We start from the raw sequence: 139,251 nt of genomic DNA on the forward strand, positions 1-139,251 counted from the left end.
TTTGGGTTCACTGCATCTGACCTCATACTATGGAGGGAGAAGAAAGCATCCTTTCCCAAGAAGCTCAAGACTGTGGAAAAGGCAGGTAATAAAGGGAGTACTTTTCCAAACCCTTTAAACCAAATTCTGAACCCAGCAGGACTAAAGTCTGTCTGTACATCAGGGTTGCTCTTAGGAGCACCTGTATTTAGAAGATCCCAGATGCAAAGTAGTAGACACATACACATTAAAATCTGTCACTTAAAAAAATAAAAAGAAATCTCTTCCAGTAACAACAGAAATTCACCACCAGCTAAGTGGGTCTGTGTTTAGAAAACCTCTAATGCACAATTATGTCTGTTTATCACCCTGTGTTAATTGTTGATTTTAATGCAGCTTCTTCTATTGATCACACTGCAGCAACTGCTATTGCTGCTATGTAAAAATCTGTACAGTGATAGAAACCTTTCCACATACAAACCTAAATGAGAGTGCTTGCCTCATTAGTCAGGATACACCATCATGCTCTAATTAATTCAGAAGATGTAGAAAATGGATAAACATGCCTCTATTTTTTCAGGATCAGTTAAAGAAAAAAATGAAGATGAAAATCTGTTTCCATTTATTTCCACTACTAAGCAAACACCTCTACGCATTTGCTAAGCATTTACCAGCTCTCCTAAAGGCACAGACAGCATCTTTTATAGGTACAGTTTGCTCTGATGTTCACCCAGAGGCAGACCACGTGTGGTTCATTGCAAGTTAACAGAACTATGGCCATTATAAATCCAAACAAAACAACAACAAAAAAAGAGCACCTCAGAAGACAGGTTTCTAGTTAATCACTACAGTGATTACAATACCAAGATATGTTTCATTAGCTAAACACAATGCAAAGATTCAGTAACATTCCAGCATAAAACCCAAGAACAACCACATGAGGGATCTAACAGCTCTATCACAGCAGGTCTGTTAAATGCTTCTTGGGATGGTGAGTCCTACCTCTTGTCGTTAAAATTTAAGCCTCATTTAAACAAGTAGATAAATGAACACAGAAATGCACTTTCAAAGGAAGTGTGGTCTTGGTTAAGCTTTGAAAGTGTAGTTTTCAAACTCTACCATTTTGCCTGGATAGGGAAACAAAGAATCTGAAAGTCTGCACAGACTGGGCAATTAGTCTGTGGGACACTGCCTGACATGCAGGGGTCAGGGTGAAACACAGGCTCCCACTACTCCCCAAGGTGACAAGGGGGAGCCGAAGTTGTGCAGAAGTGCTTTGGACCTGCCTAAAAGGAGAGACACCAGGGGAAAGGCACACCTCCCTCGTAATAACTAAACCAAGTAGAAGCTAAATTAGCTTAAAACCTTATCCTTTGAGCAGGTTCTTCCACTTCCCTCTTGTCAGAGGCACTTACTATTAAAAAGTGTTTCTGAAAGCTGCATAGGAAGCACTAGGCTTATGCAATAAAGATTTTCCTACATCTAAAGTCACCCCAGCAAGTCGTTCCATTCATTGTGAGTTGCAGAACCTCACGTCAGCAGAGGGAACAGGCCCTTGTAGGAGCTGGAAAAAGGACAGAGCAGCCTCTCCTCAAGGCACTTCTTTTGAAAGCATATAAAGAGTACAAATAAATTTACTGTCACTGCTTCCCATAATAAATTGGGGAAATAGTATGTACTGCTGAAAGTGGTGGGGCAGAGCAGAAGCACCACAGAGGGTTTGCTGATGTCCACAGTCCAAGAGGTTGGGACTGCTATACGAATCACACATCAACCATCTATCCCATGGAAGAGTAAAAGAGGTGGCAGAACTCATTCAAATAGTGTAAGACATACAGAAGAGTCCTGTGGGTGCCAGCACAAAAGGATTTGCAGTGAACATAATCCCTACCATACCCACCCCTTCAGGACAAGAGGCATCTGCTGTTACCTTCCCTCTTTCCTGGTTTAGCACCTGCAGCAGGAACCACACCAGGATCCTCACAGATAGGTAAGTTGTATCAGACCACCAGTCACCATCAAGCTTCCCTCCAGCTGTGGGAAATGTTCCTTCAACCTGTTCACTGAAGGGAATCTCTCTGTCTGGGAGTATCTTTTGGAGGAGCTACTGAACTCCTTGAAAACTGAAGAGGTATTCAGAGAGACCCAGCCAGCAGAGAGACAGTATCAACCAGCATACCTCTTCTCCTGCTGCTGTCCCTGGGGGAGTTTTCCTCCCTATGCTATGGTCCTAAGTTCTCTGATGCAAACCCCAGTTCTTCCCACTACACATTCAATTTCTCTCAGCTACAGTGGTTTATGCCCCTTAGGCTTCTCTTATTTTCTTGCCCCATCACATGCCCTTCCTTAGCACTGTTTCTACTTTGGCAAAGGCTAATTGAGCAAGTATCACAGGGAATGAGGGGTCATGAATTCCCATAGTGTTTGCCCACATGGAGCACTTCCATGAGCTAGTTTCCCAGCGTGAAGGGAAAGAATTAGTGCCCCAGTGCTTCCTGAGCTGCAGATCTAAGAGTGTCTTGGTCTGAAAAGGAATCATAAAAACATCATTTCATCACTCCTTGCACATGCATTCAGACATGCCTGGGCTCTTCTCTTTCCACACGTGTTTATGACAATTGAAGACTGCAACTTGACCTCAAGATTCATTTTTATACAAGGGATGGTGAGCATATATAATGGGACAAATGAGAAGTAATAACGCAAGGCAAGGTGAAATAAAACCAAAGAGAAACACTTCACATGAGTCTTTAACTCTCAAGATTTTCAGGAGAACACCTACCCCATCTCACACCAGCAAGTATGAAGCTTGCTGCAGTGGCACTTCCTATCTCTCAAGGCAATTTCCCTTACACTGAAATGTAGCTAAAAATGCCTTTTCTTCAATGTGCTGACAGAACTATACTTACATGCTTAACAGAAAAGAGCACCAAATCTCATTATTTCTTGTAAGAACACAGACAAGAAAAGTAAACACAAATGATATTTTGATCTCCTTTGACCTATTAAGATGCTACTATAAAGCTTCCAACGAGAAGAACAATCTTCTCCACCCACTTTCCTCAAAATAAAATTAGAGAAAAAGCAGTGAAAGGAAGCAGTGACTCGATTTCAAGAGGAAAGCATCACACATGTCCACGCTGCCTAGCTCCTGCTATTGGAAATTTTAGTAATTACAGTATATCTTAAATACTTCCTGTCAAGAGAAAAAAAATAAACCAAAGGGTGCAAAAGTTGTTCTGAGATTTCAGATTAAAACCTTAAACTTTCAGGTTAAAAGAATATTTCTTACAGCAGAAGTGCTGTATCATTATTAAAGCTTCTGAAACCAATTTAACATTGCCTTAGGGTTTGTTTATTAAGTTAATGAAGCACAATATGGATGTAAAACATTATAAAAATCTTACATAGATTTGTATAGAAACCAAAGTACTACAAGGAATCAGGTAGGGCATTAGTGACATGATTTGGGATTCCCTACTTACCATGAACAAAAGAAAACTTAATTTAGGAAGGAAAGCAGGACCAAGAAAGGAAGCTTGTGTATGTTATAAGATTAATATTTAGTTTAAGGATGGGAATACTGAATATAAAGTAAAAAACAGTCTTTTCTCTGTATACACACATTTTTTTCTTGATATTCAAAAAAGACATACAATATCCTTTCTTGCTTTCACATTTTTGTGCTTCCCTTTCTAGGGAAGGAGAAGAACTTATAACCCTGGGAAATACTTTTGACATATCCAAAAAGAGCTCATAAAACTACAACTCTGAGTCTTACAAGACTACTTTTTAGACCACAGTGAATCACTGAGTCATTTTTACCCACAAACTTTCATCAGGCCTTTGGCAGTGGGTCAACTGCCACTCAAAAAGCCAGGAGACAGAGTCAAGTGCTCAGGCAGTCACAAAAAAAACAGGGCTCATTTTGCTTAGATAGCAAGGTTTATAGGCTGCTCAGAAGGAAAACAGGAGTTGGGGCACCACTCAGGTTTCTTCATTGTAAACAAAAGGAAGGTGATTGAAGAAGCAAAACGCACAAGGATGACGGATTGTCATCTGTCACCTCTCCCACACAACATACGTTTGAAAATCCTCCCAATACATAGTCCCTGAACCTCATCCCAGCTTTTCCTTATGTACACCTCCCACGCTGGCAGGTGCTTCCAGCATTCTCCGCTGGATATCTCATATTCTTCATAGCAACCCAACTTAAAGGTTCTCAAGAAGGAAACATTAACAATATGTATAATATGCTCTCATTCCTAGCACTTTGGGAAAAAGAGGTCTGCTTTTGAGCCTGGAAACAAAGATGATAGCAGAAGAAAAGCTGAAGGCAGAGGAGATGCTGGCCATGAGAGACTGGGACAGTTTGAAAGACAGAGAAGGTAGCATGAACTTGAAACCCTTGAAAATGCACACATCATAAATCCCAGTCACTGGCCTTGATCCTTGTAACACACCCAGCCACACATGCATCACTTGTGCATAAGGGAACCATCAAAGTCCACAGCCATAAGGCTTTGGGTTATGAGATCTGTATCTTATAACCCAAATACTAGCAGAATTATTTGGGATTTGAACTGTATTAGGAAATCAACATTGCACACCAGCACCAAAATCAAAGCAGCATGCAAGAAGCTTGATGACTTGGGCTTGTTAGGGTTTTTTTGGGGAGGGGGAGGAGGTTGGGTTTTTTTAATCTTCTTCCTCAACTGCACTGTCCTCATTTCAGCCAAGACAGCTGCTCACATCAGTGAAACCTCCTGGGTGTCGTAGTGCTTCCAAGATTACATACTCTATGCTGTACACAAATGTGGTATAGATATACAGGCAGCATGCTCCTAAGGAGTGGTCTAGGGACACATACTCTATGTTGTCTACAGAGAACAATAACATGGGGTTTTTTTTATTCTAGCACTGTGAGCTTAAGAGTCACTGTTCCTAGACAATTCGGATGGCAGCCATACATTTGCTCTTGGGCTGGGACCATTATTGCCTCCCACCCTCCGTAGTTGCAGCGTATATACAGATTGTTTCTGTACCATATGACACCATTACAGCCTCACAGCTCTTCTGCAGTTACAAGGCCTTCCTGACCCCTAACACAATTATCACTGTTCATCCTTTTCTACCTCCCGCTTTTTTTCCATGATTGTTTTCTGTTCGATATGAATTTCCTTCCATCAGTGCCCATGGTAACATCCATAGAAATAGCAGCAGGCTAGACAGTGGCCATGAACAGCTCCCTAACCATGGAAACCTGCCAACATTTATCACAAATATAATAGGATGTGCCACAGGAGTGAAAAGCATAACAGCTCTTCTTATACTCTCTTGCACATTCTTGACACATTGTGGTAGCCAGAGCAATTTGTGAACATGGTGAACCGCCTGTCTGGCCTTTTTACATTTATAAGCATATAGATACAACTTAATGGCATGTTCAAAGATTCTAGGACTATAAATTCAACTTATCCAGGGAACTGCAGGCCTGTCAGTCTGACCTGAGTCCTGGGGAAGATCATGGAGATGGCCATCTCAGGAGCTATCATGCAGCACATGCCTGATGGCCAGGGGATCAGGCCTAGTCAACACGGGTTTACAAAAGGTAGATCCTGTCAAACTAACCCAATCACCTTCTATGACAAGGTGACACGCTTAATGGACAAGGGGAAGGCTGTGGATGTGGTCTACCTGGACTTCAGTAAAGCCTTTGACACGGTTTCTCACAGCATTCTGACTAAGAAACTGGCTGCCACTGGCCTTGACAGGTGGACTCTCAGCTGGGTTAAAAACTGGCTGGATGGACGGGCCCAAAGGCTGGTGGTGAATGGAACCAAATCCAGCTGGAGGCCGGTCACGAGTGGCATCCCCCAGGGCTCAGTCCTGGGTCCAGTCTTGTTCAACATCTTTATCTATGACCTCGATGAAGGGATTGATGCTCCCTCAGTAAGTTTGCAGATGACACTAAGCTGGGAGGAAGTGTTGATCTGCCTGAGGGTAGGGAGGCTCTTCAGAGGGATCTGAACAGACTGGACCAATGGGCTGAGACCAACAGGATGAAATTTAACATGGCCAAGTGTAGAGTGCTGCACATGGGCCATAACAACCCCAGGCAGCGCTACAGGCTTGGGGGAGATTGGCTGGAGAGCTGTCAGGCAGAGAAGGACCTGGGGGTGTTGGTTGACTGCAGGCTGAATATGAGCCAGCAGTGTGCCAGGTGGCCAAGAAGGCCAATGGCATCCTGGCTTGTATCAAAAATAGTGTGGCCAGTAGGTGTAGGAAGGTAATTGTGACCCTGTACTCGGCATTGGTGAGGCCACACCTCGAGTACTGTGTGCAGTTCTGGGCTCCCCACCACAAAAAGGACATTGAAATCCTTGAGCAAGTGCAGAGAAGGGCAACCAGGCTGGTGAAGGGGCTGGAGGGCAAATCCTATGAGGAACGGCTGAGGTAGCTGGCTATGTTTAGCCTGGAGAAGAGGAGGCTGAGGGGAGACCTTATCACCACCTACAGCTACCTGAAGGAAGGTTATAGAGAGGTGGGCGATGGTCTCTTCAGCCAGGTGACAGGAGATAGGACAAGGGGAAATGGCATGAAGCTGTGCCAGGGCAGGTTTAGATTAGATATGAGGAAAAAAAATTTTACTGAAAGAGTTGTCAGGGCCTGGAACAGGCTGCCCAGGGAGGTGGTTGAGTCACCTTCCCTGGATGTGTTTTAAAAAAGGGTAGATGAGGTACTTAGGGATATGGTTTAGCATAGGATGGGAATGGTTGGACTTGATGATCTTCAAAGGTCTCTTACAACCTTGTGATTCTGTAAATAGATGCCTTCACATTAGCCATCAAATAATACTTGAGTCACCACACTGTCAAAGATTCTACTTGGATAAAGATGTACAACACATGGTCTGCCTCATGCTGAAAGAAACACTGAAACTCTTTCACATTGCGAAAGAATTTTGAGGGTACACACTGATTATTTAAAATTCTCAGCAATTAGGGTTATGGCTTTTGGGTATGAGGGGTTGGTTGGATTTCTTTTAAAGTAAATTTTTGTTATGAGAATTTTATGGGAGGGGGGGAGGAGAAGTGACACAATGATATCTCAAAGAATTAATGATGATAGGCTGGAATCCTGCAGTGACTTCTTCCAAAATAATCACCAATTGCTTCCCAGAGTGCCTGTTTACCGAGAACATCAAATGATTAAGTTTACTATGGTGAATCAGAATAAGAAGCAGACCCAAGCTCATTTGGAAAGCAATCAAACTATATTTAGACTGGAAGATGTTAAATGCAATAAAACACAGATATTCTTGCTGTTAGGAGGTTCCACACAGGGACAGTGAAGCTTTCAGCACGCAGCAGAGAAATAGCCCATCTAGATATGCATGGAAATCAAGTCCAGATACATATGCACTGCAGAGAAAGGCACAAGAAAATCCATGCCTATCTGCCACATGATGCTCAACTACTCTTTTTCCCTCTCCGTCAATCAAAGACAGCTTATGCCCCAGAGCAGAAAGGTTCACAGCCCTTGTTTAACAACCAAGTTCAACAGCTCTTCAGCCACTGTTTAACAGCCCTTGCCTTAGGTGGCATATTTTCATCTCCATGCCTTCCACTATTACTTGAAACGCCTTGTCACTTGTAAAAATCCTTCTCCTTTCCAAATCCCTGCCAATTTACAGGCTATAGGCCTGTGGATGCACAGAGCCTTACACAAAAGCTTTTAACATGGAGAGTTGCTAATCACTGTATGTTAGAATTTCTGTACGCAGAACTGCTTATTGGAACAAGGACATGATTACCATAATTGATAATACCATCGCTAATTATGAGGCTTCACTTTCAGCTCCCCAAAATCTGCAAATTATAATGTGTTCTGATAACTCTAAGGTAGGAATTTAAACTGGTGCACTATAGCAGTTTAACACACATGCCTAAGCCAACACCTTCCCATCAAAGCATCCTCACATAGGGTTGCATGGATCTACCTACATCTCTACAATTCTAACCATACAACAAGCAGCAGTGCTTCTTTTAGAGTGGCATTTGGTTCTGCACCTCCAGCATCCCAAATTAGTATTAACTTCTTTTCAACTTCTGCTCTGAACTTCTGAAACTGCCTATTTCTTCTTTTTCATATCCAGTTAAAAGGCCTTGTGGTGGCTCAGCCCCAAGCAGTGGCTGAGCACCACATGCTGCTCACTCTCTCCCAGAGGAGAAACAATCAGAGCCTCCATCAGTTGGGATAAGGACAAGTTACTGACAAAATCACCGTGAAAGGGGAACAACAGCCCATTGCAAATTACACTCACACCCAGTGATAATGCAGAGTACCTTACCAACCCAATAATTACAGAGTGCTGTACAACACAAGTACTGACCAGACACCCCAGCCACACTCAGACTGTCCAGGAGACACTCAGGAGCATCCCTCCCCAACCAGCCCCTCTTATGAGGGAGTGATGTCAGGTGGTGTGGAAACAGCCTAGGCTAACCCAGCTCACCTGGGCTAACCCAGCTCACCTGTGCTGGCTGCTTGGGGACGTTGACTCTGGCCTGGCCAGGCCAGAAGCAGAACAGGCTTATAAGCCTCAGCCTGTCTAAGCTAGGGTAGCACTGCCATCTTTTAAACTGCACCTTCTCATGACAACCTCTTGACCCCTCCCTCAGCTTCATGAGGCCATTAAAAAGCTCCACGGGCAAAACTGAATGTACACACAATGATCACAGTATCTAAAGAGATGTTGTGAGAAGCAGCAAGTCCCTGCTCAGGTTACAATGTGAATCAGGGATAAAAAGCAAGGTGCCACTATTCAGTTGATCTTGTCTCTCCTCAGAAGGCAAACTCACTCTCTTGCTACATTTTTTAGCAGCACATATAACTTCTAACTTGGGCATGAAAAACTCCAGCAGACCACTCTGGTGCCTTCCAGACCAACGTACGAGCAGAATTTACCATGAAAGTGAACTGAAGACTGAGCAGAACAGTAATTTCACTGGTATTATTGGTCCTGTGGCAGTCAGTCAGCATTTATAATTCTGTAAAATCACAGATAATGTTTGGTCAGCAATTCAGTGTTCTCAAGTATTTTTCCTCCGAGTCATTCCTAACAGCCTCTGACATACTAACGAGGACTAAACACACACAATTCCTGCTTCATTCATTGTCACAACTGTGGGAGCAAAGCAAGCAGAGCCCAAGCACAGGGTTCACAACCATACCACTCGCTCAACTTCCAAGCTTAACATCAACCCTACTGGTTTCCTCTAAATGCCTGATGAGTTGGGCACCATCATCCTAGAAATAGAAATTTGTAATACCAAGTGAACTGCGAAGAGCTGCATGTCTGAGTGTCTAGCACTTCACTAATTACTGTCTGGGTAATGGAGCTGAACCTTTCCATACAGCTTGATGTTCCTGCAGCAATTTGCCTGATGTAGCCTAAAGACTCAGAGAACATGATACTTCTATAGGAGTTAAAAGGGGGGTTAATATCCAAGTACAATTTAAAGGATATAATTAAAATCTCACTTTCACACTTTTCTAGGAAACTAGTCTCTTAGGATTTTGAAGAACAAAACCTAGCCAGTCAGATGAGAGAGATTTTCATTAAGTAACAAAGCCGGAACATCAAGACAGAAATTAATTCTGTACGCTACCATCCCCAAGAACAGAAAGCAGCAATAAAGAGAAACAGAGAATGCCATTGTAGGGCTTGAGGGAGAAGGCCTTGTGATTATATTGTTCAAAACTAGCACTGGAATTGAAAATTATCCTAATGATTTAAATATCTCAAAAAGATACAGGCAAGGCACTGTTCTCTGTGTTTCTGCAAAAACAGCATCCTTGGAATGAGACTCGGTGGTTATGAAAGATTCCTCCTCGATATTCCTTCTCAAATGCAGTTGACAATTCAGCACAACTCCTAAAGTAATATATTATATATATATAGGCAAACACATATATGTACACAGCCTGCAACCTGCCCTTTCATCAGGTTCGGCTGCTTGTTTTAATTTTAGAAAGTTGTCCACTTAACCTTGCACCCAAGTAGCAGCTATCGCATGGATAATTGATTTTGGTTACTTTCTTAATCTTCTTTCCAGTGAATATATAAGGAGCATGTACCCCTTTGACTTTGAAAGTGCAAAACTCCAAGTTAACATCCTTCCTGCTTCTGCCCTTTCCTGCTAACACCTTTTCCATTAAAAACATATTTGATAGAAACAGTCAGGGGTTGAGGCTGACTCAGGCACACATAAGACTGATTAATCACCAAGAACACAGATGTTACCAGCACAAATGACTTTGATAGAGGATGTGCACATTTCTTAGAGTGCAAATGAACCATGCTGCAAACTGCTATCAATGGAGACAGCCTGGTTTCTGTTAGAGACAGCATTGCTGCATGGGAGACAAAGCCTAAACTCAGCTCAGACTAAGCTGTGGCTACTATTTCCATGGCCTTTGGAACAGCATTCTAACCTGAAGTACCTGTAGCATCTACCATCACTGCAATATCCATCATTTGATTTTTTGGCATCTTATATCCAAAAGGCATCCCAGCTGTAGAACACCTGCATGCCCAGAACAGCAGCACCTTACATTTCCTTGCTGAGGAACACTACATTCTCACTCCACGATTAAAGCTTGCCTCAAAGTTGTTTTCACAGTGACTGAGGCAGTGCACTTCCAGAATCTAGTGCCAATCTTAAATTTTAAAAAGGACATAGTTCTGTGTCTACTTGCACTTACTAAAATTACTGTCCTTCCTCTGTCGTCTCTTTGAGAAGTGGGAAGCCAGTCTCTTGCAGTATATTAAGCAGGGCTTTGGAGGGTGCTGGTGGAATACAGCCTTCTATCAGTGGATTTGTTCAAGGCTTGCTTCCAAATGTCATTTGCATTGTTCTAGGCACCTCAAAGATAAGGACCGAAAGCAAAGTACAACTCCCTGCTTCACAGAGGCTCAGTGTACAAGAGATCATGGAGTGCTCTCAGGACATCATCCATCCTTCTCCAGGTCCAGCAAGCACCAAAAGCATTATGCATTATGCAGTGAAGCTGTGTGAAACTGTTTCTTATGCTAGAGGTTTCTGAGCTCAAAGTCAGAGGTCTATTTTAAGTTTCATCCCTGCATCACAAAGCCTACCCAACCTCACTGGAAGGAGATGCACAAAGACAGACACTGGGTGGAGGAGTGTAGGGAAGACCACGCATTTGGAAGAAATCCTTCCCTAAATAGCATATGCACTTGTAAGAAATCAGTACAAGGAAGAAATAGAGTTCAACCTCACTCATATATCAGGACTTGAGGAAAAGGACAGATTCCTCCCAACCCCTCTCCCTATAGCAAGCAGAACTGGAAACCGTTCTCTCTCTGTTGGAAATAAGTAATCTCATGATGCAGAAGGGCTGGGTGGGTTGGCAAACTATAGATGGAAGTGCTGAGCAAGCTGTATACATGTACTGAAATGCTGAGGGTGTGTGGTATTATAAAGTTGCTGGTGATATTGATTATAGCTGTTAATGAGGCAAGAAAAAACCCAAGAGAACCAAAGGTCGCAAGCTTTAAATATTAACATGCTTGAATATCAATCAGATTGAGAAAAATCTTTGCAGTGAGCAGAGAAATGATCTCATTGCAGGGGAGATGTTTCTAAAAGCTGACTAACCAGCTAAGCAGGATGATCATCTTATAGCAAACTGAATATTTTCAAAACCAGCCCAGTTTGAACAGGAGCTGTAGTGTCCTTGACAAGACATGCTAACATGAAGCACATGAGAAAATATTTTCAGAAGGCACCTATAAGATGCAACAATCAATGTATGTTACCTGTTATACATACCATAGCTCACAGGTTGGTTTATGCTAGTACGTGGGACTGAGAACCTCAGATCAGACGTACGTAGGCACCTGCACCACAAGAAGTACAATGTCTAAAGAGGCAGAAGTGGATCTCAAGGGGTCAGAGCAGCCTGTTGAGATATAGTCAGCACTTCATGAATTCCACTCTCAGAAAACATAAGAAAAATTCATGCTCAAATTCAAGGCTCTTTAGTCATTGTTTTAAAGCCTTTGAGGGCTTCATACTCAGATTTCTCATGGGTATTTTAAATATTTAAATCCCATTATCATGTAGGGGCTTTCATAGATCATCACCTCAGCAAGTAATTCAGGGGATTTTCAACCAAGCTTTTCTCCCATTGACTTCTGTGGGAGTTAGTCACCAAAAAAAAAAAAAGTAGGACAGTACTAATTATAGAATAAAAACTGACAGAGGTGGCCTATCTTAAGGAATTTCTTTGGAATAACAATTTTCAGAACAACTATATTTAACTGTATAGCTGAATTCACAGTTAAAAATATAGTCCCTATTATTCAAGACAAACTCTTGCTGTGCAGTGTGTCTCATTCTCTGCGGTGTAAGCGGGCAGCTGATTATGCCCATTTTTGCAGCAGTCTTGGAAGCTTATGCTCCAACTTCAGTTACTTTGTTAAATGGAGCACAATTCCTGCGTACTTCCTGTGAAGGGCATATTTAGTTCTATTACTTCTGAATCTCCAACCCACATTTCAAGACTAAACACAAGTGTTCAGCAATGCCTCAACATTGCCAAAAGGAACATTACCTTGTACACAACTGCCTGCCTCTGTAGAAGCTCTGGAAGGGTATCTCCCCTGTGCAAGAGCATCATATTGATGATTAGCTATGTTTGTAGTGCCTGTTAGGTCTTTAACAGGTCCTCTATTTCCCTTTCAGCTTTCTTCCACCAATTTTAAAATTAGGTAGGCCTCACGCCTGTCCTCTAATGGTCCTTATGAGGTAGCTGCTAATGGTAGCAGGACCTACTTTGGTTTACTCGTTGAACACCCCAGGATGAATATGTGCCAGCTTGAAGGCATTTGGTTTACTCTTTTGAAAAACACCCTTCTAAAAAACACTGCATAAACCAGTTATTCAATGGTAGATGCCCCGTTGCAGTCCCAAGATGTGACTGCAACTCATACAGATGTTCTCAAGCTAGGCTTAACCATAGTTATATGGCTCAGTTTCCATGTTCATACCAAACCACAGTGTTCTTGCCAAGGCTTATTGGCACCTGCTTCATTGCTTTGAAACTAGATCCTAAGTGACCTTGGCTATAAAAAATTTATAAAAACACTACAATGTTTAGCTCCCAGACTCTCCATGAGATCTTCCCTGTTAACCCAGGTGAGATTTGTAGCAATGCTTGGACACCACAAAGCATGAATAGAAGAGGTACTAGCACACAGTGTCTATATATTCTCCCCTCATGTGAGTAGTCAACAAAAAGTCAACGCCGTATACGTGTGTTCAGAAGAACATTTATTGCATGTCATTATCAGATTTATAAATGGGCATGTCTGTAAATGTATTTGCTCACATCACTGAAAATTCAAGCATGCAGTATCTAAGAACAGAGACCAAAGACAGAGGAAAGCAATGAAAAATGTCGTGTTCTGTCCTTACCACCCGAGGAAGGTGTTAATGCCTCATGGAAGACATCTCTGTGGTAATCCAGTTAGCTCTTAAAATACAGTTATAACTTCACAGCAGCCTGGTCCAGATAATTTACAGCTTCAATCTTCCAGCATTCAGGCACAATGTTGGTTCAATTTATTTCTTGATTAGCAATGAATTTCACAAGCATGGGTGACATTGAAGAAAAAATGAAAGTAGAGGTTTTTGAAAAGAAAGTCAATTAAGGAGTTAATTATTTTATTAATTTACACAGTGAGTTTTGCTCAGATGTACTGAGGTAGACTAGGAATACTCCGTAAGTATCTTAAGAAGTGAAAGGTACCACTGGTAAAAGTCATAAAATATGCAAAGGATTTAAGTGACAAATCATCCTCTGGCTATATATAGCCAATACTTCATCAAACACAAAATCAGGTTAGAGCCCTTCAAGGCTTTTTCAAATACAGCCTGACTGACCATGAGGGCTGTTTTCTCCAGCCATAGCCAACTGATAAGCTCAGAGTTAGTTCCTCTTGAAGATGTGTATGTGAACATGGGAGCAGCAGAAGGGGGATGTCACTAAATAAATCACTCCAGAGCACAAACCTGTGATTTTGTTACCATCTCCCATGGCCATGTCTATACTAGTGAACCAGCCAGGGCACAGGTGTGAGCACTGTCTTGTGACACTGCTTGTTGTCATGCTGCCTGACCAAATTTTGGCCCATGTCACTCAGGCAATGCAAGGAAGAGGTCACAGACCGGGCTTCTCATATGCTGCATGGATGGTGGGGAAAAGTGGGGACCTGGCCTGCTTTACTCACTGATCGACATGTACCTTACAGAAGTACTGGGAACTGCAAAGACAACTGCTTGTTTTTCTAAGAGATGCCAAGTACTATAAAAATTATAACAGTTTCCTTGGTCTAAAAAAAGCCTAACATTCCTTTTATTTTTGACATGGATGAGTCAGCAGATAGGAAAAGCAGCTCCCAAATATAGTGCCTTACGCCAGAGGACACAGCAAGAAGAAAATTTGATCAGGCCTCCTCCCTCACACAGATCAAAGCAATACGTTGCTTGTGATAAGCCCCATCAGCCAAATACCATTGCCCATCATCATCCCTTCCTTAAAAGGTCCCTGAAGTATTCCAACAGTGAGCAAAAGAAAACAGTGGTTTGTTGGATATGAGATGAGGAGATGACTGATGTAGACTGAGGTAGTTGGGAAACTCGGACATGGTTAAGACTACTTGGGGTACCTAGTTGAAGCAAGAACAGTGCCCACATAGGTAGCTATTTCTGTTATCACACTCTACCTAATTTTAGGTAGGTCTCCTATCAAAAGCTGCTTCTCTGGATCATTTTGATCTTTCCCTTGCAAAGGCTTCTTGGATGGGCACTCCAGACAAGATGCTTGATACACACTGCTCAATTTCAACACTGTCTGCTGAAAAGTTTCTTAAACCACAGGTGTGTTCTAACTGTTGTCTGTATTCTGGTATTGTGGGGCATAACTATCCCACAGCAGTCCAACAGCCAGCCCCCAGCTTGCCAGCTTTTTCCTGAAGCAATACTCAGAAAAATCCAGTCACTTTGAAAGACAAGCCTCTCTGCAAGATGAAGGAAGAGTATTCCAATGTTGTTCAAATGCCAGAGAATTTCTGCCTTCATGGCCACTGGTTCCAAAGGACTGAATTCACCACAGTCTCACCAATTACATGCAGAGCTACACCAATTTAGTCCACAGAGGGATATGATGCAAATTAGTGCTTTTGGAGTCCTCCCTGATGAAATGTCCATGAAAAATTTGTTTGGAAGCGATTCTACAAAGGTGCTGAGATCAATTTTTCTTTTTCTTTAATCTTCACAGAGATCATTGAGTTTGAGACATCATTACTTTAGATATTTCTCATTAAAACCAAAAAGATTAAATTACCTTCACTAATATTTGGGAGCAACTTTTGTGTAAGGAGTTGCACAGTGTAGGCTGTTTCCTCTTTTTCAAGTTGCCCACGTACCAAGAAAGGGAATATTTTTATGAATAGAAAAAATGCAACCACCAGACACTAAAACATGTATTGTAGAACTGCTTTTTGAACATAAATACCAAATAAATTGTGTAAGTCATAGTGTAGAGGGAACCTCATTTCTAAGCTCACCCCAGATACTTCTAAACTGCTCTGTCTCACTGGAATACAGCTATAAGTTTGAATAGAAGTATAGTTCACCAAAATTTCTTGTAACATTCAGTGTCAGTACTAGCAGAAAAGAACTAGATTTTAGAAACAGAATTTCATATGCCTAGATAATTATGAATATAAATCATGCCATCTACAATAATCACCACTCAGATAACCTCAATGAAGGTGTCAGCCATACTCTACTGCCTAACTCACTGTCTGGTCTAAGAATATAAAAATCCTGAGATATATCCATGAATTCCAAAAGGATGTGAGCCTTCAATTTTGGCCATTGTTTTTCATGTTTTCAGGATAAAATTTATAGCTTTCCTGAAAGCTGTGCCGCTGATAATATGTAATGAGAAATCACTACAGTATACAGAGGCAAAAGAACAGATTGATTTTGACCTCCAAATCCAGAGTCTAAAATTCTGGATTTAGACAGTCTAAAACTCTTTGCCAGATATCAAACTACTCAGCCCTATTTTTATCACTACCTCTCAATTAATTTACAGTTTTATCTCACTCAAAATATACCGGACACTAAGAATATTTATATGCCAAATGATTGTAGGGAAGGATGGAATGGATTTTTGAAGGATGCGTGCTAAGATACCCAAAAGGCTAAGGAAGAAGACCTCATAGCTGCATCTTTTTCCAATTTTCAGTCTCAAGTTCCAGCACATTGTCTGTAACTATTTGTTGAGCTAATTGTCTACTGTGAGGTATGAATGCATTATTGGCAAGACATCTTCCTTCTTGGAAAGTACATTAATTACCTCCATGCTGTCCAAGGTTCAGGATGTTCACATCAAAAGAACAGTAGGTATGAGAACCCACTATCTTAAAAATGTGCCATTAATAATGAAGCAATCAAATCAGCCATCAGACCAAAAGCCACAAACAACATGTTCTTTTTTCCCCACAATTACAGAGCACAGCACTCAGCATTTCTTGTAAAACGCATTTAAGACCTGTTAAGTAAAAGACACAAACAAACAGGTTACACATTGTAGAGACAGAAGACATCAGAAGCCTATAAAATAACTGGTCCAATTAACCAATAACCAATAGTTAAATCTAATTTGTCTTGGCACTAATGGATTTCAGTACAGTTTTTTTGCCCCTAATTTACCTTGTAGTTTCCAAGATCAGGATCACATAAAAACATGCAGAAAATATAATGGAGGTATGCTACACATAGCAAAGAGTAGGTTCCTTGCTGGCCTTTCTGTATCAACTTTTTCCTTGTCAATTAGAGCACAGCATGAATGCAATTAACATACAAGGAGAATAAGAGTCAAAACAAACTGGATCTCTTGAGATGAAAACATAGCAGCAGCAGATGGAGACAGCAGTAAACATTAAAGATGCTGGCAAGACCCAGTTCTCTCCTCTGGTGTTTCTGAGGAAATATTTATTCAGAGTTAAGCATACGGTCAACTTAGAATGCAAACATTATCTCTGGAGAGGTACCATTGTCAAGTGCACAAAGTCAGTGTAGATGCATATGAAATTATAGCCAGTTCATACAACTAGTGGATGAGCTTCCTTCCATCCAGCACTGTCATGGACAAAACTCATTTTTGAAAGTTATTTTTATTTTGCGACAGGCTTGAGCCTGAGAAAGTAATTAGTAGCCATTACACACACCAAAGGACAAAGAATGGAAAAAGCTGATACAAACTGTCTCACACTCAGTACTTTGCAAGTCTATAGACCTTCTAGTGATGTTACCAGGAAAGAAGTTGGCCTTCAAGTTGACCAGGGGGCTGGAGCACCTCTCCTATGAATACAGGCTGCAAGACTTGGGCTTGTTCAGTCTGGAGAAGAGGCTCTGGGATGACCTAATTGCAGCCCACCAATATTTAAGGGGGTCCTGCAGGAAAGTGGGAGAGGAACTGTTCATCAGGGATTGTAGTGATAGGACAAGGGAAAATGGTTTTAAGCTGAAAGACAGTAGGTTTAGATTAGATGTTAGGAAGAAATTCTTTGCTGTGAGGGTGGTGAGGCCCTGGCACAGGCTGCCCAGAGAAGTTGTGGAAGCCCCATACCTGGAGGCGTTTAAGGCCAGGTTGAATGAGGCTTTGGGCAACCTGGTCTAGTGAGGATGTCCCTGCCCATGGCAGGGGTTTGGAACTAGATGATCTTTGAGGTCCCTTCCAACCCAAAGCATGATTCTATGATTCTCATCCCTTACAGCCCAGGCAACACATGTGAGTGATCCTCTTTATAATGCACTCCTGAAGCTGGGTTTAAGTAGGGTAATAGATTAAATACCTATTAACTGGAAGTCAAAGGGCACAAGAATGTTAATCATGCATCCAGGAGGTCCTTGAGCCATCATGGCAGCAGGTTTTAATTGGATTTTCTGTTGAGACAATTCCTCCTTTGTGATTTATTGTGAAGAACCAAAATAGTCTTATTTTGAAATGCTAATTCATTATCTAGCATAAGTTTAATTAAAAAAAAAAAGAAAGAAAAAAGGAAAAATGAAAAAACAACCAACAGACCACAAACAAACACAAAACACACAACCACACACAACCACCAAAACTCTATTCTAGATAATACAAAAGGTCTGAAGAAACTACCTAACCACTCTGCCAAAGAAAGTTTGTATGACCTCCTCACACCACTTTATCTCCAAGTAGTAATTTTAAGGTAAACTGCCTTGGCACAGTAGGTAGTAGAAGCATTTGAAAATGTTCCTGGCCTAAGGCTTGGAGGAATCTGAGACTGAGGAGTGCTACAGGGCTATTCTTCCACATAACTGCATTGAAATTGCATTTGAGTGCCACTGCAACAAGCCAGGTAGGAAGTCTTAGCCAGGCACTTTTATCACCCCACCCATACAATTAAGGTTCAGACAGAGACAGGTTTTATTCCACAGAGCCTCCTGAACCAAGAAAGCAATTGCTGCTGTGTCACTGATGAAGTGTAAACTCTTGACAGTAGGGGGAATTTTGCCATTGACTGCAATGGAGCTAGACTACTACCCAAAAGATAATAAGGGGTGCTGCTCTCTTTAAGATAGTACTGAAAAGCAAGAGTGTCTTATCTTCAGCATAATTCAGGATATACAATTTCAAACAACTTCTGAATGAGGCCTGTTTTTTCTTGTGGACTGGGGCATCTCTCAAAAACGCTGCCAATCTTGATTGAGAAATAGAGAAGAATCTAGCAAACTCCTAGTCAAATTGTTAAAACAATCAGTTTGCCTTACAATTAGAATAACATTCCCTGTTTCTAGCCTGTATTAGCACTGCATTGGTTTTCAACCCCTTTATCACAAAACCTTATTTTCTCTTACTAATTAACTACAAGAAATTGCATCTACTACAATAGTCACAGTGTTGATTACAGCAATGAGAATGTTATAAATCAACTGAAAAGCTTCCCCGATAAAAGCCATAGTCTAGTTCAATGTCATTAAACAGATTATTACCAAGATGTACCTTTCCAACAGCAAGACCATCTAACCACTGGAGTAAGTAATCAAGAAAGTCATTACCTTCACTATAGCTGGAGAAACAAAGGGTTGGTTGGTTGGTTTGATTGCAAAAACAAACAATTTTTTTGGACTGACATAAAATCATAGAATCATAGAATTTTCTTGGATGGAAAGGACCAAGAAAATCATCAAATCCAACCATCATCCTAACCTGCCAAAACCACCACTAAACCATGTCCCTCAGCACCACATCTAACTGTCTTTTAAATACCAACAGGGATGGAGAATACACCACTTCCCTGGGCAGCCCGATCCAATGCCTAACAACCCTTTCTGTGAAGAAGTTTTTCCTAATATCTAATATTATCTAATATAATCTAAACCTCCCCTGGCATAACTTGACATCATTTCCTCTTGTCCTACTACTTGTCATTAGGGAGAAAAGTCTTTCTTGCTTTTCCACAACCTCCCTTCAGGTAGTTGTAGAGAGCAAGAAGGTGTCCTCTTAATTCTCCAGTCTAAACAACCCCAAGTTCCTACAGTCACTCCTCACAACATTTATTCTCCAGTCCCCTCACCATCCTCATCACCCTTCTCTGGACACACTCTAGCACCTCAGTGTTTTTTTCTATAGTGAGGGGGCCAAATCTGAACACAGTACTCAAGGTGGGGCCTCACCTGTGCTGAGTAGAGGGGGACAATTACTTTCTTACTCCTACTCACCACACTGTTCTTAATACAGGTCAGGATGCTGTTGGCTCCCTTGACCACCTGGGCACACTGCTGGCCCAGTGTCAATCAATACCCCCAGGTCCTTCTCTGCTGGGCAACTTTCCAGTCACTCCCCCCCTCCAAACCTGTAACACTGCTTGGGGTTATTATGGCCTTCTCATGCAATGGCCCATTGCCTTGGCCCACTGCTTTGGCCCATTGCTCCCAGAATCAAAAACTTTTATCGTTTCATGGTCACTGTGCATAACCTCCAGCTGTCACGTCCCCCACCAGCACTCCTTTGTTTACAAACAACAGGACTCTCCCTAGCCAGTTCCCTCACCAGTTGTCAGGAAGTTAACCTCAACACACTTCAGGAGCCCCCTAGACTGTTCCCTCTCCGTTACATTTTATTCCCAGGAGATTTCTGGCAGGTTGAAGTCACCTACAAAGACAAGGGCTCAGGATTTTGATACTTCTCCCAGATGTACAAAGAATGTTTTGTCTGTTTCCTCATCCTGATTGGGAGGCCTATAACAGGCTCCCACCATGCCATCTGCCTTGTTGGCCCTTCCCCTGATAGTTTCCAGGAGGATCTGCTCCATGATCTTGCCAGGCACAGAGGTGAGACTGTCTGGCCTGTATATCCCTGGGTCTTCCTTTTTCCCCTTTTTAAAAATAGGGGTTATGTTTCCCCCTTTTCCAGTCAGTGGGGACTTCTGCCAGGACCTCTCAAATATGATGGAGAGTGGCTTGGCCACCTCATCCACCAGTTCCTTCAGGACACATGAATGCATCTCATCAGGGTCCATGGAACTGTGCACCTTCATGTTCCTTAGGTGTTCTTGAACCTGATCTTCTCCTACAGTGGGCAGTTCCTCATACTCCCTGTCATACTTTGCTCTCTGTGATGTGGGAGGTGTGGCTGGAGCTCTTGCCAGTGAAGACTGAGTACCTCAGCCTTCTCCATATCCTGGGTAACCAGGTTGCCTGTTCCGTCCTGGAGAGGACCCACATTTTCCCTCATTGTCCTTTTCTCATTGATATACCTCTCAAAACTTTTCTTGTTGCCCTTTACATCCCTGGCCATATCCCAGTTCTATCAGGGCTTTCGCTGATCCCCAGCTGCTCAGACAGTTTCCCTGTGTTCCTCCCAGGCTATCTGCCCTTCCTTTCACCCTCAGTAGGCTTTCTTTTTTTGAGTTTGCCCAGGGGATCCTTGTTCATCTATTTCATTTTGGGATTACTCTGTTTCTTTCTGTCACCTTTTCTCTCTCCGTCTTGGTCCATTTATTAAACAGGGGATCTAATTAATATCTATAAGTACCTTAAGCATGGAATGCAGGGGGAATCAGCCAGCCCCTTTTCAGTGGTCTGTGGGGACAGGACAAGGGGCAATGGCTGCAAGTTGGAGCACAGGAAGTTCCGCACCAACATGGTGGAAGAACTGTTTCACAGTGAGGGTGACAGAGCCCTGGGACAGGCTGCCCAGGGAGGTGGTGGAGTCTCCTTCTCAGGAGATATTCAAGACCCACCTGGATGCCTATCTGTGCAATATGAGCTGGGGAGCTGCTTTGGCAGGGGGGTTGGACCCGATGATCTCTTGAGGTCCCTTCCGACCCCTAGAATTCCATGATTCTGTGAAAACCAAACCTCTATTTTAAATGGAATAGTCAAAAGATTTTCAAAATAGAAATACTTGGACATTTCAAGTGTTTCTTTTCTCCTTCCATTTTTTGTTTTCTCCACTGAACTGAATAAAAAATTACGTCCTTTTCCCAACCCTCCAGAAAGTGTTTTTTTTTCCAGTGAATTTATAATCCGTCAGAATAAAATTATGTGTCCATTTCTGTAACAGGTAAAAATAATTCCAAAAGTTGGAGAACAGAACTAATCACTCTTGGTTATGAGAGATGTTGAATAGAAATGTATAATGGTATCCTTCAGACTTGAAATTGATACCACAAGCAAAGAGAATTAGAGCATTTTCTCTGAATGCCACATATATCAATCATTAATGGAAGATGCTAGTTTTTTCAATTCGAGCTGTAGAGAATTTGGATTGCATTCAAAACCCCTAAAGGTTTCTAACTGAAAAGGCAGAGCTTTTTTTAAAAGGTCCTCTGCTGAATTAGCTCTTCCAGTCACAGTTCCAAATTATGTCAGTACCCACCAAACCATGTCAGTGACTTGATCATTTTATCACCAAGCAAAAAAATGATTGGGACATTAGTGCACTATAGGGTGTGAAATGACAAAAAAGAAACCCAAGTAATAATTTTGTCAGATTAAATAAAAAAAAACTCCACAAAAATAAAACCAAAGCAACATTCAAATGTATTATTTAGGCAACTACGTGTCATAATTCAAAGGGCTTATCTCTCTCCAGTGAGATACTGAGTAAGTAGATCCCAAAGCAGGTTTGAATCTGGACCCCAGAGTCTTCAATCCTTTTGACACAAAACACCTGGAGCAAGCAGCTATCCTGAACATGCTGTTAAAGAAAAGCATTGAATGACTTGCTTCCCAGTTAAAAATTCATTCTGTGGAGATACCTGGAATTTGATTGCCTTTCATGATGAATTAAGACCAAAACACATTGCAGCAGTTGCCAAAAACAAAAGTGGATTTGAAAAGCAGGTAGACTCCTAAATTCACAAAGGAAACTTCATTAATGGTTATTAAACACAAAAGGGTGGCTACCACTTCCTCTAGTCCGTATGTCCCTAGGCTGCACGCTGTCAGAAACAAAGAAAACTTGATGTGATTGCCTTGTTTATTAATCTTTTCACATACACCTGCAACTGGCCACCATCAGAGACAGGTGACTACAGGGGCACAGGACTGCCCAGTACTCATGTTCAAAGGAATTGCTCCTCTTTCAACCCTTAGGCAGCTAGCATATAATAGCACATAACACCAAGCAAGCAAACAGCAGGAAGGAGACAGAGAGACAGATTTTGTTAGGGAACACGTGTGCTGTTTCCTCATGAAGTCTGCACACAACTGTTGTTCTATTCTGTTCAAATAAATGAGTTATTATTACGCTGTCTTTGTAAGCAAAACAGTATTAGTCAAGATAAGTGCAGGTAATTCATCCTTGGGGAGCAACAAAAACCAATTAAATTTTTGTGGTGGAAATGCAAAGAGCAACTTTAAAAAAGATCCTCGGCTGAATTAGCTCTACCAATTGCAGAGCATCACTCTGCCAGTGAAATAGATGGTTATAGAAATCAAAAGGGTTTTAAAGCTCGATAGGCACAAGCGGAAGATTTACATCAACCAATCTGTCCTTGTACATCTTCACAAAGGCAGCAATATTTTAAATGTCCCACATGCAAGCTGGGGAATAATGTCAAAAGGATGATATTGGCACTGGATCCTTGCTGGTTTATACTGCAAAGAGCACACAGTTACTCTTCTTGCTCTCAGGTGTCCACAAAAGCAGAACTGGGCTGCCTGTGATTGTTGCCTATTACTTTTGAGCATCATCAGTTAACTAAGGTGGAAAATGTCACCTCAGAATTTCAATTGCTTTTTAGTCTAGAAATAAGTCTCTGCTCTCTTGAGGGTACCTGCCTGTAATCCCACTGGTCCCATGCCCTACGAAAGAGCATCAGGGTCAAAGGCAGAATCTGATTTTCACTGGACTGGCTAAAAAGAATCTAATATTTCCCTCATGACTCTATTCAAACACCTTGAAGAGATTTGACACATTTATTTTGGCATAACATCTATAAATCATGTGAACAATCAGTGCATGCTCTCTCTCCTCAGTTTTGTTTTTTTCTTTCTAAAGTGATATTAAAGGTTCTGGAGAGACTTGTAGGAACACAGACACTGTCTTTGGGTTGCAGTTGGATGCAGGTTCTCTTGAAAGTAAACATATAGTTGGTTGCAGCAGCAGAGGCAGCATTCATCTAACCTTCTCACTGCTCTCAGGGAAGTAACTCTTTGGAGAGAGACTTCCATCGCTAAAATTCATCAGTGCTTTCTGAACAAGAAATACAGATTAACAGACAATCAATGACAGCCTGGCAATTGGCACTTGATATAGTGGCTAATTACATTACAAATACAGTGTGATTACACTGATTTAGACTACAAAACCAAATAACTCCCTGAACCAGAAGATGCCTTCACACAGAGGTTTGTACAGCATCCTCCAGGCAATGCGGTTCCTGCCTGGTAAGAGCCACTCACAGACCGTGCTAGTATACGTGGGCAATAATAACATCACAGTGCCATCCTTCCCAGCTTTGGCCTTTATAATAAAGATATGCCTTTTAAAACTCCGTTAACAGTGATTACACTGTATTAGTGTATTACCTTCACTCTGTGGTGCCGTTAACGTTGGGATTATACATAAAGGTATATAAGAAACCAACCACAGAGTAATTGTATTATAAACTTACAGTGGCTGCTTTATAAAAGCCATCCAGTTTCTTACCAGCTGATAGGAAGCAGTATAATGACTTCTGGGACAGCAATCAGCCAGATTAAACAACAAGACTCCAGGGCACTTTGAAAGCAGTTATTAGTGTTACCCTCATGACCCTCAGCATTTACAGGAGAGGTCAAGTTTTCAGATGCTCCCATTTCCATGTGGGCACCAAATCATAGAAAAACTGTGGACCATCTTTAGCAACCTCACCTATGGGAACAGAAGCATAAGCATACAAGAGCTACCGAAAGACACTATGGCTCACATGTTGTTCCTCACAGGCACAGGAGGCAGGAATACATCAGAGAGAGAAACTCATCTGGAGTGGCCTAACCCAGTCAAGCACAGTAACACATGCTACATGGCTGCCACAGCTCAGCATGCCCAGAAACTTGGTCTCTGGCTGGCTGTCCCACTGAGAGCCAAGCACTCTTGAAAGTTTCTTTGCAGGGTTCCTTAGCACTTGAATGTACCTTAAAACACATCTCCTCTCATGAGAACTGAATTTCCTAGATTGATTCGGAACAGTTTCCCCTCACCTGCCCTTGACTCTGAATTACACTTCCCTTGAGAAACCAAATTGCATAAATTAACCCAAACTCCTAGGCACTGATCTTCATAGGCAGTGTATTTTAAAACAACACAGCCGTCTAGCGGTAGTAGTAGCTGCTGCAAATAAAACACTCACTGCTGCAGACATTTACTGTCCAACTCTTGACTCTTCTAGAAAATGGTGGTTTTGACATTTAGCTGTTTCATTTGAATCTAAATTAAGGCTTTTTGCCTCTAAACCCATCAGACACATTGCATCTACAAAGCTTATTTGGAAACAACCAAGCCTAAGAGCAAGTTTCTTACTGAACTCTGGAAACGTGAACATGACAACTGGAGGCAGTCGCTGACTGAAGATGGGTCACTGGAATACTTTTGATTCCTCCTGCCTATCCCTCTTTGTCCAGCATCCCCCCACAGGCAAATGTTCACTCACTCATACAAGCTCCCTGTTGTTGCCATGTCTTCAATCACTTGTCTATATGCGTTTGGGATCAGATAGCTTGGAAATATTCCCTGGTATGCTAATATTTAAACTGACCAGCACCAACAAAAATGAAAAAGAGAGCTAACACTTCCTAGCCCATATATTTTCAGGGTAAGATAAAAAAAGAAAAAAACAACAAACCAAACAACCTAGATTTATCATTTTGATTGTCATGAAAGCATATTCTGTATTTCTGGCTGAGGGGACAAGGACTAATGTATATGCAGAGGTGGTGATGGCAGAATATGACAAATTACCACAATTAATCGTTTTTGCTAGCTAGAAAATTCTGAAGGAAGCACTGGGGAATACAGAAATATTTGAAAAACAACTAGCCAGGCACAGATTTCTCGCCAGTATCAACAGGTAAATCACCTTAGATAAGACAGGAATCCATCACAATATCCATCTAGAGGCTGAACAAAACCACCTCTTCCATTCATAAACTACCCTCTGCATCAGAAGTTTTGAAAAATTAAATACTTTTTATAATATACCCTCTCTGGCTACTTGATTCAAGTCAGTGTGCAGAGTGATTAGCAATGGCTGCCTCCCCTAGAACCAGCCAGTCTCACTAAATCTCTCTCCAAAAGTACCTTTTGGACTCTCTCCAAAAGTCCTGAAATGAGGACACCAAACTCATTTCAGGCAGGAGAAAGGCAGGCAAGGACCCAGCATGTTCACAAAGGTATTCATGTCTTTTAAGGCAGTGTGTTGAATCCTCACTTGGGACATCTATAGATTTGTCCCCCAGGTTCTGTTACCAGAAAGCAGTGTGGGTGCCGGGCAGCCTAAGAGGAGCATCTGCCCTGAATGTCACATGGCAGGGGACAAGAAGCAGTGTGGTTTCACCTAGGATGGAGCTAGTTTTCTTCACAGTAGCTGGCATGGGACTGTAGTTTGGATCTGTGCTGAGGACAGTGTTGGTAACACAGAGATGTTTTTGTTATCACTGAGCAGCACTTACACAGAGCCAAGGCCTTTTCTGCTTCTCTAACCGCCCCGCCTGCAGGATGGCTGATGATGACAAGGAGTTGGGAGGGGACACAGCCGAGACAGTTGACTCCAAATGACCAAAGGGATATACCATGACATGATGTCATGCTCAGCATATAAGGTGCTTGGGGAAGAGGAAGGATAGAGGGGTGGTGACATTTGGAGTGTTCGGGTTTCTCTCCCCAGGTCACTGTTGCACATGACAGAGTCCTGCTTTCCTGGAGATGGCTGGACACCTGCCTGCCCATGGGAAGTGGGGAATTAATTCCCTGTTTTGCTTTACTTGCACATACAGCTTTTGCTTGACCTGTTAAATTGTCTTTATCTCAACCCATGAGTTTTCTCACTTTGACTCTTCTGATTCTCTCCCCCATCCTGTCGGGGATGAGTGGCTGCGTGGGGCTTAGTAGGGGTGAAACCATGACAGAGACTGCCACCTTTCCCCTCACATCCTCCTCTAGTCATTCTGAACAGCTGTAGTGGCAGCAGAAAGAGCACCAGAAAAGCACTACAGACCCGAATTGACCTCTCCCCTTTTGTCCCATTCCTCCCCAGTATTTCTGTCCACATAAAGGCACCACCTGAATGGCAGCAACAGTTCCTGCAGGACACTTGAAACCAGACGCATGGCAGATGACAGCTTCTCACTCCTGCTCCTCATGGCTCCCTTCAGCCATTTCTGCAATGGAAGGAGCTCTCCCACCTCTCTCCTGCTGCCTTAAAAGCGTGGAAGATGGGTGGGATCACCTTTCAATGCCCAGACTGCTCCTTGTGGTTCTGTGTCAAGCAAAGTTTTTCCAGGAAACGGGAGTGTTGTGTCCCTTACTCCCCAGGCACAGGCGACACAGGCACTAGGATGGAAAGGACAGGCAATGGTGGCAATAATATCACTGCAGCAAAATTATTCAGGCCACGGCTTTCCACAACACGTGAAACAGAAGAGCCTCTGGAAGCTTGCCATCGCCGTTAAGCAAACAGGGACAGACATCTGCGACTGAGTGAGCATGAGCCTCATACCAATTGCTGCATTTTGCTACAAGAGAAACATGTGTTCCAGGAGCTGTGATTTCTCCTATTCAGCACAGGCTCCCAGAAGCTAACTAAGCTGTGCTCACCAAACCGGCTGATATAATCACTTTGCCTCCCAGTAACAGAGAAGCCTGTAAACTCTATGGCAACCAACACCACCACCTACGGAAGTTCTTGACAATACAGGACCTCTTCCTCAGTGTGCTCACTAGTCTATCACAAACCTTCAGCACAGCAGGTGGAAGATAAGGAAAGCCCCAGGCTTGGGTTCTTCTCCACAAGGGAAAAATCAAATTAGCAACATCTACAGCTTGAAGGTAGAATATGACCCTTGCTCTCCATGTCACTCCCAGATGAAGCCTTCAGGATAAATACAGTCTAAATTTTGTGAAAGCTAAGAACTGAGGGAAAAAATGAAGTTTCAAAATTCCTCCACATAACAGCAGCTCATATCCTGAGTCACACCGTGACCTGTATGTCCTGGTATTCAAAAATATCTTTGCACTGATGTTATCGATTTCAAGGCTAAACAGGACATTTACACTCTGTCTGACACCTCTCATAACCAAGCTCAGCCATACTTCAAGAACAGCTCTGATCTCAGGCTGAGTTTACAGTTTTCCAAATACACTAAAAGTGCACTAAAAGCAGCTCCAGAGATTACCAATGGTTAGACTTCAGGGCTCTTAATTTGGAGTTCACCAACCATTTTTTAGTGTTACTGCAAATGTCCCCGTTGCCACAACACTAATTTGTCTTGGCTCACTGAGCATACCACTTCTGTGGCAGGAAACAAAATTGTACTGGGCCAACACGGGTTATTTTGTATTCCTTTTACTTACTCCTTTTGTCGGTAGGTAAGTAATCAAAAGAAACTAGTTTTGTGAATAGACAGAGGGCAGCTCATGTGGATTAACTGCTTTTTCCACAGAAGACATCTTCCCTATCTGGGATAAAGCAGTGCTCGCTCCTAACTGAGATTCCACACAAAAGTCTGGTGTCTTACAGGACGATCAGTCAGGAAATCTGTTTTAAGACTGATACTGCACCCTGCTTTTCACTCACTTATCCATTCGCTGTATTTTCTGGGTTTTCACAAATAATTGTGAGTTTATCGCCTTCTCAGCTGGCTTGGGCTGGTGTATGCCCACGCTACCCACAGAACAGCATGCTGCTGTGGAAGCAGCTCTGCTCAGGTCAGGGGAACTGTGTTCTGCACTACTCATTGCCTCAAACAAGAAAGGCGTTAACAGCTTTGGAAGGACTGGATGAAATCCTCTGAAAACTCCAAGCATAATCCCTTACCTGCACTTTTTTAATAGCTAATTTTATTATTCCTTGTTTGTGGTTGCCCAGACCTACTGTTGCCATCCAACATGGGGCTTTTTTAAAAGGGCTTGGGCATTGCCATTAACGAACAATCTCATCTTCTCGTGTACTGTAGTGATCTAAGTGCTTCAAAAAAAGACCATATTTTCCCTTTGCCTAATATGACCCCATTTTGCTTCAATGCACCTCTGAGGTTTTTTTTCCACATGCAGCAATACTCCAGTTTCCAGTACAGAGCATAGCGTTCTTGTCCCCCACAGTCCCATAATTTTTTCAGAGGAATCACACGTTACCTCTTTGCCGGATACTTTTTAGCACCTCCAGCTCTTCGTGCACCGTCACGCTCCCTAGCTCTTCCCCCTCTAGCCTCCTTAATTCCCCAAAACTTCCAGATTTGGAGTCTTTTCCCACAGATCAACCCACCTGTTGTCATCAGGGCAGACCAAGACACCAATGCCTGGCCCCCAGCCTCACTCTATGTCCCTTGAAAGCCCAGACGGGTCTCCTGCTGACCGATTTACTTCGGGTTATTGTGGGTCTGTCTCAGTTCTTTGTACTGCGAGTACCGCTTTTTGCGATGCCTGCCCCCTCGACTGGGCCAGCGGCAGAGCTCCGTGTCCCTGGGTACTGATTAAAAAGGGAGACGGTGGGGGCTGGCGATTAGCGGCTTGCCACCCTCCTGCCACCCACGGAGGGCACCCGGGTGACCTTGGAAGGCACCTGGGCAGCCGTTCCGTGCCCCTGCGGGCCTGCCCGGCCCGGGGGACAGCCCCACCGTATGCCACGGCCCGAGGGACCCTCCTCACCGCAGCCGGCTGCCGCGGAGAGCCCGGCCCCGGGGGCCAGGAGTCGTATCGTCTCCCTCGCCCCGGGGAGCCATCTCCGAGCGGGGGCGGCGGGGCGAGCGCGGCCCGGCGCCCCTCCGCGCCCGGCGGCGGCGGCGGCTCAGTGCGCAGGCACGGAGCGGGAGCGAGCGGCGCTCCGGGTCGTACATAATACGTGGTGTCTGGGGCCGGCGCGGCGCAGAGCGGAGATGGGACCGGGGCGGGAGAGCCGCAGCTAGCGCCGCCGCGGTTGCTCAGCCGGCCGAGGGGAGCGGCAGGAAGGACAGGTAAACCCCGCCGCCCTGAAGCCGCCGCTCCCGGCCTCTCGCCAAACTTGGGCTCGGCAGTTTGCTGGGGGCGGCGGAGGCTCCTGTGGCCGTCGACACCCTCGCGGGGGGCGTGTGGCGCGGAGCTGAGGTGGCGGTGGGGCACCGGCCGCCCGGCGGGGGAGGGGGGCAGAGTGGGGTCCCCCGGGCTTCGTCTCCCTCCCCGGGGGAGGCTGGGGCCGCGCTGCCCCGCCGCCGGCGGGAGGGGGCTGTGCCGCCGTGCCTGGGCGCTGTGGGGCAGGGTGTCTGTCCTCTGCCCCCGGTATTTGGGGCTGCCGGGCCGGGAGGGGTGGGAGCGGCCAGTCGCTCGTGGGGGGGGAGGAGGACTCCGCCGGTGTGCGGGCGCTGCGGAGTTCTTCCACTTCGCCGATCGAGAACGTGTGTCCCCCCCTCTCCCCGGGGCCTGGCTCCTCTGCTGAAGGGTGCAGGAGTCGCCCCGGGAAGCAGCCGGGCACCCCAGGCGCCCCGGGTGGGGAGTAGGGCGCTGGGCGGGAGCCGCGGCTGCGGGAGGGCGGGCGCCGACTCGGGTGAGCTGACTCAGGCCGAGCAGGGCTCAGCCCGGCCCCTGGCCTGCGAAAGGTGCTGGGCGCCGGCGCGGCAGGTAGCTGAGGCATCACGAAGGCCGTCCCTGGGGCTGCTGTGTAAGGCGGGTTATACACGCCGGTGTCCGTGCCTGGCGGCGGTCTCGCTTTCTGTAAGCAGAGGCTGGAAACGTGTCCCTCCGAGCAGAAGGGCCGGCGTGTGGAAATCTGGAAAAGGGGGAGGGGGGCTTCACCTGCGCGAACCCCTCCGCATCAGTGCCTGGCGTTTGGTGGCTGCGTGTTGTGGCGGAGCCATGGCGCGTCCTTATGTGCTTTGTCCTGCCTTTCGGATGCTAATTCCTTAATTTTTTATTTATTTATTTATTTATTTAATGCGTGCGACGCTTCAGTAAGAAAGCTGAGTAGTTGGGAATTTCACTGGGCCATTTTTCTTGGGGCTTGCTCATCTTGTAATCACCAATCCTGTCACATCTCACCAGATCAGGGGAGAATAGTAAAGCTCAAAGTAAACAGGACAGCTTTTGCCATGGAAACAAAAGTTGCTAGGGGATGGGTTGCTACTCCGCAGCGGTGTGCTCTGAGGCTGTGATCATACATCCCACATGCTCCCAGGCACCTCGGGTTGAGGCACTGAAAAACTTTCTTAAGGATTAAACCGCTTCCCGCAGGCCGGGTGTGTGTTACCCAACCCTGTGTTGTGCACAGGCTGAGAACAGTGACTCTTTTGAGCAAAAGTTTCCCCACAGGTGAACGTTTAGTTTCTGGGCCATGGAGGTAGGACATGCAGGTACACATCACCCCTCAAGAGAGCATCGCCACTGCAGTGTTTATTCACCCCGTGTAAATTCGTACCATGACATGCATTTCCTCCTCATTCACGGAAAACTGTTTTTTCCCACCGCACTCTGTGACAGCTCCTCTGCCCCATCTGTAAGCAGCAAGAACAACATCATTATGTTTACATCGCAGCCGAGAAATGAGACCATCTTAGGCCAAATTACCAGGCTGCTTCCATGAGTCATATAGGGATAGAAAGCCTTCTTCTCTGCTCTCTAAGGGACAAGGTATCTTGCAAAATAAGATTACTTAGAAGCTGAAGAATCTGAGCATAAAGTAAGTGTTCAGGAGGACTAATATTATGCAGTGCTTGAAAAGAATTAATGATGCTGGCAGTCCTTTGCTTTTTTCCTTCCATTTTAAAAGGTCATGCTGTTTGATGCTATCGCAACTCTTTTAAGCAAAAGATCATTCTTCTGTTTTCTATGCCACCTCCTGGTTCCTATTTATCATTTTGATCATATGCCTGACCAAAACCACCTAATAGCATTTTTAGATTGCTAAAGAAGAAGGAAAAAAAAAATCTATGTGTAAGATAAGTGATTCCAGGCTGTGTGGCTCTTGTAGGCAATTCTTCATCAAGCTGTTAGAAACAGTACACCCTCATTTCTCTCTCTTGACTAAACCTGCAGACGCTGTAGTGAATGCAAGATAGTGTTTATACAGCTTTCTGTCACACTACATCGAGTTTCTTTGAATTAATTGCAATAACCACAGTTGCTGGTTCAGACTCTGCAATGTGCTTCAACTGCTTTCTGAGTTCTGAAGAAACTGAAGCAGCTCTAAAATTGCTTCCTGGTAGCAGCTGGAGTAATGCAAGTGAGCTTTGGCAGGCCACATTTATCTGGTCATGTCAGATCTGGTTCTCCCCTGTTTTGACCTTGTGGAATCATTGACACATGTAGGGAAAATGCATCCTGTTCTGCTTGTTCTGTGGTGTTAAATATACTTACCTGAATGACTTAAATCACCAAGGAGTTAAGCTTAATTTATTTAAGGAGGTAGGGTTGATGTCAGAATAAAGATCTAAGTAAGGACCCGAGAGCATGAGTCTCTGCAGGACTTTGGTTGGCTCCTTCCTTCTTCCTTCCTGGATGGAGGGCTTGATTTCTCATAACCAAAATACATGTTGAGGAATATGGACATAAACTGTTCTTATCCTTGATGTAGAGGCTGTGTCACCCTCTGTGTGAGAGCTGGGGCAGCTATGGCAGACTGCACTCTTGCTTCATCTTCTCCTTTTGCCCTAAGGTATTTCTGTGAGGAGAGCAGAACTCTGATTTTATGAGAACTCTGTTGCATGTCCTCTAGAAGATGGCAGGCAGCTGTTGAAGAAATGGTGGCAGTGGGAAAGAAGGACTTCTCCTCAGGTAGGGAATAAACAGCAGAAGGAGAGACTTCCCAGAGAAAAAGCTCTTTTGCAAAAGAACAATCAGTCTCCAAAATCAGAACAACTTTCACTGCTTCCCCACAAGAGTTCAGATTATATACTTCTATCCATACCACTTCCTTTTCTTGTGCTTCAAAAAATAATAGCGTTTAAAAGCTCATAGCATTGTAAAAAAGCACAGCAAACTAACATTTCAATAGATTAACTGTAGTGGGAAACATGTATTATCAACATACAACTTGACATGGGGTGGCCTAGGTCCTTAGCTCTCCTTGCCCACCCAGTGAGAACTGGTGCTGCCCAGGAGTTTCCTGCTCTCTCAAGGTCTCCATCCACCCTGTGTGTTTCTTTACCTTGCCTGGGAAGGCCAGCACATGCTCCAGAGGGTACTGATGCCAGCGCCTGGAAAAGCTAGCCACCACCAGTGTCCACTCCTGGAAGCAGCTCTGGCCCTTCCTGTGGCCCCCAGCATCATGTGTGCCTTCTCTTCACTCAGTCATGACTTTGACAGCCCTGAAACCTCTTGAAATGAATTACAAGAGAGATGTCTGCAATCCCAAACTAAATACATACTAGATATACGAAATAAATTAAAAGCTGTTTTTATAAAGAGGAAGCAAACTCCTCTTTATCCCTTAGTCAGGAACACAATCAGATTCCAAAAGGCTGGAAAGATATACCAGTGAGAGCTTTATTCAGGCTGTTGCCCATCAATACTTTCTGCCTTCTGCTTAATTTAAATGCAGCAGCATTTATTCTTGCAGTCTCAGGTACTTCAGAAATTGGTGATCTTGCTGGTTATGAAGGGCAAAGAGTTGTTGGGCTGTAAAATTGGGGGGTCCTAGCTGCCATGAGCACGCCAAGCCTTCCCTCTAAGTAAACTGGCTGTGACAATCAGATGAATTTGAAGCGGGTATAAATTGAGCTGTGGCATTCAGATGCAAGTACTGATTAACAGTTCCCTTTGGACTAAAGAATTTTGAACTTCTTTAAAGATATGTCAGCTTAAGTGAGATTGACCTGTTGCTCGGGGTTTTTTAGGGGCTTATATTCCTTCAATGAATCCAGTGCCATCACATCTGAGCAAGCAAGTTCAGGCCTGGGACCTCCATGGTTTAATATAAAGTTTGTGCGTGAAGAGAGCTTCCATGAGCTGGAATGAGCAGGGAACACTGATGGTAGGTTTCATAGCAGGCAAGATTCTGATTTTTATTACAGTCAGGAGGAACTTGAGCATTGACTTCTCCAAGAGAACAGCAGCTCACTTTGAGTTTAGTGTTTCCATTTCACTCACTCCAGTGGGCAGAATAGTGCTGCTACAGCATTCCATCTTTTTTTTTACTTTTAATTATCTGTATTTAAGTACAGGATCTACAGTTTCAATCTGTCTAGGACTTCCTTTGCCTCTGTTTCTCATGGCTGTGAATCAACACTTAATCCCTCACTTCAGAAGCTCAGGCAAAAACATTTTTTTAAACAAAAAACCTCCTTACCCAGCAGTTTGGGAAGTTCCTAAGGTTGCAGACTCCAGTTAACTGATAGAAGTGGTTTGGATGACAGGTAGTGTGACCCCTCAAGAGACACTGGCTTTTGTTACATTACATATTCCCCTTCTTTCAATCTCCATGGAAAAGCAGTAGGCACGCTAGTGCAGAAGATGGGGAGCGAGCACCCTGTGTATGGGAGGGTATCTTCTCCCTGCAGCACCTTTAGGCTGCACAAGGATGCTGAGTCCCTTGGGACTGCTTGAGGCAAGCCACCCTGTGCAGCTTCGCCAGGGTGATTTCTTGGCTTGGGAAAGAAGTGAGGGAAAGGCCTCTCCTGCACTGCTTTTCTGGGAGCAGTCAGGAGAGTTTGCAGCCAGCTTTGCTCTCCCACCACATCGATAACCATCTGCTCTGCGTGAAACCTCTCGTTGCAGGTGGGAAGGATGAGCTCCTATGCTGACATCTGCGGCTCGAAGCACGCGCAGGGCAGCACCGAGGGAGGGTACCAACGCTACGGAGTTCGGTCCTACCTGCATCAGTTTTATGAAGACTGCACAGCATCCATTTGGGAGTATGAGGATGATTTTCAGATCCAGAGATCGCCTAGCAGGTGGAGCTCTACGTTCTGGAAGGTACTGCCCGTTGCTGTTTACTCCCATTTCAAGACTTCCCCGCGTAACTAATTGTTTTGGGTAGTCATCCAGAAAGGCCTTCTGTTGCTCAGTTTTCCCCACGATGACTGAATAGCCATCTGGCTGTCTGAAAGCAGGCTGCTCTTACCCGGAGACATCAGCTTCCAAGGGAGCTCTGGGGTCTTTGGATCCTCTAGTTTCTCTGTCACAAGGAGCCGTGCCACTGAAACATCTGGGAGACCCCACCCATAGCTTGAGAGTGTGGTTTGCCTTTGCTCTACACCCACAGTAGTCCTGCTAGATTATTTGGGGGTGGGAGTGGTAGGTTAACAGCAGTAGTTCTGGGACTGTGGGACCCAGGGGTCAAGAATTAAGATCAGAGAACAGCAGAGGTTGGAAGGGGCTGTGAAACCATCCAATCCAACCCACTTCTTTGATGGTAGGGCTGTTCCTTGTGAACCAAATTTTGCAGTTACACTTGAAATGTGCCACACATTTTCTGTGATCCGTTCACAGCGATAGCAACTTCCTTGTAATCCCTGCAAGTGAATGACATCTCATGGAGTTAAAGCAGGTGGTGGGTATGACACAGACTATCAGCAGGGACTGAACTGTTGGTGCCAACCACCACACAGCTGAATAAATAATCGGTCACATAGCATTGGGGGTTGAATAGTGATCCTCTCTGTCATGGGGCCTTTGGACAGGAAATGCAGTTTAGACATATGCATGCATATTCCATTGTTTCCAGAAATGCCAGTGGTGAATTATATAAGTAGGGCTTGTAAAGAGAGAGCTTCTCTATGTAATTTAGTTCTAGTAGGGCCACATGTGACCTAAAAGAAAAATACCAGCGTGCTCCTAGCAGAGAACCATACCTGTGAGACACTGAAAGCTGAGTGCCTCCTAGGACAGTTCACCCACTAGCCATGGGGAAGAAATATTAACTGAGGTTAGTTTGTTTATTTCTCTTTCCTTATCCAGGTCGGACTCATCTCTGGGACGGCTTTTATGCTGATAGGCTTAACGGTTCTTGTAGTAGGTTTTCTTGTGCCACCGAAAATCGAAGCTCTCGGGAAGGATGATTTCGTCGTGGTGGATACCCGTGCCATCCAGTTCAATGGCTCCCTTGATATATGCAAGCTGGCAGGAGCAATTTTGTTTTGTGTTGGGGGGTCCACTGTGGCAGCGTGCCTGCTGATGTCTGCTTTTGCTAAAAGTTACTCCAAAGAAGAAAAGTACCTCCAGCAAAGATTTAAAGAGAGAATAGCTGACATAAAAGCCCACGCAACCCCAGTCACAAAAGCGCCAGCACCGGGAGAATCAAAGATACCTGTCACTTTGTCCAAAGTTCAAAGCATCCAACCTTTATCTGAGACCTGACCCTTCCCTTAGGTTTTGTTTCTCACTTGTAGATCACTTTAGCTGGGAAGTATCAGCTGTTGTTGGCATACGTGCTAGTGGGTTACAACATCGAGTGCTCTGCTGTACAAACACACAGCTGATAGGGAAGCTGCTCCAACACAAATTCAGCATTGGGAAAAGGGAAATTATGTGACTAGACCTGTGACCAATATAGTCAGTGTATTTGAACATTTTAATCTGTGTTGAATCAATAAATCCTTGCAACAACGATTAGGTGTTTTTGCTAATCAGATTGCATCCCTGGAAAGCATAGGGTGCGTTTATGATAGCTGCACCAGGAAAGCCCGACATCCCACTGTTTAAAGTTTAGATGAGCTGACTTTTTATTTCATTTTCCTCTTGCCTTTAAAATACTGTTCAGTCCTACTTTTACCTCCTGGTTCCCCTCTCCAGGAAGCCAAGATTCTGCCCTTGTAATTTGCACTTACCCTCCTATCCCATGCTACAGTCTGTATCAGAGTAATTCCACACACATAAAATGTACATGACAGTGATGAGTGCCCTTAATCTGATCCTGGCACATGTTACTTCCCAGCAAAGTTACAGCCATTGCTGTACCAACAAAGAATACAAAACAAAGGTAAAGAACTTGCATGGGAGGAGGAGGAACATAGCACTCATGCACCTTTAGTTTGACACTGTTTCTCTCTCGCTCTATTGTGTTGTGTTCCAAGCCTACACAAAATGTTTCAGTTTTGGCTGGGTAGGGATTGCTGGAAGTGGTTTGATATCCCCAGGTCCCATACTCTGTCACCACATTAATGCCATGTTAGATGACCTTGACATACTTATCTGAAGACATTTTGAAATGCTGTTTATATTTTTATAGAGGATAGAAGGAGTTATGCTTAACCAGATACCTTTGTTTAAATGCTTACCTGAAGACTTGTCCTTTCACAGAAGACCCTTAAATTATTTTCCCACCCGGGGCAATTATTTCACTGTCTTAATCTATGGATTTAAATTAAACTGTACAAAGAAAGATGTGCCATTTGTACTCTGACAATATGTGCCACCTTATAGTTCTGTCTATTTTTTGAATGGATTGAATAAAGTTCTAGGCGTGAGCCGACCCTGGGTTTGTGAATAGTCTCCTTCTGGTCAAACAGGGTTCTCTACCAGTCCCATATTCTGGCTCAAAAAGGGAAGCCAGCAGTGGCAAGCCACGGGTCCCTTACTGCAGTCTGTGTTTCCAGCTTTCATGGGTAAGGAAGTCCCTTTGGCGCTGAATAATAAACCCCAAGACTCCGTCACACCTGCAGCAGGTAGGTGGGAGCAGCTGTGCGCTTCCCCTGCTTGACAAAACGCGCTGTGCGCCCTGTGACGTGGCTCGTGCTGCCGCGGCCTCAACGCAGCTTTTGCGGTCAGAAGTTGGGGCTGAATCCGCCGTAGCTGCCACAGCTGACAGCAGCACGGGAAGTAAACTCTCCTTCTGGAAAGAAAGTGCTTGTCACAGCCACACAGCTACAGTGTCCCAACATGGGCACTGGAATGAGGGTCTGTCAGGAGCGGCACAGAGAATGACACAAAATGGGGCTCGGTGCATCTGGCCATTCACTGGCACCCGCGTGTTGGGAGCACAAAGGAATGCGGCACCCGGTGACTAAAAGTGAGATCACATCTTGGGGAGAAGCAGAGGAAGCTTAAGCAGATGAAGCAGTGCTTTGTTTGAGAGGGAAAAATTATGAGTGGTAAGGAGCCAGGTATTATTTATCAGGAAAGCCAGCAAGAACAGGGGTGACGGATCATGGCAGGGGGGTTGGAACCCCCATGGCAGGGGGGTTGGAACTAGATGATCTTTGAGGTACCTTCCAACCCAAACCATTCTATGAGTCTATGAAAAAATTCTTCACTGTGAGTGTAGTAGTGGAGGCCCCATCCCTGGAGATACTCAGGCTTGATAGGTGTCTGAGCAACTTGATCTAGTGGAGATGTCCCTGCTTACTGCAGGGGGGGGTGGACTAGATGACCTCTAAAGGTCCCTTCCAACCTTACACGTTCTATGACTCTTCAGGTATGCCAGGACGAGAACACAGGGACAGGCAGCAGCTGGTAGCTTTTCCAGGTAAAGAAGTCCTCAGAGTTTGCTTTCCAGGTTGGGAGGGGTTTTGTTTACTGCTATTAGCCCAGCAGCAGTGAAAGCTGTCGGTGAGCGGGCAGCAGAGTCAAGCTGTCCTGACCTTTTCAGCGGAGAGTTTTTAATTAAAAGCTCACGTAGAGGAAATGTGCCATTTGAAGCTCACTGAAGGAGAGGAGACCAAGGGCTCTCTTCTCTCCACCTACCTTTTGTTATCACGGTACTGGAAGCTCGCCTGACAAATCCAGCTGGGAAAGGAAGCACAGGTTGCACTTGTTTACCCAAAGTAGCTGCATGGGGATACAGTTCTCCTTAAAACACACCCTGCATGGAGCTACAACACGTGCAAGTGTTTGTCCGGAGGACAGCTGACCCAGCGAATAGAGCTGATGGAGGCACCAGGTGTTTGGTCACACAGCGCACACGTGCTGCTCCTGCAGAATGCTTTGGCAGTCCCAGAGAGGATGAGTCATGCCTGGCATCACCCAGGTGCTAAGGACAAAGAAAAACCCTCAGGGATCTCACTGAAGCTTGCTGGGATGGGAAATGCATTTGGGATTTAGTAGCAAAGCTGGTAATACTGTCAATGGCTAACTCTGCCACACACATTTCACTTCTTTAAACCCCTGTTTGAGTTGCTTACAGGTTTTCCAGAATTCAGACCTCTGGATGCAGCAGTCCTTCACAGCGGAGAATCAGTGCCACACAGGGCTTCTGTAGAAATGCTGAGCAGAAAATTACTCTGCCACTGTTAAGAAGTCGCATACTGTAAAGTTTAAGGCATGTGAGAAACATTTTCAAGGTCCATTTTCTTGTAATGTTTCAACACCTTCGTCCTTCGGTGCAGGAACTGAAGCCTCAGAGAGGGGAGCAGGGATGTGCTTTTTGCTGGTCTCATGGAAAACACCTGTGACATGGCCTCCTGCTGGGGAGCAGCAAGGGACAGACAAGCTCTCTGGGGGCTTTCCAGAGAGGCTGTCCCTGCACATACCCTTACCACCTATCCTTATTCTTCTCCCCCCCCCGGCCACCCCCCCCATCTCCACCAAATCACAATACGCTCTGGGACCGCTCAGACTTTCCCTCTCAGCACTGGTTCCCATCATCTTTCCAGAGGGCACATTAATGGACTCCCTGGTGCAAATAAAATGCAGCTTGGCCAGCCAAGCTCTTCTTTTTCCACCCCTCTGACCTCTCCACTCAAGAAGCTTCTTTCAGTTTATTCATGCTCACCTTATTTCTTGCCCCTCTTCTAGCCTCATTTGGCTTAAAATTATAATGCAACCACAGCCCAACACCATTTCCTCTGCAACTGTGGTGAAAGGAATCAGGCTTTTCAGTCTCTGTAATAATCACCAACTTAATTCTTGTTAATCCACACTCTCCTGATGGTTATATCTGCTTCCCCTATCACACTGTGCAGAAAAGGCTTCTCTTCAGCACCTACTCTGTCCTCCCCGCTCCAGGCTGTCTTGACCCCTTTGTCTTCCCATTGTGCCCAGTGCATCACAGTCAAAAGCAGAGCTGCAGAAGCCGTCCCCTCCTCCTGAGCCGACTGCAGGCAGATTTAATTCTGCTGCAGCCTCAGCCTGCCATTTCCGAGTATGAGACTCTCGATCACACGCAAGCGCAGGCAGACAGCTCTTCATGAGATCAGCAGCAGCAGCAGCAAAGCGGGGAGGCTGCGGCAGCTGGATGGACCAGCAGCCGGCACACGGAGAGGTTTGGCAGGGGGAGAGCGGCAGCAGAACCTGTGCACTGGGGAGGCTGCTCAGCCCCCCAGGACGTGAGATCCAAGTGAGGCAGCAAAAGACTGCACAAGCCTCTGGTGAAGGAACTTTGCCGGCAGCTTTCTGTCAAAGGGCTAATAGCAGAGCAACAATTTTGGGGAAATAAAGGAATCAGCACTGCGGTTCATTCACCCTGACATTCCACAGCAGGCTGCCCTCTCAGGTCACCGCACTTCAGGGGTAGTGAGGCAATACAATGCCCTCTGAGAGGGGTTTGGAGGCAAAGCCTCGCTCCCTCCTCATCCCCCCACTCACACTGCCCAGATCAGACGGAGCATCCCTATGCATTGTCCCCCCCATTCGCACTGCTGAGAGAAGCAGCATCCCTACAGAGTGTTATCCCACGCTGGCCATTCGAGGTTAATGCCCACGCACCGCTTACAGAAGCAGTGTTTGGGTTTTGCCAGGTCACTCCCGTGGCAGTTTGTACCCAGGGAACATCATTGCAAGAGGGGAGACCCATGTAGCCCCCTCCTATTTCCGACATTTAGAGGCCATGTGTTGCTCCTTCTGGAGCCCTCTGATCTCTGGGCAAACAATGCATCCACACCTGGATTTCCTTCGGCTCTTATCTGGATGCGCAGCAGACCACACGGCACGCGCTTCCTGCACTCACTGGCTTGATATGCATGGAGCAGGGCAAAGATCAGTCACGCTGACAGATAATTTACAGCGGGGCTGTTAGGAGAATAATCTCTGCACACTAACAGTAAGTCAGGCTGGTACTTCTCACAGCCCCGCAAACAGAAGCGACAGCCGCCGAGTAACCGGCTTCATCCTTTGCCTAATCGTTTGCAGATGGCTTTTTTCAGGGCCGCTTCTTGCATAATTTACCATTCAGAGGGTTTGCAAATAGAGATGGGACACAGTGGTTAAACACTGCCTACAAGCTAGTCAGTGTAGCGGTGGGATGGGTTTGCTACCCCAGCAACTTCAGCCTCAGCACTCACAGCTTCAGGTCGTTGCCTGGCCAAAGGCACACCCCCCCCCCCCCCCAATTTGAGCCTGGGAGGATGCTGGTTCAGCCAGAGAGAGACCTCTCTGGAACGTCGTTATTTCCCTGCGTCTGTTCATCTAATGACTTCAGCATCTGCTGCCCTTCCTCTCCCTGCCTCCTTCAAGAACCTTGTGCCCTGGTATTTCTTTCCTCGGCCCCCGTATCTATTTTTGGAGCAGCAGCAGGACTGAGGAGAGAGGGGACGCCTGCCCCGGGCACGTCTTACAGAGGGTGCAAAACAGACCTGCCCAAAACAGTGGTGGGTCTGAAGCACAGGAGAGTGGTGAAGGGGGAGGGAGGCAAGCAGGAAGGAATCCCTGGGGGGAAACTGTCAAAATGCAGCATTTCAAGCATCAGTATTGGTTATCTTTCAACACAGATCAGAAGAGATAGTCACTGAATATTGAAGGCACTTAAAAACTCGCTGCAGGTCTAAAACCTGTGACCGGAATGACATAAATACGGTGGCTAAAATCTTCATGGAAGCAGACATTTAAAAAACCCAAACCAACAAAACAAACCCCAAACCCTTTTAGTGCCTTGTCCTCAGTGTGAGGACAAGTGTTTCCCTTTAATATACCATAATAAAGTCTCTTCTGACAACTCTTGCTCAGACCGCATTCAGCTCTGACCTGACCCTCACAAAGTCTGGGCCAAGAAAAAAAGCATTTACCTCAGTGACTGCTGAACACTGTGCCACCACCTCCAAGATGCCCAGGTCATCAGAGAGTTCCCCAATATCCATCATTTAGAGGCTGGTTGGGTCTCAACCTCTCGTCTTTGTAAGACCACAGCCAAGTGGGCTCACCTGCATTTCCCCTTGCAAAGCCAAGGCGATTGAGCTGGCCCAGAGCAGAGGCAGTCCCCAAGAGCCAGCAGAGATACAGGAGCCAGGGTCAGCTCCTTTCAGCTCTGTCCTGCAGGTGAGCTCTGAGGGTAGGGGCAACTCCAACATTTTTCCAAAACCACTGTAAGAACCACGTGATCTTCCACATGCCCCTAGAGCCAAGGTCTCAGGTTTCCCTGGGGTAGGACATCACTGTCGCTTGGGGCACTTGTGATGTGGGCATGTGACACTGAGTTTGGCCTCTCAGAGTAAACACCCACTAGAGAGAGCGAACTGCAGCACATGGAGTAGCTTGAAATCACAAAGGAAAGGTCTGCAACGGGCGTGTGCTGACCTCCAGGTGATCGTGTAACTGTGGGAAGCAATAGCTTGAGCTGGTTGGTTTAAACATGTCTTGTGTTTAACCATATGTCTACAAAGAGCTACAAATCTTTGTCCTGACATGGACTAATCTCTGAGTCCTCTGCCCTACCACCATCCCTCCAGCCACAGGGACCACCTTCTGAGGAGTACCCCAGCATTCCCCAAACTGCTCTTTCTTCAGACACCACACATGCTCAGCCTCAGGTACAACAGGAAAGCATCCTGTAGAAGGTATGGCAGGGAAGATCATGCAGGAGTTCACCTGCGAACCAATGGCATAAACCAAAGGCCCCAACTCACAAGTAGCTCCAGGGAGGGTAACCAGATGACTTTCTCTCTGCAGATGCATGCATGGCACCCACGTTGAGAGGACTCTGGTCCCTGCCTGGTTGCTTACAAGCCTATTCATACAGGCTGTCTGCAAGCATCCCAGCAGGCATAGGGAAGAGAGTTCCCAAACCATTCTCCAATAGCAGTGTAGAGCTGGCCACTGAATTCTCACCTTCAAAATACCCATATGTGGATCACAGAGAGTGTTTAGAAGAACCCCAAAGCATATACCAACATATATCCAGATGTGATCTGTAGCAAGGCCACTGGCTGCATCACTTGCATGTGTCATACCTGCGTTCAGCCACACACACAGAAGATGATAACCTGCTTCCCATGTGTAAGGAAATGAACATGGCACCGGATGGTTGCTTGCAAGCAGAGGTGAGCAGCAAAGGGGACAGAGCTGCTGGGAGCACCAGGTACTAGAGAAATGAGCCATGGGTGGATGGAGCTGAATACCCACGGATACATGTGCTGCTGAGCACCCAATGTGTAGATCACTCCTTCCAATACAGGGAATGGTATGCACAGTCACCTTCATTTCCTGGTGCAAACAACAGGCTCCCAGAAAGTAGGCATTTGTCTGAAAGCAGTGGTGAGTGTTACCAGGTCAGCCAGCATGCCACAATCTCCTTCTGTCACCCACCAGCCAGGTTCCAGCCCACAGCCAAGCTCAGGGACACCTTGCAGCTCTCCCAGCTGCGGAGCTGCAGCAGCACCTCAGCACAGGGAGAGGTGTTAGGAAGTGAAAACACTAACCAAACACTAGCCCTAAGGCCTTTGCAATGAACTGCCCATCCCTCACCAAAAAAACCCACCCACTCCTCTTACAAAACACACACCTCTGTTCCCATTTGCCCACAGAAACGCACACTTGGGATGGCTCTGCCAGGGAAAGGCCGTTACCCCTGTGAGCAGGCGATGCTACCGCAGCAGATGGCCACCTCCCTCCACACACATGGGCCCACCTACAAGCATCAGGTGTGCTTTAGGGCAAGATCCCCAGCCAGAAGCACCCAAGAGGTTTAGCTACCCTACCTTCCTTTTCCTGGGATAAGCCACCTGTAACCACATGGTCAGGATGCTTTGAACGATGACCTCATTATCTCAAACTAGCCCTGGTGCTGCAGAGGAGAAACATCCTTCATCCACTTCTCTTTCTCCGCAGACAGTGGAAACTTTTATGCAGTGGATCCAAATCCTAGCTCTTGGCTTACCAAGTTAACTCCTGCTTGGTGTTAACTCTGGGGCAGTAGGAGCAATAAGAGGATGGCAGAGGAAGACATAAAGCCCAGTCTTCTCCAAGGATGCCACCTTTGCACCAATGATCTCTAACTGAGGAAAAATCATCATGGTGGTTCAGCCCCAAGCAGTGGCTGAGCACCACACCCTGCTCACTCACTCCCAGAGGAGAAACAAAGAGATCCTCTGTGGGTTGGGATAAGGACAGTTTGCTGACAAAAAGCACCATGAAAGGGGAACAGCCCCTCACAAATGTCACTTACACATGGTGATAAGACAGAGTACCTTACTGACCCAACAGTAATACAGAGTGCTGCATAACATGAAGACTGACCTGACACCCTGGCTGCCCTGAAGGCACCTATAAACACCCCTCCCCAACCAGCTCCTCTTATGGGGGATTGATGTCAGGTGGTGTGGAAACAGCTCAGGCTAACTCAGCTCACCTGGGCTGGCTGAGTGGGGAGGTTGACTCTGGCCAGAATCTGGACAATCATGGAGTAAAAGTGTTACTGTTAGAAACACAATTTACCACAACCAGGCTGGAAGAAGCAAATGCTGCAGGGAAACAGAAGGACATGGAGATGGTATGCAGTAATGAAAACACAGCCTGTGGCAGTAGGGGAAACAAGGGCAACACCTGCAGGGTGATACTGAGCTGGGAATCCCAAGAGCAGCAGCAGGACTACTCATCACCACCAGTGCATCACTGAGGCAGAGTTTAAATCAGTCAAATCAGAATTCCTTCCCATCTAAGACAAGCAGAATAATCTATATATCATTGAGGTCTAAAGACATTTTTTGCCCCCAAGAGCAAGAGAATCCACTCACCCACACAAGGGCAAAGACAAAGGGATGGTACCCATCCCTTAAGTACTTGCAAATAAAATAGTCATTGCCTCCTACCTGGAGCATTGACTTTGTAGGCTCCTAATCCCTAGCTCCTTTCTTGTATGACATTCACCTGGTTCTTCCACAAAACTGTGTCAACTGAAAGGTGAGGTTCTCATCCATCCATCCATCCATCCATCCATCCATCCATCCATCCATCCATCCATCCATCCATCCATCCATCCATCCATCCCTGCCTGCCTCCTTCCCAGGGCTGGCTGTTCCCAACCTCCCAAGCAGGAGTCCTAGGCTCCCACCAGCTTATCTCCCCCAAACAGCTGCAGTTCCCAGGCTGCAGCCATGAGAAACAGGAGGTGGGGAGATGCTGGTGCTGAACCTGGCTCACACAATTCATGTGTGCTGGGGAAGCAAGCCAAGGCCAGGAGCAAGGGGCACTGCCAGGCGGCACAGCTCCATGGGAGGTACAGCTGCAGCAGGGCTGAAGTCTGCAGGAGAGGGGAGACAGCAGCCCCAGCCATATAGCCAGACCCAATTCTGACCCCATACCCCTGAGAGACAGAGTCACCATGTCACAAGTTTCTTCTGGGAAGCAGCTGGATCAGCTGCCAGAGTGCAGCAAGCATGCTCACAGTGTGGGCAAGTCTTGCTCAGCTACCACAGCAAAAGAAAGAGGGTTAGGAGCAGTTTTCTTAATGACTAATTTCAGTAAGATTAACTTTTGGGGTTTTTTTTAAGTCTCACTTAAAAATAAATTATGATATCTTAATGTTTTCAGCATCTTGACAGGATCTAGCCTACCAGCTAATGCCCTGGATTTGGAGTACAAGCTTCTAGCAATGCGTTTTCATCCCATGAACTTGAAGAGTTTTTGAAGGAGAGAGAAACTTCAATGTTTTTATATTTGAAAGCTGACAAACTTAGGGGTTTTTTCAGTTTCTGATACAGGCAGGATGTGAAACAAACAAGAAATAATGTCTCTAGAAAGATTTGAAAGCAATGTGTTGCACCTTAGACGCTTCTTAAATCCTTCTGTTCAAAGCCTCTACAGTCTCCCACTACGAGGAGGGTGTGATTTTACTCCTAACGGTGGGGTTTGAAATGGTTTTTAGATTTAGGGGAAAAGTCACTCTCATTGTCAGTTTACAACAAAAACACTACTTTGATCTGTAACACCCACGTTCACCCTACCTCCCTTCCTGCATGCAGCCTGCCAGAGGATGCTTCTCATCCCACTACTTCCACTGCAGTCCTGACACCCAAAGATCTATCCACTGATTAGATGTTTTGGTTGGAGGTGCTAGGGCACCTTTCGCTTTAATTGAGGAGGTCAAATCCAACTCTGCACAGTCCCTTTCTAATTTCCCCACACCCTTCAGGGAGCCTGTCCTGGTTTCAGCAGGGATAAAGCTCATTGTCTTCCTGGTGCAGTGCTGTGTTTGGGAGCTAGGAGGAGAGCAATGTTGATAACACACTGATGTTTTGGTTGTTGCTGGGCAATGGTTGTGCCAAGTCAAGGCCTTTTCACCTTATCACACTGCCCCACCAGCGAGCAGGCTGGGGGTGTGCAAGAAGCTGGAAGGGGGAACCCCAACTGGCTGCAGGGACAGCCATGTGATGTCACACCATGTGACATCATGCTCAGTATATAACTGGGGGAAGTGGCTGGGGGGCAGGGACTGCTGCATTGTTCAAAGAAGGGTGAGAAATGGTGCTCTGCATCACTTTTTTTATATATTCTTTTATCATTGTTATCCTCATCATCATCATCTTCATCCTCTGCCCTATTAGATTGTCTCTGTCCTATTAGATTGTCGTTATCTCAAGCCATGAGTTGTACCTGGACATGGCGGGGGGAGCGTGGCGGGAGGGGTGGGGGAGAGAGCCAGTGGCTGTGGTTGTTTTACCTGCCTTCCTGGTTAAACCACAACAGGGTCTCACGTGCTCAGTGCTCCTCAGGAAATGGGCTGAAGGAAAAGGAAACACAAGTAGCACAGTGAAAAAAGGAAGAAGCACATGGCTCTCTTTATAGATACGTGCTTTTTGTAAACCAAAGCGTCCCGCCACTTAGGATTACTGGTTTTGATTTACATACCACCCCTGCAAGCTATAACTTATTTCATGATTGTGTAAAAAAATAGAAAAAAAAAATAAAAGGTGCCTAACTCTGTGGCAAGGGTGGCTACAGAATAACTCTTGGTCTTCTTTTTCTTCCTCTCTGAACAGTCAGGAGGAAATCACATCCTGCTGAAGAGGGAACAACATTTTGGACATGGCCTGCCATTCATCCAACACCACTGAAGTTGTTACAGGCTCATCAGTGCTTTGGTATTAGGTTATTTATGCCTTATTGCAGGCTGTTATTGCCTTTTGCAAGAACCAGCCAAAGTTTCTCCTTCCTGTGTAATTCAGCTTCTTCAAAGCAGGAGAGGAAGGGGAAGGATTTTGAAGCGGATCCCAAGTGGACATTATCCTTCCACATCATCCAATTTTAGGTTAATTCTTAAGCTGCATCTTCCGTAAAGGGTGACTCAGCCAGGATCTCTGATATTCGGCATCATCCTCTGGAGGGCAATTTTTCTCCAGTCGAGACCTGGAGAGCCTGGAGGACTGGGGCCGAATATGTGAAGTGAGGCAGTTTGAAGACCTGGCTGGTGCTTTTGTGCACACCTGGAAGCCTGGCACAGGGCAGGACCACGCTCCTGGACATCACCAGTGTTGAGGCCGTGAGTGTTCAGGAGAGGAATTTAGCCTCAGACAAAACTTATTCATGTTTTATTTTGGAGTATGGAAAAAGCAAATGCCTTCAAAAATGATTCTACAGAGGGAGCTTGGATTCAGAGCCTGACTTCACCAGCTGCATACGTGTCAGCGCCGGCACAGAGGCTGCTGTCTGGAATAGGAGGGTGAAGCGCCCAGGGGAACTGGTCTTACAGGAGAGACCTGGAGTTGTTTCTGACACTGGAATGCACAGACCCTCATCAGAGAGTTCCCAGCACAAGCAGTACGCATAAGACCTGTGCCTTTGAAAAACCCTAACAATGAATGGACATGTTCTTGATACACAAAAATGCAAACCATTTTATTGAGAATTACATTCCTTCTAGTTTATAGCAAACAAGATTCTGAGACCTTTTTAGGATTAGAGAGTAGAAGTTCTTAACTTTTTCAATTCAATTTTGGTCCCACTGAGGACAGCAGAAAAATATAATTGAATCAGGGATTAATTTATAAAATCGCAAATACTAGAGCTAAGTACCATCACAGCTGTAAGTGACTGCAAGTAAAACATGAACACTTAAAGGCTTTCCTGATAACCACATAGGTTGTTGGAAGTCTGCTGACTGTTTCAAAAACACCCCTTCATTTAAATCCTGTTTCCCACACTGTAGTGAGTACTGAAGACCTATGAAAGTTTTGGTATCATGTCCTGTAGTAGACAGGACTTGCCCTTTCTTTGTTGAATTTTACAAATCTTGCCCTCTTCCTTATGACCTACATATCTCCCAGTCATTTTTAGGTTGCTATTTCCATTTTACTTTGGGGCCTCCAGCCTTCTGACCTTGGCTCAGCAAAGCGCCAAAGCACACACGTTACGTTAAAGAGATGTCACCCTTTTTGTGAGGTTAGTTATTAGTAGATTTAGCTAAATTTTCCTGTATAATTATAGCAAGTTTCAGGTACAAACAACCCCATCACTAACAAAGTAACACAGTTAGGTTACCACACACGCACACTATTTATGTGTGCAGGATGTGTGAACACACAGCTGCAGTGCCCATGCAGGTACTTACAAGTTAATGCATACATATACACGCATGCGCAATTAACTAAAGAGAGCAAACAGCTTCACTGTCTGTTGCCATGTCTAAAGCATTTCTTTTGATTAACACTTAGATTGAAGGCTGCTAGCCACCCAAAACAGCATACCCTTCAGATGCATTTCATTAAATCACAGAATCACAGAATCACAGGGGTTGGAAGGGACCTCCAGAGATCATCGGGTCCAACCCCCCTGCCAAAGCAGCTCCCTATCTCACATTACATAGATAGGCATCCAGACGAGACTTGAATATCTCCAGAGATGGAGATTCCACCACCTCCCTGGGCAGCCTGTCCCAGGGCTCTGTCACCCTCACTGTGAAAAAGTTCTTCCGCATGTTGGTGCGGAACTTCCTGTGCTCCAACTTGCAGCCATTGCCCCTTGTCCTGTCCCCACAGAGCACTGAAAAGGGGCTGGCAGTTTCCCCCTGCATCCCATACTTAAGATATTTATAAACATTAATAAGGTCCCCCCTTAGTCAGTCTTATTTTCTCTAGGATGAACAGTCCCAGCTCACTCAGCCTTTCCTCATAGGGGAGATGTTCCAGGCCCTTAATCATCTTTGTAGCCCTTCTCTGGACTCTTTCTAGGACATCCTGCACCCTTCCTAGAGATACTTTGTTTTGTACTTACACTTATTATCTAACAGTTATTTTAATGAACCTTTAGGATCATCAGTCAAAATACCCAAAACCCGATCCTTTCCCCATACTTTCAAGTGTGATACTTACACTTGGTCTTTATTTCTTCTGCACGCAGGTTTACTTTGCGTTACTTTATATGAGACTGAGTGGGGATTATATTTTCCTTATGGTCACGCCTTTTTTTCCCAGAAACTATCTTTTATTTTGGCTCTGATATGACAAAGCACCGAAGTGTTATATAAAATGTAATGGAAACTGTGGTCCTATAGGATTTAAGCATATGGAAAATTAGGAATTTGCGCAAAGGAATTTGGAATTTCAAATAAGAAACACCCAGAAGTTCTGGTATTTTTCTCAAGCGCTGCCAGCAAACAGATACAACTCATGTTATTTGCTGAGTATCAGCTGAACAGTATATACATACCGATAATCCCATCCTAGCCTGAAGTAAACCCCAGTGGCCAGTTTAACTGTGATGTTACCTTTAGATTTACAACTTAGATTTGTAACAGCTGAATTGTCAGCGTATTTTCTTTCGCAGCTGCAATACATGTGGATGTGGTGCTTCGGGACATGGGTTAGTGGTGGAGTCAGCAGCGCTAGGTTTACAGTTGGACTTCATAGGAGACAAAACACAGGAATATTTGTATTCGAGTTCTCTTTAATAGCAAATTATTTTAAAAATAATACCAAACCAAGAGCACAAATCTTAAACTCAGAACTGTTGTGCATAAGATTAACAAATTAATGTATTTCTCACGTAAAACTTCATTAAGCCATCACACATGGCATACCCAGACAGAAAAATCTGCTTTAGCATGAGGATTATTTACTTAGGCATAAACTAATTTCTCTATATAAAAGAACCTGATTCAAAATGCATGTTGCAAGTGTTGTAGGTAAATGACAAAACTGCTGTATCTTTATTCCAAAAAGTCAGATTTGTTATTCTGAAGACATATATCCTGTGTTTCTTAAAGAAAACAGAGGTGAGGACATTTTAAAGGCTGAGTAACACTCGTGGGGATTTCATGTTCCCATGAAAGAAAGTAATCACATTACATTTCCCTAGACTTTAGTTTAAGCTTTTAAATTACTTTTGTTGATATGTGTAAGTCTTTTAAGTATGGAAGACACCGAACATTTGGGGGGGCAAAAGGGAAGAAATGACAGAAACCTTTGGCAGGCAGAAGCTATAAATAGAAAACAAAAGGAGAAAATTCCTCAGTTTCTTCTAAATATTGTTTCTAGGGGTAGCATTTTGAAGCAAACTTTCTCCAAATTAAGTATTTTTGTCAGATATTTTGGGGTGTTGACTTAACCTCAAACTTTTGGGGATGAAGAATGTCTCCAAGGTTGTTCAAGTCTTAATCTGCAATAAGATGACAGTAAGTAGCGCCCTGTATTTGGTACATAATTAACTTCTAGCAAAGAGCCCATTCACAGAAATTTCAACACAAGATTACTGTAATTTGTCTTGCTTCAGCCCCACATTTACACTCATGCTTATGGGTAGGCATATAAGCCACTCAACTCCAGGTTGTTGGTCAGCTTTGAGCAGAAGGTTCAGCAGGTAAACTCCCCTAAGCCCCTGAGGAGACAGAGCTGGCTTCTCTGGCTGGTTAAGTATTCTTGAGGGGGTTTTAATGCTGGTGCATGTATTATTCCAGAGCAGGATTAACTATAAAGGAACCAAGAGGATTTCTGTGTGTTGTTTTTCCTCAGTAGCACATACAGTTATTTGAGTCATTCTGTTTGAGCAGGGGGTAAGTTGGTTGGTTTTCGCTTCTCTTAAAGTTAAGTCTTAAGTCCCAGTGAAATCAAAGATATTTGAGCACAGAGTTAATTGTATCAAATAAAAGAAGCATACATACTTGCTTAAGAGCTTTGAAAAATTAGGAGCTTATTTTGAACCGATCACAAATGTAATATTACCTCAGACTCTTGTCTGGGGGTTCAACAAAGGACACACGAACCATAGAGAATTCAAAGATGCTGCAGGGCAAACTGTTCTAACCCTGTTCCTTTGGTTTTTATGGTTACAGGTTTTTATACTTACATTGCCAGTACTCGTAAACATGCTGAAGGATCTCTACATACTTCTACTTCACTGGAAAAATATGTTTAATAGTACAAAAAAATTGAAGTTGTTTGTATGAGTTTCAGTCAGGACAAGGTTCTTCACATTCTTCAAACAGTACTTCAAGTTCAATTTGTTCACAAAAGCAATTTTTGCCTTAATGCCTTGAAATCAACAAAAATGACATTTAGTTTCTCACAGCAATAATTTACCAGCTTTAACAATATGGAAACCCACTATTTCTTCTGCATAATTAATGATATTGTGCTCAGGGATGTATTTCTATGAACAACAAATTATTCCCATTGCTATCAGAGAAAACCTAAGAGCAATGGAATTGGTGTCATTAAGAGAACTAATGCTGTGGATCAATGCCTTATTTACTAATGCAAATTAAGCCACAGCCTATCAGGAGTCAACATGCCCTAAAAGATGATGATACACTTCTAACCATTAAGGCTATGCAAAGGATTCATAAATGCAGGAATTATTGCCGAATTTTACAGAAAACTGGCAGGCTCATCCTAATGTGTTTCATATTAAAATGCCTCTGTTGACATTGCTAAATAAGTGCTATTTATGAATGTAAAAGCTAATGATTCTAACTAATATATTGCAAATCTGCTATTCAGTAACATTAGGACTGACACCTCATTACAGCACACCATTTTTTGTGGACATAAGTCCATTAAGTGAGGAACATACTCTAATTTTATCTTAATGCTATGCCTGGAAATCATATATATCACGTAGAATTTTAAAGGAAAAAACTCCATTATGTCCTCATTAAAATTCAAAAATAATTTCTCTTTTCTGAACAAATCTTCAGGGAAGTTCTGACATCAAATCTGGGTAAGGTTTTTCCTTTTTCTGGAACAGTGTCATTGTTGCTGTTATTCTATTACTGCTGACCATCTTCTACCATGGTGTAGTTCATTTCTAATACTACTATACAGTACTCTCTTGTAGTTATCCCTGCAAATTCTATCAGAAAATCTCACCTTGTAAAAATAATTCAATGTTCTTATAGAAGCTATTTATGTTTTCTGAATCAGTCCATAAGAAATTATCATCTCAAGACTCGGTATGTGGGGACTCAAGCTATCTTCCCATTATAAGTTATCCATCACAAAAAATAACATGCTTTATATTTTCAGTATCATAATCTTTAATTTTCTGCTCATTACATTTTTTTCTATCTATGCAACTGCAGCATAGTCATTGCTCTGATCATTTTTTTCACTTTCCTGTGGACTGGTGATTGTCACCCTTGGGTTTGTAGATGTTCTTTCAAGATGGGAATCGCCCTAGGAAAAAGGACAGGTACTGTTAACTTCATCAGGGAACAAAGACTTCACTTCAACACAGTGCTCACACTTCATTCTACACTTTCCACAAGGTGTTCTTAACGTGAAAAAATGTTTTCCGAGAGTGATCACATTAACATCTTTATTTACTTTATACTTATATACCTCCTAAAGGAGAAAGTACTCAAACTAGAGGTTCCCCCCACCAGTTCTTTCATCAAGCATCCAGTTACCCACATATCCTTTCCAAGTGAATGCTCACTCACTTTCTCCACTTCCATAAATAACTTCAGCTTTTCTAAAAACAAACAGAAAAAATCAATATATCAAGCATAGAATAAAGTCAGGGCCCAAGTAAACGTAATGTTCCTCAGCTCTCTTAATTAGGAAAATGTTCTGTCTGTTATACAGAAACAGAAGAAAGCACAGTTGCCAAGTGCAAGAGGGAGAGTTCCTCACAAAGAACAAAGGGAGAGTCTGGTTTTCAGCAGCCTATAGGTAGGGAATATGCATCAAGTTGTTCTGATGCTTAAGAATCTCTCTCTTCTCAGATCTGGATTCTCCCCACCAGACCAAACATTTCCCACACTCTGTTTGCTGGTCCATTCATCGGACAGGGTAGTCTACTTTATTTCTCTGGGCTGCATGCCTCCATCTAAGCCAACAGCATGATACCACCTCTCCTAAATTAAAGGGATATTAGCTTTTGAACTGACTAAAGCCCCTTGCTTTAAGGAACTTGTTTATCTCTACCAATGTTTCAAATTTCTAAGAAAAGGAGATTAAAATTCCACAAAGCAAAGTCAAAATCCTGTTTGAAATGCAATTTCTGTGAAAGCCAACTCATCAGACATGATTCTGCTCTGTCCAAAAAGACAATGTAGTGTGGAAATACATAATGATTATGCTTTTCTGGAAATTGCAAGATTTTGTTATTACTTTTTTTCCAAAACTCAGCATACTCAGGAAATCAGGAGATGCAGATTCATCAAACAGCAAAAAAATCCCATCTGCTTTCTTAGTTGGAGGGCATATAATGTAATTACTGATGTAACTGGATCTATACAGATGGAAAACAGCTTTTTCCACAAACTGAAGTTCTTGTAAATGCTCTCAGGACCTTACCAGGAATGAGCTACTTAGAGACTAGCTGAGAATCCTCAGGCTGAGATGAATGAGGAAAAATAACTTAAGAACAACAAACTGAAAGAATAAACACTTACCTGGTTCCGACTGTCAGAATCCTCTTCTTTTATTTCTTCTTCAGGCTGAAGATCACCTTGGTAGTTCAAGTGCTCCATTCCCTCACCATGTTCTTCATTTTTCTTGCCATTTAAATGGATAAATTCCTCTTCTTCTGCTTGGTCAACATTCTCTGCTTCTCCTGTTTCATCTTCATAATTCTCATTTAATTTCTTCTCGTTTTCTTCCATGTCTCTTCTTTCTCTAAAATTTTCCCCACTTGCCTCTCCATTCACTTCTGGATATTCTTCCTCTTCCCTGTCATTTTCCTCTTCAGCATTTTCTTCTTCATCTACAGTTTCTGCTGGCCTCTGGTGAAAGGAAAAGCAGCAGCATTATGAGGCATTTTTAATCAGAATGCTCACGCAACTCTGAAACGTGACAGACATCAAAATCACAGTTACATCATTAGTGGGGAGTAAGTATGCTAATTCAACGTTTGTCTACATGGAGAGAAAATGACACTCCTGTAGCAACATCCCATAATGCACTTTTGTTCTATATAAAAATGTGTTAATGAGATTTAAATATGTTACACAAGGTTAATCCATTTGACCATACTCAAAGCAAGTGGAATGAGTTAGATTTAATTAATACAGAAAGAGCTACTTTGCTCCAGCTATTCCAGGTTCTCTGACATTCTAGCATTTTGCACTTACTTCTTTACAAGCTGCTGACAGAATTAAATATCATACATCACTAGCCCACAGACTGCTCCCCAAGAAGCATTTTACTTATGGACCAGGCCATGCAATGCCAGTCAGTCCTGCTGTGCATCCTGACTTCTTTTTACATCCACAGAAAAGTAGCAACAAAGAGGAGTTAGACTTACCAGTCACTTCCATAACATCATTCCCCTTCCCAAAGACCCCTATGTAGGATGGCATGATTAGGATTTGTTTGACATGTAGCAAGTAATTTTTCCTACAGAGAGTCAGACCAGCAGACAGGAGGGATAGGAAGAAGAAACTTTAGAGAAAGCTGCTAGAAACATCATTTAATGACAACCTGCAAGACTTATGCACATGCTATCTAGTTTTTGTCACTTGTCTTTCAGTTTCAGGTTTGAAAATTCAGCTGACTATTCAGTGAACCAATGCCCCTGCTGACAAGATGACTTATGTACTTGTACTGGGATTTGAATGAAAATAAAGAGAGGTGTCTGCCTCCCACACAGCCTCATTAGACTGCAAATCTAAAGCAAACAATCTGAGAGCAATAGATTATCTCTTAATCAAAAGTGTTTGGAATTTTACTATCATTAGCATCTCCTTTATGCAGGCAGCTATCTGCTGCTGACCTGTAAGTTATGTCTTCCAAAACTCTCTTTGCCTCACTAACACTAACATTTCAAAAGAATTTTTTCATCACCTTCAACATGACAGTAAAAGCCAGTTCAGCAGTACCAGCAACTGACTGAAGCCCCTCGATGAAACACCTTGCTTTTGCTTTGATATCAAAGTAGCAACATAAAACAACTTTATTATGCCAGTACATAATAAAGTACAATACTACATTGACACAGCTTCAAAAAGGACAAGTTCTCATCCTGTAATAATCCATAGAATGACGAATTAGTAAAAATATTACATGGTCACCTGACAAATAATAGCTCCATAAGTAGTGTTTGAAGTACAGTAGCCTCCATGTGTTTTTTATTCAAGCCTTCCTGACTCACTTTTGCCTGGTAACATCAAATTTGCTTTATTATCAGCAAGACAAAAATTAAACAAGCCAAGGCTTTACAGACACCTTCAAAGAGGACACCACCCAAAGCAAAACTGGGCCAACATGGGTAACCTCTAGCATATAAAAATAGCAGAGAATCCATAGATCCATAAATTCTCAGAAGTTATGTGCTAGTTTTACACGTGTGACCTATTAGGGTTTTTTTTGGTCTGATAAGGAATTAGCAGCTCTGAGGTCTGACCAGAAACAGGGAAGGTGGGACAAATAAAATGCACCAGGCACTGCTAGCTAAAACCAAGTGGGTTTGGTTTTGCTTAGTGACATCTGTTTGCTATGACAGTACAAACACCAAGTGAGGAGAGGGTAAGAAAAGAAGAAAAATAAACCCAGACTGTCAGAGTTAATTGCTGTTATCATCCAATGTATTATTATTTCCAGCTTTTTGTTACTGCCCAATAGCAGGTACAATCAGAAGAGTTTCTGCCCTTTTTTTGACTGTTTTATTATGATGGCTCATTTTGGACTGCAGAAGATGCCAGGTAGACTTTATGCCATGGTGTAAAATACATGTATCAGCGTGCATATGCTTTTACTGGTTTCCTTGCTGTGGAAGCAGTCTTTGGCATGGACAGTTGAGGGCTAGTAACTTCCTAAGGGGGTACCGTAGCTAAACTGTCTACAATAGGTGTGGAAGCAATTTTTTTCAGAGTTAGAATTGAGTAGCACAGAAGATACACACAATGGTATTGAAGTGTACCCAGAAACTCACTGGAAGCTCACAGGGAACTGGCATGAAGTAACATTCAAATTTCAACTAATTTAACCTGACTGGTCAAACTAAATTGCCTGAAAAATAATAGTGTAAAACAAGATCAGTAAAACAAATCCTATGAGAACAACTGTGATGTTTTTATAGTAACTGAAAATTTCAAGATAGCTGAGCATATTACTAGAACAATTACAACTAACAACAAAAATAAAGTCATGTTTGCAGCTAATAATTGGAAAGCAAAATGTGTTCTTCATTTAACCTCCTTTCAAGCTGCACTACATTAGAATAGACATTTCAGACAAGTTAAAATCGACATTGATCAAGAGGAAAAGACCTTCTGCAAGGCAATCTAAAACCCTGTATGGTTCCTACTGCATGCAGAGTCATAGGTAGGCTTTGAAATGTGCAAATGACCACAGAAGATACATTTCAGAACGTACAGCAAACCTAAGACAGAACTGTGGGGATGCAACTGAAGGCCAAAATAGCCTACCAAATCATACCTTGTTCTTTAAATAAAAAGTGTGGTGCTTTCTACTGAGATGAGCTATGCATAAATTAGCATTCTCTACTGTAAGTGCACCTTCTTAACTGAGAGAGATTTTTAGCAAAAGTTAGATTTTTCATATTTAGGGAAAGAGAATATTTATGTGCATATATGCATGCAGGGAGGAAAACAGAAAAAGGGAGAAAAACAGAGGGGTTTTATGGTTCAAAGCCTGTAAATGATGTACATGCTTAATTTCACCTTTTTGAACAGTTCCAGTGACTTCAGTGAACTTGAAATAGTGAACTAAAGCCTACATTAAAGTGCCTGCTGGGTCAGGGTATAATTCAGAGTTCCCTGGAGTCAATGGGAACCTTTTCCTTGAATTCAGTACACTCCAGCCATCCTTCCACCTACAACTGTACAAAATGCCAGCAAAGTTACTGCAAACTGTGCTCTCTCAGTCAGAAGGAATCAGGATGGGCATATTGAAAGCAAAGTAAGATTCAGACTTACATGTCCTTGCAGGAGTTATGAGACTCATTTCTAGAAGTTAGCAAGCATCTTGTATATTTGTGAAAAGGCATTGACATTTCACATATTATTTTTTAGCTTTTCATCAGTTGTCTTTTAAATAAGCAGAAAATTCCCAGTAAGAGCTCCCTATATGGAATGCATTGGCTGGATACCCTTCTTGCACTTGAAAAGACAGAGCTCAGCTTTCAGTCAGCGTGTTGGCTCACATGAAGTTTGGGATTCCAGTAAAAGGTCAGAGCATCTCAAATGCAGAGAACCAACTGTATCTCCAGGCCTGACTGAGGTCTCTTACCACTTTGTACCACAACTGAACGAACATGAACATCAAATATTAACACCAACATTTTGACAGGAGAGATTCCAGGATCATAAGAGTGTACAAGGGGCACTTCAAAAATTCATGTTGGAAGCACCCAGCCAGTTGTAGCCCAGGGTAACTAAACTCATATAGTTTAGGAGAAGTGTTCCTGTGCTACTTTAGTCCTGTGCCCACATCCCAAAAATCTGCAACACTGCTTGAACCTGACAGCAATCAACCCAGGCCTGAAGAAGCATGAGGTGATTACATTCTTATTCTCTGAGGTAATTTTCACGGGTAAGTAAACAACTTCTAAGGCTGGGGACTTTTCTGGTGACTCTGATGGATACTCTTCATTCCTCCTATAGTCAGAACTAATCACAGCAAAGTTTTTAATTTTGCCTTTTGTATGATTGCAAGAAAATAGGAAGTAACCTTCTTTCTTGTACTGCTGGCTGCATCTTTTCAGTGAAGATGAAGCCTTTGCACTTTCCCAGTTGAAAGCAGTTAAAATAACTAGTATTCAAACAGTTCCTTTCTGACTGTGAGCACAACTCTTTGCATGTCATCGACTAGCAATAGATGCACTGACAAAAGACTGAAGTCATTCTCAACTTCGTGCTGGAAACATGGAGCCAGCTGGACTTCTGGAAACCTCCTGACTTACTAGCAGGTTGATGAGGAACAGAGTGAATTTCATTTTGCATTCAAGAAGTATGATTGCTTGATGGTATTTTTAATCTCAGCAAAAACAGAGCGTTTAAAAAAGAAAGATGTATTCTAATTACACTCATCATGCTATCATTCATTAAGAGCTGCATTACCAAATGCCATCATCATTCAAAAGCAATAAGTCAGGAAATCTTCAGACATTGAAGCATTTGGCTTCTTTTCCTCTAGGGATGCTAATGTAACCTCTCAGAAGGTTTACACATGACTGAAACTAGAATATTGAAAAGTGCAGTATCACAAATCATTTCAGGAGGAAATTATTTTGTATCATTAATGTAAAACATAATTTTGCTTTATTGAAGCCATTTGGAGATGTTTACTTGGCTAATGGTCACAACAGACAAACAATGAGGTAGACAACAAAAATCTTAATGGTCACAAATACCGGCATGACTCCATCTCACAAATGCAGCATCAGGAACACTCATCTTTGATTGCACAAAACCTCTCCAGAGCAGAGCTGCCCCTGCTCCTACCCAGTCAGGAATGCTTTGTAGCCACACCACACAGATTCCAACAGCAAAACATTCTGTTCCCGAACAAGATAGGGTTGCTAAGTGACAGCAGCCCTCTTCTCTTCCACATCATTTACAAAACCCAGGCTCTTAAAAACAAGCAAGTGAATAGTTAAGGTTCAGTCTTACAAATCCCACATGGTAAATGTGCTGTTGTTCCTCCAGGCAAAAAAGTTTTTGTCCCCACTACATTTAAACTCCAACCTCTTTATGAGTTCAATGCATCTTTTTTATTTCTTTTTTAATTTATTTTTATTGTAAAAAAATACGCAGCATCTGAATCCACACAGTCTAACTTTTCTTAAGATCAGAGTATCCAGAAGTCCAACTGAATGGAAACTATGTAACTTGAAGTGTAGAAAAAGCAGCTTTTCAAACTCCATTGCTCAGTTTCACTATGTGGTAACTGGAAGCATGCATAACTCCTTAATCACAAGACGGCCATGGCAGACAAGAAAACATCTGATCAGATCCTTACTTTCTTAAGATGTACCTGAATCAACAATATTTTTCTCCATCTATTTCCCTGACAATCACATTCATTTTTTTCATTAACATTATCCATGTCTGCAGAAAAAATTTACCTGAACTTCATGCACTACAATACAGTATGATCTGTTCAACATCGCTGTAGACAAGAAGATAATTGATAAGCATTTTAAAAGAAGCCATACTGAGGTTGCAAAAATACAGATTTTATTTTTTTCCCAGAAACAGACTTCTACAGTGAATGAAAAATGCCCTAAAAGTTAAGCAATTTGAGAAATTGTCTGCTTTGTGATTGCTAGATTCTTTGAAGGCAGGTACAAACAGAGAGCACTAGTTTTACTACAAAACTGCATTTTCAGGCTTCAGAAGAAGTGAGGGCCACACAGGGCTCTAAAGAAAAGATCAGACCTTGCTGCTACAGCTTCAGAAATCTCAGCCATCCAATGCAGAAACTGAGGGAAGATCTGTCTTTCATGCTAAGCTGCAGGGAACCAACCAGAATAAGTTTCCCTATCTCACAAAGACAAACAATAAAATAATTAAGTGTAAATCAGCGGAGCTGAAAGAGGAACATGCAGAGAAAAATCTTATCTGCTTGTCAGCACTCAAAATCCAGAAGGTTTAAATTACAGCTGCATTATTTGTAGTGAAATTTAAGCATAAAAAGTTTTGTGTGCATTCTTTCTAAATGCCACTTTGAAATCCTTACTGATGCAGTGCAAAATGTTTTGTCATTAAGCTAGCCTTTTTAACCAAGGAAAGTCTCCTCGAGGAGCCAGCCAGTTTTAATGTTGAATCAATGCAAACTTTAACATTTTGCCTTCAGCAACAGGACAGATAAACATTTTGTTCTGTTCACTGATGTGAATCTTGGGTCTCTAAAGCAAAATGTATATTCCATAATAGAGACTGCAAAGGGAAGGTGCAGATTTTCTGCTACTGATGATATACTCCAGCTGCAGAGAGAGCACCTAGGGGAGCTACACAATTTCACATCACGGCCCAAGGAAATGGGAAACAGTGAGTGGCATCAGAACTGCATTAACCAGTGGACATGCCTGCAATAATGGAAAGCAAATGGCTAGTGGAAGAACCAAGAGGGTGAACGTCTAAACATAACCCCACAGCAGTGCCCCTTAGGTATCATGTATCACCCAGTGATGTTCACAAACAAACACGGAAAGAGAGAGGGAGATGAGGATGATAAATCAGGGGTGTGGGGTGTGTGTGTGGAGAACAGATTCACTATACAACACTTACATCTTAAGAGCCGGTATCATAAACCCCACGGCAAAGCAGGCTGGCACAACATGCCTGAATTCTGTTGTAGGGATCACACACTGGACAACTTCGTACCACGTAACCCTCACATTTAGCCCACCTCCCGAGGGCTCAGCATGGGAGGGCAACCACCATACTTATGGAAATCAGTAAAGCAGTGCAAACTTCTAGTGTTATTTCAATATTATTACTACCAGATGCTTTTTTATTTCAGAAGTCTGAATTTATTTATATTATTATCAGCAAACTTGAAATAACACACTTAATTCCATTTCAAGTAAGAATCTTGTATTGTATTGTATTGCCTCCCTAGAAAGAACTGCAATAAAACCACCTTTTTTCCTTGGTATTTGCACAATTGATTTCATAATCTGTCATCAGTTCCATGGATATTGACACAGGGTTGTAAACAACCAACCTGGAGCAAGTCTGCATGTCAAAAGAAGAAACTATCTGGTTTTGCATTTGGAAGCTGAAGTCTGGTACAGAATATATAACAGAAGGGTCTGGTTTGGTTTTAGACAAAACACTGATTTTTCCTCCTTGATGTTCAATTACAACTGTCAGCTAGTCTGGAGTAAAGCAAATCCTGTTCTTTTAATGTGTTCTCAGCTGGCAGACAGCATTTTACAGAATAGGACACAAGCAGGTGTCTAGGCAGTATTTACACTAAGTTTAGTTAATGGCTAATCTGGCATTTGTTCAACTGTGTACTTCAAATGGCAAGACAGAGAAGGTGCATAACAAGAAAAAAAGACTAATTTCTATCTCCACCACCTCATTTATGTGGCTGATGGAAATGATAGCGTATCAGAAGTGTCAGCATTCTAGTGAAAACTGGCATGTAAATATTTATGTTTTATGCAAGGTAGTCAAGCCTTGGTTGGCTGTCCTTTTCCATATTTCTAGCAGTAACAGAAGCTGCATGAGTGATAAGGCCATAAAGCTTTACATCACAGAATTTAAAACAATTTAATTTGGTTGTTAATAAGAACCTGAACAAGCAAAATGCTAAATGTTTCCAAGGTCTGTGTAACCTCACTTATCTGGGAAGAAAAAGTACTCAGTGCTACTCAGAAGGACCTGGCTTCTTGCCAGATTACCTAGGAAACTATAAGTGAAATTTTAAAATGAGAAATAACCCATGGCTTGAATTGCAATACATTTTGGTGGTTTATTTAGCTTAGTTGAAAATATGAAAATCAGATTACTAATATGGTGTATTACTGATTTATTTTCTTCCCCTCAAACACACCTGCTTCCAACTATAGGCAGCAAAACCAGCGGGTAGCACCTGAAAAATTTTTGCCTCCGAGGACAATGCATGAGCCTTGCTACATGAAGGTGAAGGTGTCAGGCAAGCTTGCCAGCACAACCCATGCTCACTGGCAACTGTATCAACAACCCTAGCTATCACTGTTAAGTATAGCAGTGACAGCTAGCTGTTCTCCCCTCCCTGGTGACTGGCACCATCTTCTGGCTGAGACAAACTGATGGGACCCAGTGGCAGAGCTGCTTCCTGTAGCACCTCCGTGGAGAAGTAAGGCTGCCATCTCCAGGGCTCTTGGATTTCATATTAATTGCAGTCAACCTAAAAACTAAGACCTGACAACGCAATTTGCACTGTCAAATGCTTTACGTTACCCAGAGGAATTCTTTATGCACCTTCAGAGGCCAATAAACAGGCTAATCATTTCTCAATTTGATTATTACGCTGTCAAGAGCAGGGCAGGATATACTTCAGGATGTCACAAGAAACAAAGATTAAGACGACAGGTGGCATGTTCTACCCCAATGTCAGTACTATCAGTACAACCAACACATCCTAATTATCACAACACCTCACAAGGACAACTGCAATTAACAGGGCTGATGAGCCCAAAGGTGTTTAGCACATAAGCCTCTGCGGCTGGAGCAGCTATTTGCTGTGAAAAGACACAGCTGTAGTATTCCATATATCAGGGACTGGGACAGTCAGGCTTTTGCCTTTTTCCATCACCTGATTCACGCATCCTGAAGAATGGTGTCTATAGAATAGCTGAGCAATACTCCATCCCAATAAAGTGCATAAATCACTGAGAATGATCCTTCTTTGAAACAGTAGTCTAAAATAAAACGGGCATACAGATGTCTTTTCAGATGTGTGCGGTGCCATCCTTCAGCAACTTCATACGTGGCATTTGTTAATGAACAGATTGGTATCACAGGCAGAATATAAAACGAAGTAGAAGCCCATAAAACTTCTGTCTATTTTACTCAGGCATTTTTTAAAGGCAGAAGACAAGAAAAGTGTATCTGTCTAGTATTTTTTTTAACCATATTCAAATGAATTGAAAAAACCCCACAAGTTAAATAGTAAGCACAAAAAAACAAGGCTTACTAAAAAAAAATAATCACTGAAGACTGAAATAATCAAAGATTAGCAAATACAGAACTACAGAAAAATTAGGTTGGAAAAGATCTTTAGAGCAGGGGTCTCCAAACAGTTTTGGCCCCACACCCTTACCAGTAAAATAATTTTGGGCATGTACTCTCAATATATGATCTTTACATACTGATAAATTATATACAGGTACTAACAGTTGTAAAAATTTCTCCCCACACCCCAGTGTGGGGTCTGTCACACCCCTTGGTCTGTGCAGAGAACTGCTCCAGACATCATCTAGGCCAGTGCCCTGCCAGACCAACTTCAAAGTAAAAAGTAGTTGTTTGAGGCCCTGTCCAGTTTAATTTTAAAAATCACTGAAGAGGAAGATTCCTCACTCTCTCTGGATGGGTAAGTGCTTGCAGTTCTCATTGCTGAAATTAATTTTCTCATATCCAATTAGTAGTTTCCTCACTTCAAATTCTGACTGTTGCATCAACTTTTAGCTGTGCAACACAGGGAAAAGTCTTGCTCCATCTTCTCTCTAACTCCCTCTGTCTGTAGCTGAAGAGAGCGATTTGTTCTGCCTTCTCTTGTTTAGTCTTTAAGGTGAAACAACACAATTCCCTAAGCTTTTCTTTGTGTCATAGGCACTAGCCTTCTAAATGTTTTAGTGTGTTGTCGTGTTGGGCTCTCTCCTGTTTGCAAATACCTCTCTCGTACTGGGAAGGTCTCAAAACTGGACACTCCAGCAGCAACCTCAGATGTGTCAAGTCAAGGGAGATAATCCACTCCCTTAATGTCCTGTCTGTGCTCTTACAAATCAGCCCAGGCTGCACAACCTTCATCACCAACATGCTGAGCCATGGTCAGCTTGCTGGCCACAAGAGATGCTGCAGAGCTTCTCTTCAGCCTGCCCATGCTGACTGTACCAATGCAGAGTTACCCTGTTCCAGGTACCTGACTTCCTGTTTCCCTTTGTTGAACTTTATGAGGTTCAAGCCAGCTCGTTCCTTCAAGCTGTTGAGACTGCTCTGAAAGGCAGGCCTACACATCACTTCATAATAGCAATTTGGCCTGGACAAGGCTGCATCCTTTGCCATCATCCTTATTACCAATGAACATGTTAAGAAGTATCAGATCCAGTATCAAACCCACCATCTATAAATATATGCCACTTAAATTTCAACCAACTGACCTTTTAAATCCCATCAAACCAGCCAGTCTTTGATCCACCTTGTAGCCCAGAAATCCAGTCCGTCCCTACCCCCTTAAGGATGTATATTAAGGAAGACAGCTACCATGCTTCTTCCAATTTCTCCTACAAATATGCAAGTCTACGCTGAAAGCAAGATAAATTACAATAGCTGCTCTCCATCCACAGAGACAGTTCTTCCATCTTTGAGGCAAAGAGATTGGTTAAGTGTGATTTGCCCATAGGCAATGTGTAATGTCTCCATACTGCTCCTCAGCAGTCCATCCACCCCCTCTTCTACCTCCCACACTCGACCATTTTTAGTATGATGTCAGGAATCCTGTGTTCTGATCTCCTATGCTCCTCAACGTTTCAGGGCAACCTCACACAGGATGCTGCCTGCCAGTTTCCCCCTGCAAAAAGCCACAGTCCACTCTCTTGAATTCCAGTATTTTTATTCTGTTATTTGCCATCACTTCCCTCTTCAGGGTCTGAAACGCTGTTGTCTCATGGCCACCCCAACTGAAGCTGCCACCAACTATCACACTCTCAACCAGTTTCTCTTTATTCATGAGTGGCAAATCCAGCAGAATGTGTCTCCTAATCATATATCCTACTACCTATATCAAAAAAATATCTCCAACAGACTGCAGGTATCTCCTGGATCATTTGTGCCCTAGGTAGTTAAAGCGTATTTACAAACAGCTATTTTTATCTCCCTCCTTCCTATTTGTTTACAACCTCACATTAACAATTGTTCCTCAGCACTGAGATAGAAGTCAGAAAAATGCTCAGAAATCCTGTGTGTTGTTGGGATGAGTTTTAGCTTGAGAAATCTATTGGGTAAGCTGTAATCCTTTACACTGCAGCATGGATCAGAAATATTAACTAGTGGCCTAGGTGTCTAGCCCCAAGCCATTATGAACTGACATAAAAAGCAAAATGCAACATCTTGTGGTCTGGACAAAAATTTGAACAAGTTGGCAGATCCCACAAACTCATAAGATGAAAAAGAGGGCTGTCTTGTGAGAAATTCATTAGCAGGAAAAAAAAAAAAAGAAAAACAGGTAAGTTTTCAGGAAGTATTTTAAACAGTTCTACTCTCCACTTCATTGGAATAAACTTGTCGATTACCTGTATTATTTCAGTTGACAGGAGTTTCTTTAATAAAAAAAAGTAGTAGAAAGAGAATATAATCTTATATTGAGTTATCAAGACCTATTTATTGCTCATAAGTCTTATGATGAGAAAGTCAGCTAAGTGAGTATCTGGTTGTTCCAACAGAAGAAAGTGCTGGCAGCTTTATCAAAACTTGGATAAATCCATACCTGTTTGTGGTTTAAGACTGCAGGAATTCTGACCTCGATTCTGTCACAGTCTCTTTACACTACTTCACACTAGTATAAAGGGACTGAGACCTATAGGCTCGGCAGGGAGTCTTGATTCTCTAATGCCCTATGAGGGCTCTCAGTGCAGTTCACAAGCTGACATATGATGAAAAAGTGACTGTTATTTGACACAGTAACAAAGAATGGAAGATTTGCTAAAGCTCCCACAAAAGAAACCATATAATTGAGTTGTTGCAATCATTCCTGCAAAATCACGTTATACACTTGAAAGATGCTGCGGAAAGAAGAACAATATACAACCTGTGAACCTAAAAACCGCCATTTATTTAAAGCTCGATCAATACCTGGTCCAGTGGAACTTCTACACGAGTATCTTCATCTTCCTGCACTTCAGCTGCTCCCCACATTTCAGACCGCTCTTTGCTGGCTTTGTAAATATCTTCACCTGCAAAGGGAAAGATAGAGAGTGGAAGTGAAGTCCAATTGTGACACTGTGTGGCACAACTGCTGAACTGCATCAGTTTTGTTGCTAAGCACATTTCTGAGCTAACCCACTGTTCCCTATACAGTTCTTTTAATGAGGTTTTCAGTCTCCCATTACTGTCAATTTGTTTTCCTTTCCTTTTTAATAATAAATACTTACATTCTACACCAATTGGAAAAAGGAAAGGGAACAGAGACTGAACAAAGCCCTGGATCTGAAGTTCCTTCACTTCTGGCAAAGGTCAATAGTAAATCTGAATTTAATACCTTACAACAACATATTACTTCATTTCTACAGTCAATGATAGTGCTCTCTAGTAATAAGCACTATAACACACATCTAGTAGAAATCTCAGGCTCTGATTCAAAAACAAACATGGTGATCCAGGTAAGGAGTAAAAGCTTAACAGAAACAGTGGGTTTAATGCCACTCCCCACTCTTGGGCACAGGCAAGTAGAATTATAGCTGAAATTTGACATTCATACTAAATAGCACATATTGCTAGCTATCAAGGTTAATGTTTACAATGATATTCAATTTTGCAAAGATTTTACACCTTTAATTTTAGTGGTATTTTTCCCCCCAAGTATAAGTAATAACTAGGGGTCTTCGAGGTTTCTACTGTGCATCTTTCAGTATCAGCTAATTAGGAAAGTGAAGACGGGTACATACAGAAAACAATTTCTGAATGACACACATTCCTCTCTCCCTTACCCCCAAACCAAAATCAGCCCAGAAATTAAAAGCATAGATTACTCCAAATCATCTCCCTGTCTCCATCTATCTGGGAAAGACAGATGGTCCTATGTTGATATGTTCACATCCAACATAATAACTAATTACAATAAGAAAGAGGAAAAATACTTGTGCTGGTTTGGATTGCCTCTCAATTCTTCCTAACAGGATGTGAATTCGAAAGCATCAACTGACCATGCAAATTGATCTACATTGCTGAACACTGTTAAATAAACAGCCCTATTTAAAGACGGAGCCACTCACAGAAACATTGAGAAAGAGGAAAAGGAAAGGAGAAAAACCCCAAAATCAGAGAAATCCAGATTCCACCTGCAGAAAAAGGAACCTAGTTTCCCCATTACTTTCTCATCACTATAAAAACTAAGGAAAGTTTATCCTGGAAACAAAATTCAGAGGCACACCATACCACCGCAAATGGCTAACTGGAGGGAGGTGCCAGCTCTTCAAGACGGCCTTAGATCTCTGCTGACATGTCACTGAGCAGACCACCAGAAATGAGAGCCCTTCTCACAGTTTGAAACAAAGAAGCAGAAACAGGGAAGTCTATGTAACATCACAAGTGAGAGTGGTACTGCTGGCTGTATCTTAGGAAAGATATTTTCTGATGACATGTCAGCTTGCATACCTGAGACTCAGTCGCACAGGAGCCTCCCCTCTCCACCAAAAGATCTATATGACTTGTCCTCTGAAAGAACTGGTGTTGGAAATACCACAGGGTTCTTAGCATCACTGATTGAATTCTTATGCTAAACATCTCACACAACTTGAAAAAAGTTCCAACTTCATACTTAGCATGGAAATATTTTTTTGTTCCTTTTTTTTTTTTTGAGTGGATTATTAAATAAAATTCATCTGCTGACATATGTTTCATTGAAACCAACTAAGGACACCCAGTATTTGCTAGTAATATGATGAATCTTGGACAAGCTATGTGTACATATCTCGTTACCTCTTTTCCAAGACAGGGTTTTTCGATAAATTCATTAGTAAGAACATGGAGTAGTTAAGAGCAGAAACAAGAGGTATCTGAATGCAGATACTTTTTAAATAAACAATACACTTCACATTTCCCATTTTTCTGAGCTCCCTAAAGGACAGAAAGCTCTGTTTCTCTTACCTGATATTATCAGTGTTGCCTCTCATAGCAGATGTTCAAATTAGATATAGATCACCACTGTATTCCGAGAGGAAAATGTAATGTGCTCCTTGAAAGCCACCATGATGACCCTCCTAACTCAAGGCCTTCCCTTAAGTACCTTGAGAAAGTAACTTTGTCCTAGATTCCTTGGCTCTCTGAACTATAGAAAGTCAAAGCAGTGTCTGAGAGAACTGCATTTAATATCACTAAAGTTCCATTTAGACTCTGTAATAACACCTCTGCCTTCAAGATCCCCAAGTCTTTTAAGCAAAATGGGAATTGACTGGCTTCTAGAGATAAAAGGAGTTTGGTGCAGAGGTAATTCTCATCAGGTTTTTCTCTGGCAGGGCAGATGAGAAGGTACAAGGGATATGAACATGTGTTGGCCCTGAGGCCAAATCCACAAAATTAATCTCAAGAGTTGAGGATTCTCAATTTTAAAGCATCTCTCCTTAGAAGAGCAGATCAGACTCAGGGCTACGCTGAGTAACCCAGCAACTGAAGTCCACAGGAGGAGACAGATATGCAGTAATTTCAAAAACCTTCATCATGAAACCAGGAGGAAGTGAGGGAGAGAAAACGCAAGTTCTAGCTGTGTCATGCAACCAATTTTCCCATTCAAAAGAGTGTACCCAAAAAGCTAGTAATAAGGAGCTTTCAATAAGCAAATACTGAAATCCCCAAGGGATTTTCTCCAAGCATTTCTAAAAACTGTTTGCTCAGAAAGCTGGTCATAAGTGAAAAAGAAGTTGAAAAGTGCTCTGCACAAACTTCCAGCATCTCTCAAGGATAACACTGGGCATTGCCTTGCACAGAAAGCAGTCTGAAGTGAAACAGCATTATGGCTCTTCTGCAACTGGAAGATGCCAAAACTACATGGCAGGTTGCAACGGGAAAGAATAGCCACCAGAGAAGTCACCAAAAAGCCCACATCAAGGACGTTGTTTTCAGACAAAATGTGAAAGTATCCTATTTTCAGAAGAGCTATATTCTTTGAAGAAAACAAGTAGTTCAAGAATGTCATATTGCAAATGCATACAACACCAAAGACTATTAGTTGGTTTCTGAAAGGATGAGGGAAAATATTTGTTACCAGAAAAGCATAAGAAAAAATATTTAAGGGAAAAAAATGACAACAAAAAGGAAATAAATTATTTACCTTTGTATAAATTTGAGAGAACGAAAGACAAATGTTGAAAACACATGTACCATTAATAGTTAGGGAAGGAATAAAACCATTTAGGTCTTAACTGTGCCAAAACGGGTGAAGAAAAAAATCCCATTAACTAAAAAATGGGAAAGTTTTAACATTTGAACAAATATAAAATTGTGAAGAAAATATCTAGAAATTAAATCAGTCTTATATTAGAACATGTACCCTTCTTTTCTTTTGGTACCAAAGGTGTGAAGGAGTACAAAGATTATAAAATAATTTAGAAAAAATTAACTTCATTAAATGGAGCATTAAGAAAATAGCTTACAATGTAAACATTATTAATGTTGCTACTCCAGACAGAATTTACACTCTTTGTGTGTGAATTTACAAATACCTGGAGGTGGGCAAGTAAGTGAAAGGCCAAGATATTCCTTGTTTATATGATTCTTTGTCAAGATCATGTCAGCAGAGTTTGCAGACCACATTAATCCCAATTATCAGTGCTCTGCAGTCCTCAGCACCTTCTAAGCAAATGTGTTAGGTTGCATAATTTTTCCTTATATTTTATAGTTAATATTTCAGAAATGCTTTTTGATTTAGGAAAAAAAGCACCAGAAAATTATTACTGATGCAATATTTCACATATCTGAATATTTTTTTAGTTTCTACACAGACCTTTAAGGAAGAAAAAACATTTTAGAAAACAACATAAATTAAAAAAAAAAATGTTTGTAAGTCTTTGTTCCTGGAGTGCTGTGTCCAGCTCTGGAATCCCCAGTAAAAGACAGACATAGAGCTGTTGGAGTGAGTCCAAAGAAGGACCATCTGGATGATCATAGGGCTGGAGCACCCCTCCTATGAAGACAGACTGAGAGAACTGGGCTTGTTCAGCCATGAGAAGAGAAGGCTCTAGGGAGACCTTCTAAGTAGCCTTCTAGTACCTACAAGAAAGTTGGATAGGGACTGGTTACAAGGTGACCAGAGTGATAGGACAAGGAGTAATGGCCTTAAGCTGAAGGTAGAGTTAGATTGGATATTAGGAAGAAATTCTTCCCTGTGAGGGTGGTGAGTCCCTGGCACAGGCTGCCCAGAGAAGCTGTGGCTGCCCCTCCCTGGCAGTGTTTAAGGCCAGGCTAGATGGGGCTTTGGGCAAACTGGTCTAGTGGTGGGTGTCCATGCCCATGGCAGGGTGGTTGGAACTAGATGACCTCTGAGGTCCTTCCAACCCAAACCATTCTATGATTCTATTATATTGTTATGGGCTTATATTGCAATGTATTAAAGTTAGCAATAAGTACTGTATCTTATTGAAAAAAAGAATTCCTAGCAGATCCATTAGATGGAACATTTATGCCTACCCCAAGTGGGTCATAAAATATTTTATATTAAACATGTTCCTCATACAAGAGATAGTTCTTACTTTTTGTACCTCAAACTAATTGAAAATTGGCCACAGTCAGAGTCATGGCAATGGCAGGGCAGAAGATTTCTAAAAGGAGGTAGGCAAGGTAGGTAGGTCCAAGCCTCACAGTCAAGCTGTGGCATACTCTACCTATAGATCTAAAATTCAGCTCTATTTTTTTATATACCCTATACAAAGAGAAGTGAGGCAACCTAAGCAAACTTCTCCTATTTTTTCTGACTATTTTAAAGCAGGGACGTGTTCAGTAGTTCTGTCAAAATAAGAAAAAGAACCCACAGATTGTCAAAAAAATTATCACAAGAAGGAAAGGCATTAAAGAGGAGCATACAACTGGAGAGACACAATTTGCAGAGGCTGAAGGATACAGAGGGAGATGATGAGGGCACAGTACTTACGGAAGGAATGTGTGGAATGAAGAACTGTAGAGGAGCAAATGGAAAGATGAAGAAACACAGGTGGTAATTAATGGAAGAAATGGGGTCCAGTACACTGGCAGGAAGGCAAAAAATGGGCTATGTGCAGCAGTAGAGTAGAAGCTTGAAAAAATGAGAGAGAGAGAAAGAAGCCAGCAGGTACCCATTCAGTTTAATCTTCCTTAAAGGAATCTTCCTTCAGAAAAGACTAAGAGGAATGTTGTTTGACTAGTACCTACCTGCAATTGAATTTCTATGTTCAGATGTTCCCACACATACTTATTTGTGACAGAGGCACAACAAAAAGCAACAACGAAGAAATGCTCATTGTTATCAGGCAAGTATTTGTCTTGATTTCTTATTCTTGTTTATTCCTACAATAAACAATATTTAGTAAGACTATGGATAGTGGCTCTAGAGTTGGGGGAAAGAATTCTTAGATTATTTTTTGGCTTCAGGCTGAAGGGATGAATGAAAACTAAAACTGCAAGTGCTTTCCTATGGAGCTTCTTCAAGTGTTACTCTCTCTTACCTCTTCTGCAGCTCTGTAATTCCACAGAGAGAAATACTGATGATATCTCAGGAAGATCCAGACTGCTTCAAGCTCTGAATTCCCCAAAGTCTTCTGAGGATTTTTAGGAAAGGGAACACTTGGAACCTGACAACAGCTCTACCAAAGAGACGTAAATAGTGTCTCAAGAAAGTGATGAACCAACTCAACCTGCCCTACGCAAAGTCAAATGACATGGCTGTTGAAACACTGGCACCTACTTTATGGCTAACCTCTACAGTCAGTAGCAATAGAGCCACATAAACAGTAAGAAGAAAAGAATATTTGTCAGCAGAAAACGGTGGTGAAATTATATGAGGGAGAATGTTCTCAGAAGGCTTAACTCTTTGGAAATCAGGTCCAGAGTCTACAGGTAGGAGAAAGGCAGAATGGTCAGGTTTGGATCAAAACCTTAGAGAGGATGCTGATAGATATATGGTGTGGGATTTCTGATTTAGTACTTGGCTAAAGCCTATTTCATAAAGTAAGTGGCTTGGTCCTCATCTGGTTTCACCAAAGGTAAGAGAAGTACTGTATTCCTATAGGACTTTTTCACCTCTGTCACTTAATTGCAAATAGACAAATAAACCAAATAAAATTAATTTATGCTTCTTGCACAATGGATCTTAATAGGCGAGGACCTTCATCTGCTCTTCTCCTTATCTACTTTGTCTTGTCCTCTTACCCATGCCAGTGACACTGGCTTTGCAGCCTGAGAATTCATTTGGGTGAAAGGGAATCCCCTGACCATTCAGGGAAATTTTCTAGGAATTTTATATTTCTGGCTAATTTCCTGATACGTACAGAGCAGATAAAACGTCAGCAACAGCAAATTTATAATTGCCCAAAGCATTTTCACTAACATGGTAACTGATACATGTTACCAGTTGTCTTAGTACATAGATGATCAGTGCATTGTGCCATCACTCAGTTCATCATGTACAGAAAGGAGCAGTGAACTGGTGAATGTATAACTGAGTAAACCTTGGCTAAAGGACAAAGATGATTTTGTGTCTGATGCCATTCTGTATTTCAGCTGAAATCCTTTTGTACACTTTTATAAACAAGAAAGTTAGATGACTTTATTAAATAGTAATTGACTTATAAATTGAACTAACCCATAAGAAATCTATGTATTTTAAATAATTAAGCATAGCAATTAATGGCTCTTGTATATGTTCCTTTCCTAACCAGCATTAACTGTAAAACATTTATTGCAATGCAAATTACAACATTATACAGTCACTAATGCATTTCAATTTTTAAACTGATTGAAGTTTAGCGGTGGGGATTAAAAAAAATCATTGTAATAATAGCCTGCCCTGAATATTTTATGGAAATCAGAGGCATTTACTAACTGCAAGCTCTGTATGTAAGCAAGGAAGTTAATGTGCCTATAAAAAAAAATAATTAATGTGACTTACTACAGAGGCTGCCTCATAAAAATGTTAAGTCAAATTACAAACAAAATGTTAAAAATCTGTGGCTCATTAAATTGAATAGATTGCTATGAGGAATATGGAGGATGTGTGCACTTATGCCTGTCTACAACATAGTTTTCTTTCCTTGTTTGTTTTAAATTTCAAAGTATGAATGTTGTACAAGGTCCATTCCAACAAATGTCACTGGCTTGATGATAGGTTTGCATGTGTGTACGTGCCTGTGACTTCTGTCATCAAAAAGTAATGGAATTAAAAAGGAAATGATAGCAATATACATAGGAAACTGTTTGGAATTTTAAATAGTGTTTTCTTCACCTGATCCTATTGCAGCCTCCAGCTTCTAAGCAACGAGTTCCTCTCTTCAGAAAATACTGTATTTCGAATAAGATTTCACACCATTACAGAGTGCTGACATCTGACTACTTCAACAGAAACTGCAAAAGGTGCTTTTAGAGGCTGACCTTGTATGCAGCAGTCTAATGACAGGAAATGAGATAGAGCAAAGTAAAACCCACCTCAGTCAGCTGCAATAGCTCAGTCATCTTTATACATAAACAGCTACAAAAACATGAGGCATTATGTCATAACATGAGGCTTTTTTTCCTTATCCCTATTTTGGGTATGTGCCTCATTTATTTTCTGTGTTTCTAAGCATCTAATTTATTCATCTATTTAAATGACAGATCATTAAGACCATTTGCATTTTGAAATTAATAAAACCATTCCCATCAAGCCACATCTTTTTTAATTCCATGCCTGTTCCAAAACTCAGCCTTCTCTTGAGTACAGCTGGGTCCTAAGGGCTAAACTGTCACAAAGCAAATGTAAAAGCCCTGAAACATCTGTCCTGGTCCAGTCATTCCGAACCAAGCATCAGTAGATCTACACTCCATCCTGCAGCGAGTTAAACAGCAGCATGGCTTCTGTGCTGCCAAGTACTATTTCCCCACTTTATGTTTTGTAATTTATTCATTTTACTTAAAGCAAACCATAAAGAAACTCACAATGTGCTAAGAAAGAGGACACAAGGCTGACTATCCTCCTAGTTCCCCATTGGCAGTGGTATATCCTGGCTATCATGATTCAGCACTGTAAAGACAGACACCAACAGCAATGAAGCCTTTAAATTCTTATGATTGCGATTTTATCTCCTGTTATGAAGGAATAAAGCTACAGATCCTATAAAATCTCTGAAAATAAGATGATCTGTCTTTCTTCAGCACAGTTTTTGCCTGCGTTAACAACACAGCAGTGATACAGACTCCGTGTCTATGTTGTTTTGAATCCCTAAAGTTGTCAGCAGGACATGGAAAACATGGAAAAGAACAGTTTTAGCTCACAATGCACAGCTGATGTTTAGCAGTCCAGGTCTATACTCTTTGGCAAGTTCATAATTTTGTTGAAAGCAATTCAGAGTATAATAGCAGGAACGGCTGCCATACCTGATGTTCTGTTATTTAAGGGCTGGCCTTTTTCTTCCTTTTTTTGGCCAATATGAAAACCAGGGAATTCAAATGACTGCTAATTTCTAAGACCTCATAATACTTAAAACTAGATCTGAAAAACTGTGTAGTGGCTCAGCCCATTTCCCATATAGTCCTTTCCCAAATCATAGCAAGAACCCAAACTTCACGTTCTATTATCTCTAGAACTTGTTTTATAGTTTAGATGGGGATTATTCTGCAAGCTGTGCAACCACAATTAAACTCCTGTATTTGAATGGAAGAGGCTATAAAGTGAGGGTGCTCCCTTATAGGAATTTTTTTACTGCGCTTCTGAATTTGATACTTTCCTGTTCTACTTCCTACAGCATACCATTTTCAGAATGTGGTACAAACACAAAATAAGTAGGTTTAATTTTGTGCTTTGTTTGGTTTGCTTTTTTAAAACCTTAAACCAAGATGCTGATAATTAAATATACTTTTGGCATCACTTTCATAAGCCTAAATTCTGCTGAACCCACTGCACTAGTCTAAGCTCTAAACCTCCCATTTCCAGCTGCAATTACTGTCACATATAATACATTCAGCATTATTCAGATTTCTAGCAGTGCAATGAGAGTCCAATCACAATGTTAATAGCATGCCTCATAGGTTACAAAAACCAAAGCATCGCTTCTCCTGGATTTGCACTAAGAAGTGGCGAATTTAAATCTTGCACAAAGAGCTTTCAGCACTAAGAAATTCTTTAATCATCTTGATTTGAGAGGATTATGACACGGATCAGTTCTAATATGAATGGTATGCTAGTGAAATTCTCAGCATATTAAAAAAAGGAATTGAAAGTAAATACATAGCTAGCCCAACTAAATTCTGTTGGAAGATTAGGTTAAGCTTTAAATACAGTATGAGTTTAACACTTCAGATGTTAAGTCCCAGGAAACAGTAATTTTCAGTCTGGCACTCAAAAGAGTAAAGATTCCTCATAACTGCTAAATTGGCAGTGACAAGGACAGCAAAGAACACGGGATACATTTTCTATTATGATTTTTTTTAACCTATTTCAGTACGCTCCAAAATGTGCATGTGTAAACTCACTGTGCAGTTTATTGGTTTCAGATTAAAATAAATTAATCCCACATCAGCAATGGCCAAATGCAGCCAACTAAAATGCCATGTGTCTTTTCCACTGTCCATCAGGAAAAAAATAAATAAAAATCATAAGATGGGGATAAGCACTTCCCTTAAACAATTCAAAGCCTTTGAATTAGAAGGATTTTTTTTTCTTTTAAATAAACCTGCAAAGCCAACTAGGGAACTGCAATAAGGCTTCAGAGCAGACAGTGGAGCCATACTGATCAAAACAGTACTTGGAAGCAGTCACTATCACTGTGTTTCCAGAGTTGGCTTCTAGTTCTCCATGAAAAATCCATCTCTATTTCACAATAAGAATCCTCACCCTATAATGATACTGAAAACATCACAGCAGGACTTACAAACATGATGCAACCAATACTTCAGCATCTGGTCTATACTAGATTTCTAATTTCATTGTCAACTGAGAAAATGGGCAACCCCAGACATACTTGTCTCTCTTTGATGGCAGGAGCCTAGAAGCCCAGCTTAAATTAATCCTCTAACCCTCATACAGTGAGGTGAAGGCAAGATGCATCTTGCCCTCAACAAGTTTCCAGGAGCAGCTGGGACCTGAAGCACACCACAGTCAAGAAACCTTTATGATTTACTGCACTTTTTTTGTTGCCATGGGGAAACAGATTGAAACAAACAGCCTCTCCAAATAAACAGGCTTTTTTCTGTTCATGCCTTCTGAATGGACAAGGCAAAGGTGAGGCCATGAACACTACAGCTAGAGTCTTTGTAAATAATCCTCTTTCAGTTCTTGGTCTTCAGAGTTGTTACTCTGTACTACGACTCTGTTGCTATGCAGAGTCTGAATGCTGTGAGCCCTGAGCAGCACTTTGCCCAACAGCCGGAGGTGCTGAGAAGTCTGATGTGCTCCGTCCCGCTCTTACTTTTGTTCTTCACCCTGCAAGAGCAGAGCTTACAGCTTGGCAGTTGTGGGCAAAGGTAGGAAGAGAACAAAAGTGCCACCTGCACACTTCCCTCTTGGTTTCTGATCCTCAAGCTCATGTTTGAAGCAGTCTTCAAAAGCTACAAGCAAACTGGAGAGCAAACTGCCATGCTCTCTTCTGCTCACTGCATCTCACTGAAATGCTACAGCTGATCAAAGGCATAGTGCTACTGCCTTGCCTGAGAGGGAAGCTGCATCGTCATCATACCCAGGTGAAACAGAAAGGCCTTGATGGAGAACAAACCACCCCTATTACCAGCTTTTAGAGCCCTTTAACCGTCTACTTCAGTCCCACTAGTTACACAACTGCTGCGAGAGTTCGTCTCACCTAGAGACAAGGTGACAAAACAGCACAGAGCGAGGGAAAGATCCTAATGATAGGGAGACATCTCAGATGTCCAAAAGCTTACTTGTCAGGAGAAGGGGGAAGAGCTTGCAGTAATACACAGAACAACAGCCTATACTCTGTCCTTCCAAGTTAATGCAGGTCCTTGGAATGTGAACAAGTACTGAAAACAACCAATGAAGAAAAAATTACCCTTAGAAAAGGGCACATACCCTTCATCTGCCCTCTGGATCCTAACATACTGTCCCAACAGTACAAGCTCCTTTCACACCCAAAGGGAGCATGGTGGGTCCTTAGCATGCACGTAAGTAATGCATGTAAGCACAGGCTGTGTACATATATGCACACAGCACGTCTGAGTGACAGTGTAAGCCATGATCACTTACTTATATTCTGAAACCCAAAGGCTCAGCATTTTAAACATTAACTTCAACAAACCTTTTTTGTTAAAATTAAACAACAGTGTTTTAAACAAAATTTGTGCAGGGCTTGCCTGTTGGCTTACTTTTCTTTTAACTGCCTTAAAGATTCTTGTTCCACAGTTGTAGCACAGTATTCACATTAACTTGTAATGAATACCTAAAATGCAACACCCCCAATGTTTTCTTGAGCTCTTGTCATATTTCCATTATCTTAATACAAAGTACACTGCAATTGCACCAAAAATACTTTTGCTTTAAAAAAAAGCCTTGAACAGTAAATCACCCATTGCAAGTGCACACAAGAACTTCTTTAAGAGCATCAGGACATATATTCAATGGATACATTCAAAGTAATGATCTTACATTAGCCAGAAAAAAGTTGTATTTCACATGCATGTAAAGACCTGGAGACAGAAGTCACTCCAAAAGAGAGCTATAAAGCTATGAACTATGATTTGACTCAAGTCTAAAGAAATGTTTTCAAGCTATGAAGTTACTTTATAGAAATGCCTGTTATACAGCTGATGCATGCTCTTTACAAGCCTGCTCCACAGCACGTGCCAACATCTGTTGCAAAGCTACACATGGCTGAGTACAAAAGGTGGAAAAAATAGTCAAATAAGAATGGCACAGCCTCTCTCCTCCTAAGCTGATTAAAGGAAAAGGCCTGTGATGACTAGGTGGAGGGGGAAACTAGGAAAGCTTTTGTCTTCCCATTCACCAATCCTGAAACTTTGTGGTGACTCCACAAGAGCCTTGGCAAACGAGCACTTCCACAGGTGCTCTCTGAAATAGCCTTTATCATCCTGTAGGAAGTTTCAAAGAGGTGGGAACAGTTGAGGAGTGATGAACTGCCTCCTGTTACACATATTTGTCCACATGTAGGTGATGCAGAGGTATCCAAGCAATTGCTCCAAGTCAAACAGAAATGGAGGTTCAACCCAGACCTCCAGATCACAATGAATCAATGGAGGACAAAAAGGGTTACTCCAAGAAAGACCAACAAGTGACATAGAAAGAAGAGAGATGAAATGAGATAAAATTAATGAAGTGCCACTTGGACCCAAGAAAAAACAGCAGAGAATAACTGGAAAAGAAAGTAAAGAGTGGGGGAAGAACAGGCAAAGGAGGGAGGGATGGGAGGTGAAGAGGAAGGGAGCAAAGTAAAGGAGGTAGAGAGTGTGCTGAGAGGCCAGACTGATAAGTAGCGAGAGAGCTGTTAGGGTAAGCTCAGCACAGCTACCATGGGTGCCAGGGGATGAATTAAAACAAACCGAAACAAAAGTTTCACAGACACATAAAGGCTTCTTCCATAATACTGTCAGAAACAGGAGAAAATTGTAGGAATTAAATGCATCTGTCAAAAACTTGAGGTCACCTGACAACTCTGCTGCACTCCAAAAATACTGATAGTCCCATTGAGAAGTAAATTGACCTATAGTAGCTTGGCTGTATTCCTCACTTTAATCATAGAAGTATGCTAAAAGTACTGCTAAGCTCATTATGTTTTCCCTCTTTCCACAGAAAGCAGTATCCTGGCTCTAGATTAATTTGATCCTCCCAGTTCAGTCTGATTATCTTGAGTCTTCAAATGTTAGCTAGGAACTATTTAAATGCCAGAGTTTCAACTGTAAGTCCTTTAAAAATATTTCCATTTAAAAAAAACCAAAACCAAACCTGAACTAATGGAACACTCCCACCACCTTATTAAAAGAACATGATATTCATATATTCCCACAGCTGCTTCATCTGAGCTGTGTGTACATATTATATTTTAATCAGCAAAGTTTAGAATGGACAGATGCATCCTTAACAACACTGTTACTGCATGGATGAAGCGTATAAAACACAAAAGTGCACTGGCCATGTGTTTACACATATACTGCAGAGATCAGAGGCTTTTATAAGGCTTGGCTTATATATCATTTTAAAAATCTGTTTTACCAATATCACTGGCATTGATTCTCTCACTTAATCTAGTAATGCAAATACACTCCTATGATCACATACATGCTGATTTTTTTTTGTCCAGAATATGTCCCTGTGAAAGATACATCATTACTAGTAATTCCTATAGTTAGGAATTAGACTTCTTAGAGGTTTTATCATTGGGTTTTAGCTCTATTCCTGCAACAGATACTACAAATATTAAATGTGAAATATGAAATACGAAGTGGTTTAGCCACACTGTTCAGTGATAATACTGAGAACACCATGTGTGTGAAAACTGTCATTAAATATTAAATAATAGCACTGAACACATTCACATGATTTACCAAAGATTTTTGTGTTGATCTATATATTTTAGGTATAGGATAATAGCTCCTCCTTAAAAATAGTAAATATCCATAAAGCCTCAAGCTTCCAAATTCACACCCCCATGCTTAAATTTCAGCATATGAGTGAGTGCAAAATAGACAGTTATGTGAGCATCTGACCAGATCTCTTCACGAACACGCTCTTTTAATCAAGCAAGTGCCAGAGCCTCAGTAATATAAATATTTATTTTATATAAATAGAAAAGGGGTATGCATGTATGTTAGCATGACTTGGTGGGAAAAAAACCTCAACAAACCTGTTTCAGAACGTTCTGAAATTTAGCTGTTTTACCAGTGGTTCATGTTGACTTCAGACTCCATGTCATCTCCTGCAGAATCCCACACCACTTCTTGCAAGAACCTTTCATACGAAGCACCTATCACCACTGAGATCTCAAAATTCAGACCAGACCAAGGTTACAAAACTTTCACCTGAGCTGTGAGTTTACAGAAGACATACATGCTTTCAGGGATGAATTCAAAATGCAGGCCAAATAGTGAGAGAAAAGGAGGAATAAAGATCTTGATGCACTGACTCACAGCACAATATCATTCACCTCTTTAGATACACATTCAGAACAAATTGGAAATTTAGAGGGATATATCTTATGATATAAATAATCATATTTGCCTTCAGAGTAACCAAAATTTATAAAACTTATATTAATTAATATATGCAGACAGCGGCATATTTAGACTCTAGCAGCAAAAACTGTAGAGATCAGCACTATTTAAATAATTGACCTGAAATAAATCAAGAGGGTGAGAACAAAGAATACTTTCTGCTTCACACCTTTATGGGGAAAAAATTCACACAAAAACTCAACAGTAGCCAGACAGTAGCTAATCTATGCTTTGATTTGAAATGCACCTACTGAGCAAGTGGTTTAGAAGGTCATATGTAAAATTTTACATCACATCTACAGTTTGTTAGAAATATCTGCCATAATTGTGGGTATTATTCTTATCCAACATAGCATTTTGAAATAAAAATTCTTCCTTTCTGATACAATAAAAACCAACTCTGATTTCGTATCACATCATCTAGATGGCTACTTAGCTTTAGCTTTTGGCATAGAAACTTGAATTTTGTTAGAAACTATGAACATACAATCAATTCTTCGCCAGTAAATCTGCTGTGAGCTTTTTTCTGGTAGAGAAAGAGCTGTGCATGTCAAAACTGAGCCAGGTGACTCTCCTATGATGTGTCAAAAAAGCAATGCCAATGTTGATGAGGGCAGGATGTTTCAGTCATTGCTTACTTCAACATATCTACTTGTTTCTCAGATCCCCCACTGACAAAGTTGTAGTCAGTGGGATTGTAAAACTGATTTGGCTGATGAAGCTCTCTAGGGAAAGCTTTTCAAGTTGACGACTACACCACCTACCTCTGTTCTAAAATGTACATCAACCAGCTAAGAACTTCCACTTCCCACTGGCAGCCAGATAATTTGGTGGAAATACTTAATCAAGCTCCTGTGCTATATTTAAATTAATAGATAGTCCCGTGGGTAAAAAATACTCAGTTGATGAGAAATAAAGAAACAAATTTGACAACAAAACAGGCTGTCAGGTCACAAAACAATATGCCTTTGGCATTAAGTTTAACATAATCACAAATCACACAGCAGTTCATTCTCTTCAAATTATAAAGGACAGAAATATGGTGTAATTCTGGCCTCTGTAACCCTGTATTTTTATGGCCCAACTAGGTTTCTGTCAAGGACAGTCCCTGACACAGAGGGCTGGATGGGCAGGAGGATACCAAAACTGCAGCACTCCACACTAACACCTCACAGTTCCTACAGCCTGCAGGGCCTGTGCTTCAGGTCACTCCATCTTGAGGTGGAACCAGAAAAAACAGTCAGGAGAAAACAGCTGCATGGAAGGTGGCCCTCTGAGGTCAGCACAGTACATTTTCTTTGAACTACTTCACTACAAGCTACATATCCTCTGACTGCAGTGGAACTCCCACACAGGGTCAGACCTCAGTGAAAAGATCTTTGGTCTGTTTTTTCACGATTTGTCCTCTCTCCCCAAATTTTGTCTGTAAGTGCCACAATCTCTCATAGGCAGATAAATTTCATTTACACTGGAAAGGAAAATGAAAAGGAACATACAGCAAAATAGTTTGGTTACCAAGCATGCCAAAGTGTGTTAACTCCTGTTTTATATTTCAACAGAAATAAAACATCCATCTGCATGCACAAGATCTATAAAATTTATTACCTGAGTAACACACAACCTAGTATTAGGATATTGCTCAAGAATAGTTCCAGTTGTAAAACTACCATATCAAAAAAAAAAAAAAAAGAAAAGAAATGCTGTCTCCAGAGATTCTCAAGGATAAGGATAAATTTCAACACTTGCAGCTATAAATCTATACATTTCCTACCTCTCTGAAAGGCATTATGGCTTCATAGGGAAATGTGTATAGCAAGTACATTGTAGCACTCAATTTCAAAGTACTACAGTAGTGTTAGGTATCACTAACAATCTTACATGATGAGGAAAAGAAGGCTCCAGGTAGACCTTGAAGGAGCCTTCCACTACCTTAAGGGAGACTATAGGAAATCTGGAGAGGGACTTTTACTATACAGGACATGGGTAATGGCTCTAAACTAAAAGAGGGTAGATTTAGATTAGATATTAGGAAGAAATGATTTGCTTTTAAGGTGTTGAGGCACTGTCACAGGCTGCCCAGAGAAGCTGTAGAAGCCCCATCCCTGGAAATAGTCAAGACCAGGTTGCATGGGGCTTTGGGGAACCTGGTCTAGCGGATGGTGTCACTGCCCATGGTTCCTTCCAACCCAAATCAGTTCTACAAAGTACATTAATTTTTTTTCTGGCACATTAATTATTCAATTTTCTATATTTTTGTGCTACATTCACAACAACAGAACGTTAAAAAGTTCTTGTATACAGTTATCACTGGATTAAACACTGTGAGTTTTTAGATTTTACCACTATATGAGTAAGTTATCCAATTGACCATGCTGCAGAAGGAAGTTTCCCTTTCTCTTTAAATGCCAACACACAGCACTTGTCTCAGTGGGTCAAAAGAAACCTCAGATGTTTTGCCAACAGCATCAGGACTTGTCAAAAGTTTGGGTACCCCTATCACTCTGCTAGTACCTGAGAGAAGTCAGGAAGTAAACTGCTGAATTACCTTCTCTTATGATGAGACACATCTGTTTCTGGATGTGGTTCAGATATATTGCATGACTACTGAGACAAAAACTATTGCAGTAAACACAGCTATACTTCCTCTGGAGAGGGGATATAATCCAAAACAAACAAACAAAACCTCTGTGGATTTTAAAGGACCTGGAGCGCTCCCTTACAAATTTTTCAGCCAGAATGACTGAAGGGAAAGAAATGTGACACGTGGGATCTCTCTCCTGTGCTCTGTGTACCCTTCACATGTTTTCCACACAGTAATACACCACTGATTTAAAAAAATGCCATAGCAAAAAAATTGTTCCACTAAGAGCGAACAGACTCAGAACAACTGTGCATGCTTTCTCACTTGAGATGGTGAATATAGGATATCAGCTAGTTTTATCAAGGGCTTGTAAAGCAAAACTCGGAAATGGGACATCCTACTTGTGATCTTGATGACAGAAAAAACTTTGCTGTACTTAACACAAAATCATAGAAAGAAAAATGGAAGCAGAAAAGGAAGGAGTAAATAAATGCAACATTGTGATTTTTAGTCATGTGGCAAAGAAATACCTTTAAGAATACCTAACATAACTAACAAGGTAGCTCCTCTTTCTAAAAACCAAACAGGAATGAAAATCACTTTGAACATCAGACTTGTGATGAGAAGCCTAAAGCATGTGCTTCCTTGAGTATTTTTCACTTGACCTGGCTGATCAAATATTGGGTAATTTAACCGGGGAAAGACAAGTCTGTAGATGTTCACAAGTCTGCAGTTATCAGTGTGGTTGGCCTAAAGACTTACAGGACCCACAGAAAACCATTACATGGCTCTGGATTTCTCATCCCATACTGTTGTCTGAATTCAGCCTAGAGACTTAATCTCCCTCAGAGACTGCCTGCATGGCCAGCAGGTCTACACTTGCAGAAGAAGACACACATCAAACCGCCCGCTCCCACTTCTGCTAACAGGTCTTCATACAAGGAGGATAAACAGAGAAGCACAGAAAGAACAGAGAGCTTCTCCTGACGTAAACTTTGGCGCAAATCAGAGTGCTATCTGCCTTGGATAGCTTCTCCTAATTACACAAGATTCACAATGTATGGAAAAGCTGACATGAGAAGCAAGTAATCACCTCTCCAATAAACTTAGTGGATTTCCAACCATTTCTGTCAGCAGCAGGTAAAGCAACAACAGCACTAAATATAGAGAGGCAAATATATCCCTATATTTGTCTAGTACCTACCAAAGTAAGATTTGTCTCAGCCTGATGTAAGGACAGAGAATTATTGGTGCTTCTAGGACTCTTCCCTCCACTGGGAAACAAAAGAAAGCAAACAGAAATCTCTGATAACCTAATGCAAGGCCAATAAAAGGCCAAAGAATGATTTCTCCCACCTCAGCAAGAGGGGACCATTTGCTTCCAGGAAACATCTGTAGAAACTTGAAAAAATCCTTAGGCCGGAAATAATAGAAAATCACCATAATGGCACTACACCTATCAGAAAACCTTATGTGGCTTGGCTGCTCTTAATGTATGAGGTCTGAATGAGATCTGCCTAGTTATAAGTAGAGCAGTTAAGTACTCTGGACAGGAGACTAGGTCAGTACAGGTGGGTTTCTGTACTGGCATTTCTAACAGAAGTTAATGCATCTGTTTCAAAATTTAAAAAAAAAAAAAGAAGAAAATGTGCCAATGATTGATGGTATCCAGGGTAGACAATAGCCTAAATGTAAAAGCCTCTCCCTGCATTCTTTGCACCTTACATTATGATTCTGAACCTTTAAAACTGGTAAACCAAGCATGCAAGGATCCCTCTGAGAAGTCAGCTATGGTAGTCTCTCCCTCACATATTTTTAGCATGCACCACACAATCTGTAAGAAGTGGGGATATGCCATGATAAATTTCAAAAAGGACATATTCAGTTATAAAGGACAAATGTTTCCAGTACCTTTCATTATAATTCTCATTCTACAGTAAGAAAAAATAAAAGACCACAAAAAGTGTTAGCTAAAATTCTGACCACTTATCAGCAAAAATGATAGAATGGTATTTCTCCTGACAGATATGGCCTGTATTAATGACTTTTGGAACTATTACTAACGAGGAAAAATAGCCGTACCAGCATGTTAGCAATATTTGTACTGAGGGCACAGTCTTCTAGCCATTAAAAAATATGGAGAGGAAATATCACCCCATAAGATAAGCAGTTTCTCAAAGAGGATGTTTATGACTTAATTTCTAAATTGCTGCCACAGCACAGTGGGGGAGAAATTCTGGAAGTGCCTCCAGCAGCTCTGCTGTATGATTAGTCGTAGCAGCAATCAGCTAACTGAAGTTTGTGTTTGTGTTACTCCCCCAGCATCTAGTCATTTTGTTATACAGAACCAGGCAGCTAAACAGGGATCCTCAGGGAGACAGAGGTGTCCTTTCAACAGGCTGGCTCCTTTTCTTCACTTTTTTCCAAGGCAGAACAGTGGGAAAATGGCCAAAATATGTTTTCTAGTATGCTTTTATCAAAAGGACAAAAATAGGACCGTATTAGTTTAACTGCCTAGACACACTAACTACTATACACAGCCACCCCTGGTAAATAAACAGAGCCAGGAATATACCAGTTACACATAGGTACATTTCCTAAGAACTCCTGTAAGTTCAGTCAGCGGGAGTAAATGGGCATTTGAAGAACTACAGCAGCACATTATCCCACTGCTGCACTGTTTTAACTGAAGAGCAAACGCCGCTGTGCTAGATAATGTTTATCTCAGTACTGACCAGTATCTTGAAGGACTCCTGTGGAAGCTGTTACTGTCTGTTTCACTTTCGTAGAGTTGTTAGAGAAGTGCCTGTGTCTGGACACAGAATCCTCTGGATTCTGGCATTTTTTATCTTTCCCTTTGGGAGGCTGAGGTGAGGAACTGTTTTCTCCCGGGTCACTGGATCCAGTGGTAGATTTAGAGTGCCGGTCATTTCCCTGAAAAGAATTGTATGTCATCATCACTGATGAACATTATATATATATATTTTTTTCATTTCAATATTATTTGAACCTTTTAATACTACGGATTTATATTGGGTGTTAAAAAAGCACATTAATTTACAATCAGTACAATTAAGTGGTATCTTAAACTATCCAAAAAACTGTAATTATCCCATCAACATAGTATATGATCTGACTGATTAAACACTCCTCAACAACTCACTGAAGATAATCACACATTTATTATAAGGAAATAATGCTTCATTTGATGAAAAGAATGACTAGCTGAATCCAAACATGCATGCATATGATATACAGCTATATCTGATCTATGTACATCTTGTGTGGAAAGTCACATGATGTAACTTGTGAATAATTCATTGTCTGTGTAAATGAGACATGGGCATTAATCAGTGACGTGTCAAAAACAACTGGAAGAAGATGACAGTCTTCTCATGAGAGTGACACTGACTGCCAAGTGGACAATTAGAAAGGGCTCTGTCAACACATCACCTCTGAATCACCTCCAAGGACATCAACCAGTTCCTCTCCTTGCTCTGTGGTGTATCAAGAAACATAACCAGAAGCCTGATCCTAATTTTTTTACAGCTTTGATGATCCTGAGTGTACTGGATAAAGATTTTATTATTTATACACATTTTTCTTCAGTCTAAATCTGTTCACAATCAACATCATAAACACCTGAACTGTATATAGCAGGCCATTAGGGTGCCATTTATCTCATACTAGGCTGCACAAAGACTTTACCAACTAAACACCCTCATCGTTGTCTCTCAGAAGAGTCAGTCAGACTCCTACTTTTGCCAGCCTAACAGCATATACAGTTCATTTCTAATCCAGTTCTGCCAAAACACTCCAAACAGCACCAAAACACTCAAGTACATAGGGTACAAAACTTCATCACTATTTGGAACTTTTCACCTTATCACAGTTAACAGAAGACAAATATATTCTACTTTATTGTTTTGCTTAGTGTAGCTACATGAACAATTCATGTCATTTTAGAACTTGCCAATCAGAAAGGTCTTTGATTCTGGAATGGAAAGGGACAATTTCTTTTCTCCTCATTGCTAAAATTAAAAGGTGATACCTATATAAAATTGAAATTGTTCATAAAAATAAGTCCTGAACAAAATCCTGCATGTCTCTAAAAAAAAAAATCATGTATACATTATTATATTTTTATGTGTTTCTTCTAGTTTTCACATAATTGGTAGAAATCAGTTCTGTTTAAAATATCTTACTTAAATACCATCTAGCTTTTATCATCTAATCTACCAATGCCATGAAAACTACCACTTAACCCTTCTGTATAAAGACAAAAGAGGGCATAGCAATATTTCAGCCTCTTGTTACTCCCAAGCAATAATCATAAAACAAGTGTAGATACCAAACTGAAGCAAACTATTGCATATATTTGCCACTTCAAGCATTACATTAGGTATTGAAGAGCAGCAATGTATATTCCTGCCTCAAGTTGCTGGTTATCAGCAGGTCAAATATTTGATGTCTGGTCTTATGTTATAATCAGAATGGAATAAGAGTGAACATCAAATCATTTTCTATATATATTGTTAAGCAAGAGTAGAAGAAGCAAGAATTTAAAACTGTTAATGAGTTACTTCTGAGAATACTAGAATTGCAAAGCTTACATTTAAAAAAAAAAACATCAGTTGAAAGTATGTTCTCTACTGAGTTTTTATCTTCTATTGAATTTCAGCAGAATGGAACAGACTCTTGTATATTTTGTCACTTATTTGGTTTAGTGGCTCCAGGCCTTTTTGCTTTGAAGACAGTGAATGGACATAATCAACTACCACAAATAAAATGAAAGGCTGTGAGCCTGACTCTCTGCTGTCCTCTACTTGTACAGTAAACTGCACTTGTACATAATTGGTGCAAACAGATATTTATATTCTGAACTCATTTTGTACACATAAATAGCTATACAGGGTACAAAGCAGTGGAGGCTCAAGCTCTATATTTAACAGATAGCTGGGAGAACATACCAGACAGGAAACTGGTTTATGGCCTTATTCAGATTCAGCATGGAGAAAACATAATTTTCTGCAAGACATTTTTTAAAAGGTTCTGTGTTTTCCTTAAGGTGTATAGTTTGAATAAATAAATAAATAAATAAATAAATACCCAATGGCAGCAGTTGATCTTTGCTATGGAAGGTTTTATGTAAAATAAACCAGGCATTATTGCAATAACATTTTCTCAGATTTCTTTTGTTTAATTGACACTGCAAATAGCTACAGATTCATCAAGCTTTAATAAGCATACCACCAGGTGGCTGTGGATTTTTTCTCATCAGACTTAATTAAAACCCAAAGGACAGGGACTTGCCGTCTGCCGGAATTAAGCTAAATTAGAGACAAACTTTATGAAGGTACTTGGTACTCACACTGCCTTTAGACTTTCGAGATCCCCCAATCGGAGGTAGCACAGAGACTTTGGAGCTGCAGAAAGAAGCCATATCTTAGAACTGTGTACACTGTCACTACTGTAGACACTACTTACCTATACCCAAGTCAGGGAACACCGAGCCAACAATGGCAACAGAGCTAATTGTTTAATTCATTGAATGTTTTTATAAAGAATCACTTGTTTCTCTTCACTAAACTCTATTTAAGCACACAGTCATTAACTCATTTAAAGAAATGCATTCAAATTCCCTGCAATACATGCTTTATATGTCAAAAATTTGCAGATGCTTGGCCTTTTATCATCTTCAGAAAACACAGCAAGTGAGAGCTATTTCATTGAAATAAATGGAAAGACACAACTTTGTCCACAATTGGTGTAATTTAGAGAATTTGTCCTGTATTCTGTATATAAACTAGGATGTAATTTATATATACATATATATAGTGATCAATTATAGACAATGTCAATAACTTGAAAGTATTTTGGGAAACAGCACTCGCAACAAATTTAAGGGCAGTGAAAAGGTGTGTTGAACAATTGATGTAAACACTGTTGTGCTGAAATCGCCAAAACTTTTCTTTATAACAGGTGTAAGGATCTTTCACTCAGTATTTCACTGAAGTTTTGAAGTATTCTTAAGGGACTACATATTGCACAAACTGTTACCAAGCAAGAGTAGATCTAGACTGGTGTAGCTACACCTAGTCTCATACAGCTGTACATATTTGTATCCCAAGGAAAACAAAAGGAAAAAAAGACACAAAACCAAATGAAATTTAGTAAAGTCAAAGGAATCCTTTCTTTGACATTAATTTTATGATACATAATCAATGGCAAGCTTATGAGTTGAAATGGCAAGTTTATCAGTTGAAATAGTGTTCTGAATTTCCATTATCTCTTTTGGGTTTGTTATCTCAACTTTCTCAGTTGTTAATACAGTTTTGTGGCCATATCAACACATATATTAATGCATCCATCCCTTGCTCTTGGAATGATGGTTTTGTACTTTACTGGTGCTACCTTATTAAAAAAAAAAGACACACAGAAGCATATGAGGAGTATATTTTCCTGAGAAAAAGGACTTGGGGGTACTTATGAATGAAAAGCTGGACATGAGTCACCAGTGTGCATCTGCAGCCCAGATCCTGGGCTGCATCAAAAGAAATGTGGCAAGCAGAGTGAGAGACCTGATTCTGCTCTCTACTCTGCTCTGGGGTAATGGTTTTAAACTAGAAAAAGGGAGATTTAGGTTGGATATTAGGAAAAAAAAAATCAGTACGCCAGTGGTGGATCACTGGAACAGGCTGCCCAGAGGGGGGGTGGAGGTCCCATCCCTGGAGATATTCAAGGTCAGGCTTGATGGAGCTCTGAGCAACCTGACCTAGTGAAGATGTCCCTGCTTACGCAAAGGGGTTGGTTAAAGGACCCTTCCAACCTAATGCATTCTATAATTCTATAATTCTCTATCACACAGCTATGGAACTTACCCCTGTGGCCTTCTCATTGCAGATTTGCTGTATAGCAGATCACCATATGGCAACTTCTTAAACTTTTCTCTACCGACTGCAACATAAATTTGCCCATTCTCCAAGTCTGCACCATTCTGAACAAGTTTTCCATCTAAAGTGTAAAGTCTGGAAAACAGGAAAATAGTTAACTTTCAGTTAGATGTGTTAAGAGCATTGAAAGCTACATTAATCTAAACTCACTATAATGTTCAATTTCAAATCATGTTCAGTTTCCAGATACCAAAAAAAGTACAGTGGATGCCATACAATGATCATCCACTTTTGTAAACAAAAGACAAGGAAAGATGGAGCAAAGACTGGAGCACCTCCCCTGAGGAAGCTGGGCTTGTTCAGCCTACAGAAGAGAAGGATCTCATTGCAGCCTTCCAGTACCTGAAAGGAGCATATGAACAGGAGGGGAATCAACTTTTTCAAAGGGTAGATAATGGCAGGACAAGGGGGAAAGGATTAAAACTAAAGGAGCAAAGGTTTAGATTAGATATTAGGGGGAAGTTCTTTACAGAGAGAGTGGTAAGGTGCTGGAACAGGCTGCCTAGAGAGGTGGTGGATGCCTCATGCCTGGAGATGTTCAAGGCCAGGTTGGATGGGGCCCTGGGCAACCTTGTGTAGATCCAGGCCTGGAGGTTGGTGGCCCTGCCTGTGGCAGGTGGGTTGGAGCTCTATGATCCTTGAGGTCCCTTCCAACCCAGACCATTCTATGATCTGGGATTTCTACAATTTCCAGAGTATTCTCAGTTTGTTTTGCAAAACATATCATAGCCAAACTTAGGACTTTGATTAATCAATCATCTTTTACTCTGAATTCTACTTTGCCCTTTTCATGAAAAAATATCTGAGCACCAATTGTTCTAATAAATCGCATCCCAGTAAAGGTTTCATGAAAATAATGACCTGAATCAGTTTATATGTAAAGATAATATATTATGAAGTGCTATGACAGATGAAACAGTCTCATAATTTCTAAAATGAAATAAATTAATTTGCACTTAGGTCTTTAATGCCTTTCCCCTGATACCATAGAAGGGATCTATTTCATAAGTTCCTGACTCCTCCCATACCAAGTTCCACCTCCTCTCATACCAAGTCCCAACTTCCATTTGTGCTCTGGGCACTGTGCTGCAGCCTGAGGAGAACAGAGCATTCATGGGCCACGACTGAAAATTCAGGACCTGTCCACCTAACACAGACTAATTGTTACATTGTATAGATCAGGAGGTTGGAACACGGCTGTACCTGGTGGGGCAAGACTGAGAGTAGCAAGAAACACAGTAATACGTTATAACAAGAAGCTGGATATCTTAGGCACCTACAATACCAATAGTACTTGTAATATGGGCCTGGAGCATCTCCCCTATGAGGAAAGGCTGAGTGAGCTGGGACTGTTCAGCCTAGAGAAAAGAAGACTAAGGGGGGGACCTTATTAATGTTTATAAATATCTTAAGCATGGAATGCAGGGGGAATCAGCCAGCCCCTTTTCAGTGCTCCGTGGAGACAGGACAAGGGGCAATGGCTGCAAGTTGGAGCACAGGAAGTTCCGCACCAACATGTGGAACAACTTTTTCACAGTGAGGGTGACAGAGCCCTGGGACAGGCTGCCCAGGGAGGTGGTGGAGTCTCCTTCTCTGGAGATATTCAAGACCTGTCTGGATGCCTATCTGAGTGATATGTCCTAGGGAGCTGCTTTGGCAGGGGGGGTGGACCCAATGATGTATTGAGGTCCCTTCCAACCCCTACGATTCTGTGATTTTTACCACAATAATTTGTGTTTGTGCACTTTACCAAGAAGAAAGCATTAGGGTGTGGGGGGGAAAGAGGTGGTTAACACATTATTTCTATGCTATCCCAACTACTTCACTGATTATGTCATGATTTCATTTAAGGATGGTCAAAACAATGAGGAAGGAGGAAACATTTCATAATAAATAAGCTCTTTCGTATAAACATATTCCAAAACTCAACAATATTTGTAATTAATTAAAAAGTCAACATTAACAGTTTTGCAGTTAAGTCTTAAATGAAAGAATGTTGAATGACTATCTCAACTGCCTTTCTAGAAGACTTCTACAGCAGTTGCTATATGTATAATTTTTAAATTTCAACACAATGCAGAGAGAGATAAAATTATATATACACCTATGCAATGAACCTTGTAGGAAGAGAGACTGCCTTGAGAACACCCCTAATTTACTAAGTGCAAAAATTTTAATAGATAAAAAGCTGATTAAGTTCATGCACATGGTGGCACAACTTTGAATAAACACAAAAAAAACCCCAAAATCAACCAAAAGTGCAGCTTATAGAACCAGGAATCACAGAACAGCTGAAGTTGGGCACGGTCTCTGGAGACTGCTTAGTCCAACCAACCACCCTCCACCCTGTGCAGAGGAAGAACAACCAGAGTAAGTTGCCTGGGGCTGTGTCCAAGTGTGCCTTGAATAACTACAGGGATGAAGCAACCTGTTGCAGTGTTTGATGACTCTGCTGTCAAATATATTTTTTCTACTGTTCAAGTGGATTTTCCTGTATTTTAGTTTGTGCCCATTTCCTCTGTCACTAGGCACCACTGAGAAAAGCCCAGCTCTGACTTCTTTGCTCATTCCCAACAGGTATTTATGCACATTTACAAGATTTCCTGGAGATTTCTCTTCCCCAGGCTCCAGGGTCCCATCCCTCCCCCTGACATGAGGACTGTCTTCAAGCTCTTCATCTTCATGTCCCTTTGTTGTTCTTGTTCCAGTATATGTCTTTCTTATATTCGCTGCATGAAAGTAACATTATTTTCTAGGTGTCTCCTTTCATAGAGGAGTACCTTGGTTTTCTGAGTGCAAAGACTGAAAGCTTGGAAAGGTAAAATTGCAGCTTTTTAAAATCTTTACTACATTTCTGCTTACTTGTGAAGAGGTATGTTAACTGGAAGCACCCCCTTTGTATTACTCACATTTGTTTTTGAATGAAAAAATTTCACAGGCATGCCAGCAATTCTGAGCAGTTTTCACTACCACATAGACACATACACACACAAACCATGAAAAGAAAATAAGCAATCTGAAAGTCAGCAAGAAGCCTACTTCTGATTTAATCTCACTGTGTTTTGCTACATTACATTTTTCTTTGGGGAGTTCTGTGAAAAACAGCAAATCAGTGTACTGCAGTTTAATAATTGCTTTATACACGGGTATGGTGCTGCAGGTTTATAGGGTTATATACTAAAGAAAAATGTGGGATTTTGTTCTTGATCTTTCACTTTGCTTGTGTTTTAATGTTATTTTTAATGCACAAAGCTTTTTCATTAATATAGCTCCTCAAGGTGTTAAGGATTATCTGGCAAAGTCTAGTATTTTTCACCCTGAAAATAATAATCATAGTAACTACATCAAATGTAATAATTTCACTGATGAAAGTGAAATAAAAGATGTAGTTTTAAAAAATGGAGCTTCAAACAAATAACTATTGACTTAACAAGCATTACACAAGTTTTGTGACACTTCTGAAACCTTCTACCCACCCACCTGGACACAACCAGACCAGCCGGGTTCTCTCTGGCTAGTATTATTCAAGAAAGATGGCCTCGTGGTCACTGGGGGATGACATAGAGTTTATCCTGTGGGATGTTCAGCATGGAGAAGAGAAGGCTCTGGGAAGACCTTCTAAACAGTTGTTGAAGGGTCCTACAGGAATCTGGAGAAGGGCTGTTTACAAGGACATGTAGTAATAGGACAAGGGTAATAACTAAAAGAGGGTAAATTTAGATTAGATACTATGAAGAAATTCTTCCCTGTGAGGGTACTGAGACACTGGCACAGGCTGCCCAGAGAAGCCGTGGAAGCCTCATCCCTGGCAGTGTCCAAGGCCAGGCTAGATGGGGCTTTGGGCAACCTGGTCTAGTGGAGGGTGTCCCTGCCCATGGCAGGGGGTTGGAACTAGATGGGCTTTGAGGTCTCTTCCAATCCAAACCTTTCTGTGATTCTATGTCAGTGGACTTCCATTTTCCCTCCTGAATTCAAGCCAGAAGATAGCAACCAAAGCAAGCATACAGGCTGACAAAGGAGACAGCAAAGACACAACCCCTGGGAGTGAGAAGATGTAACAAGCCGTGTGGACACTGAGGCCAGGAAAGAAGGAGGGGTAGGAGGGGAAGAATGAGGAACTCCAGGTGCCGGAGAGATTCCCCTGCAGCTCATGGAGAAGATCATGGGGGAGCGGGTGTCCCCTCGCAGCCCAAGGATAAGGACAGGGAGCAGAGACCATCTACAGCCTGTGGAGAGACCAACCAATACCACAGTAGGTTTGCTGGGGGACGAGGCTGGAGCAGTATGGGCCCGAAGGTCAGAACCCCATGAAGGGAGCCCTGCTGAGGCAAGCGGTGAGGAGATGACTTCCCAATAGAAAGGACTCACATTGGAGAAGTTCGTGGAGGACTGTCTCACATGGGTGGGACCCCACAGTGCCGCAGGGGAAGGGAGTGGGTGTGGAACCACCCCCCCCCCAGCTAAGAAGGAAAGCAATTCATGAGGAACTGACCAAAAGCCCATTCCCCCATCCCCTGCCTCTCCCTGCACCATGATGGGAGGAAAGAAGGGAGTAAAATCATGAATGAAGTGAAGTCTGCTAAGAGGGGAGAGGTGGGGGGAAGGTGCTTTAAGATCTGGCTGCACTTCTCATTACCCGATTCTGGTTCACTGGGTGTGTAGTGTAGTTGTAATAAATTAGTTTTCTTTCCTGTATTCTGAGTTGAGTCTGTTTTGCCCATGACACTAATTGAACAGTGATTCTCTCCCTGTCCTTATCTCGAATCCTAAGCCTCACAATATGTATTTTCTCCCCTTTCCAGCTGAAAAGGGGAGTGATAGAGCAGCTTTGGTTGGCCTTTGGCCTCTAGCCAGGGCCCAACCACCACACATGGAAAGAAAAACTGCTATATATATACATATAACATCTAATGCAGGTTCTTGTAATTCCCCTAATCTTTCTTTAATGAGAAATCTTATCTTCTCAGCATCAGTGGTGTTACAGGGCCTCCCCTGATGCTAACATAGTAAGTATTCAGTAAACCCTACAAATTAATGTGTAACCTATTAAAGAACAATTTATTGTATTTAATATGTATTCCTAGCATTTTAAGGAAAAGAAAAGGAAAACTGGGTTAATAGGAAACCAGAAAAAGGAAAACATTAAATATTTCAAAATGTGAAGTACATGATATTTTTTAAAGGATTAAAACTGAGCACTGAAGGGAATTTCTCAAAAACAACCCTAGCTATGTACAGAATGATTTATGCTTTCATGTACATGATTCAGTTTCACCAAGGAGTGATACCAACTAATGAAAATAAAGTGTGAAAGGTCTTTAAATTGCTGAACAACTTGAGAGCAGAAATAATTGGTATGTTGTAAACATCTGTTATTTTGCTCACTTCTGAATTACACTGGCTGAGAATTAGATACAGAAAGCTGCAACACGTGTGCAAGTTTATTGTACTGCAAGTAAAAGTGCTACTTAGCCAGGTAATAGGAGAAAAAAAAAAGGAAAGCTGAGAGGAAGAATTAGATGAGAGCAAATAGTCAGCAGATAGCATTACCTTAATCTTTCGTCATCTGCATCAGCTCTGGGAGAGCAATCAGAAGAACTGAAAGAGTTTGTTATCTTCACTGAATTGAAAAAGATTTCAGAAGCTTAGTGTGAACTGTGAAGAATGATTTTTTATAAAAGTCCCTTACTCATTTGAGGTACAGATTTCTGTAACATGCTCTCCATGAGTAATGCTGGAATATCCAATTCCCAGGTACACACCTTAGCAGCCCGCTTAGGCTGCAATGCTTAGCATGGAAACTGTATCTATCAGTTTGCAGTAAAACTTGCAGCACCCACCAGATCCTGTTTTGGAGGGTTTATTTTACATTATAAAAGCCTTAAGTGACTGCAACTTACCTATCCAAGAGGTCACCTCTTGGGATACCACAACAGACTCAGACCAACTGAGATGCTGGAACTGGCAAACCCCCAACTAAAACCTTGGCCTTGGCTTTTACTAGGAGGTGGGGCTGGATGAGGATAAAGCACATCCTAGTCATAGCACAGGTCTTCAAAACAATATATTTTCCCTGAAATTGTTCACCCCAATGGAATTAAAGAACTTTCAAAATTAAAAGGTAATCATACCTATTGCTGCACGTTCCAAATATCAACTTTACCATGCTCATATTTTATTCTGACCTATAACTTAATTATTAATACTAAATATATTGCATAATTATTACATTATTACATGCCTGCCAAATAAATATTTAATCTAGAAATAACAGTTGAAACAAATTGGGGTTTTTTTCTTGTTTAAACAGCAGTTGAAATGAAATGCAAAGGTTATTTGGAAACAATGTATTTCCATTTTGTGGCTTTTTGATGTATTTTAATTTTCTTATAGTGTAATATCCTATGAAGCAGGAATGATCTATTACATCTACCTATGGATTTTAAAAAACATATCTACACATATCAAATGCAAATTGTAAATATTCAGCTTCCTGATACCTGTGAACAGCTCCATTTCTGAGGGTAACTTTTCCTGTAACCATTTCAAGAATATGATCCCAGTGATTCAGTGTTTTCCTGGGAATGAGGAGGCGCACTACAGGGTTAATAAGGTCTCCGTTGGCAATCAGGCTGAAATAAAGCAAAGTAAAATAATCTGGAGGAGCATTTTAAACAAAACTTATCTGAAGTTAAGATACCACTACAACCACCCCACCCCCACCCCACCCCCAGAATGGAAGATCACCAACTGAAAATTCTACTTACAAAATAGTATAGGGCTCCTGTAGCGGTTTTCGAAACCGTGCTGACACAGTGATTCTACTGTGAGTAACTGGTTTGACCTGCAAAGACAAAAAGAACAAGGAATTACTCAGTCTTCACATTGGGAAAGACTTTGCCCTGCCCACAGTCAGCAGGAGGGGGGCGATGGGGAGAACAGTGTATCTGCAGAAGGAAATTCCGAAATTCCTGGTTTTAAAACATGCATTTTATTCCACTCCAGCTTCACCTTCTACAGAGAATACATAATTACTGTTGCAGGTTCATATACATTTTGAGTAACAACCACAGCATAGTATACCACAGTGCAGCGTGGTACAACATACATTTTGCAGCTCAAAACTGTATGGACACCTTTGCTGACTTCTCAGCTGTTGTTCCTAGAAACCCACAGCAACACTCCCAAATTCTGTTCTTACTTTCTTAGCCTCTACTGCTCAGAACTATGACATAGGCAATTGAGACATCTTCTCTTTATAACAATAAATGCCACCTCTAGGTCTCCCTGCTATTAGGCAATACAGATTTCTGCTCTTGTACAGGTCTTTACATCCAAATCCATCAGTAATCTACAAAGGTTGCTGAATATTATGCCCATTTTAGGGCAATGACTCACAGGTCAGGTGAACTGCAGATTTTTAGTTCTCAGAATAAAACATAGGCTACTTAATTCCCAGGTACTTATTACCTGTTACTCTTTTGAACAGACACTGCATCACTGCATTGAGATGGATCAGGTGGCTCAATAGTAATGCCATTATTCTGAGGCAACACTAATTTACTTCCATAGCATCAGGTCCTAATATTTAGGCTCCAAACACATATTTGCATCCAAAATGGGAATGACTTAACTTGGCCTACCCTGACACCTCTCTGTGTAGCTGCTAGTTGCCAGGCAACTTCTGTATAAAGTTTTCAAGATGTAACTAGTAAAGCCTTATTTTACCATTTCTAAAAATTAATTCTTTGTCCATTCTTGATGCTCACTTATGCTGTTGATAGTCAAACTCTCACACACTTCAAACCATCCATCAAACCAAGTTCTCTGATCCAGTCTGCAACACTCAGGTTTCAGTGATCCACACTTTACTGGAACTAGTTAGAACACATTTACTAAGCATAAAGGATCCCTTTAGGACAGTCCCAGATGAGCCCAATTATTTAGTTGTTTCTGCAAGCTGATGAAACCATTAAAGTTTGTGTAGGCTTCTCAGAAGGCCAACGTGTTATTGCACTCAGCCCTATCACTGGGCCCCTGAGGAAACAAGCAACCCGGCAGATGTTAAGGGCTCATTTATTATTTGAAGGATTGTATTTCTGCCAATAATGGATTCTGTGGGATCAGGTTGCAAGTCAATCTTTTGGGTTACTCTTTCATTAATCCTGTGGCTGTCAGCCTTGTTCTTAAACAAAGCAAAGACTAAATATTTGTCCTTTTTCCTTAAACATGGCCTAAACCAGAACAAAATGCAGGCTTCCCTTGTTTTGCTAAGTGTGTTTAAATCAAATGCACCTCTTGTATCAAAAGATGAAAATAATATCTTAGAGTGATATTAGTCTGGAAGAGGAGGAATAAATATCATCTTTGGGACTCCTTGCCCCCTGAAGGCACGTTTTAACAACTGATTTGCTTCAAGGATCAAGAGAAAGATAAACTCTTTCTATTCAAAGAGGACACAGAGACACTGATGCTGTAAATGAGAGGAAGGAAAAGAGAAAATAAATATATAAATGAGAAGAGAATAAATTTAAAAACCCACCACCACCACCCCCCAAAAAACCCCAAACACCACCAACAAAAAAGTCAGAGGGGCATGCCTATACAGGAGTGCTGCAAATAATAGCTGTATATAACACCTTTAATTTTGAATCAGGCATGCAAGCAACTACAATATAGTATAATAGAGTATTCCACAATGCACAAGAGATAACCCTTACGGATGCCCAATAAATATTCTGGCTACAAGATAATATATCATGCTCTCCAAGTACAGCAGCAAAAAAAGTCAGCACAAACTACCCTAGCCTGCTCTTAGGCCACTCTTTTAATAAACAGTTTGGCTAAATTTATACTGCAGTGATTATTAAAATAAACCAAAAAAAAAAAAAAAAAGAGAGAGAGAGAAAAAGAGAAACAAAGAAATCAAACCAAATGCCCTTACACCCTTCACACCATTCTTCTAATTAACCTGACTGTCCCGTTCATTGGTTTGGGGTTTTTTGCAGTCTTCAAGTTACCATCTCATAGCATTTAGAACAATTTCTGTCTGATCAATGTTAACCTGTTTATAGTTATGGAAATCTAGCTACATAATTTCAATATAAAGAATTACACATGAACAAAAGAGAGAGGGCTCAGTCACTGTAAATCAATCCAGTTCCTTAGAAGAATATGGAGTTACGCCAAACCGCCCCAGTGGAAGTCCTGATCCAGGATTTAATTAAAAAATAAGTGGTTCTGCTCCTACTTTCTTTGTAGGAGGTACCACAGTATTGCAGCATCTACAACAGCCTGACCCCTCCGGCACAGCAGTTACATATTAACACCAATGTGGTCTTGGGTGAAAGTTTGTGCTTACATTAAGAAACCAGCATCACTAAGCCCCCTAAACCCTTTGTTTTCTTTTAATTTTGCTGGGCATGTTCTCAGCTGATATAAATCAGCACTTCCCCATTTATGTCAGCAATCATAAGCAGATTTACATTAATCAATGGTCTAACCCCATTATGATTTTATCTTTAAATTTTGTACATTTTCAGTTTATTTGAAAAGACCCATTCAAGGGTGGCTTCCATCTGCTGCTGAAAAACGTTGCGAACATTTCATAAATTGTGATGAGATACCCATCTGAGATATGAAGTGACATCACTGAGCAGCAGCACAAAGCATCTAGGGGAGGAAGGAGAGAGCATGACATCTGCTGAAACTCAGGAGGAAACTTTAAGTAAGCTGAAGGTTACCAATCAAATGAGAATTTGCAAGGCACCAAGAGCTAAAGGCAGTTGGAAATGCACTACTGGATCAGAGACATTCAAAAGCATCATATTCTTGACCTTTCTACTCTACAAAGAATTTCTTATTTCCCACGCTGCCCCTTACACCAACAGCAGCATGGGTCTTTCTTGCTTCAGAGAGGAGTTACCACCTGTGAAATTACTTTGCAAAGCACGTTGCAGTATCTGGGAAAAACAAAGCAGCTAAACCCAACACAGGCTAGGTTCTGGGAGTGGGGATCAGTCTGCAGGGTTTGAGATCTCTCTAAGCACTTGGATTTCAGAATACATTCTACAGAGTCTCTTAGAGCTCAGCTTTTGTCTTCAGACGTAGCTTACTGTGGTGGAATTAGTGTTGCTGAATGTTAGCTGCAGCTGAGTGCTTTCTAACATTGCCCTGGAAATACAAAGATGGAAAGACCAACATCTAAGAGAAACATGGTAAAAAAATACACAGTTGCTTCATAACAACATTCTATACATTTTTTCCTTATATTAAAAAAATATTCTAAATATTAACAACATTTAACAAATAGACAAAACACTTTGCAAACACATACAACACATCACACAATCTATTTTGAGTACTTACATCTTCCACTGTTGACTGCTAGCATAAAAAAAAACCAAAACAAAATGATCAGCAGCCCAATTGTTATCTCAGGTAATCATACTATATCATGTGCAGGCACACAAAACACAGTTTTTGTAGGAAAACCATTTTGAATTAGTGTGGGCCTATCCACATGTGTATACATGTATATAATGTGTGTGTGTGTGCATATATATAGTGATTTAATATAATTTTCATACATATATTTATATTGGATTTGTGTTCAACTGACCATATGAAAGACTGATGATCAACTAAAAATGTTATCCCTTTTTAGAACATTATGGATGGGCTTGTCCATGCAATGCTTCTAACTCAAAGAAGTGTCACATTGGGAAGAGAACATTACATATATGGCATTACAAGGAAATCATGACTGAGAATGGCTACTCACATAAGGACTCTGAGCAACCCACATATTGGTTTGAAATACACTGTTAGAAAAGAATAGTTTTCACTTCTTTCCTCAGAAGCATTTTAACTAGTATAAGGTAAAAAACATAATCCCTAAAATAGAGATGTAGCAAAATGAGGCATATTTGTTTTAGTTGATCCCCATGCATGAAGTTTTTGCTCCTACAAATGCTACATTATATCTTCAAAATTATTATTCAAATATAGACTGGAAAGTGGGACAGACCCAGCAAACTACCCAAACTCCTGTTGGCTACTTGGGACTTGCAAGAGGCGTGTGACACTTCAGAGTATCAATCCTTGCATACCAAAAAACTATACATTTCAGTAAGTACTAATTCAGCTGTCCTCTGAACATACCATGCTGCATATTTAGTTGCTACAAAGGTGAATTTTATTCACTAGAGAATAGTTTCAAACATAAACGTGCTATTCTTTGCTTTTCTATTCCCTCCAGTGTATATTAAATAATTAGAGACATATTAAATACAGAGGTATGGCAGCACTTTCCCAGGATGTCATGAGAACACAGGCTAGTTATCCATAGCTAAGAGATAGTACAAGTATCTGATTTGTTTCCTTTTCTTATCAGAAGCGCACCCCATCAAAGGGAGCAGTTGAACAACTGTGAGATTTACAGGTTTACACGGATCTATAAAAACATCTTGGGCAGCAGCAAAACAAGTCAAAAACTATAACCTCCCTGAACAAGATGCTCTGTGCTGGTTTGATTTATACATGTTTAAGAGCTGGCCTTTCTTATTGCTGTATTAACATAGTCTTGGGCGCTATGAACATTTCACTCATTACTCATGTCACTTTATAATTAACCTTTTGAAGTTTTAAATGTTTCAACACAATGTCACATTCCAAATTTATCAGCTCATGCAATGACCCATGGCTTTGCCAGTTTGTTAATCAATGTGCCCAGGAAAATTGAGAACAAATATTTGCATTCCCCTAGGGTAGAACTGGGGTCAAAAGAACCAAAACCCCATTTATACACACCATCACCACCCTGTGATGATGTGTAAAGAAAGGAATGTTCAAGGTTCAGTGATCAAAAGCAAATTAGAATGATAAGTTTTCTAAAGCTATTACAGCATAGGAAACACCTTACCTATTTCATGGAAATGCAACTTTTTTTAAGTGGGCAGTTTTGTACACTTTGATGAAAGATGCAGAGTCAAACTCACTGAAGTGTTTGGTCAGTCCAAAATCATTTCAGCTATCCTACACATTAATTAACCTGGATAAACTACATTTCCCTGGCTACCTGCCATTGCTAGATGGTACACTGGATAGTACAAAACAGCCTTGTGCAAGAGCCTACTAACCTTTCTACTGGTGTGGATACACAGCACCACTCAAGCTGCTATTAACTGACCGGATTTCCTGGCTTCCATAAATAGGTCACAACACCACGGCAGTACATAAACTTCTCAGCCCACATAAAGCATAGATAAGCCAGAAAAAAAACTATGCCAGAATAAAGAGTCATGTGCTGATTCCGGGAGCCTTCTAGACTGCCAGGCCCCTACAAAATTCCCAAAGCATTTACATGAGGTAAATCACCCTCCTTTTCAGCCACAGTAAGTGAAAAGGAGTTCATATTCCCTGTGCATCTCACCCCATCTAGCTCAGCTCTGGAAAGAAAAATGGTTCACTTGGGATCTGTCAGAGTTTTGGGGCACTGGATTAGGTTTCAGATCTTCAGCAGGAATAAATCAGACATTGGCATGGCCTTATTTGCCCAGGCACTTAGCCTGTGTGGTGTTCCAAAGTAGATCACATCTCTGTTACTTCTGAAGCTAAAACGTATCTCCTATTTCTTCTCCAAGTTGTATGACACTACACCCAACACTGTTTGCAACACACACAATGACGGGATCAATAATATACATTTATTTTATTCAAGCAAAAGAGACCCTGATGCTCATTTCTGTCATTGACATAATACTGCCACCTCTGACCAGTCTTGCTTTGTGTAATTTGTGTATTTTTACCAGATTCCTTAGACTCATTTAAACCACAAAGACGTGGTGGTGTCCTTAGTGGATGATCAGAAAGACCTGAACCTGTGAACAGTGACAGCTGAAGAACAAAAAGCACACACTCCCACCCCAGATTTTTTTTTCATAATTTTTAATCAAAGGTAAAAGTTTTTAATGCTTCCAGTAAGTCAACTCAGTATGCAGCAACAAGTTTTTAATGAGACTAATGTGCCTCATTAAAAGCTTCAGTACTGGCATCTCTTCCTCCAGCCTCCCCACAGGCCAGAAAGAGCAGTTACCCTACAAAATAAGGCAGGCGTGTTAGGGAAGAGACCAACTTTCAAGTTTCATATCAAACCCAATGCCATGAAATCTCCAGTGGCATGAATCAAAACCTCTTCAACTTTTTCTATTGCTTCAAAATCCACTAAATCCATCTGTAAACAAGCTATTAATTAAAATGCTCAGAATTATACGATTCAGCTATATGGAAGTACAGAAAGAGAAATGTTGTTAATTCCAGTCCCAAGCAGAAAAAAGGACACAGCTTATGTTTAAACTGGATGTCTGGTCAGTTGTTCTCTGATTTCTCCTGGTATTAGATTATGAACGCTCAGGAAGAGTATCTGTTTTGTATATCTTGTTGTGCTAATTATGTTACCAGGATACTAAATACCAAACAATGACATATAAAATTTAACTATTAAAGATGTTGCTAGGGAGATTAAATATGTATACCAAAATTTTTTAACCTTTGCATTTTGATAGTCTCATTCCCAAACTACACCTACAGTAGAATTCCTAATTTGACATCAGAAAATGAGAAATTCCTCAGTCTGTGACACCAGCAGTAAAAGAAATCAAAGTGGTCAGATACAGAGTAGCAAGATGGTTTAGTTTTCCATATTGGCACAGGAATAGGAAGTGGACCTTTATACACAGACATACAAATACTGTGTGTAGAGTAATTGCTCTATGCATAAAAGTAGGCTGTGATGTGCTAATTAACTGTGTCTGGCCCACAAGACCCCACAGCAGGAGTGGTACTGAACTGCTGTGCTGAGGCTGAAGACCACCAGCAGAAGGCACATTCTGCCAGTCACAGTTTCATTCTGTAGACACATTTGATCACAGGAACAGATCTGTGTAGTTCCCTAGGAAGCAAATGTGCCCTGTTTGATGTAGCATGTCTCCATTTCTACTACTAAAATTACCTCTATCTTAGCTGAACCCAGAACAGTCATCCAGTGTGACCATTGTAAGGACAGATAGGCACTGGATTAGAAAAATAAATATAAAACGCTAACATGTTCAAACACTCACTCAAATCCTTTTAAGTGTCAAGTGTTTTCACTAGATAGAGATGTTTTAGTGATTCCATGCAGATAGAAATATTGGGGTCATATATGTATTTATGACCCAAATATCTGCATGGAACCTGAATACTGGTTTTGAGGAATCTTTACCAATCCTCTGAAGAATCATTAGTAAAAAATTTTATTATTCCATTCTACACATACTCCTCCAAGTATGACCACGCTTAAACCACCTGATAAAAGAAGTGCAACTGAAATAGTTATGGAACAATAAAATACATTTATGTAAAATGCTGAAAATAAGCAATGAATCACTGGAAAAACATGACGGAGACACAACTACTACATGTGAGCCAACAGAACTGCAGAAAGGTACCCAGGCCTAACATGGGAGGAACATGGAGCTGGAAAGTAGGACAAGACCTGTTGGGTGGTGGGCAGAGGGTCCCTGTGCCTCCCCCACACCAGGGACCCTAACACAAACACTGAATCTGACAGTCCAAGAGCCAGACACAGACACTTGTAATGCTAAACAACAGCATTTCAGAATGAACACACTAAAAGAAATTTGGTAAAGCAACCCCAAACAGCTACATGCTTCCCAAACAGCTCTTACAACTTCCATTTTCCCACTTACTGCCCTACAGCCATTCCCAATCTATGGGTTATGATGACACCATAAGTAAAAAAGTGTAGTAAAATGCGGACCAGGATGTTTTCAATGATGAAACATCATAGAGAACAGTGGTGAATCCAAGGAAAGGAGTCTACATCCATCATCCTTGTCCCTCTATAGTACAGAGCTAACTCTTAATATTGCTTATATAGAGTAAGACATGGAAGTAGAGTTTTCTTAAATAACTTCATAAATTCTTTTCTAGAATACAAGTCTGTAAAAAAAACAAAACCAAAACAAAACGAAGTGGAACACAAATGACAACGAATCTTGAGCAGCACAAAAAAACCTTGTGCCAGAGCTTGCCACACAATCACCTTGTCCTAGAAACCCAGGAGAAAAAAATTAACTATTGACAAGAAAACCTCAATGTTTTTAACTACCTAAGAAAAAACTGTTGGTCATAAGTCAAAGAAGAAAGGAGGTTCAGCTGAACACATTATTGTAAAACAAAAATAATTTTAAACAAATAGTTGCCCACAGGATTTGCAAATATAAAATCTCAGTTAATTCTTACCCTACCCCAATGACAAGTAAAATTCATCTTTTTTCGTGCACAGGAAGAGACTACTAGATCAATGATAGTGCCTAGAGAAATAAAAATGTCAATACCCCATACATTATAATTAGAAAATAACAATCAGTACCTTTTGCAAACAATTAAGTTTATAATAAACAAAAGGTAACTCTGTTAGTCCACACTTCCTCAAGAGATTAATTGTTAGATTCCTCAAGCACATCATTTAAAATGTATTTGTGCTTACAGGTCACCTTCAGTACAAAAGGGATCTGTCTTGCAAAACAAGAAGCTTGGTTGCCAAAAGAAGTGATGGAACCAAGACAATTCTATGATTCTATGGTTCTGTGGAATCATACATGAGGAATCATTTGTATCAAAGCTTTAGCTTGGGTCAGGATGAAATCTTAGTACTACATTCCCTGTCAGTAACATAAGTGTAAAATGTTTTGAGATATATTACCGCATAAGGGATCTGAAACAACCAAGAATCTGGCTTTCAATTGCTAAGACTGACACATAATTTCCCATATTTCTGGGACAAGTGTTTTCTTTCACGCTTACTGCTCTCCTTGGTTGAAAGAGGAAGAAGGCAAAAATCTGAACTTAGTCTCTATCATCACTCTCTGCACGAAAAGTCTAAACTAAGATGGGATGTGACAATTCTGAGGGGTTAGCTTGTTGCAGAATCTATCAAAAGGGATTTGAAAAATCAGGCTTTTCCTAGGAAAATTGCTCCAGCCTTCTATTCAGAACAACTATCACAATGCTATGGTGCAAGAAACACATCATCACTTACCTGTCAGGTGAAACAGCAAAATAGAACGGAAGGAGTATTGCCATGTCCATAAAATGCTTAAACCAGATACAAATTTGCTCACACAGTCTTTTTCTCCACTGCTGCTGCTCGCTGTCTTTAGCTCTGATTTGATCTTTTCTCTGCCCCTCTTCATAACCCACAGCTCACCCCTGTGACCATCGTGTCAATCAAGTGAATTTGTGGCACTGTGACAATCAGTTGAGTGGCACACTGATCTGTGTTACAGCAGCAAGAGAACTGAGGGGATTTTCCTAGACTTTTGCACTGCTCCTACTGCTCCTACTGGTAAGGAGAGCTAAGTACAAACAGACAAGGATGTGCCCAATACACATAACAGCAGATGAATCGAGAAGAGACAGAGATGGCTTTCTAATCCCACCAGCCCTCACCCTAATCCCACCAGCAGCATTCAGCAGTGGAATAACTTGTGAGGATGTGCTTGATGATCGTTCAAAGGTTAATGCATCAACATTATCTCAGAAATCAGGGAACTGAAGTCAGGTTTTAATATGAAACTAAACAAATTGCAGACTGATTGTCAGAAGTGAAAAGGATCTTGCAGGCCTTTCTAACCCCCTTCCTTTCTTCTGCAGTTACCAACTTTCTCTTGAACTATTCCCTTCCTCACACGTTTATGGCTGATGATGTGAGGAAGATTTGCAAAGGCAAAAATGGTATCAAGGCATCTAACTGTCTTTGAAATCCAGTAACTGTTGAAGTACCACAACTACCATCGGTATTTTTGCAAAACCAACAGCATCCCTTCTCCTTCTTGGCCCTGGGGATGTCTCAAAGTCTATTGGAGCCAATGATTACTGAACTACAGACATCATTTGAAGTGGCAATATTGCAAGTCCTGCTGCTTCGAAACATTTAGTAAAGGTTGGGTATCAATTTCACACACTTCACTTCTATCATAAGTTATATCATCCTGCAGGAAATATTAGAGCAGCTTTCCTTTGCTTACCGTCCTGTACTGACACTAGTCTACAAAACTTCACCCAGAAGAACAGGCCTGTAAGTTGAAGTTCATATCTAGGGTACAATGGTCAATAAAAAGATTTCTTTTCCATCAGCTGAGCATTTGGCCCATTTCTTTCAGTTGTTTGGAGGACTTACACTGGTAAACTAGATTTTAAGACAGTAGACACTAGAATAAAGAAATCTGTCATTGATATCAGAAATGAAATTGTTTCATTGAAGTCTACCTTGAAATTTGATTTATATCAGTAGTAGAGTGACTTTTAAGTTACTATTTTTTAAAAGACCCAACTGTGGTTGATAAATCACATGTAAGTGGAAACATGTTTCACTTCTCGCATGAAAGAGATGGATAGTGCTTAATGAATTACACATTATGTAATTGGTTCATTGGTGTTTTGTAACAACACATTTACACTAAGACCTTCTTGATGAAAACTTCCCCAGAGCTCCTCTTGTCAATGGTAGAGGACACACAGAGAACAGAGGCACTTACTAGCTCTAAACCCTTGTTAGTTCCAAACATGTCAGGCAAGGCAAGGTGAACCTTACAGACCAATAGGACCACAGTATTTGAGAAGCTCCAGCTAAAACCAAACCAGATCATAACAGAGGTAAATAATACTGTTCTAGTCCAGGACAGAACCTGGTTCCAAATGTTAAATCTCAGCACCTTACAAGAACAAATTCTAAAGGATTTCATTAGATGAGTTCCCAAAATACATGAATGCAGAATACATTTTTTTTTCCACTTCCCCAGCCTGGAATAGCTTCCTTATAAAACCAGATGTACATATTTCAGTAAAGAAGAGAAACCTTCTGATGGACTACTTATTCTGTCTTGTCACTCCATGAGAAAAGTAGAGAAGAGAGTTTCATAAGAAATTAATGCTTTATACTCCCTGTCTATTTTTCTTTCTGAATATAGGATTCTGTATTTACACTGTATCACAAGCATGATTTTTTTCTTGTTTAATTCTAGTTTGACACATGTTTTCTAGTACTGTGCAAATTTGAAGTAATTGAGATGCTGCCTCTGAAGGATAACATTAAAGAACTCCCAAAAGCAGATGTCAAACATTTGGCAGTTTAACTTACATAAAACAAAACCTACAGCTGCTGCATCAGATTTTCTTCCTTTTGCTTTCCTTCTCACTTACCAGAATTGGAAACAGCTTTTGTAACTGTTGTGCTGGAGAAAAACCTTCACCAAGAGTCATTCATTAGGTCCAAAATGCCAAATGAAGCACGCTTCATACGACCAGAATTGATACCCTTGTACCTAAGCATGATGATATCATCCTTAACCACTGAACATGAATTTCTCAAATACTGTGCTATCTTTCTAAAGTTTTCAGATCCTTGATATATGGCAGGTACAGAAAAACTGTAATCACCACCACAGCATCAACATGCTTCCAAAACCTTGTCTTGCACAACTCAGCTTTAATAGCTCCAAAAGAAACTCCTTCTGTGGTCAAAAAAAGGTCCTGTACCAATTCTGAACATATTACCAGCACTCAGGAGTACTGTAGCACAGGGCCATTTATTGCTGTGATTGCTCAGCCCCAAGAGCATAGTCAGAGCCATCTGCAAGGCGAGAAATGTGGAGGCATTCCCCACACTTGCTGTCTCCAAGATGCTGTTAACAGCAGCACTACTGAGGTCATGAGAATAAGCTGGGGTCCAGACCATTAATATGGGAGCCCTGACAAATTATTTCATGCTTTAAAAATGTCTGGGGGGAGGTTGAGGGCAGAGAAGAAGGAAGGCAGGCTGTGCTGCCATCCAGAAAGACTTAGGCTGGAGAGTTGGGTGGGGAGAAGTTAAATGAAATACAAGGGCAAGTGTAGAGTGTTGCATCTGGGGAAGAACAACCACAGGTACCAGTATAGAGTGGGGACTGGCCTGTTGGAGAGCAGCATAGAGGAAAAGGACCTGGGGGTCCTGGTGGACAGCAGGAATACCATGAGCCAGCAATGTGCCCTCATGGCCAAGGAGACCAATGGCATCCTGGGGTGTGGTAGAAGGGGTGTGGTTAGTAGGTCAAGAGCTGTCCTTCTCCCCCTCTACGCTGCCCTGGTGAGGCCACACCTGGAATATTGTGTCCAGTTCTGGGCCCCTCAGTTCAAGAAGGACGGGGAACTGCTTGAAACAATCCAGCACAGGGCCACCAAGATGATTAAGGGAGTGGAACATTTTCCTTACGAGGACAGGCTGAGAGAGCTGGGTGTCTTCAGTCTGGAGGAGTCTGAGGGATGACTATATTTCTATAAATATGTAAAGGGCGAGTGTCAGGAGGATGGAGCCAGGCTCTTCTCAGTGATGTCCAATGATAGGACAAGGGGCAATGGTGCAAGCTGGGGCATAGAAGGTTCCATGTGAAACTTTTTCACTGTGAAGGTGGCAGAGCACTGGCACAGGCTGCCCAGGGAGGTTGTGGAGTCTCCTTCTCAGAAGATACTCAACATCCACCTGGATGCATTCCTGTGTGACCTACTCTAGGTGATCCTGCTCTGGCAGTAGGGTTGGACTAGATGATCTTTCCAAGTCCATTCCAACCCCTATTTGCCCACAAAGCTGTGGTGAGGCAAATAATCAACCAAATAACTATTAACTTCTTTCCTCCCGTCCCCACCCCAGACCACCAAAACACTAGAAAATCAGACCTGGCACAGAAATTTCTGTGTACATGCATAACTCCATGGGAATCTTCCTACTGAAGTCATTGTGACAATCCACAAATTACACCTTGCTGTGCTTACAGGGCTGAGCCATAAATTTATTGCTTTAGCAATGTTGCCATTCACACATACATAGATTTTCTTCTTCTTCTAATGAAACAAACAGGGAGGATTTTATTTCTGAAATTCAATCTAAAAAAATGCCTTATGAAAGCAAAACACCTTTGTGGGCTAGTTCAAAGACTGCTACAAGGCTTCATAGAAGAACGTGATTTTTTTTTGTTTGCTGATGCAAATCCAGCAGAATCAGAGAATAACAATGTAGCGATACCATTGACCTCCTGCTCCTAAAACACATCTAGATTTTTGATTTCTAAGTGAATGCCTGAAAAAATGTAAAAAGAGGACTTTCTTCCTCACATATTTTTAACATAAATATATTTAGACATTAAAACTTCTGTTACTAGCCTCCTGAAAGTTCATTCCTAGGACTAAATGATGAAAACAATTGCATTATTCATAAACCCAGATAAAAATCTGTAGACTGTTACTAGGTTTCATCTCATTTTTATGACTCCTTTCCCCAAATAAATCAATCACAGAGAGTTAAACTCATCATGGGGAGTTAAGCTCTCCACAGAGACCACGAAGATTGCAAACATAAGTCAAATAGGAAAAAAATGAAAGATGAGATAATTGATGGTTTATACTGGTGAGTATAAACCATCAATTAAGTTGATTTAAAGCCCTGAGAGATGGTTGAAAGTGCTGAGATAATAAAGAAGAAGCACCGATGAGCACTGATTCTTGTCTTACCAAACTTGCAACTGTAAGTAAGAAACCCACAACTTCTACAGCTACTTCTCCAACTCCATGGAATTTTTATTACACTGAGAACCTTCTATGGATTTGCAGGAAAACCATCAGCCTTCAAAACAGCATTGAAGTATCAAGCCTGTGGTTGTCCTGAAAACTGCCAGTATCGAAGATATGGTTAAGGTCTTCCATGAAGACAGCTACCTTCCCAGGAAAGGGCATATGGAATTAGTCACACTGCCCACCATTAGTGTGAGTCACACACAGTAGCGAATGCATACTGCCATTTGCAGAGGTAACTAGAAGCTATTTCCTCAAGTTCTCTTTTTCCCATCCTGGATACAGAAGAACGATTTCCTTTCTCACCCAGATACTGTTTTAGCATAAAATATGATGCTAACCACACATTCAGGTGGCCAGAAACAGTAGCAAAGACTGGTCATACATCCAAAGGTGTGTTTTTTGGTTCAGACCTGTGTTTTATATGTTTAAGGGTCAGGTAAGTGTAGTATCGCTGCTGTACAAACATTTTACCTTCCCCCAAAATTACAATCTCTTACTTAGATCCCAATTAAAAGTGAGATAAATTCTTGATTGTCAATCCATGCACCCTGCAAGAAGCCAGTTTCTGCAAGATTCACAAAACTTTATCAGAGGAAACTCAGGACTGCAATAACAAAATGCTAGAGGTAAAAAATTGAATTTGTGAATAAAAGACATGGTAAAGCTTAGAGTGTGCATATGTGAAGGTGTGTTTCTCAGTTTTATATACATGTCAGAGCAGAGCATAACCCTTATGCCTCATCAGTGTTTAATTTAATTTGTCCTTTTTTTTTAAATTGTTCTTTTTTCCTTTGTAAAAAAAGACCAAAACAACAAGGAGATATGAATGGCTAGACAAAAAGAAAACCCAAACAGAACTATCTCTACAAAGTTCTGGTTGATTGCACAAACAAATAACCTGGGGAAAAAAATCCAACTGAGAGTAAATGCATATGGTACTTGAAGTGGTATATCAAATCTTTGACTTAAATTTGATCTTCCTGCTGATTGTGACCATTTGTAAGACAAAAATACAGGTTACAAAGTTATGACCAAATGCAGCAGTCGTATTTTATAGCCTCAGAATAAGAAGTATCCAAGCATCACCACAAATGCCATTGTAGCACTAAGCTCTCAACTTTGAGGGTCTTCTCCAATACAAGGTGTCCCACTGTCTGATGACACCTGCCACAAAAACCACTGAATTGCTGGAAATGTGGCACGACAGCACGAAGCAAAAGAAATGTAAAAAAATTGTGAGATGATGCTTCCTGTCAGGCAGAAGCTGTGATTCAAATGCTTCCTGGGAATCATTGCTATCTCCAAACAGAATAAAATTAATTGTGTTGAACTAATGAAGAGCCACACATGTCACAAAAATCCTCATGCAGTATTTTGAAGACTGCAGTTGAATCCTTAGGCTATAGCATACCACTGTTCAAGAGAAACAGGTGAGTTTGGGGAATTACGGACTAGAACTAGTTAGAAGTTTACAACTGAAACTGGCACTGACTGGGAAAAGCACTGCAACAAAGTGTGATTTTTTTCAAACAAAAATATCCCTTCTCCAGAGAAAATATCAAGTTTTGAAGAAAATTTGTTGATGTAAAATTCCCAACTTCTCATTCCCATCTTTTTCTGCACTCACACACACACAAAATGCTCCCTTAGGTTTATGACCAGACCTAATGATGACAACGTGAGATTTTTTTTACAGAAACTTTTTAACTGGATGCAACAATTCAGAAAGCTGAGTGGAATACAATCAGTGTATCACGCTCAGAACAGTAAGAGTGATAATCGCTTAAAAATAGGTTCAGAATTCTAGATAATTGCATTATTATTAAACATAACATAAATGCAGGCATGTGACTAACCTTAACCGAATGTTTACTTCTTAAATATTTCAGACATCCTACCTCATTATTGACTTCAGCAGGTTTTTTCTTTGTTTCACCAATGCCCAAGTAGCTGTGGAAGGAAAACAGTATTGAGTATTTACAGAAGTATCTAACTTACACCAGACAAATATTTCTACAATTTTTCCATACATGAAGCTTTAAAAATTTACCATGCTTCAAAAGAATATAAAAACTAACTAATTCAGGATTTTATTAAAAGGGTGTTAATATAAATCTGCAAGTTGGCTCTCTGGGCTAATACAAAAGATGGGGGAGTACCAATTATCTACCTTCAAGTCACTGATGAACAGAGTAGTGATCAGTAAACCCCCTGTCAGAAAGCAGCTCACATACTACTATGAGGTGGATCACTAAATATCAGCATAATAACCTAAGTATTCAAAGTAGTTTCTCACAGGAAGTCCCTAACAGATGTAAAGCTTTGTGCCACGCGCATTACAAGGACTCACGCCACTTGAACTTCAACAGGACATGGACACACCTGGCCACTGTATATCCTGTTTTTTCCATGGTTGTGATGAACCAACAACATCTTCAGAGTTATTTTATGAATAGACAAAATGCAAGCCTCAGCTGCACAAGAAGACAAAACGATACTGCTCTCCATCAGATTACATGTTCCCACAAAAAAAAGTGCATTAACCCAAAAGTGTTAGTTAACAGACTCAGTGATGGATTAGCTGTGTGTTGTTTTTCCAAAGACAGTGTTTAAATAAGACTTCAAGCATGAGTATCCCATAGACTGTCAAACAGGCAACTCTCCAGGTACCAAAACTACATTGACTCCTTTCCCTCGTCAGCATTCCAAGAGCCATGAGATCAGCTTTTCGCATGAGCACAGCTCTTGGTAGCTGCTGGCACTGCCAAGATGTTCCTAGTTCTCAGTGCTGTAGAACAAGTCACCTTTGTGGGCAGTTATAGCTCAGCAGCAGCACTTTTCAGCACCTTCTGCCAAGAGCTAAACACGAGAACAAGAATGGTTGGGATATCTATTCTGTGCCAAGTGTGTCTAATCCAACAGTTGGTGAATGGCATTTGCTATGGGTTCTCCCTATTCCCACTTTCAGTGGGAAACCACAGGTGCTTTTCCAGTCTTATGAGACTAGAAGACTCTACCTGAGAAAGGCAGGAATACCTGATGGCAAACATTAGTGCAAGCTCACCAAAAGGCCTCAGAACCCACAATACATCTGCAGTCTTCCAGTAATGTCATGCTGTTAACATGCAGTGCTAATGACTGGGATAAGACTTGTTTGCCAGAGGAAACTTTTCTGACTGCCAAAAGTTCAGAATTCAAGAGACCTAAATGAAAGTGCCCAAGGAAAAAAAAAAAGAGAAGGGAAAAAAAAGATAAAGAAATCATTCATTCTTTGGAAGAATGGTGATCATTTATCAAAGCACCACAGAATGGCCACAATAATTTCAAAGCTTCAATGTGAAGGGACACTAATAAGAGAAAGCAGTGCTTCCAGGCAGTGCTTGAAAGTGCATGCCAGTCAATGGTTTGGAAAAAGGCAAATGTACCTGAAGGGGCCTCCAGGAAAGCTGGGGAGGGACTTCTTAGAAGGGCATGAAGATGGAGTGACAGGATGAGGATGAACAGTTTTAAAATGAAAGGGGGTAATTTTAGACTGGGTATTAGGAAAAAATACTTCATTATGAGGGTGGAGAGGCACTGGCACAGGTTCCCCAGGGAAGGAGCAGCTGCCCCCTCCCTGTCAGTGTTCAAGGCCAGGCTGGATGGGGCCTTCAGCAGCCTGGTCTAGTGGAGAGTGTCCTGGCCCACGGCGGGGGGGTCAGAACTAGATGATCTCTAAGCTCCCCTCCAACCCTAACCATTCTATGGTTCTATGAAATGTAAGAAAACAAAGTGTCTAAGCCTCGTGTTTAAAAACAAAGCATTGCAAGCTTCTCCACATAAAAGAGAATGAGTTTTCAACTCCCCCCCCCCCGAAAAAAAATCTTAAGGTCTACATGACTGAAAAGAAATAAACGTCTCAGACAAAATATTTACAACAGTTTATAACAACAGCTACTGAACATGGTTCGTGTTTTCTGGGCATCTGTGAAATGCCTCAAGGAGAACTGAGAAAAGTGTAAAAAAAAAGCAAATATATAGACAAAGGCTTAAATTCACAATGCAGAGGTCTGCGCATTCAGCTGCCAAATTTCAGAGACCTGCAAATCTGAGGGCCAAAGGCCTCTTTTGGGATAGGGGCACCCAAAAAACTCCCAGACCAAAAGATTTACAAAAGTATTACAATTTACTAAGAAAGCAGACATACTTCCAGCCAAAGACTATCCAAGCCAATGATGAAAACTACAGTGTTGTTTAAATAGATGCTGCTGGAGAGAAGACAATCTACCATTAATTAATGAACACAGACACAAATGAATGGGCAAAGGAAGGAGGGTAGAGCAGCAAGCTGAAGAAAAGGTTAAAAATCAAAACTAGCTCCAACACAGACAGTTTTCTTTCAGGGAAAAACTCCACATGGGTGCAAGCCTCAATGCCTGTTTTCACTTGCAACTGCAACAACTACAGCATAGCAACACTCCTCACCGCATACACCAAAAAAGCTTGTATTCACTTAGCACACCTGTCACTTACAAAACAATCTAGGAAACTTGATATATTTTATGGAAATTCCCAACAGTGGTTAATAGTTCCTCATTTAAAGCAAAGTTATACATATTTTTCTAAAAGCAGACTTTTAAAGTGCTAATTATTTTTATTTTAAAAATGGAATATATTAGCGGTTAATATTGACTAAATACCCTCAGAGCTATCTGTCTCAGGGCTTGGAACGACAGACATGCGGGTGCTAAAGGTGAGCACAGTTTAGTCTAGAATTCACTGCAGACAAGGAATTGCAGATTCAGTTCTCAGAGTAAGGCATCTGAGATGAAACAAATGCACAGTTTGAAGTGGAGCAATGACACTTTCAGAATCCTTCTCCTTGGATCCTCTCTCCTTCCCATCACACTCCCACACATCGGTGCGACAAGCCTTCCTTTCAAAGTTCAACCCTTCATAGTTTACCACAGCTCATAGCACAGTCTTATCACAATGAGCATGTCCAACAAGCATCACTGCAAAAAGTTTACTAAAAGCGTACAAACGTCTCGCTGCTATTAGACCAGGCTCAGATCCTTTAGGGCAGATGCTCTGGTCTCCCACAGATGCAGTTGCTTTATCTTTGACTGTGACACATACACAAATATACAGCCTTCTATTTTACTCCTTCAATTCCTTTCAGAGAATCACAGAATCACAAGGTTGGAAGAGACCTTTGAAGATCAAGTCCAACCATTCCCATCCTATGCTAGACCATATCCCTAAGTACCTCATGTAGCCTTTTTTTGAAGACATCCAGGGAAGGTGAATCAACCACATCCCTGGGCAGCCTGTTCCAGGCCCTGACAACTCTTGCAGTAAAAAATTTTTTTTCTAATGTCCAATCTAAACCTGCCCTGGCACAGCTTCATGCAATTTCCCCTTGTCCTATCTCCTGTCACCTGGCTGAAGAGACCATCGCCCACCTCTCTACAACCTCCCTTCAGGTAGTTGTAGGTGGTGATAAGGTCTCCACTCAGCCTCCTCCTCTCCAAGCTAAACAGCCCCAGCTTCCTCAGCCGTTCCTCATAGGATTTGCCCTCCAGGCCCTTCACCAGCCTGGTTGCCCTTCTCTGCACTCGCTCGAGGACCTCAGTGTCCTTTTTATGGTGAGGAGCCCAGAACTGGACACAGTACTCAAGTTGCAGCCTCACCAATGCTGAGTACAGGGTCACAATTACCTCCCTAGACCTTCTGGCCACACTGTTTTTGATACAAGCCAGGATGCCATTGGCCGCCTTGGCCTCCTGGGCACACTGCTGGCTCATATTCAGCCTGCAGTCAACCAACACCCCCAGGTCCTTCTCTGCCTGACAGCTCTCCAGCCAACCTCCCCCAAGCCTGTAGCACTGCCTGGGGTTGTTATGGCCCATGTGCAGCACTCTACACTTGGCCTTGTTAAACCTCATCCGGTTGGTCTCAGCCCATCGGTCCAGTCTGTTCAGATCTCTCTGAAGAGCCTCCCTACCCTCAGGCAAATCAACACTTCCTCCCAGCTTAGTGTCATCTGCAAACTCACTGCCGGAGCATTCAATCCCTGTAACGAGGTCATAGATAAAGATGTTGAACAAGACTGGGCCCAGGACAGAGCCCTGGGGGATGCCACTCATGACTGGCCTCCAGCTGGATTTGGTTCCATTCACCACCACCCTTTGGGCCCGTCCATCCAGCCAGTTTTTAACCCAACCCCTTTCAACCAACCTCATCTCCTCTGACTTTTCTGGCTAACGTATTTCCCTAATTATCATTCTGTCTACAACCCAGTTAAGAACAAGATCAACATTAAGCCCTTCAGCCTATCTTAAATAAAGTTTGTGAAAGTACCACCAGCATTTACAGCACTATATAAATAAATACTAACAGTGAAGAACCCCAGCTCTGAACACAGAAATGGAACTGGTTCTCAAGTCATTCAATTTATCCTCCCTACAGCACAGGACTGTGGCATACTATTAAGGGTCACATAAACCAGCCTGCTTTTGCCAAGTCCTTGATGTTAGCTTTTCTTAAAGTATTCTCTTTATTGACCTTAAATACATTGGTATCTTGTTGCACGCTGCAATCATGAAAATCTGAAAAGCTCTCGCCTTAAAATTGTGACCATAAAACATGAAATGACAAGAAAGAAATGGTTTCTCCCTCCCAAAATAAATTCAGAGTGCCCAATTCTCTTCACGGTCCATGCTGATGTCAAACACTGATTGACTTTCACCCTGTCTGTTGAACATAGAACACATTTAGGGAGGTGAAACATGATGTGCTGACAAGTAACAACTTTAAGCCATCCACAGAATCACAGAAATTTAATACAGGGAAAAAAAAAAACCATACAGTAGATCTTTATTGAGAGTTTAATACTGCATTTGCTATCAAGAGAGTACTGAGGGAGAGGGTTTATATTTAGCCTGTCATACATCTTTCTAGCTTCACAACTGAAGTGCAAGAAGCTTCAATAAATCTTCAGAAACTGACAGGGACCAAAAACCACTACGAATGCTCATATCGATTCTGTTCATTACAGACCTTTGTCCAGATACATAAGGAGCTTTCCTCAAAAATGTGGTGTCCCCAACTCTCCAAAAACAAGGTAAGCGAGGTCCTGTAATGCTGATAGTTCAGCATATGAATTCCAAATCATCTCCAGAAAGGGACTGCTAATTTCGAGATTTTTTTTTTTTTAATTCAAAAGATTGAACAAAGCATATAATTAGGAAATTGAGACCCTGAAATTCACTGCCAGATTTAAGAAGCATTGTGGATCACATGCAAAGCCGCTCTGGAACACAATCTAAAAGTCCAGATCTCCTCCATGATATTCTCCCAGTCACTCACTAGGAAATAGAGCAACTGTCAGCTTAATTCTCAGTGTCTGAGCAGGGAAAAGAAAACAAACAGTCATCTTTTAAAAAATGGGATGAATTCAGCCATTTTGATCACAAAAGACTATATACCTACCCAAAATGAAAAGTGATGGAGAGGTGGATAGCTGAGTAGACTATTTCTGACTTTTTAAAAACAAGCAAGAAAGGAAGTGCTGGGAATTAAATTCCCAGGCTCATCAACTTCACAGCAGGACTGTCAACACTCCACTTCTCTACAGCTTTTTCCCTGTTACCACTGGGCACTACTGACACCTGCACTTGCCATTGGTGCATGTCCTTTTTGTTAAAACTCGTTCTCCTTTTATACTGTCATGTCAAGGAGATGACACTATGCCACTGAGGGTAACAGCAGCTTTTCTGTGGCTCACCTCTAAAGCTCTTCTGCAGTTTTATCACTTACAAGCAGCTGTCTTTTTGCCTTGGATCACAGCCTTTAAGTTCTCTTTGTGCAACACCTCATAAAAGGGACGGGGTTGGGGGTGAGGGGGGTCCTCTGAAGTACTGCCACAGTGACAAACCCCAAATGCTGATACTCAAGTTCCATACAAATCTTACGTTATTGTTTTAGCCACTCACTTGAGTTTCTTGAAGCCTTCTCTGCCACCAGCCACATACTGCTCTCCAGTCTGAAGATCCTCCAGCTGCCGGACACGGTGCCCGCCCCGGGGGGTGTAGATGTTACGAACAGCTCCAAAGGGTGCCTTCACCCCTCCTGTCACCTCTTTCAGGAAGACCTCAAAGTTAGACACTTTCTTCTCATTGATGACAATGCGGCGGCCGGGGAAGAAAGGGTCTCCATTGCGATAAACCAGCACGCTCTTCACCATTGGCTGTGACAGCCACGACCCCTTCGTGCCAGGACTAGTCATGCTGGGTGGCTTCGGACCTCCTGTGCAGCCCGAGCCGCCCCGACGCTTCACCTGCACCTGTTGACTCAGGAGAAGGTTCCTGCCTGAGCACCCCTCTCACCTCCACCCTAACAAGTACCTGCCAGAGGCACAGCGCCCACGCCCACGCCGGGGCCTGGGCACCGGGGCCCACCTCCGGGGAGACAGAGGAGGGATCCGGGCGCCGCGGGGAGGGATTGCAACCTCCCCGGAGCTTGTGGCACAGCGCTGCTCGGCGTTTCAAGAGCGGCTCCTCCTAGGCAACCAGCTCTTGTTACTCCCAGGCGCCTGGGGAGGTTAATGGGGATTACACTAACCCAGGCGGAGGAAAACATTGAGTGGAGGGAAGCCTGAAACAGGAGGAAAATGGACTGCAGGGAACCCTTGGCCTCCCAGGGTCTTTGGCACCACGGAAAGTGGCTTCCTGCTACCCCCCTGGTTTCCTTGCGAAACTTTATCCCGCAGGTGCTTGCCCTCCCCCCTGCCCGGTCAGGAGGCTAACAGACCCCGAGCCAGCGGGCACGCCAGGGGCAGGATAGCGCAGGGGTCAGCACAAAACTCGGCTGAATTATTCACCAGGGGAAGGAGGACGAAGAGGTGTCATGCCCAGAGGCGGGGAGAGGGGACGCGGGAGCAACGGGAGCAGTGAGAGAAGCGGTCCGAGGACCCCGCACCTGTGCGAGGGAAGGAAGCCTGAGCTCTGTCTCCTCCTCCCCTCCGACGGCCGAAGCGCTGCCTACCGCCGCCTCTCCCCTGCAGCAAGCCAGGCTCCCCGACGCGAGGGAAGGGACCGGCCGCCTGAGCTGCCCTGAGGGGGGGAGAGAGGCGGCGGGGGAGAGTTGAGCCACCTTAGCGCTCTCACAGCAAGTACTGCCCGCTGGGCAGGGAGAATGAGGCGGCCGGGCCGGGCCGGGCTGGGCGGAGCTGCCGGGACACGGCGGCTCCGGGCGGGGCGGGTTACCGCCGGTAACGGTTCCCCCGCTCTTCACACGGCCGTCGGTGAGTACAGGATTAGCCACCCGCGAACCTGTCCCGTCACGGGCCCCGGCCCTGCCGTGCGAGGCAGGGGCCTGAGGCGGTGGTAGGCTGCGTGTTTGAGCCGGCCCGCCCCGGGCAGCCGCGCCAGCGGAGGACGGGGCAGGGGAGAAGGAATGCCGGAAAAACACGTAATTTCATTCACATCTGACTAACTTTTCTCGGGATTTCTTACCAAGGGGATCAGATTTTCCCCTCTCAGGCATAAACCAGACTTTGGCACGGTCACGCTCATGAAAACGCTGCACAGCAGAGGCAAGGGGCAAGCCACAGCCCTCACGGGAACACAGTTTCTACAACACGAGTAGCTGCTTCAGGCTCCCTGCTCCGGCTTCTTTTCCTTATTCCTTCGTTGGTTCTGATCTATGCTTTCTCCACTGCAGATTTAGTTATTTGGTGCCTGATCTTGCCGTCGGTTCATCATTAACACCGGATGATTACCACTTGTGTGTACAGGACGGTCCAGGTACGAACAAACGGAACCACTGAAAAATCACACCTACCATTATTTATTCTGTTCCTACTTTTTCTTCTTATCTGTTATTAAAAATCCCACCTGAAACCCGGGTCTTTGCTCCAGGTCACCTGTTGCCATTTGCTCTGTGTTTGCTGCAATTCAGAAATAAAGCTGGGCCGTGGTCTTGCAGGAGAAAAAAAAACAACCCAGAAAAAAAGTGATCAGGGTTGAAATTAGGCTCTTGGACTACACAAATTAATTGCATATATGTATGAACAATTGGGGTTTTTTTTTAATGTGCCTACTAACATGATACCCTCTGAATCTGCAAGATGATATGTGAATGTTACAGACACTGTCTGGGTGCTCTTCCCCCATCCTACCATCTGAATGGGCAAAATTTGCTAGTAACATTAAAACTAGACTGTACTCCCCCTGCAACTGGGTACATTTGCTTAGTTATTTGCATTCCTGAAATATTAAAAAAAACATTTTCAGTACCCCTGTCATTCTCTGGCTGTGCAAATCTCTTATAATTTGTTCTCCTGAGAATCTGGGATCTATCACAAGAGCTAATACTAATTCTGCTGAACTGGTCCAAACCTGCAGTTCTCTCTGGATAACTTCAGTTAGTCACACTCGGAGGTCACTTGCCCCACTAAACCAAGCTCAAGTTCAAAATACACCATGAACAGTAGCCTGATAAACAAGAATTATATCCTCGCGTGCAATTTATTTTTAAGAAAAATATATCAACAGAATAAAACAGAAAAAGAATAGACAGAAACACAAAATGACCCATTTGTTGTTCAGGTAACATAAAGTCAAATTAGGTTAATGTTGCACTCTTTCCCAAATCAGACCATTTCTATAATTCTACACAGAAGATAAAATGCAGCATACTTACGAATATATTAATATACATATTAAAAACCAGATCCACCCTCTACCACCATAAAGACTCCCTTAGATTTCAGACAAATATATCAGATCATTAAATTGTCCTGATACCTTTTTCATCTTAAAATACTTAGAAGTCTTTGTAAGCAAATGATCCACTTGAAGCTGCATTTTCCTTGCTGTATCTCAGCCAAACATCTCCAGACTGTCTAATGTTTGGAAATTTTATCAGGATAGTGTGTGGGGGGGGTTAATGTCAGATTATTAAAAAATGTTAAAAAATCAATCAAGCATGCGTTTTATGGGTTTATTCAATGAACAGGTGAGTCTCTGATGTGTTCAAAAGAATTCTGACTACCGATAAGTTTTCTTTACTTGAAAACACTTTGGGCACGCAGGGGACATGACTTTCAGCTACACTTTTTAATATCAGCTGCTTTGCTCTTTCTAGGAAGCTGCATAATGAAATATAGAGACTTTGATTCCACTGGATGTTTGCCACACCTTGGGTACACGAAGTCATAAAACCTGGAGAAAATAAGCGGAAAATGCCTGTAATTCAACTTGAATTCCTTTAATAGCCCCTTTCCCCTACTGACCGTTTCAAGACTAAAACTGGCCTAGATCTTCCTACCTGGAATTGTTTGGTGTACAGTAATGACTGTTCTTCCAAATGGATTTCAACACATGTGATGGAAGGAATTTTTCTTTCCTTTTATCTTACCTCCTCTGATGGGAAAATTACCCCCCTGCTGTGAGTTACAACAGGGCAGTTAACCATTACAGAAAGAGTAATTTCAGGGTGAGGGAAGTCAAATATGCTACTGTTATTGGTTAACAGTTGCATTTCTCTACTTGCTGCTGGTTTTCTTCAAACTAATGAAGGAGAGAACCAAGCATTTTCCACCCTCACAGTTTAACACTGATCTACTGCAACCTGAATTGAAAATTTGTATTAAAAACACTTTTATGTGTAAAAACAAACAAACAAACAAATATGCTGAAGACCTTCATGCTGTTCTGCATTCAAGTAGCGATACATCAACTATCTGCTATTTTGTGCCACATTGTACCATTTCTGGTGATCTTAGGCCTAATTTTCAATTACACAACCTTATTTGGCATAGGAATGCTTGTGCATCTATTTTGATACTCGTGCTGCTCCAAAATACTGTTGCCCTTTGCCTGTGGCCACGCTAGTTAAAATCAGTTTTGTGGACTGCTGTAAAATACCCCTGAAATGGTATCAGCACATTGCTAGCCTTAAAGCAGCCTAGAACTGGTGGGCAAGATCTTTGTCCAAAACTGGGAGTACCTCCTGAATCCTTTGAAGAACTGCAATGCAGAATTTTGCCCATAGTTTCACCTTTACACAGCTATGCCTATGAAGACTTAGTCTTTCAAATTCTGCTGCTTACATTTCTGCCCTCTATTCCTGGACTCGTGCTGCAGTGGAATCTCACCATTTTATTAATCTATAGGCAACACCTTCAAATTCAGTCCCTGGAAAAGCCCACCATGGGCTACAGGGCTCGTCATTTCACACCAACCTTTTCAGGACAACAAAATGTATTTTCTTCAGTAACAGAACAAAGCAAAACAAACCCAGAGTGTTTCCAGCGCAGTGTAACGTCAGCACATTTTCCGCCCTGCCTAGGCAGAACCACTACCTGAGAGCAAAGGAAAGCTCAGACACTCCAGCCTGTGAAGGCAGAGCCTGCACCCACCAGAATCTGCTCCTTCTAGCCTTTCTAGGGCCTGACCTCTCATCGCCACTATTGTTTCAGTTTCTAAGCTATCACATTCTCCACAATAATGAGAAAAGCTGCTGAACCCACCCACACAATTGGGACAAATGCAGAGACACATAATTTTTTTATGAGTAATGTCAGACCACTCAAATTACTGGGGGTTGATGCATGAGACCAACATCAGTTAGTTTGTGTGTCAGGATCACATGATGGACCTGAGGACAAGCAAGAAGCACACGTTGGGGGATGTGAGGAGAACAGAGCCGTGGCATAGTGACATAGCATCAAACAGGGCTGCTGCTTCTGCCACAAAGTGCCATGAGGACTCCGACATTTCTGGACCAGAAAAGATCGTGCAGCTTTTTGCAGGTCACTGAAAATGCTCAGTGAGGGCAAAATGTGAGGACGTGAACACGTCCTAGTGCTGAAGAAAAGACCAATAAAAGGTATAGAAAGGGTAAGGATAGCATTTCTGAACAGAGAGAATAAAATTCAGCTTGTCCTATTGCATGCAGTGCTGATAATCTCACTTAAGCTGCACCCCTTTGTGCAGCTTGTCTAAAAACCAGGCTAAGCAATAGCAGCCACTTTCTTCCCAGTTGCAGTTCTGGGGCAATCAGAATGACTGCATCGACAGTGTAAAGCTCACAAATACCAGGTGGTTCAGCTCTCTCTCACACACACTAACTGAAAGAAACAAAATACAGATGTACTGATGCAGTTGTAAATTTTAAAACCCGTGTCAGCTGCTTACACAATTGCCAGATCAGAAACTTATTAGAATACCAGGATTGATTATTTTTGCTTAGACAATCTGCATTAGACATTCACAGTTTAAGCCATAGCTTTTAGCAACACAGGCACTCGTAACAGTCGTCTTGAGACAGCTGAGATGGTAAAGGGTTACGTAGCGAATAGGCCTTGGTGAACCCTTAGAGGCACACAAGGCAATGGTACTCAGCAGAGAACCAGATTCCCAGTGGTTACCTCACGTAGGGCCAAAGTTGAACAATTATACCCTTCATCTGGTTTTGTAAAGAAAGTGCAGCCATCCCTTCCCAGCAAAGATTTCTCAGTGCTACTTAGTTATCAAAGTAGCCAACTTTGATCGAGGCACCTGAGATTATCAATTGAGTATTCCTGATCCATTCACATAAGATAAATTCTTCTAAATAACATGTAGTTTACGTTTTCCACGGGCCTTGCCTTTTCTCTCTCTCTGTTCAGTTGTACTCATCATCCACTAGATACTCACCTACTGTCTGGAAGCAAAGTTATGGGGGTTTGGTTAATCTGGTATATGGAGGGTTTTTTTAATGGTCTTTGCTTGTTTGTTTTTTTCCTCAACATGAATAAAATGGGACTCCTGTAAGTTACAAGAAGAAACAATAGGTTCAGGCACACCTTTGTATGTAAACAGGACTAAAGAAATGTGCAAATCATACCCTAGGAGATAATTTATCTGCAGACAGATATCTATATGCTTTTCTATTGTAATTTTACCAAAATTTTTTCCGAGCTTTTTCTAAATCCCTGAGTAAAGATTTATAAGGACTCCTCTAATGACTCCTACAATTTCTTTTTCGTTCTGTGTAGGTTTTTCTTTGGTGTTTCCGCTCTTTCTCTTCCACATACCCCAGCTGCAATCAGAGCAGACCCTTATGTCTGCTCTGATATTCAGCTGACAGTTGAACTAGTTGCTCACGTAATTCAACCTCCAAATGGCTTCTCATTTGGATCACAATGTTGTGGCTAGACAAGCCTGTGCAGAGCCATTGCCCCATTTTGGTGCCCATTTCTGTGCATGAGCTGCTTCTACAAACAGCAGATAAGGTTGGCCTGTTATTTTTTGGATTAAATAGAGGAAATTGTTCCTGCAGGTTGGCACTTCAGGCCAGACAGAACACCTGGCATGGACGTAGAGCAGGAGCAACCAGCAGCTCATTGGTACTTAGAGCTGCAATAAATAGATGGCAGGGCTAGATCTCCTGTTATCTTTTGTCAGCCACTGTATAAAATTAGACATTCTATGTCTACATCATCCTTTAAACACATGACGGGTTGCCTTCACCTCTAAAGATAGACATGATATCTAGTTACTGTCTAGCCCTCTAGACAATTACAGTGACAAGTGTAAATGTAGCTGTATATACTGACCTATTATATCATACATATCAAAGTTCGTACCAATATATATTCAGTGTGAAGCTATGTCATCTTATTTCCAACACTTTTGTTGTGTATGCAGCCAGAATAACAGATAAACAAAGGAAAACAAATAGATGCACTCAGTGCCTTTTCCCTTTTTTTACTGAAGAGCACGAAATGTCAGCTGTGCGAGACTTACTGCAGCTCTAATAAATGTAACTTTCTGGCTGAATATTCTTCAGGTGCTTCCTTAGCTTTTGCATTCTAAACATACAGAGTCAGTGTAAACTGCTGCTAAGTTGCCAGCAACAGTGTATGTTTGATTCCTGTTCTCCTCAGGTATTTTCTGTGCTGTCTGGTATTATCCAATTTTGTGTATCTCTGACATCCAAGAGTATTAAATTACTCTTGCAGACACTGCCACCTGCTGCAATTAACCTAAACTAAAGCTAGAATCTTTCCTTTCAGTAGACCTCAGCTTTGTATCAGGTACAAAGGGGACCAACATTTGCATTCAGGCATGCTTACCCTGAAACCAAAAACCTCTGATGGCTTCAGTCTACACATACATGATGTATATAGCTACGAACAAACTTTTCCATTTAATTACTTCCTTGTGAAGTCAGTTATCTTTGTGCAAAGTGGGTGCAAACCGTCCTTCTGATTCTGCATGTGTGAAACCACCTTCAAGGAATGCTCACCTATGTGTGCTACTATGTGTATGTTTGAATGCACACAAACACCAGATGACACAGTGTAGGAAAGCAGGCGACAGTGTCTGCCCTCGGGTGACATCCCTTTAATGTACAGCCCAGAGGAGAGCAGGATTTAGCCCCAGCCCTACCCTTCCCTCCCCCTTGTCTTCAAAACTCAGACCGGTGTACAGGCCAACGCTTAGATTAGTTCACTGCTGCTGGTGCAGCCATGCTGCATGGATCCTTTCATTAGCAGCATCACCTCTTTTACTGCCTCGCTAAGCAGCCATGAGGGCTGTGCACACATTTTTATCTGGTTAAAGGTGTCCCCGCTTCCTGCAGGGGGGTTGGACTACCTGACCTTTAGGGTCCCTTCCAACCTAATGGACCCTGCGATACTAGGGCAGTATGCCAAGCTGCAGGGCCTTCAACACTTTGCCTTCGTGCCAACTGACATGCTAGAGCAGCAGCCACCAAAGGAAGGTCACTCTCGCTATCCGCATCATCCTTCTGCACAGTGACTGCTGCTTAAAAATAACACGAAATAGTGGAAATTGGTACATTAATAATTAAAACCTGTAAATCTCAACAACCGGCTCACCTATTTTAGATACACATGTGGGGCAAGGAGATTAATGGCAAGACCTTTACTGGGGACAGACCTTTCTGGAAAACCGCATTTTAGAAGGAAAACCTTGGCGGGCCTTAAGGCGGTAGGGCAAGCCCCTGCCGCGGCGGGGCGTACGCGGGTTACGAGCCCTTCCAGAGGTCGGAGCCGGACCCGGGCCTCGCAGTGACGCCTCCGCGGCTGCAGACCCGCGCTGGCCGGCACGTTGGGTACCGTAGGCTGCGGTCGCGGCTCCACCGCCGGCTCCGCCCACACCCAGCGCCGGCCGACGACCAGGTCAGGGCTGGCTCCAGCCCGACTGGCAGCGGCGGCCGTAACCCAGAGCCGGACGAGGCCCGCACTGCCCCAGGCGCGGAACGGCCATGGGCTACAGGCCACGCTCCTCCCAGGCTGCGCAGAGGGTGACTCCGCAGCCACCCAGGCTCCTCCTTCGCCGCGGCTGCGCGCTGGAAGTCACGCTGTGCCGGGCCGGGCCGTGCTGCGCCGGGAGCTGTGCGGGGTGTGCGCGCCTATGCTGCGCGCTGGGCTGCTCATCCGCGCCCTGGGCCGCCCCCGCGGGGCTGCGCGGAGCTGCTGCTGCGCGGCCCGCGGCTGGGCGGATGGCGGGTCCCGCCCGCGGGCCGTTCTGGGGCTGTCGCCGGGTCAGGGCCGGCCCGGGAGCCTGGTGGTGGTACCGCCGGGCGCCCGGGCGCTGCGCTGGGCGGGTAAGCGGCGGGACTGGAGCTGCAGCAGGGCCGGACAGGGTTACAGCACGCCGGGCCGTGCTTGCCGATCCCCGCGGCCAGGCCCCGGTCCCGCTCGGCGGAGGTGCTTGCCTGCGTGTCCCGACAGGCCTCGCCGTGCGAGCACCGCGGGCCGGGAGGAGGGAGGAGGCCGGGGAACCAAACCGGCTCTAGCCACACTCAGTGCCTTCTGCCCGGGCTCTGCTGGGCCCCTGTCACGTTCGTAGGGGCCCTCGAACGATCCAGGGCGCTTAGTTCCCGTGCTGGCGCTTTAGACAGGCGGCTTATAGCGGGACACCGCGTAATCGAAGTGCATCTGCTGGAAGTAGAAACCTCTTGTCTGTCCTCAGGTAAACTTTGTCAGCGCGCCACAGCAGAGGCCTCCCAAGCCACCTTAGCGAGCGTGTCACCCGTTTTTGCAGTGGTAAGTCGGTGCCCATGTTCCCAACCAGGAGGGCAGCTGGTGCTTTTTTTCTTTCCCCTAAGAGAAATGGGTTTGTCTCTCGGAGAACATCCCTGGTCCTAAGTTGTAAGGTTTTCTGATTTGAAAACCAATTATGGCATATATAACGTTCACTAGGATGTTTTTCTAAGATAAAGTGTCTGCTGGAAGTTGTGTTGCTCTAAGTATGAAGACAGGTCGGCTTTTGGAAGTGCTGCCGTCAGAGAAGGCTTCTCATTAAGCTTTTCAAGGCTTGCTAATGGCTTTCAGAAATACTGTTTCTGTGTCTTGGTAGCTGTAATACCAACCAAGCATAAGATTGGGGAGAAAACAAGCTCTCTGTATATTCTTCTTTTTAAAAACCAGAATGAAAGCCATTTGCAAACTGGTTGACTTAGTGCATATGAGGGAAGGTAAGGCCTCCTTGTTGGGAGCAGCAAGGTGCGTGCTGCTAGGTCCTCCTGGCCGTGAGACCCCTGTTGCAGCTCTGCTGGAGTCTGTGCTCAGGTGTATTTAACTCATGGAAAGTTGTTTTTAAAGCCAGTTATATGGAATTAAGATACACAGTTTATAAGCAAAACAGCATTCTGATTAAACCAAACATTGCAGTTTTTTTCCAATAAAATAATTTTACTAGGAGATGCAAGTGTTAAATGAATAATCTGCTGACAAGGAGGGTTTAGATGCGCGTTGCTAGCTGAACAGCATGTCAGTGTAGTACTTCGTGTGGGCACAAGGCCTAACTACCCAATTTGTGGTATTCTGTATGAAATTTATTTGTAAATTTTTCAAACTGCTTTAGAGGAAATAGCAAAAAAAGGGTACCCTTTATTGCCTAAACAGGTCTGATCCTCTGTAAAGCACCTCCTCCTCAAGGTTCATGTGAGGACAGATGACATTGTGTTTATTTGGTGTATATACAAATACAGCAAACATATGGCAGTCTGGTGCAGTTGGGATGAACTGTGAAGAGAGGGCATAAAAAGTTGCTGCTTCTTCATAGCAAATTTTCCACTTGACTTCTAGACAAGTGCAAAGAATTTTGGAAATTGACTTCTTGTTTTAATAGCAGTGCTGTGAAAAAAAGATAATTTCTTTTCCCACTCCCTTAGATGAAGCTTGACAAAGAGGGAAATGCCACCTATTTTGGTGAGTTTTCATTGTAGTTTTGCTTGGGTTTGTTTGTTTGTTTGTTTGTTTGTCTTTTTACTTTGTCCAAGACAGAAAAGCTCAGTTGGAAATCTCATGGGTAGAAAATTATATTTGGGGTACTTCACTTTTATTTGGGATGTTGCGGGTTCTCTGTTTTGTTGCCTTCTGTTGATCTTCACAGTATCTTTATTGCTACAATCTTTGTATGTTTTAAAGCAGTGTTCTGAAAATAACATCTCTCACAGGAAGCTTATTTTTACTTTGTCTTTTCCCTTTTCAACCAACATGCTACTTCCCCTGCCTTGTATTTCCCTTCCTGTAGGATTACACCTACTTTCTCAGATGAGTCACTTGGTTTCTGACATGAAATTAATTGTCCAACTTTTTTACTTGTATCTAGATAGTCTTCTAAACTTCCTAAGAAAAAATTGACATTGAGGAATCGAGGGGAGGAAAATTGGTTTAAAGATAGCAGATAGCACGGCTTTTTTTTTTCATTTTGCAGGACTTAGTCACACACTAAAATGTAATTTGAGAACATACATGTCTGTCCTCTAAATGTCTTCATCTAAAAATATTTTTACAACAGAAAAGAAGAAAACAGAATTGTACCAGGAGTTGGGTCTTCAAGCTCGAGATCTACGGTTTCAGCACTTGATGAGCATTGCAACTAGGAACAACAGGATCATCCTGCGGATGGAGGTAACGGTTTCTCTATGGCTGAGTGTAAGCTGGAGCTGTGTCTTACCCTTGCACCCACCTGCATTTTCTTGTGCAGTACTTGAAATACCGTCTTTATGTGACGTGCAGTTCACCAGTAAATATGTCTTTGGAGCTGTACCTAGCCATCAGAGTTTGATGTTTACCTGCAGTACTTATTATTGACCATTTTGCTAGTTGAGCACAGGAGGAAACTTGCTAACATTGTCACAGAAGTGAAGACTTAACGAGGAGCCTCTTCTGTATTGTACAGCTAGCACAGTGCTTTATCTGTATCATGGGGAGTATGCTGGCTCACAGTCAGCATGAGATTCCGTTAGTTTCCTGCCTGAATTCTATTTGGTGAGTGTCTTTATCAAAGGCTGAATTGTCAAATGTGCTACTGAGTCATGAGAAGACAGAAATCTTCAGGGAGGGTATTTTTTTCTCCCCAACTCCTACGTGTACTCTCTTTTTCAGTTCTTGAAGGCTGTCATAACACCAGAGTTTCTTCTGATACTAGATTATCGTAATTTAAACCTGGAACACTGGCTCATCAGTGAACTGGCGTCCCAGCTGGCTGGGGAAGGTCAGCTAGTTACATATTCCCTGCCCTTTGAATTCCGAGCCATAGAAGCAATCCTGCAGTACTGGGTGAGCTACATCGTTTTTATTTCAGTTATTTTGGAAGTTGTTGCTTTATAGAAAGGACAGTGTGGTTTTCCTCTTGAGTTAATATTTATGCATCCACATTCATATATATATTCCACGCTTATTGTGGGAGCTGGGTTTTGGTTTTTTTAATTGTTACTGTTTTGGCTCTTGGTGACTTCGCTTTTATGGTTCTGTGTGTCTGTGTTTTCGTTCCGTTCCCAAGAAAGTGCCATCTGGAAAGTTTCGTTTTGGAACAACTGATGTAAGGATGTGATGGCTTCACCATCATTTGGACAGATAAAAGCCAAGTCAGAATATCTGCCTTCCTAGAGACATGCCTTAGGTGAAACTGAAGTCACGCAGAAGCACTGAGCCTTGAAAACCTGTGCTTGCTAACGCTACTGTGCCAGGTCTAGACAATCAGTGTTTTAGCTTTACCAGCCTTGTCACCACTGGGCTTCAGTTCAGTGCAAATCACCCTCTATAATAAAAATACTGTATTTTGCACTGGCTTTATCTTGTAAGTGTTACCCCCTTGGCAGGTATTTCCCGGGCATTGCAAAGCAGATCGCATTAACTTGCCTGTTGTGAATTTTGTGTTCAGAGACAGGAGTCAGTTGCCCAAGTCATTCTAAAGGGATTGCTTTAATTCTTATAAAGGATCGTGTTGTTATCTAGATCAGCAAACTGCAGGGGAGACTTAACACTTTGCAGCCTCAGATCCTTGAGACACTGGAAGCTCTAGTGGACCCCAAGCTTTTGTCTGTGGATAGGAGTAAACTACACATTCTCCTGCAAAATGGCAAGAGGTAAATAAGAGTAAGCTGTGAAGAGACTAGAAGATGACCATAGAAAATTACATGTGATAAAATGCTAGAAAAAATGATACCTTAGTATGAATTTCCTAGATCTCTGTAATGTTGAGTTGTGCACCTTATTTGTAAATGTAAAAAATGGATACATGAAATGTCTGTAGTGACATGGGGGAAAACAGAAGAAGGGAAATCTATTCTGACTTGTCAGAAACACCGTTGAGCTTCTTAAATAGCATCTGACAGAACAAAGTTATACCTAAGAGAACAAAATACCATGAAAATGTTCCCCATAAAGCAAAATGAGGTTAGCCTTTGGATCTGTGCTTTAAGATTACTAGTACTGAATGGCTTCCTGTATGAGCCTCTCTGATAGGACAGCGCAAATACGCGCTCCTACGTGCTCACGGAGTGCTTGTTTTTTCTGACTTAGGAGCATAGCCAGAAAACACGTCTGAATCCCATTTAGTGTGTGTCTGTAGCTCACTGGTCCCCAGAGAGATGGCTGCCACTGCTAACTGCGTGGCCTGCAGGGAATTTTTTTGAAGGAGCTCCTAGTACCCCACAAGGAACTCTTCCCTGGCCACTCTGTCTGGCCAGGGTGCTGGCTGGCAAACTCATTTAGAGATTACCTTTGTGCACTGGTGCCAGTGGGGATTGCTTGACCTTTTGCCTATTCTTTCTTCAGCTTGTCAGAACTGGAAACAGATCTTAAAGTTTTCAAAGAAACAATTCTGGAGATCTTAGATGAAGAAGAAGTAATAGAAGAGCTCTGTCTATCTAAATGGACTGATCCACAAGTATTGTATGTATATTTTGAAACCACCTACTTTTAATTTTAAAAGTGTGCTTTTCAAGGAGAATCTAAGCACTAAACTGGGTGCTCCCTGCCAAAAAGCAGAAAGAAAAAGAGTCTTGATTTTTATTAAGCCCTGATGCTTAACTGCTTCAGGAGTCATCGTATTTGCCATTTTGGAGGGGGATTCCACTAGCACTAGTCATATAAGGCAGTTTCAAAGAGTTCTTCTGTAGCAGGCCAGCTTATTGTGTATGTAATGGGATGGGAGCAAATGCTGTTTTTCAATGCAGGTTAACTCTTTCTGGGAGCATTTCCTTCAGTTTCACCAAAACCCCAAAGCAACAGATTTTAACACTTGCATTGAGCAGGTCAGGCACCACGCTTCCTTCGTTATGAAGTGTTCTGGACCGCCTCGCTTCCAGGTGTTTGCTCCCCAGCAGAACCTGGAAGAAAGATTCCCTGGAGCAATCTCATTGCGAACCTGAAGAGAAGCGCTTCAGGAAAATATCTACATGCAGAAATTGTTCTGTTGTACTCTTGTAAAATCTGATGAAAGACCACCCACAGCAGCAACAGCAGCACTGGTCACCTTAACACAAACTGAAAAGCAAAAAGATAATGTAGATCAGATCCCAGTATGTTTTGGGCCAGTTTGTGGGTATACAGACCCGTTTTATGCTTAAGCAGATAACAAAAACTACGACTCAGGGTCCTTTGTGAGATTTCTGAGTAATACTTTTGCCTAACTGCATTGCATGCAGGTACTAATGCTGTTCATGGAGTAGCATGGGCTTGAAATCAGGAGATGGCTTCTTGCCCTGCAGAGCGTAGTCTAAACGTGCAGCAGAAACTCTGTTGCAGAAGTGGGATGTGGTTTGCATTCCTGATGCGTCTGCTGGAGCAGTCTGGGGAGGGTTCTGGATTCCTGGCTGCTCCTGGGCCAGCAGCTGATCTTCAGCCTTGTTTTGCTCACAGCCTTCCTCTGGGCTTCATACAAGCTGCTGGGAAGTTCCTTCTTGCTTCATGGTAGTCAGCACGTAGGGAACATCTAGGAACGTTACCACAGTCACCTTAACTCTCATGTCAGGAAGGAACCTGAAGTCAGCTCTTCCTGCAGACAGACAGGGGAGGTGGTGGGAGGCTGTGTGAAGAGCTGGAGCCGTGCAGCGAGGCAGTCCATGCCCGAGGCACATGAGGAAATGCTGTACACAACAGTGTGTCTGTGGGAAGGCTGGACATGTATGGGCCCAGGATTGATGCAGGTGATGTGTGATATTTGATGACCTCAGGAAGCCTGAGAAGGTGTGATCAGTTAGGCATATAGGTGCCATCAGAGATCATTTGCAGGAGGAATGGTGAGCTGAGCCCAGAAAGATGAGGCAGGCTTCTTATTTTTGTGTGGAGGGATGGCAGGCTATCAGAGACTCATGAGACAGGTGGAGGCTAATTAATGAAAGATGGTGGTCCTTATGCCAGTTGTTTCCCTTTGTATATCAACAGAGTGGCTGATGTAAAGTACTTGTCAGGTCCTTGAGCTGACTCTGTATTACTGCAGATAAGGCTTTAAGGCTTCCAAGTCCACAACTCCTGCTGTCTGTGCAATGAAACCGTCGAGGTGTGAAGGGCTTTAAAATTGGCCTGGCTAACTCCAAGTTTGTGCCACATTACAAAGAAACTAGAGGCTCTGTTGAAGGTCCCCAGGGAGCTTAAGTGGGGATATGTCTTAAGACACATCACTGATTTTCTTGGAAAACTGCTTCAAAGAGGTTCCCTTTATCAGTTAGTAATGCTAGGAGGGGATTCTTTAACAAGTTTAGTCTCTAGAGAAACAAGGTCATACTGCAACAGAAAAAATGATGAAGAATCTTCCTGGCTTTGCTGCTACTTTCCAAGCTCTTGTGGATATTGAGTTTCTCAGCGTTCATCTGTGCAGTGAACAATCCCATACACTGCCAGAAACGTTCTGTTCTGGAGAAGGCTGCTGCACCAGCAGTTAAAGTTTCTCAGACTTCAGAGCGCAGCGTATTTTCCCATTGGCGCCCACTCTTGGGCTTCTTCCTGCTCCCAAAACCTTTTGCAGTAATTGCTGTGTACAGCTGAAACACCTTACAGCTAAGCTATTGTAATATGCACCTAAAACGTTTCCTCCAGTGTGTAATTGTGTGCTGACTTTTGGTTCTGTTGTATTCTTGGGAGTTTCTGACTGACGGTTACCAGCTTCCACCACTTGAGGGCACCAAAATAATGAAGCAGCTCCTTTGAAAAATGCCAGCACTTTGGAATAACTTTATAATAATATAAAAATAATAATAACATAAAAATATATAAAACATATCTACTTTGTGTATCTAAAAAAGTAAGACTTGTGGTGTTGTGCATGCCTTGAGCACGTCAGATGCTAACTACTCTACTCAAAATAATTGTCTGCCTGTGCTGATCAGCTGATAGATGTAAAAAATCTGGCTTTTATTTGAAGGTGTTGGTATTGATGGAGATGCTTCACTGAAAAGATTGGGATTTTGAGATCTTGTGTCTAACGGCGCTGCTGTTGGCTGTTCTCCACAACTCCCATGTGTCTTGTCTTAACACATCAGTGATACCTTCTGTAATTACATGTAGCTAACCAGGAAAATGTGAAATGTTGCTCACAGTGAGGAGAGTACATCTGGGATTGACCATGCAGAGGAAATGGAGCTGCTGCTGGAGAACTATTACAGGCAAGCAGAAGATCTTGCAAATGAAGCTCGGGAACTCAGAGTGCTGATTGATGACTCAGAAAGCATCATCTTTATCAACCTGGACAGGTGAGCTACCCTATCTGTTGGGACTGCCACAGGCTGAGCAGAATTTAGTGCTGCCCAGGCTTTCTCAGATCAGTGCCTGCAAGGTAAGTTGTGCAGCTCTATCTTCATGAGGGTTTGAATGAACTTGCAGCCACAGCACCAGAGGCTGTGTTGCACTTTTCATAGTAGTGAAGTGGATAAAGCAGCAAGACAGGCATCAGTTTTCACTGGTAGGAAAAACCACACTGCTCCATGACCCTTCAGAGCAGTTCTTCACTAAGGAAATGTCATCAAATCTAGGGGCAAAATAAAATTCTGCTCAGGAAACTTTGCTCCTAATTCAGCAGAACTGAAATTTTTAAGGGTCTGGCAAGGCTGCTCAAGCGTTCCTACAAGTTGCATTATCACTGTATGGAATGACATGAATAACTTTGGAGGGTTTCTTGTCTCTGTATGCTGCAGTTTTCACTACTGGGCAGCTTTCTTACTGAAAAATAATTAGCTTGCATTTACAAGCACATGCCCCTCTTATCTCTAAGGTCAGTGGTTAATGTTCCTTCTCTTTACTGGGGAATTACTTTTAGAAGTGATTAGTGAATTCTGCATCAGGAAACGACAAAAGTCCTTTTGGGGAAGACTTGAATATGGAGTTAACCAAAACAAGCTCAAGTTTATAGTCCTGCAGCATTTACTCTCTCTACTTCTTTGTAAGTATATCAGTTTGCAAGGTAGCAATAAATTTCTGTGGCTTGTAGATGCAGACATAGAAATTCCAGCCAGGTAGTGGTGGTGGAACACAAATTTCCACAGAAATCTACTGTTTCTCTGTGTATGTAAACTTACAAGAGAGTGATGCTGGAAGGTCTGTTGATGACTATGCTCAACCTGCTGCCTTAGAGCTATTATCTTGAGGCAGCAATTTCAAACTGACAGCCTCTCTGTACTGCTGTTTCATGAGCTGCTGAATTCCAGGATGACTTCCTCAGTTTCACGGTTTGGTTTTAGGGCATGCTGTATGGAATTGAGAATTCAGGCAGCAAATCAGCTTTTGAGTTCCCCTTACAGATGTTTCTCCCTTCTTTAGCCACCGCAATGTGATGATGAGACTGAACTTGCAGCTGACTATGGGGACCTTCTCTCTCTCGCTCTTCGGACTCATAGGAGTTGCATTTGGTATGAACTTGGAGTCATCTCTCGAAGAGGTGAGGAATGAATGCTGCTTTTATCAGTGACATAAAACATGGGCCTTGGTATTTTAGAATCATAGAAGGTCCTGAGTTGGAAGGGACCCATAGGGATCATCAAGTCCAACTCCTGGCTCCACACAGGGCCAACCAAGTCAGAGCATGGAACTGAGCGCATCATCCAGACGCTTCTTGAACTCAGTCAAGCTCGGTGTTGTGACCACTTCTGGGGAGCCTGTTCCAGGCTTATATTCAGTACAACTCCATTCTTTCCATAGGTAAAGATCAAGATTTAGATCAGCATGTAAAGTAATATAATTTAGTCCTTGAAACTAAATTATGTTTAGTCCCTAATGTACTTGATGTGTTAGGGCAGTCACCTTTTAGTAAGCATGTTGCTTTGGGGCTGACGACACAGGATTGCATATGTAATGCCCACAGAGGGGAAACAAAGGAAGACAAAATTATGGTTGAATCGGGACTGACTGTAAAACGATATTCAGATTTCTCTAATGGTCACCTGTTTTTCCAAAAAGCCCAGTTTTGTCTTCCAGATAGAAGGGTATTTGACAAGCAGCCAGGGCGTTTCCAACACACCAGAGGAAATACTCTGCTGGGTTATAGCCAGACTGGTGGGGTACAAATGTACAGTTTCACATGCTGTCCTTAAAAAAAAAAAGACAAAAAAAAAAAAAGATAACTTCCTCCTTCCTGTACTCGTTAAATAGAAAGGTTGAATTCCCAGAATTTCTGATGAAGGAAATAAAACTCCATGGGAAAGTAACAGAATATCCTAGAGTGATTCCTAAATAAAATGCTTTGCTATGGAACAGCTTTTTTCCCAAGGTGGGGTTTGGCTGTTGATGGTAGAGTTTACCGCTTCCTTCCATGAAGGAGAAGAACACTGTTGGGAAGTGAGAGATTAACTTTGGATATTCCCTTTTCTGAAGAGAGAGTTGCATGACTAATGGGAGCCTTCTCTTGGTAGGACCCCAGAATATTTTGGCTGGTGACAGGGATTATGTTTCTGGGAAGCGGTCTGATATGGCGGCGCTTGCTTTCCTTCCTTGGGCGGCACCTGGAACCTCCACTACCTCCTCACGTACGTATGACTGCCAAGGGTTCCTGCATGTACAGTTACTTTCTAAAGCAGGAAACAAGGTGGTGCAGAGGGGTGGGGGACAGAGCGTGAGGGAATTCAGCTCAGTGTCTCCTCCCTGGCTCCACAAAGGAGAAGGTTCTCTCTGGCTGGATTAAATGAGGTGCCAGCACTGGTAGGGATGCACTTAAGCACTAAGGTCCAGCTCATTGTGGCCAGACATGAAGCTGAGGCTGATGGTAGAAGCAGCCCTTATTCGCCTTCTCAGCTTCCACAGCAGTCTGTTCATAGTGAGGGACATTGGGATGCTGCCCTCCTCCCACCCACATGCTAATCAGGGTCCGTGGTCCTTGTCTCATGAAAGAGAAGTTAGACAAAAGGACCACAAGGATAGGTACTAACTGTAACATTTCTAGAGAACAATGCCATGATTGTGGTGTTCTGACACCCAATCTGACATTTGTAGCAGCTCCTCACACACACACACCAGCCACCCTTTCCATTGGTGCTGATGGCATCTCAGAGCCCTATGGTACTTCCAAGGACACCATCTTCAGATTAGCGAGATTTTGTGTGGGGCATTTTACCTGTTGACTCCCCTTTTCTGTCAAAGCTTGCGGGCCTGCGTTGTCTACCTCTGTTCTGCACTCTGATATTTATAGCAGGGAAGTATTGGTGGAGTCAAAAGTTACAATTGCTACAAGTGACAAAAGGAGAGGAGGGAAGAGCCAGATAAGCTGACTTTCTCCCCTCCCTCGCCACCTGGAGGCAGATGGAAGTAGTTCCTTGTAGATTGTTGAGGTTGGCTACAGCTACCTAGATTATCCTCAAGGGTTGCTCAAAACCAACCCCAGCACCTTCTGACTCTGCCTCGGAGAAGTGTACTGAAAGGGAGTAGGGAGGGAGAAGCCAGAGACAGTGTTCCAAAAACAAGAGGAGAAAAATCAGGTTTCAGGCTCCTGTGAAGCTTTTTTCCCTTCTGCTGCACATAGACCAGCTTCTCGTGTAATCACAGACTGTTTCCTGTTTTGCCTAGGTTTCTGCCGTTCTGAAAAAATCCCAACCAGCCCCTGGAAGAGTGGAGATAAAGAGCAGCCTTAAAGCAGAAACATTTGGGCTGAGCAGAAGCACGTTAGCAAACCAATAGGAACAGCAGGAACGAAGAGACTTCTGTTGTTACAGGGTGGACTTGGGACGCTTCCCTTGCGTTTGTTCTTCCTTACTGAAACCTGCAAGAATTTCTAAACTTGCTAATTTAATATATGGTTTGTGCCAAAAACCTGTAGTGAGGTTTTAATGCTCACACACAAAAGGAGAGAAACAGAAGGGGAAACAGCGACATGCTTTTCACAGTAGTCTCACCTCCTCACGCCTCTGTGCACGTTCCATTCATTTTGTGTTTCGCGTACGTGTGCTTTTTTTGGGGGGGTGCGGGGGCCTCCCTCATTGCAGGTACTTCCCTCATTGCAGGTACTTCACGTAATGGCCTTTCTTGAAGAGAAGGGTATTTTCAGCTTAAAGAATGACAGCAGTCAGTATTCATCAGCAATTGTCATTGGGAGCTGTAGATTTAGGAACCTGACTTCAAGCATCAAAGAACAATCCACCCCAAAAGCAGCCCTTTGAATGGATCTTTGAGGCCCTACCGTTCCCTTGTAGGGAACAGAATTTTTCCAAAGCGAAAAGCGTACCTGCATCTCTTGTGGAGCTTGGCACTAACCAAAGACAAAGGAAAGCTGTCAAGTGAGCAGTGACAGGGTTCGAAATGCAGCTGCTGACTTAGGCCCCAGACACCTGCAGTTCTAGTAACAAGAGAATTGGGCCTGTTGGTACCGCGCCCGTGTGCTCGCCTCCTGCCGCTACTGCAACGGGCCTGGCCAGAGCCACAGGTGCAGTTTAACCACTCCTCACGTGATGGTAAGGACTGATTCCAGTGCTGGTGGTTTACCTTGATCTCTCCTCTCTTCCCCCTCTACAAGACAGGACAAGGCCTGGCCTGGCCTCTCAGGAACTGGCCAGGTTAGTAACAGAGTGTGGAAGCCGTCTGTCCCGCGATGGACTGAAGGAAGGAGTAAGATGCTTACGCCCGCTATTTGTGTTTGCTGTTAGGATTTATATCTGAAGCACAGTCCTCTGCTGGTTTCTCTCTGTCTGTGGAGGGAGTGTGAAATCCTTCTCAGCAAGGTCACAGACTGCCTAGTTTTTGTTTGGGGTCTCTTAATCTCTCTGTAACATACACCGAGTACCTCCTTAGGTGCTACCAGATAAATTGCCGTGTTTTTACTAAAAAAACAGCAACTGTAGCTGTGAATGTTTTCATTTGGGACTGATGAGCCAAAAATGGAAATTAAAAGGTACAGAAATTAGGATTGTGCAGGCTTTTGATCTTTGTCATAATTGGTTGTACAGTGTTTTCAAATAGTTGTTCTTGCTCTGAACGGGACTTTGACCACAGACAAAAGGCACGAGAAGGTGAGAATGTTAATGGGGTTTGTAATGTTGAGATTTTTAGCCAATTTTTGGGCAGCCTTTTTTCCTAGCAGGCAGAGATACATAAAACCTCTAAACTGAGCGATCCAGCAGGAAGAAAAAACAGCTCTCATACCTTGGCTGATAAAAGCCCAGTGTGTGAGGGGAGGTGGGCCCTGATGTTTCTGCCCGAGTTGCAGTTGCAGAAGGCTGGGACTGAAGCGCGGTGCAGCTGGTTGGGAGGCTTTCACCTGCGCTTTCCAAGCTCGAGCACCGTCTTTTGCGCAAGAGAGACCAGA

At 42.3% G+C, this 139,251-nt stretch overlaps 3 protein-coding genes across 3 annotated transcripts; 2 read left to right on the forward strand and 1 right to left on the reverse strand.

Annotated features, from left to right (window-relative positions):
• The first annotated feature begins 29,677 nt into the window (after positions 1–29,677).
• On the forward strand, positions 29,678–37,148 carry NRSN1 (neurensin 1). The gene is made up of 3 exons (XM_084280223.1): positions 29,678–29,774; positions 34,504–34,701; positions 35,686–37,148. Exons 2-3 carry the CDS (start codon positions 34,513–34,515, stop codon positions 36,082–36,084), a joined length of 588 nt encoding a protein of 195 aa, XP_084136349.1. The 5' UTR covers positions 29,678–29,774; positions 34,504–34,512; the 3' UTR covers positions 36,085–37,148.
• A 15,049-nt stretch (positions 37,149–52,197) lies between these two features.
• On the reverse strand, positions 52,198–118,599 carry DCDC2 (doublecortin domain containing 2). The gene is made up of 11 exons (XM_084279978.1): positions 118,213–118,599; positions 112,135–112,186; positions 99,935–99,949; positions 96,334–96,410; positions 96,067–96,198; positions 89,495–89,641; positions 87,985–88,039; positions 85,349–85,547; positions 65,774–65,874; positions 53,702–54,031; positions 52,198–52,478 (listed from the first exon to the last, which is right to left on the reverse strand). Exons 1-11 carry the CDS (start codon positions 118,503–118,505, stop codon positions 52,371–52,373), a joined length of 1,509 nt encoding a protein of 502 aa, XP_084136104.1. The 5' UTR covers positions 118,506–118,599; the 3' UTR covers positions 52,198–52,370.
• Positions 118,600–126,635: 8,036 nt separating this feature from the next.
• MRS2 (magnesium transporter MRS2) lies at positions 126,636–137,830 on the forward strand. Its single transcript, XM_084260862.1, has 11 exons — positions 126,636–126,841; positions 127,210–127,283; positions 128,414–128,450; positions 129,043–129,155; positions 129,633–129,806; positions 130,485–130,615; positions 131,307–131,423; positions 134,069–134,221; positions 135,285–135,402; positions 136,373–136,486; positions 137,520–137,830. Exons 1-11 carry the CDS (start codon positions 126,649–126,651, stop codon positions 137,628–137,630), a joined length of 1,335 nt encoding a protein of 444 aa, XP_084116988.1. The 5' UTR covers positions 126,636–126,648; the 3' UTR covers positions 137,631–137,830.
• Positions 137,831–139,251: the final 1,421 nt, after the last annotated feature.

This window comes from Gallinula chloropus, assembly GCF_964237585.1.
Source record: "Gallinula chloropus genome assembly, chromosome: 2".
NCBI lineage: Eukaryota > Metazoa > Chordata > Aves > Gruiformes > Rallidae > Gallinula > Gallinula chloropus.

Bases quoted from the DNA above. Each gene is read 5' to 3' on its own strand.
- DCDC2 (XM_084279978.1), bottom strand. From the start codon at position 118,505: ATGACTAGTCCTGGCACGAAGGGGTCGTGGCTGTCACAGCCAATGGTG. The intron at 65,875-85,348 runs GTCAGTACTGAG...TTCCCTTTGCAG, and splicing joins AGGAGTCCTTCAAGATACTG to GTGAAGATATTTACAAAGCC. The intron at 52,479-53,701 runs GTAAGTGTTTAT...CCTTTTTCCTAG, and splicing joins ATTCTGACAGTCGGAACCAG to GGCGATTCCCATCTTGAAAG.
- NRSN1 (XM_084280223.1), top strand. From the start codon at position 34,513: ATGAGCTCCTATGCTGACATCTGCGGCTCGAAGCACGCGCAGGGCAGC. The intron at 34,702-35,685 runs GTACTGCCCGTT...TTCCTTATCCAG, and splicing joins GGAGCTCTACGTTCTGGAAG to GTCGGACTCATCTCTGGGAC.
- MRS2 (XM_084260862.1), top strand. From the start codon at position 126,649: ATGCTGCGCGCTGGGCTGCTCATCCGCGCCCTGGGCCGCCCCCGCGGG. The intron at 128,451-129,042 runs GTGAGTTTTCAT...TTTTTACAACAG, and splicing joins GGGAAATGCCACCTATTTTG to AAAAGAAGAAAACAGAATTG. The intron at 129,807-130,484 runs GTGAGCTACATC...GTTGTTATCTAG, and splicing joins AAGCAATCCTGCAGTACTGG to ATCAGCAAACTGCAGGGGAG.